Genomic DNA, 144179 nt, shown 5'->3' with positions numbered 1-144179 from the left:
GCTGCCAACACAAGTTTTGAGTATATTGTGGTATAAACAGATTTCCTCTTTACACATTCTAATCAGTGCAGAAAGACTGTTTTTATTGAAACCGTATCTGAGCCCAAGCTTTTCCACACATGTAGGCACACACATACAGAGTTTAAGTTGTATTTATGGTTAGTAAATGTTCTAATTATGGGACTGTGTGTGTTCAGAGAAGAAAATTAAATCAGTGAACATGGGAGGCCAGGGTGCCCTTCCGCTCTGGTTTGGGTTCTTTACGGTTTTTAGGCTTTGAGAAATCAATGCTGTGAAATGGTGGGTGACCATCCAGGCAGACATTTGTCTCCTGGCTGATTTACAGTGTTATCTACAGATTTCTTTCCTCCTTGATGACGTAAAGTTTGATTCCTTATTGTCTGCTCTATCCTAACACAACACAGAGCAATTTCCAATAAGCAACTCATTTTCCATATTAGAATACATGAAATGTTAAAATGAAAAGAGATATAATTGACAATGTCCTGGGCCTCATTTTCCATATTAGAATGCGTGAAATGCTAAAATAAAAAGAGATTTAATTGACATTGTGCTCAGCAGCCCAGTCTCATGCTGCCGTCACAATGATGACAATGAGTAGGTTGCTATTCACTAAGAAGCACCTAGGCTACTTTGGAACTCACCTAAGGAGAGGCGAGTGTCCCATCTTTCCTTGCACCACTAAAGAATGCAGTTCTGGCTATAGCAGACCAAGGGGTGCTAAAGGGTTTTGAAAGTAGCTGCTGCTGTTGCTGTATAGTTAGCTCAAGTAGGATTATTGTTTGCAAAATGGGCAAAATATGTACTCCAAGGATATATAGAAAATAATCTATCCAGGTCTACCCAACCACAGTAATTTTGCTACTGCAGGCAAAATGCCTTCCTGGTGTAGGTGTGAGTTGACAGATTACTGAGGGAAATTTTTCTCTCACCCACACTCCCAGATTATTCAGTTTACTTTTTAATGCACCATTCAACCCTCCTCCATGCGGATAGTGTGGTGTAGACCTGGCACCCTAAACTGAAAATCTCTTTGCTGACAACTGGAAAAGTAAAGGCATCTGTGGTAATCAGATGGGGTGCCTCAGGTTGGTTCCAGATGTCGGGTTGATTAATGTTGGAGTAAGGGCTGCCAGCAGCCAGGCCACGTGAGTACACAGATTCCCAGGAAACAACTCTGGTGGTTGTGGCATCAGAGACATACGCACAGATACTGAACAGATGTCAGTCCTTCTGTATCAGCTTTGTAGAATGTCCAGAAAATTGTGGACTCCTCCGGGATACAAACCCAAACACATAAAAATTTTCAGCCATTTTTTGTGTTTGTTCCATTAAATTAACATCAGTATTTCTGTGTTAAGAAGCCCAACCAAGGAAGGCTCCAGTGGGAAAAAGCACAATGCAGAGTTAGGATGATCAAACAGCATATTTATATAATACTTTTGATTTTCCAAAGCACCATCATATTTACTCCTTTTCTCACTTTTAGCTTACATCTCTGTGAAGAAGGCTAAAGGTATGATCGTGTAAGTGATCTCGTGTTTTGAAATATTCTGTGGGTATAGGTACCATTGTCATTCTTGATCTCCATGGGCCACCATGAGATAGATTAATGGTCTATCAAAGGTCATGCAGTTTAGTCAACACAAGAACTACGAATGCATCAGCCACAACCCCCGCTCATTCTTAGACCAGTGTTTCTCAAAGTGTAGTCCCTGCACCAGCAGCATCAGCATTACTCCAGACCTACTGGATCAGAACCTCTGGGAGTAGGGCCCAGCACTCTGTTCTAAGAATCCCATTAGGTGATTCTAATGCATATGCAAGTTTGGAGACCACTGTCCTGGGCCAATAGTTCCCAGTTCCGGTTTTCAAGACCTCAGGGCCCAGTGGACATAATGATGAAGCCCCATAAGATGTTTTCAAAATTTCATGAAACTTAGTGGAAATCACACTCTTAATGTTTCATTTCAAATTATGTATTTCATTATATATAGCTGATAAATGAAAGTTGGGAAAAGAAATTGATTATTAATTAATGCTGTTTGGTATTCTCTCATTCACATGATTATTCATTCAGTCATTTATTGGTTATCATATGTTCTGTGCTAGATAGTGGGAGATTCAAAGACAAAAAGGTCCCATTCTTGAAATAATATAGGCTCGTAAACAGATCATTGCAATACAATATAATAAGTACTGAAAGGCAAATTTAAACAATGCTGTGATAGAATAAAGTCTTCTGAAAAACTTGGGTGAAATAATCTTCAGACTAGGCCACATTGCTACAAGGCTTTGTGCTTGAACTTGGGTGGCTGGGGTGGGAAGAGGTGGGACTGCAAGACAGCCCTCAGGTGGAACCCTGCTCCTCCCTCTTTATTCCCCAACCACCCGGCTGAGAGCCAGCAGAAACATGAGCCCACTTCCAGGTTCTGGGTTTGTCTCCCTCCTGGAACCTCCTGCCTTCCTCCTGGGCAACGACATTTCTGCTGATGAAAAGCACTGATAGAGCATTTGAAACAGGCTCACAGGCATTCTGCATTAGCGAGGAGAACTCGGAAACAAGACCTTCGACATATTTTTATAGATCTGCCTCTTTTATTATAATGGGCAATTATTTAAAAGGCACTTCTCTGATTAACCAGATACTTGAAACCAAATGAAAGGTCAGTTTGATTCAAAGTCTATTTGGAGAACATTTCAGTTCTATTCTAGTACAATTACTTCCAAAAATACATAGGTTTAATTTCAGTGTAACTATTTTATAGGTCTTTGTCTCTCTCTCTCTTTTTTTTTTTAAATCCATGATTATGTGGTGTGTGTTTCAGGAAAAAAAAAAAACTCTCTGGGATAATTTTGCTTTAAGATTACATTGAGATTTGTCAGGTTTGTGGTTCTAGACACCCAAGACTAAGCAGACAATGGGCCTACCTCTGTGTTTCCTCTGAAGCTTACTTTCCGCCTGTCTGTAATTCCACTTCAAAATGTCTGTGCACCAAGTACACCCAGCATAACTGAAACAAGAGGAGAGGGAAGGGGCAGGGCAGAGATGTTAATACAAGGAAACTTCGTATGCAACAACTGAAACTTATATCAAGAACATTAGCAATTGCTTTTTTTCTGTGGGGGGTGCTTCTGGTTCTAAATGAGGTGTTAGTGTTTGCGGGGTGATAACCTTGTCCCACTGAATTATGATGAGAAAACAACCCAGTTGCCTACAGAGCCAAAAACAAACCTCAGAACTGCTTAACTCATCCGTCAAACAAATTGTATTTTAGGAAATGCAGGACAGAGAAAAATGCACAAAAGAGAAGGAGATTTATTTATTTGTACAAAGGTAGAATGACAGGCGTTTGAGTGGATCCAAATAGCATTTAGGGAGAAAAAAATGTGATTCATTGCCAGCTATTAAATCTTGTTTATCCTTCTTTAAACTAAGCAGAAACACATTTTGGAAAAATGCTAGTTAAGAGTTTAAGCATTGAAAGCCTCCTGTTGGTGCTGCCTTTGCCTCTCCGCCTACCAAGGGGAGATGAGGGGTGGAGCAAGTGAACGTTGTTCCAGGAGTTCAGGGCAAAGGATGGATTTCCAGTCCTGCTCCCGATGTCGCCCTCAGACTCTGGGAGAGTCTCTTCAGCTTCCTCAAAGAGGGATGCTCATTTCATGGCAGCAACAAGAAGGTCTATTTTTACAAGGTGATGTCAGATGAAAGTCCACAAAGAATACAAAACGTTACTCCAAAGACACCATCATTGACAAAGTGACGGGTCCTTCAAAAAGTACAATTTTCCTGTTAGCTGTCATTATCAAAGTATCTCCCAGAAACACAGCTGACCTGATTGATACTGACTCCAGACATAGCTGCGTGACTGAAATGTTTCAGAACACTCGACAAGGATCTGAAAAATTTGCTAGAACCCCAGTACCCACTGGAAGAAGCTCTTCCAGGATACGGTATGCCGTGGTGGCCTTTTCAGGCTGGCCCTGTGCTCTTCTTGCTACGGGGCCCAGGAGGGAGTAGCCCTTTAGAACTGTTTCCACTGCCCCCCAGCATCCCTGACTTAAGTGTATTAGTATAAATATTTGGGCCATCAATTCCTTTAGAATTAGAGGAGACTGTACATACCACAGACCGTAAAGATTCACTTGATTTAATTAATTACCAAAGTATACACATTTCTGAAAGAAGCCACCAACATCTTTTTGCTTTCCAAGCAAATAATTCCACCACGAGGATTATCTAGGGTTTGTGGTCTCAGTGGTGTCTAAAGAGGGGAATCTCTGCTGAGTTTAAGGAAAAGGCCAAGTGGACTCGTTAGATCCAGAGAAGTGCTCTTCTCTCTCCCACTCCCGCTGTGGTGGTCTAGGCAGATCCACGCCATGGTTTGCTGACTTTCAAGCATCAGAGCAGTCAGAGAAGCAAAGTGCTGTTTGTCTATGCTGGCTTCCGTCTTCTTTTTTCCTATAACCTTCAACTTTTTTCTTTGCGCAACACATCACATCCCCTCACATATTTCTATTAATATTATAAATTCCTTGAGGACAAGAAATGTGTCTTATTCATATTTGTATCCCCTTCTCTTAGCACAGCACCCACCACATAAGGTCAGGCATTGAAAACAGTGGTTAAAATGGGTCCACCTGTGAGCAGACATAGTGTCTTCTTACCTGCTAGCACTGGGAGCCACGTAGGCTAGGTCTGTGCAGGTTCAAAGTGCAGGTTAAGACACATTTCCCCTCAGATAGCTACCTTAATACCTAGTGTTAGGAAGACTGTCTTTTTTTCATTTAAAGTAACTTTAGAAACAACATTTCAACCTTAGCCACCACAACAATAAAACAGCCTTCTTCATCATCCTATGGGTGTCATCACCTGCACTTTTAGGATGAGAATCCACTTGGTTTATTACAATAGCACCTATGGGATTTATTTGATGAGAGGAATTTAAAATAGCCTGAAAAATCAGAAGGAGACAAGCTTAGATTAGAAGAAAGGTGTGCCTTGTCTTCTGGCCATTTGCCAGAGTAGGAGTTCACAGAGGGAATGAAGAGGAAGGCACAGAGCATCATGTTAGTTTGGAAATGTCATGGCCTGCATTCTTCTAGAAGGTGCAGGTAGCATCACACTAAATTCTTCTCGTCTCAAGGAAAATTTCGGCAAGAGATGAGCCAAGGCACAGTGTTAGCAGGGGGTCCAAACTAATAGTTCTCTGAATTCTCACCATGAAACACAAGGGTAAAGGAAAGAAATACTTTAAAAAGTAAATAAATAGTTCTCAGGTGCTAAAGACTGAATGTTTGTTTCCCTGCCAAATTCATCTATCAAAACCTAACTCCCAATGTGATGGCATTAGGAGATGGGGGCCTTTGGGAGATGATTAGATCATTAGGCTGGATCCCTCATGAATGGGATTAGTGCCTTATAAAAGAGGCCCAGAGAGCTGCCTTACCCCTTCCACCATGTAAGGACATGGTGAGAAAATGGCAGTCTGCAACCCGAGAGGGCTTTCATCAGAATCCGTCTGTGCTGACGCCCTAACCTTGGATTTTTGGCCTCTAGAACTATGAGAAATAAATTTCTGTTATTTATAAGTCACCCAGCCTATGGCAGCCCAGAATGACTAAGACATCAGGGTAATACTTTAAAAAAATCTTAGCTCTTTGTGTCTATTCACTTGACTACCTGACTCATGTTTTGGTGCTTCTGGGAAGAACAGCTGTGGATGGAATGTGGATGGACCGCAGGCTCATGGGAGGAAGCTGCTGACAGTAGGAGGCAGTGGGAGTTCCCTGCAAGGGTCCTCTGAGTCTGGCCTGACTTCCTTTGCCACATCACTTCTACGTCTTCTTTCCAGGGATATTGTGGTCCCAGCCACATTCCTGCAGGCACCAAGGGCTTGCATCAAACCATCACGTGGTACCCTTTGTGCCTAGAGCTTCAGATCCAGAAGCATGGCAGCAAATACAGCACTGTGGTCATTTTCCCTCATACTCCTGCACTGAGGACAGGATTTCATGAAGTAATGAAGTCTGTGATCCAGCAATTCCACTCCTAGGATAAACCCAAGAGAAATGAAGGCATATCTTCACATAAAAAGTTGTACACAAATGTTCACAGCAGCACTATTCATAATAGCCAAAAAATGGAAACAATTCATATGTTCATCAACTGATGAATGATCAACAAATGTGTTTTCCGTATACTGGAATATTATTCAGCCATGAAAAGTAGTTTTTTTCTTGCTACGACATGGATGAACCTTGAATACATTATGTTCAGTGAAATAAGCCAGACTCAAAAGGCCACATATTGTATAATTCTATTCAGACGAAATATTCAGAATAGGCAAATCCATAGAGACAGAAAGTTGGTTTGTGGTTGCAAGAGGCTGGGGGAAGGAAGACTGGGAAGTGACTGCGAGTGGTATGGGGTTTCTTTTTGGAGTGATGGAAACGTCCTGGGATTAGATAGTGGTGATGGTTACTCAACATTGTGAATATACTAAAACTCACCAAATTGTACACTTTAAAGTGGTTAATTTTATTACAATTAAAAAAGCAATTAAAAAAAAGTAATTAAGTCAAGTCACCAGGAAGCAACAGCACGCTTTCCTTCTTTCATCCCTCTGAGCCAACTGAGAACCTTGTTCAAACACTTGCACACCCCAGACCTGCATTTTGAGATGATCCATTGACTCTTCCACATTTTTTTCTACCTTCTAACCATATCTCTGCACTTCAGTGACCATCCTTTGAGACCCAAGTGGCTAGTCAGTTCTGAATTTTCCTCCTTGTCTGCACTTGCATTTGGGCTTTGTTGATCTAGATAGAGATCTGAAATCAGCAGTCTGTCTCGGGGAACACTGCGCCAGTGAGCTGCTCCCTGTGGAAGCCGGATTTCTCAAATGTTGGAAAACAGCAGGGAGGCTGGTTTAAGAGACTGGTTGATAAACAAGGCTTGGCAAAATGCCAACTCGGGCGGTTTGTTCTTTTTTTGCTGCTGTCATTTCTGCTCATGAGACAAAGCCTTGGGGTAAAGAGATGCCTTTATCATGGGGGTTTTGGGGACCCCTTGGTTTGCTCTTCTCCTGTCTGTCCCTCCCAGCAGGCACTACACAAGCACCTAGCTCAGGCCCCTACTGTAGAATCCACACGTCTATTTAGCAAGTGCGAGGGTTTCTCAGGGTACAAACCTCATCAAAGTGGCAGCTCAGACACTTGCTGTGCCCACTCACTGAGGTCCCCAGGCTGCAAGCCTCATGCCCGCTTCACCCTCCCCCCCACCCACCCACCTCTCACACATGACTTCATGCTCTGCTCTCTGGGTGGGCGATGTTCTTTACCCCTGTCACAGGTGCCTCAGTCTCGGCATTCCTGATCCTCACTTACCTTGTACCCACTTCAGATAAGCTCATCTAGGAGCATTTTTATTCCCACAGATGACTCTGAAGGACAGATTAAAGGACAGAAGCTTTTTATCATACTAGTTTTGAGAAGGAAAAGGAAATCACAACCCACCAAAGGTTTTCAAGCAGGCTTGCTGAGATGCAATGCTCCTAAGGCAGTTTAAGTCAATTAATAAAATAAAGACTCTGGATTTATTTTTTAAGTGATGAATAAAACCCAGAATAGTCAAGTGCATTGAAAAATATCCAAGCGATTCAGGACACTGACCGTTGTGTAGTCCATAGCAGTGCCGATAGAGCAAGCCTAATCATATATCTGCAGATTTAATGAGTATATGTAGCCCTGGCAATTAGGAACTTACTGAGCTGTCTCCTGCAGGCTGAAGAAAAGATGTTTATGGAGTCAGAAGTGTGTTTTCCTCAATTGTGTTGGTGAGGGCTGTGATGTAAGCAACAGACAGAGATTTGGATGACCCAAGTAAAGGGTAGTATATTGGCAGCTCTCTGATATTCACAGGTTGACAGGGGAACTGAAGAACCAAGAATGGGGATAGGCAGAAATCAAGACTTCTCCAGAGTGTGGAAGCCTGTAATATGGGAATGATGCCAGAGCTGGAACAGTCTGGATAAGGCAAAGCTGCCATCCTTAGGTCACTCAAGATTCAAAGTCTTGAGAGAAGGCGTCCAATTGAGTTCTTACCACAGGTATGCCAGTGTCTGTCCTAACGTGATTAGAGAGGAAAAGATCTAGTCCCTTAGCTTCTGTGATGGGAAGTGGGCGACGTTCCACCAAAACTACATGGGAGGGGAAGAGGTAATTCCCGCAAAAGAAATCAGAGTGCTACTTAGGAAAAGGGAAGAGATGCTAGGTGGACAAAAACCAAGCATTTTGTATATTTTATTCGAAGTACAGAAAGTCACTTAAAACAGACTAAATGGAATGACAGCTTCTCTCTGAATGGTGTGTCTAGTTATCTATAGTGAAACGATTAGGTGAATGAACCTTAGTTTTTTGGATATTCTGACAAAGGTTTTATTTGGGTATGAGCTAAAGAAATATCTGAAACTGTGACTAGCTCTCCTACTCAGCTTGGTTGTGCAGACTTGACTGTTACAGTTGAGACAAAGGGAGCTAGAACATGTAGCATTTATATGGTGATTCTGAGTCAAATTAGGTAAGGTAAACCAAATACCTACTTTGTGGGGGTCTTCAGCCATTTTTTTCTGTCAAAAGATTGATTAGGTGATTAACACTTCAGGTACTGAGAGGGGTGGGGTTGAGAGACTCACAACACACATAGAAACTCTATGTCACTCATTACCATCCACAGATAATATGTTTCCCATTCACATATGCTACATGAGAGCAGCACAGACCCCAATGAGCAGGAGCCCATCAACCTGCACAAGCAGTCAGCCCAGCCAATGATGAGGGTACTGCCAGGTTGTCCTGGGTACAGTGTGCTAAGTAACATAAGTAAGTGGGCTGTTGCTTTGTTGTGGCCTCTCTTTCCATTTGCATTTTATTCTTGCAAATAGTGTTGAACCCTGATGGCTGAAAAAGGTCTACAGTGACAATGCTGGACCTGTTCCAAAGAAACAAAGGCAAAAGCATGCTGGAGCTCAATTGTAAGTTTTACAGCAGCTCATGCTTCCTTAAGGATATGGTTGAGCAAACACAGGGTAAAGTTAGCAGGCAATTAGGGATTGGTGGAAGTCTTTTGACATTGTGGAAGCGATCGCAAATATCACAGCAGCCTCGGAAGATTCAGCAGCAATTAGATGGACGGGAGCTGGAGGAACTGCACCCAGAGGCGTGTAGTGACTTCAGGGAATTGGAAAGAAAGAAAGTGCAATCGCCAAGGCATAATCTGCTCAGTCTCTAAAGGGAGGGCCAAGGCAGTGCTCCCTCTCCCAGAGACACCTCTTCTTCACTCCAAGGAGGATGCCTATAATCAAGACACAGCCTGCCTCAAGGAGCTGCTTTTTCCCCACTGGTTTCTCAGAGAATTGACTCAGCTTCTCACTTTTGCAGAGCAAGTCAGCAAGGTTTTAGGAGAGGGGAAGTCTGTCGCTGTAAATTTCAGCATGGTTTTGTGGTTGCTGTAGGTATTCCACTAGGATCCTTGGATAAACTAGAGATAACATTCTCCATGCCTCTTTGCATACAGTCTTAATAATAAAGTGTTTGGACAATTTTTTATTGATAATTGAGAATTATGAATAATAATAATTGTATTTGCTGGAGAGATTTTGGAGGAAGTTGAAATAATTGCCATGATAGTTTTAAAGGAATTATTGCGAAAGAATTAAAATTGCTTTAAAAAAAATAAAGTCAAATAAAGACCATGATGTAATGCTAAAATTAATGATATGCTTGAACAACTTAGAAATCAGTTTGCGAGAAGTATTATTAGTAATGAAAAAACTAAAATGAAAAATTTGGGGTAGAATAGAATCCAACTATGCAGGTTTCCCTAATTTTGGTGGGCTTAGAATAGAATCCAACTATGCAAGTTTCCCTAATTTTGGTGGGCTTCTTAATATAAGAATCATGCATTTTAATACAAGTTCATAAAATACTTAAAATCTGTGTCAATATAAACATGATTAAAATGGCAGTGACCAAACTATTTGTCTCATGTATAATTTAGCTTCTTTAAAAATGGAGAAATGTCTAAGTAGCATTTCACAGTACTAGACAATTTGGTCTTTAACTATAGATCTCTAGACACAGCCTAGGATGGATTCTTTGTAAAATCAAACATTAAAATTGAGTCAGTATTATGTCTATGACCTAATATATTCCTCTGGGGTATATCCATGGGGAAATATTTTATTTATCTGTTAATACAAGATTCTTACCATTCCTCAAACTTTATAACAGAAGGACATAAAAATCACAGCATTTTAGCATGGTGGAAAGGATCATTGACTGAGATAGGAACACGAGCTTGGAGCCTATTGCAATAATTTGAGCAAGAAATGGTGCCAGAGGAGATAGTGAGGAGTAGTTGGATTGTGAATAATTTTTGAAAGAGGGCTCAGTAGGGTTTGTTGGTAGATTGCCTGTAAGTGTGGGAGAGAGGAGTCAAAGATGATTCCAAGGTTTTTACTCTGAGCAAATAGAAGAATGAAGTTGCCATTTACTGTCATAAGGAAGAGACCGAGAGTTTGGTTTTGGACTAGTAAGTTTGGGATGCCTTTGAGACTTCCAAGGGAAGATGCCAAGGAGTGAGTTGGAATAAGAGTCTGTGTCTAGGTGAGAGGTCTGGCTGGAGATAGAAATCTATAAGTCATTAGTGCACGCATGGTATTTAAAGACTCGAAGGCGAGGAAGATGAAAAGAGGATGGAGGACAGAGAACACTGGACATGCTGAGATTCAGAGGTCAGGCAGAGGCACAGTGGCCAGACAGGGAGGGGAAAACAAGGGGGAGTGGCAACCCAGAGGGTAAGAGAAGACTGTTCAAGAAGAAAGGAGTAATCACGTCTGTCGATTGCTTCTGAAAAGTTGAGACAGATAAGAATGGAGAAACAGGGCAACCGACTGTCCCGGTTTGCCCAGGATGTTCCTGGTTTTTAGAAGTGAAAGTTCTATTTTCTAAGAAATCCTCAGTCTCAAGCAAACTGGAATGGTTTGTCACCCTACTGGTAAGAAATAGAATAGAATAGACTCCAACTATGGGCTTATTGGTCATTAATGATTTAGGTCAGAAAAATTTGCGTGTAATCGTGAGGATAAACGTCTTGAGTGAAGTGGGTTGTTTATGAGAGACAACGGGAAATTTTTGTTACATAATACACATTACAATATTGTTACATCGTTATGCTCACATAATATTAGTTATGTAAGAAAATTCCTTATTTTTTACAGATGCATCCTGAAGTGTTCAAAAGTGAAATTATCTTGCACCTACTTTAAAATACTTTAGCAAGGGAAAAAAAAGAAATGATGGAAACAAGCATTGCATTCATAATTATTAAATCTAGGAGATTATGGTGTTCATTATAATATTCTCTTTTTTTGTGTTTGACTGAACTTTTTATAATAAAAAGTTTTTAAAAATTTAAAGAAAGTGAATGGGAGAAGAAGAATTAGAGGCAGCAGGAATACACAAGTCTTTTGAGGAGTTTGCTATGAAGGAGAGTAAATAAATCAGCAATACCTGGATTGGCCTCTGTTTTATTGTTGTTGTTGTTTGTTCTAAGATTGGAGAAGTTACAGTATGTTTGGATGCTGCTGTAGGACCACAGTCGAGGCAGGCAGGTCATAGATGACCAGGACATAGGCTGATGTTTGAAGGAGAAGGAGAGACGATGCTCTAGAAAGGAAGATGGCAGGGGGCAGGGGGAGGGGTAAGGAGCACACCAACCATGGCTCCAGGACCCCTGGGCAGTGTGTAGGGAATCGGTGTCCTCAGAGGCCATCAGGCTCCCATCTGAATTCAGAGAAGCGTCAGAGGACATTGGGGATTCTGTTAGTGATTGGCTGTGCATTCTAGAGGGCTTCCAGGGGAGGATATGGGGCTGGGAAGTGTGGGAAGTTGGTCAGACTGGGAAATATATTGAGCTCTGTGGGGATGAGTTTTAGTGAGGGGGTGCGTTGGGATCTTATTCTGCTTGTAGTGATGGGTAAATTCCGAGGGAGTGAACGTGGATGTGGGCACTTGATGATTAGTGGATGTGGCTGTTTCTCGGGCAGATGTGGGGGTGAGATTGAGGGTCATGGGGAAAGGGGAGGCCTATGAAGGGCCAGTCATCAGGAGAAATAGGGCACTTTGCCGGTGCTTCCCCACCCCACTGAGTCCTAGCTCCCCCTGTGGCTCGACCTGTGGAGTTTGGGACCCAGTGCAGTTCTTATCAGGAAGAGGAGGAAACTCAAAGAACCAAGGGAAAGGCAAGAGACACTTCTAGGGAAAATTAGAGGCCTGCAGCTTCCAGACCTGATCAGGTCAGGGCAGGAATGGTCTAACAACCAGCAAGGGGCCTGAGGGAGCCAGTAAGTTTATCAGTGAGCCACAGTTTACTCTCCTTTGCTCATTCTGCTGACTTTCCAGGGGCAGAAAATTTGTCGTGTGAAATAGAATTTTCTCCTTTGTGAGTTTAACAGATTGCTGATTAGTATTTATAAAGACATGGGGCTTCTTCTTTTTTTTTTTTTATCAGCAATCAGAGTGAAAAATAGACTACTTCGTGGCTTTCCAGTTATTTCTCAAAAACTTGTGAGCATATATCACTAGGACCTCAAACATAATCTTTCTGGGCCTATAAAGAGACCTATGTACTTAGGCCTTCTGTGGTGTGCCCTGGGGTGTCTGCTCAGGAGGACGCAGGAGGCCTAGCTCCACACCTGCTTCTGTGTGAAGCTCTTCCTGACTTGCTCATCCCACGGACTCCTTGTCATGTGAAATTCTGCGGTGGCCCTCATATCACCCAGTGTCATTCTTCGGCACTGCCTGAAAGCAACCTTTCATTGTTTTGCCTGAGCATCCCTTCTCTACACAAGGTGATATCTCATAGTTCCTCAAGGGACCTATTACTTTGAGTCTCACATATCGCCTGGAACAAAGTAGATGTTTAATAAATATTTGTTGCATCAAGTCCAAATGAATGAACAAATTTATTTACTTATTGAGCACTTCACAGGTTGCAAACATTGTTCTGGGCACTGAGGAAATGGTTGTAAATCAAAGAAATAAAAATCTCTGCCTCATGGGTCTCATATTCTAGAGGAGGGAAAGCGATACACATGATTACATGAGGCCACAGTTCCTGGGTCGGTGGCAAAAACTGAATCCAAAGTAAAGTGCATCTTATTGATTGATTACTGAGAGCCTATCATGTGCCAGTTATTTTATTTATTTTTATTTTTTTAATTTAACTTTTTTTTTAATTTTACTTTTCGATTATAGTTGACATCTGATATTAATTAGTTTCAGGTGTACATAATGATCAGACATTTATAAACCTTGCAAAGTGATCACCCTCAATAAGTCTAGTAACCATCTGGCACCATACATAGTTATTACATTAGTATTGACTATATTCCCTGTGCTGTACTTTACATTCTCATGACTATTTTTATAACTGGGAATTTGTACTTCTTAATCCTTTTCACCTTTTTTCACCCACCCGCCAAACCTCCTCCCATCTGGTGACTATCAGTTTATTCTCTGTATTATGACTTTATTTCTGTTTTATTTGTTTGTTTATTTTGTTTTTTAGATTCCACATATAAGTGAAATCATATAGTATTTGCCTTTCTCTGACATTTCACTTTGCATAAAAACCTCTAGATACATCCATGCTATCGCAAATGGTAAGATTTCATTCTTTTTACGGCTGAGTAATATTCCATTGCATATATATACCACATCTTTATCCGTTCATCTATCAATGGATGCTTAGGTTGCTTCCATATCTTGGTTATTGTAAATAACATTTCAGTAAACATATGGGTGCATATATCTTTTCAAATTTGTGTTTTAGAGTTCTTCAGATAAATACCCAGAAGTGGGATTGCTGGGTCATATGGTAGTTATAGTTTTAATTTTTTGTAGAACCTCCATACTGTTTTCCATAGTGCCTGCACCAATTTGTAATTCCACTAACAGCGTACAAAGGTTCCCTTTTCTCCACATCCTCACCAACACTTGTTTGTTGATTTATTAATGATACTGGTTTTGATTTGCATTTCCTTGATGATTAGTGATGTTGAATATCTTTTTCATGTGTCTGTTGGTTGCCAGTTTGTTAAAACGTACTAATTTCACCCACTGATGTGCAGTAAGGAGTATTGATCCCCATCTTAGGGTTATACACACTGAGGCTCAAATGGTAAGTGACTTTCTGAAGACTGTGTGTTAAATTGGCAGAGGTGTCTCTGACTTCGGAGCCCATATTCCCAACCTCTATGCTGCATTGCCTCTAAGCTTCTATTGAGTACATAGTAGGCTGATTAATGTTGGGAGAAAAGGGCCACTGATAAATTTGGAATCTTCGTTCTCTCCCTCTAACTTGGCCACAGACCAACAAGATGGCAGACACCTCACTTAAAACCAGCTTTTTTACCTGCAGCCACTCGATAGCCTTAGACTCTCTAGTTCTTGGGCTAATTTCCATTTGGCTATAGAAGCAAATCTAAAGGCAATCCTGACTCCAAACCTTCAAACTCTCATAAAATGCCAGTTCCCACCATTAGGGTAAGGAAAAGATTGAAGGTCAAAAATATGCCCACATCACCTGAAAATCAGCAGCGGCATCCTTGTAATTCTGGCTCCAAATCATGTTCTAATTATTATTTTTAAGGTATATTTCTGGATGACTATTAGCACAGAATAATTATTTTCATGAGGTAGAAGTTGGAAAGAGAGGCCTTGCAGAGAGAAGAGAGCCTGCCTTATGTTCTAAGAAGCAGAAAAGGAAATTGTCCAGCCGTGGAGGGCTGTGGATGTTGGCTCTCTGGATCCGTGAGTGGTAATTACTGCCGTACCGATACTGGGTTACGCTCTGCCTTATACTACGGTGCCTCAGTGACAGGTAGATGAGGTGGGTCCACAAGAACTGCTCCCTCCCAGGATGTGCCCCAGAAGTACCCCTATGACAAGGCCTGCAGAGCCTGCTGCTCTCCTAGGAGCCAACCTCTGAACCCCACCTTTCTTTCATCCTGAATAATATATTTCCCATTGTGCCTGGGGAAGGCTGCAGCCTTGTGACTTAGAATGAGGCATTCCAGCATTGGGTGTGCCAACATACTGTCGGGGTGCCCCAGGACCTCAAGTTTGGATATGGGCAGTGAGCACTGACACATCTTCTGTCTTCAACTAGCTCTGAGGACTGGTCACCACATGCAGAGGACTGTAGGAAAAAGCAGCATTTTAAAATATTGAGTTTCCCGCTGGAAATTAAAACAAGAAATAAAGCAGCAGGAGTTTGCTGCCTTCGGCTGCCTGAGAGCAGCTGCGGACCAGCGTCTCCAGCCCCCTGTGAGTGGAAAGCAGAACCTGCCCCGGGTAGGCGCTGCTTCCATCCAAACCAAACTTCCCCTCAATGACTTCATTGAAAGCTGGTTTACATCATGAAGAGAAACTCCATTTATTTATTTGTAATAACTTTGGGATTTTATGGACCCACAAGAGGATGTAATTTAAGAAAACATTAGCAAGTTATTCCAAATACCATGGTTTTGAAACTTACTATGCCAAATAATTATCAGTGGGAATATTTCAACATTAAGAATGAAAAGCTACAGCAAAACCCCTTTTGAGCAGGTCTTTGGATGTGAAGGTGTTCTGAAATAGATATTCTTGGTCATGACATCCTGGGGTCTTAGGAAAAGACAACTGGATTTCCAGGAGCCTGTTACAACCAATATATAACCTATGAGAAGTGAGTGCCTCTAGTGCCTCCCTCAGGGGACTTGAGCCCTATAAATAACTTAGCAAATACATGGGCTGATCCTTTCTCTGTTGCTTCACTTTGCACCCAGTATTGGAGGGAATTACATGATGTTTTTACTAGGGTTTTGAAGGCACAATAATTGAGAGGTTACCAGGAAAGAGGGTGAGCTAAGCATGGCCCCAAGCTGCAGAACTATATTTTTGAAGTTCCCTTTCTATTAGCAATCATATGTTAGTGATGTTTTTATTTCCTTAAATAGCCAACATCATCAATCTTTAGAAATTTTTTTGAATCACGTTCAACCTTCTTTCGTGAAAGTATGCAGGACCCAATGGTGGGAGATGCAAATTCCCCACCCATCAAGTCCTCATCTTTTATCTCCAGGAGATACAAGTTGAAAAGGGTGGTTGTATACACATGATCACCTGCCCATCTCACTATAATTGATTGCACATGCATTATATTTATAAATTTAAATATCTCTCTCCTACCTTCACCCCATTCAGCTGACCTTTCTGAGGGCACAGTTAAATCTTGTTTACGTTTATAGCCTTAGACCTACACTGCTGCTCAATTGTTGAATAGATTTATGGAGTATGTACTGTGCTGAACATTCTGTTAAGCACTGAGGGCCAAGTGGAGGAGCAGAATCTACAAAAGTGGTCACTCTCAAGGTCACTGTTAAGCAGCTCAAACCTTATGGAAAGAGAATTACCATTTCAGGGAATATTTAATGCCTTAGGGTAATAACTAACATTTAAATAGCAATTTATAAGTTAAAAGCTACTTTTATAGCCATATCTTATCTGACTCATACAAAAAACACTTGGAGGGAATGTCATCTTCCCTACATTTCAAATGAGGAAGCAGCATCGAAAAGGTGAAAGGTGAATTTTTACGAGGTCATAGAATAAATAAGGGATGAAGATGGGTCCTTCATCCCCAAGTTTGGTTCATTGCCCCATCATACCTTCCTCTCCTCACACTTTTCCCTAAATCAGGACATTGACACATATATACCTATGTTTTTTTCTTTAATAACAACTTTATTGAGATTTAGTTCACAGATCATAAAGTTCACACTTTGAAAGGTATAAGTCAGTGGTTTTTAGTATATTCGCAATGTCGAGTGATCTTCATCTCTATATAATTCCAGAACATTTTCATCACCTGCAAAAGAAACCCCATGCCCATTAGCAGTCACGCTCCATTCCCACTCCCTGCAACCTCTTGCAACCACTAATCTACTTTCTGTCTCTGTGGATTTGCCAATTTTTAATGTTTCATATAAGTGGAATCATACAATATGTGGCCTTTTGTGTCTGGCTTGTTTCGCTTAGCATAATGTCCCCAAGGTTCATCCATATAGTAGCATGTATCAGTACTTCATTCCTTTTTGTGGTGGAACAATATTCTGTGTATGAATATCCTACATTAACTCATCAGTTGATGGATGTTTGGGTGGTTTCTACTCTTTGGCTATTATGAATAATGCTGCTGTGAACATTTGTGTACAAGTTTTTGTGTGCAGATATGTTTTCAATTATCTTGGGTATATAGCTAGGAGTGGGAATTGTTGAGTCATATGGTAACTCTATGTTTAACATCTTGAGGAACTTCTATACTGTTTTCCAGAGTGAGGGCACCATTTTTCATTTCCACCAGCAATGTATGAGGGTTGCAATTTCTCTATAGCCTTACCAACACTTGCTATTTTCTGTTTCTTTATTATAGCCATCCTGGTAGATGTAAAGTGGTATCTTGTTGTGTTTTTGATTTGCATTTCTCTGATGACTAACAATGTGAACATCTTTCCATGTGTCTGTCAGTCATTTGTACACCTCGTTTGAAGAAATGTCTATTCAAATCCTATGCCTGTGTTTTAATTGGGTTATTTGTTATTTTCTTATTGTGTTATTTGACGACCATGGACGCTGTATAGAAGGAGGTAGAATTAGAGCAAGTTAAAACACTGGACTAAACTTAGTCTAGGACTCTCTAGGGTTCTGAGTTCAAATTCTGGTCCAACTATTTAGTCAACTAAATAAGTCACACATCCTTGCTGGCTTAGCTTCCTTTTCTAAAGAACAAGATTACTTACTCTGTTTTTCAAAAGAAACTATAACTGATAATACCAAATGCTGTAGAGTATGTAGAGTACCTGGAACTCATATCCATTGCTAGTGGGAATGCAAAATGGCACAGCCACTTTGGAAAATAGTTTGGCAGTTTTTAATAAAATTCAGCATATACTTACCATATGGTTCAGCAATCTCAGGGCCAGATACCCAAGTGAAATGAAAATTATGTCCATGTCGAAATCTCTATGTGAATTTTTATAGTGGCTTTATTTATGATCACTAAAACCTGGGGTGGTGGGGTGGGGAAAAGTCTTTCAGCTTATGAAAAGACAAACATACAAATAATACAAATAATTCCATAAATAGAATTATATTCAAAAATAAAAAGATACACATTACTGATATTCCCAATAGCATGGATGAATCTCAATGCATTATTCTAAGCAAAAAGAGCCAGCCTCAAAAAGTCTATGTAGTGAACAATTTTATTTATATGATATTCTGGAAAAGGCAGTGGTTGCCAGGGCTGGGGTAGAAAAAGATCGACTACTGTTATGGTCTGAATGTTTGTGCTCCCCCAAAATTTGTATGTTGAAATCTAACTAGCAAGGCCATGACATTAGGAGGTGGGACCTTTGGGAGGCAATTATATCATGAAGGTGGAGCCCTCATGAATGGGATTAGTGCACTTATAAAAAGGGCAAAGAAAGCTCCGTTACCCCCTTTCACTATGTGAGAACATAGGAAATAGACAGCTGTCTATGAGCCAGGAAAACCTACAAAATACCAAATCTGCCAGCGCCATGATCTGGGACGTCCCAGGCTTCAGAACTGTGAAAAGTCAATGTTTATTGTTTATAAGCTACCTAGTCTCTGGTATTTTGTTATAGCAGCCCAAATGGACTAAAACAACTACAAAGCGGTATGGAAAATCTGAGGGGGGATGATGTAACTTTAATATCTTGATTGTAGTTGTTACCTGATGTGTTTGTCAAAATATGAAAAACTGTAAAATAAAAAGGGTAAAGTTTATTATATGTAATTTATAACCCTAAATAAAAAAAAGAAATAAAGCTAGATGGGTATACATAAAAGGAAAAAAAGAAGTTCTGCTCTCTGCAAACAGGAAATCTTGGACCTTGAAGTCCGGCCACCTCTTGGGTACTTCGCTCCCCGCAGGAGACTGCAGGGTCTGACCCCCAGCTTTCCCTCCATTTAAACTCATGACCTGGAGACCCCCAGATATCTGGGTTGAAAGGGGTCTTAGAACAGGTCCAGTTCAATCCACAGCTTTGTGCTGCAGTTACACTCTCCCAAAAACATTTTATGAGTAACAATCCCGTCCTACAGAGTGTGCTGAGGGCAAGAATCCAGGGGAGGTTGCAGCAGTTGTAAGCTGCCGAGTGATACTTTAGCTTTATTTTAAACTTCCATAGAACGTTTTCACCACATTGTGATTCTGATTATTATCCATAGCTGGGGCTACTTTAAGCTGTTATTACTCCCCTGGTGGCCAGCTTTGGTTAGCCTATAGACAGAGAGCACAGTGCAAAGAAGATAGGCCAGAGGTGCCATTAAAAGTAGCTGCATGAAGATGTGTACGATTAAGCATAGAAACTAATGAGTCTTCATCTTTTTTTTTTCCCCCTGCAATATCTTAAAGAGCACTTTTTGGTATGATGTTAATGTTTGTTTGGCTACCACTTTGAAATTTATATGAAAAGACACCCAGTTAAAGAGAGGTCAGAAACAAAGAAGTGGCACTAACCAGCAGAAGACAATGGACATGTATTAAACATGCCAGAGGGAGAATATTTTCACTCTGTTCTGATTATATACAATGTGCACAAGACACACTTTTTCTAAGCATGGGTTTTAGCATGGGCTGCCTTCCAGTATGAAGTTCTGGGAAGATGCTCAGACAGCCTGGCTTTCTTTCGCTGTAGAGGTAAGTGGAATGATCTTAACACTCAGGCTTTACCCACATTTTACCATCTTGAACTTCCCTCCAGAGCCAGATTAGAATTTCTGGCTGGAGCTAGGTTAGGAAAAAAAATCTATGAGAGCCTGGGGCGGGATGGAGACGTTGTAAATAGGATCCTGAGCCTTCTAAAGCTGCTTCCCCTCCTTGCTTGGTTTATTCTGTCCTGAAAGCAGGCCACCAGGGAAGGAGACCTGGTGTCTTGATGTGAGGTACTTGGGGAGCATGCTCATACCCCTCTAGCTCAGGGAAGCTGCATTTTGAACAGGGTGTTTGGTGGCATTCTGCAGTTCTTGAATTCCCTCTGCTCTATTTGGTAAGTGAGTCTGAGATTGAGGTCTGTAGTGAAAAGTGAAACAGAAGCAAACAGCAACAAACATTTTCAGATGACTAGCTGGGGCTTGGGTGGGAGAACCATTGGCAGTATGTGTAAATTTGGGGGTGGGGGCTGCACAAGAAGAGTGTCAGAAGGGAGACAAGGACCCGAGTAAGTCACCTTTTAAAATAGAGTACGATTGTGCTGCCTGCTAACATGTAATGGGGAAACAACTCCACAATGCTGAGAAATTTGCTCTGAACTCTGGCCAGGAGAAACTCTCACTCTAATACTGGCTGGAGTGGGGGCTGCGGGGGAGGGAGTAGTGATGGTTGTAGAGATTTTATAAAAGCAATGTGAAATTTTTTGAAGGCCCCTAGATGACACATCCTCTGTTTCTGACAGTTCTCCAGGTAACTAATAGGTCTCCCTGTCTTTCTTTGGTTCATCCTACACAGCTAAGTGGGTGATACTAAAACAGACTAGCAGTGGAGAATAGTAGACTGCAATTAGCTACTGCTGAGGGCTGCCAGGCTGTGCAGGTGGCAGCCCTAGCTCCTTGAAGACCACTTAGCTCTAAAGCCAGAGAGGGGACCTCTATGCAGCTCTCTAAAATCATTCTACACTTGATCTGTCACCCCTTACACTCATGGCTCCTTTCCCAGTATGGCCCACTCTTTCCCCCACCTCTCAAGTGGGGCTTCTAGTACCTTTATCTTCTTAGTTCGATCTCAGTCCAGCTCATAGGTTGCTAAAGTCGCACCAGCAATATACTTGTTGCATGTTACAGTTTAGTCTTTTTTATATTTTTGTGCAACCATCACTACCATACATCACCACCATCCACCTCCAGAACTCTTTTTAACTTGCAAAACCGAAACTCTATAGTCATTAAACAACTCCTCTTTCCCTGTCTCTATGAATTTAACTGCTCTAAGCACCTCATGTAAATGGAATCATGCAGTATTTATCCTTTTCGCGACTGGCTTATTTCACTTAGCATAATGTCCTCAAGGTTAGTTCCTGTTGTATCCTGTGTCAGAATTTCCTTCCTTTTTAAGGCCAAATAATATTCCATTGCATTTATATACCATGTTTTATTTATCCATTCATTCATTGATGGGCATTTGGGTTGCCTTTATGTCTTGGTGTACAAATATCTCTTTGAGATCCTGCTTTCAATTCTTTTGGATATGTCCCCAAAAGTGGGATTGATGGATCATATTTTTAATTTTTTGAGGAAAATTCATAGGGTTTTCACCATTTTATATTTCCAAAAGCAGTGCACAGTGTTCTAATTTCTCCAAACCCTCAAAATACTTGTTATTTTCTGCTGTTTTGGCCATCCTAAAGGGTGTGAAGTGGCATCTCATTGTAGTTTTGATTTGTATTTCCATAGTGATTATGGACGTTGAGCTTCTTTCCATGTGCTTATTGGCTATCTGTATATCTTCTTTGGAGAAATGTCTATTAAAGTCTTTTGCTCGTTTTTGAATCAGGTTGTTCGTTTTTTGTTGTTGAGTTTTGGAGTTTTCTATATATTCTGGATATTAATCCTTTATCACATATGTGATTTACAAATATTTTCTCTCTCTTATAATTTTTGATGATAACTCATTTAACCCCTGCCAGACCAATAATACTATTGATAACTATCATTGAGCCTTTACTGTGTGCCTGGTCCTGCTAAGTGCTTTATATACATTATCTCATTTCATCCTTCAAACAAGTCTATGTGATTATCTCCAATTTATAGACAAGAAACCAATGGTAAATAAACGATGGGATTTGAACTTGAGTCTGCTGGCCGCTAAACCCTACACACAAGTTTTACATTAGATGCCTTCAAAGAGACGTGTGTGGCCTACGGGCCTGATGTAGCAGCAGGCATATTCTATGGCAACTCAAAAAGCCCAGGTTCTAGTCCAACTCTGTCACTGACGGAGGAACTGTCGTAGGTCGAATGCTATCCACCCCGCAAAAGGTATGTCCATGTCGTAACCCTTGAAACCTGTGAATATTACCTTATAGGGTAGAAGACTATGTAGCAAAAGATGTGATCAGTGATTCTAAGAGGAGGAGTTGATCCTGGTTTATCTAGGTGGAACCTAGATGTCATTGCAAATGTCCTTATAAGAAAGAAGCAAAGGGAGATAACATAAATGGAAGAGGAGAACACGGAGCCTCACAGAGAAGGCAGTGTGAAGACAGAGTGGAGAGAGACGCAGCTACAAGCCGAAGAATGCCAGCAGCCACTGAAAACTGGAAGGGCCCTTCCTTAGTGCCTCCGGAAAGAACACAGTCCTGCTAGCACCTTGCTGTTTGGACTTCTGGCCTCTGGAACTGTGAGCGATAAATGTCTGTTGTTGAAGCCACCCAGTTTGTGGTAATTTGTTGCAGCAGCCACAGGAAACTAATACTGGGATCTCAGACACATGAGTTTACTCCTCCATGAAATAAGGGTGTGGAGTGAGACCACCGTTTAATTGGTTGCTGTACTAGAATCGCCGCCACTAGAGTCACCAAAACTTAAAAACATTTCGATTTTGAGCATCACCCTAAAGTAACTGAAGCAGAGCCACTTGGATGTGGGCTCAGAAAGCAGAAATTGTGAAAGTGGTCCAGGTGATTCAAATGGGGCCCAGGGTGCAGGTCCCCGGGTTTCCATGGCTGTTCCCTTAAGGTTCTGACAGTCTGTGATCCTCACAGAACTCAGCATTCCCTGTCATCACCTTCCTCCAGAGTCTCAAGAAATGGTTTGAACTTCTGAGCAGGAGAGAACCAGGACTCTGCAGAACAGAAGTGGATGTCGAAGGAATCTTTCCAGGACCGCAGAGGGGGATAGAGAGTTTAAGGAGAAAAGAGAGAGGCAGCAGGGCAGTGGATGGACATGAAAATGCCTGGGAGGTCTGGGGAGCCTTCAGTAACACTGGATCGGACAACAGACAACGAGGAGGCTGTGGGTCCAGGGGGAGGCACCTGTGAAAATAGCAAATACTTGAGCCAGAGACGGTACACATCCTGCCCTGGCTCCTTCAGGTTCCCCACAGAGGCAGGGATCACAGGGCGAGGGTGATGTGTCTCCCACGATGTCAGTGTCCCAAGGGCCCATCAGGAATTTGACAGAGGAACTGGCTCAGGGGCTGCAGTGACAACTGAGAAAAGCATGTGAGAGATATAGAGGGAGCGACAGTCAGGTCACCATTCCCCAAAGTATGGCTTTAACCTCTGCATCCTCCTGCCCACTATCTCTGGGGGATCCCGACAAACCAAAAAACTGCTCTGAAAGGGATGGGTGAGGGGTGCTGGTGGGGGAGGGCCTCGGCCAGGCGCCATCATCTCCCCTCCGCCACACAGCTGACAGACACTTGAGAACTTTCCTTCCCAAGCCTGTATCCTGCTGGTTCAGGGCAAAGTGTGCAGCTTTCCCACCAGGATCAGTGAGGAAATGGCCTGGTTTGGACTCAAACAGACTGATTTGTTTTCCCAAGAAGGCCTCAGCTCCGTTCAGGGAGCCCCAGCAATGCCCATTTTTCCAGGGTGCCTATCCCTCCCTGCTTCCCTCTCTAGGCTCTGAGAACACATCACCTAGTGTCTGTAAGGCTTCTGCTTCTTGTTTGACATCCCTTATTTACAAAGCAAACAAAATGTTCCTTTTAACACACATCATGCAAAGTTTATTAATGCAGAAAACAACCCCAGGGGGCCGGCCCGGGGGACCCCTGAAACCTGCCAGCACAAACTCTTCAAACGCTCAGTGCGTCAGATCCTCCAGGACAATATTTCACACAATGGAGTAAAAATAATATTTTTCTTTGGGCCTTTCCAGCCGCTTTTGTGGCAAGCAGACAGAAATTATTTTCTTACTCTGCTCCCAGAGCAGAAATCTGGACGAAGCTGCGTTTATTTGTTTAACACAATGATTTCATCCTAAATGTCTCGACAGCAAATAGTTGGTGGTTTAATAAAGGGCCTTTGAAAGGAGGCTGGAGCTGGGGAGATGTGAGGCATGTGGCTCTCGGGGGCCCGGTGGCCACGAGCTGCTGTGACTGGAGCAAAGGAAAACGGGGTGCCCCCTGCAGTCTGTCGGGGAGCTCTGGGGTGGTGGCATGTTATGGCTCCCTGATCAGAACAATCCGTGCTGCTTTCATCCTGAAGAAGGGAGGAGACTGACCCTTTGGTCACAAATGCCAGACCTTCCCCAAGATCAGCTCTGCCAAATACAGATAGACACAAACCCAAAAGCAGATACTCAAACTTGCTTGGAAAAAAGAGGCCTTTGTATTCATTTCTGCCTTCCCCTGATTAAAAATTATGTCCTATGTCAACCAAATGTTGGTTGCTGTTCTGATGCCACCCTAGATTAGGGAGAGGGAGGGGGAACAGGGCCGGCTCAGGCAGAACCCTTTACCGCAGACAGCCAGGTCATCAACCTGCAATTACAAGTGTCAACAAAAACTCAAAAGGCTCATTTGGCCTCACTTCTTTTCCTGAGGACTAACGGGTTGGAGGGAGTGAAATGGAACAAATACACATAGGGGAAAAGAGCCGGGAGAGGTGGTGAATGGTATAAAAACTGCCCTGGTGGTCCCAGGTCCTCAGAGTCCCGCTCCCTCATTTTACAGAGGAGGGGGAGGCCCAGAAAGGAACAGTAACATGTCTGAGGGCACACAGCTCTTAGAACTGTGACTGGTACCCAGGCGTCCAACTTCCAGGATAAAAGGGAAAAGAGCTCGATCCAGCCTTACACTTGACAAAATCAAAAAGCTGAATTACAGGTCTCATTTTTGCCAGCTGGGACTTGGATGGAATATCTGATTATATTTCTGGTGATTTGGTTCTTGGAACAACTGATTTGGATCTAGTTCCCAGAAGGGATGTAAGAACCAGTGAAGAAGAAAGTATCTATTTTCACTCACACAGATATATTGCCAATTATAAAAGCCATACATAGTCATCAAAGATTATATAAAACATATACAAGTATAAACAAGACAACAAAGATTGCTTATAGTTATTCTAATTACTTATAATAATGTATTACTCTTAACTTATTGGTCTCTCTCAGTGTTTTTTCCTTGCTTCTTATTTCTTTCCTTGCTTCTTATGCTTGCTTGCTTATTTATTTATTTAAAAGCTAAGATCCTAATTGCTTTTTTTAAAAAAATGGTTTAATTTGTTCTTAAGCATCTCCCCACATCATTAACAGTCTCCGTGAAGCGTGACCTTTGAAGAGCCGACTCTGTGGTATACCATCATTTATATGGCTGTCATAGTTCCTTCCTTCCTCTAATACCCCAGGCTGGGCAAAGGACAGAATATCTTCGAGTAGGTCTTAAAGAGCAGCCACTGAAAGACTGTCGGGCTGTTTGGGAAGTGGCCTTCAGATTCTTGCAGCACTTGAAATCTCTTTCCTCCACCTCAGAGTGGCTTCAGATTGCTTTCAAATCCAGCTGCCTACCCCGCCCCCAGCTCTCTTTCATCCTTCCCGTTTCTTCTTTGTGCTACTTCCTTCCTAGTCCTAAAATAGGCAGATATTAATTCCTTACATCTGCGTGGTATTATACAACCTCAAAGAATTTTTATAGAAAAGGCCTCATTCAATCATAATAAAAACCCTACAACATGGACAAGGCACAATAACAATTTTACATTCAACAAATGTTGTCTAAGTGCCAACTATCTGCATTTTGGTCGTCACTGAAGGAGGATCACAAATAAGTTAGTCCTTATCTCAAAGCATTTTTAGTCTAGTGGGGGCATTTTTAAGGAATTCAGTAGGTGATGGATGCTGTTATTATTGGCTGAACTGACTTACCTCCTGTCACATGGCTAGTTAATGGCTCAGGGAAGTAACCTAGCACCTCCTCCACTTTCACTACTCTGTATCCAATACCACATCACAGTTAGTCAAGAATCGACTCAGAATTGGGGGGATTGTTGAAGGCAGGTAGATGATGGGAAGCCTTTGGAACTCCCTCCACCCCTTCTTCTCAAGCCCTAGTGGAAGGTCCTAACATTTGAGATGCCAAATCCCCTGAGAGGAGTCCATGGAGTGAAGCTTTCTGTGTATTGGAGGTAGAGATGATATAACATAACTTTTTAATGAACGAGTGGTTATTTGAGATTAAACTCCTTCTACGTATCCCAAAAGATGAAAGGAGAAAAATGAAATAATAGCTATTAAACATCTCCCATACACTAATCTCGGTACTAGATACTTTACATATCTTATTTCATTTAAATAAGATTACAGAAGAAGTTTTATTCATTGCTGTATTACTTAAGACCTAGTGCAGTGCATGCCATATAATGAGCATTGAATGAACGCTAAATAAATGCCCATTTTATAGATAAGAAAATGGAGGTTCTGAGAAGGCAACCAGTTCACATAGCTAGTAAGTAATGGAATCGGGATTCAAACCCAGTCTTCCTGGCTTTAGTGCTTCAGCCTACATCCTTTGGTAAACTGTGTACATGCTTTAGGCCATGGAGGGACCATTCAGTCATCGTGCGTGTGGTGGCTTAGAAAGTCTGATTCTCTATGCACAGAGTACCATTTGGTTCATTTTTATCTCTTCCTATAGTTCCTAGCACTTTGCTATGAAAACAGCACATGCTATTGTTTGCTGATTGACTGTTCCCTTCCTCTAAGCCTTACTAGGTGCTTCTTCCTTATATCATTGCATGCACTGGGATCTGACTCCTTGAGAGTGGAGAGTATGTTACGTATTGCAGTGTTTTTACATACTGGCCTCTCTCTAGAGAAGCTAAAGCAAAAAATAATGTTACCTCTAGGTGTGGACCTGCTCTTTGAAACTTGGAATGTCAACGTTCTCATTTAGTTTGCCTGCTTAATCCTGGACACTATTAGATCTTAAAGGAAGTGCTCTTGCTGGGAGGACTATTTGCTTAGCGTGCATATCTTTAAATTCATTATATATGCCATTGTAGAGATGTCTTTGGGAATTTAGAACCGAGATGCTTATGTTTCATGCATTTCCAAGATGTAACATTACATAGATGTGGGGAAAAAAGAGCCTTATGGAATAAAATCAGAGTCAAGTACTCTGAGGCTGAACAGCATTGAATTATTTTCTTTCTGAATGGTGAGATCTTCACTGGTACTATACATACTGACATAAGAAAACAAATAAAGGGTTATAGTCACTCTCTGGGAATTTCTAGTTGACACTAACAGGCTCTGTCAGGACTGTTTGGGAAAGAAAATTGATGTGTGTCAAGGAAAGTGACTTTCCACTCTGGGTTGCATTTTCATTGTCCTTACCCCTACCCCATTCCAAGACTCCCACACATTGCTCAAGTCCGTAGTGTGCTGGACTGAAACAATACCAGAAAATATTTCAAGGTCAGCAAAGTATAGACTGCTCCAGAGCGATTTTGTTGTCTTCATCACCCAAGTCTGAGTCTCACCCAAGCAATCCCTAAGTGTTTCTTTTAAGGTAGAGAGGAGGTCTTTCCAAAAGAGATGGTGTGATTTTGCAGCTTACAAGAAGTAATAGGATCCTTTCTGAAATATTTTTTTTGGGGATCCCAGAATGTGACCTGACTCTCCTGATCATCACTTTCCCTTTATGGAACTTAGACTTTATTCTGGGGTCTCATTAAGTTATCTAGTCATTTCTAACCTCTTCTTTCCTAACCTGAACCCAATGTAAGCAGTTCTACGTAGACATAACCTAGGGAACTTTTTTCCCACTTTTCGAGACTTGCTGTGTGTATCCCTGACATGTACACGTTAAAGTGATGTAATTGACTGGAGATTCTAAGCAGACTACTCAGATGTAGCACTTGGCCTAAAATAACTTACCTTCTGACTCAAAGCAACCAGGCAATCAGATCCTCCTAAAAACCTCCAAGTGCTACTAAATGTAATAAGACCTCTTTCACTTATCAAATCATTTAAAATATGGTGACAACCTGGCACTTTTAATATTCTTTTTATGACATGTCATAGCTATCACAGGTCAAAAGGGTCCCCCAAAGAAAACAATAACATTGAGTGAAAACTTATATAAAGTCTTTCTTTATTAGAAAAGTTAGTTTTGGCCCCTAAACATTAGCTTTTATGGGTTCCTATAAAATCATGACTATTTCTTAGCAGTAGGATTTTCCAAGCCTTGCAATGAAATTCTTAGTCATACTAGTTACTTTAAAATGAAGAATGAGTGACTTCAACCTCAGGGAAGGTGGAATAGACATATTATTCCCTATTCCTGCCACTAAATACAACTAAAAACCCAGGATGTTACATATGAAACAAGTATCAGAAGACTGAAAGTTGGAGAAAATAAAGCAGATCAGCCAGGGACATGAGAGCCCAGGGAATGACATGAAGGTCAGTTTCTTGTTCCTCATATAGCCTAGAGTTGGAGCTGAAGAAACTAACATCCAAGAAATGCCAATGGGTGCAGTCATAAAAAAGCCCCAACAGAAGCCTGCTCTTTCTAACCAAAGGGCCAGGAAAAATGCATCCTAGCAAAACAGAAAACTTAGATAATAATCACTCTACTCCAGCCAAACACCACAGAAAAAAACGATGGCCTTACCCCACCCAGGCCAGCAAATGCCTGGATTCCCACCCTCACAAGAATTTAATGAAGCACCCCACCACCCCACCACGATGGAGTCCAAGAACGCCAAACAGGGAGCCAGGACTATTATCCCCACCAGCTGGTAGTGAGCACCCACCTCCACCCCTGTGGTGTCTGGTAGAGACCACCTGGACATTTACCCTCACCCAGCACTAATCAGAAACCTCTCCTCTTCCCTCCTGGGGTGGTATTAAAGAGGCCTACCCAGTAAAGAGTCAAGATTTTCACAGTTGCTGGTGGTAAGGAGGCCACCCTCACCTCAGCGTCAGTCGAGACCGCATGGGAACCCAGAACTACCACTCCCACACAGCAGCAAAGAGGACTCCACCCACCTCGGTGTCAACAGAGGCCAAGTGGGGAACCTGAACTTTTACCTGTATCTGTAAGCAACAAGGTGATGTGCCCTCCACTTTCTTTACCTGCTGGAGTGGTGCTAAAACAGCAGGGAGCTAGAACAGAAGGTTTACCTAAGACTCAGTCTCATAATATAACATGAAAACATCCAGGTTTCCATTAAAAATTATTTGTCATACAAGAGCCAGGAATATCTCAAACTCAGTGAAGAAAGACAAGCAGTAAATGCTAACACTGAGATAACAGAGATGTTAGAATTATCTGACAACATTTTTAAAGCAGCTATGATAAAAATGCGTCAGTGGTAGGTGTTCTAAATTAATTTGCCAAAATCTTATAGCTAATGACACATCAAGTTTCAAATTCAGGTCTACACTATTTTTCAACAGGACGGGGATGCCCAAGTTTCCTTAAATTCATGGTTCACAGATCATTGCATTTTAACATACAAGTCTTGCATGTGTTTGTTAAATTTACGTCTAAGTACTTTTTAATATCCAAAAACTCTTGTTGCTATTCTCTGCTTCCTTTTTCATGGCAACCTGTTCTTGTTTTGTGGTTATATAACTTCTCAAGTTTCTCAAAGCTTATGAGTATGCAATTTCAAAAATTCTTTTATTTCTTTTCTGTACTATATCTCTTTCCTCTGTTGTAGATTATTCTATTTTTTTTTCTTTCAGTCCTCTTTTGTGCTGTTGATTTTTCCAAAATGTCTATTGATTCTTGATGGTCCATTCATATTTAAGGGTGAAGGGCTAGGTTGATTGTATGGGAGGATGGTATGAATATTTTCTGCTGTTGAACAGGCTTGCTGAGAGCCCTTGGTGACAGTTTTTTTCTTTGAAATCTTAACTAGTTTATTATAGTCCATAGAATTGAAAAGTGGGATTTGCCTTTCTCCATGATTTTGGCAATTCATATACTATCCATGATTTTTCAAAGATTATTGACAACCCTACCTGCAAATTGCAAACTGAAGAGAGAAGATCAAGAATAAAGAAAAAATATTTTTAAAAAATAACAAGCAAAAGGATATGCTTAGGAAGAAGCAATGAGAGTAGAACCTTGTTTTAAATAAACAAGTTATTTCTGTTGATTTTATGGAACACAGTACCTCAAAGGTATGGCATGCTTTTTATCAGTATTTACTGAATTGAATTGCTTTTTCCTAATTCTTCCTTTGAATTAAATAAGAAATGGTTAAGAATATTCACAAGGACTTTAGAATGTTTTTGAGTAGAAGATTATTTGGACCTCTTTAGTGCGAATGTCATCTGGGAGAGTGATCACTCCATGCCAGACATTGTTCTAAGAACTTTACATATTTATTTTATTAAATTATGATAACCATCCTATGAGGTAGTATAGCAGACACTGTTGGTGCCCATCCATATCACCTCTCACTTTATTCTACATTGCAGACTGTTACTCCAAGCACCTGAATTTTTTTTTTTCCTGACTAAAGGAGCACACTCAGTCTACATGCAGGACACTGGGGGTGTTGAGAGTTAAGATCCTCAGAAACAGCCCTCAACCAATGACAGATAGGGACTTGATGGATAAATACCCCAGCTTCCTTGGCCACCACTTGGGAGTATCTGAGGTGTGTTCTACATACTCTGTTGGAGTTCTTCAGTGCAAAAAGCTCTGTTTGCCCACAGAGGTAACCTTGTGTTAGCTTCCTTCCATCCCTGTTTCATTTCTCTATTCCCCTACCTGTGTGTCCTAGGAGCACCTTCCAAATAAACTCTTTGTTCTCAAATCCTTGCCTCAGAGCTTCTAGAGGCACCCAAACTAGGAACATTAGGTAATATTACTATCTCCATTTTGCAAATGAAGAAACAAGGCACTGAGAGGTTGGTTACTTGACCATGGTTAGTAAGTGGCAGAGCCAGGATCCTGAGTCCAAGCTTTTATCCACCACATTGTAATGCTATAATGCCTCTGAGTGCTGACTATGTGTCAGACACCATACTAAGTGCTTCATACAACTTATTTTACAGGGGATAAAATGAGTCAGATAGATTATGTGACATGTTCAAGGGCGCGAGGTAATAAGTGGCAGATGAGGATTTAAACACTAGTCTATGATTTTAACCATCCTGCTATGCTGCCCCCGTGTGAGCCTGCATGCTTAGCTGCTTTTTTAATTAGATGGCTCTCTGGTAGAGGTAAGCAGAGTCCAGGGCTCTCAGTGGTAGGTCCAAGGGGACACAAATTATAATCCCCAAATGGGCTGCATTCCTTGTCCTGAGTCATTTATGCGTGTGTGTGTGTGTGTGTGTGCGCGTTTCACAAGTCTTCGAGTTAGCCTGGATCAGTCTCCAGGCTGTTTCTTTCCTCTAATAATGCTTTCTAGTGCTTATTTTCCTCTATCTAAGATCATTTCTGGATGGATGCTAGTCTTATCCCTGATGGATAGAAGGAAAGAGGCCAGGGGTAAAGGAGGTGTGGCAGCCAGTGATGATTGAGCTCAGGGCTTTGCATAAGTTATATCGTTTAATTCTCTTAGAAATTCCTTAATGTAATTGCTCTTTTCCTTATTTTAAGAACCAGCAAATGGGGTTAAGAGAAGCTAACTAATTTACCCAAGGAATTCATCCAAGGTTAACTAATTCAAAACCCAGTCGCTTGGACTCTAAAGCAGTCCTCTCTCCACTGAGCCACATAAAGGTCTGGCAAGGCAAGGATAGGTAGCTGTCAACAACTTCCAGGGCACACCTTGTCTAGCAGCTGTTGAGAGGTGTCAGGCACTCAGAATGTGATGCTTCTAAAATAAAATCCCTGCTAAAATCACAGTTGGCTGGGATCAGTGCCCATTGTAGGGGAAGATCTGTCATTCTCCAGGTGTTAGGCTCTGCGCTGCCCATTATAAGATGGTGAGAGAATGAAGAAAAGATCTGGTTCCTACTTGGGAGAAGCCTAATGCCTGGTTTGGAAAAAGGGACCACATGCAGATGAGGAGGCTACATTTACACATGACACTTATATATGAGCTACTTCTTGTGAGGGGACTGGGAAATGTCTAGGTTGGATAGTATGAATTCCAAACCCCCTTCTGTCCACTCTTGACTAATCTATCATACCCAGTTTGGGATCCTACAGCTTGAACAAGATGGGAAAAATTGGAAAGGAGCCAGAATAAACCTACAATGTCAATTGCTCCGTGACTCTCAAATTATAAGAGATTTCATATTTATTTTTTTAAATCAAAATAAATCTGGTACACATATGCACTTTCCTAGAAAAACTGGGAGAATCCATTGAGAATCTCAAGACCGGTTGTTGTGGTTCTGCATCCCCCTTACGTGAGAGCTCCTGGGCTTGCAGGGCGGCTGGGTCTGTCCTCATCTATCAGTCACCGCCATCCGTTTGAAGGAGTGTAGCTCCCCCAGCATCCCCTTCCCTCTATGCCAGGCTTGGCCTCATTAACTGTCACGGAGGGTCCCAGAGTTAGAGGGGTCAGTGTCCATCTCCACAGATACTGGGCTTCCTAATTGTGCTACCTCAGGGACCCTGTGTATGAGTGGGCTCAGGCCTCTGCCACTCCTGGAATGCTATTTGCACAGACCCCTTCCAAATTTTGGGAGACCAAGAAGAAGGGTGCTCTTCTCTTAACCTGAAGCCCACAGCCCCTCTTCCCTTCTTGCTGTTAGGCCATCAGCCAGATTTCCTGGGCCTTCATTTTTGAGACCAAAGGCCTAACTATGGATGATCTCCCAGGGCAATTCTTTGTACTACCTTACACAAAATAAAACAAGCGAAACAAAGCAAAACAAAACACAAAGCAAGTAATTGTTCATCATTTCCCTCCATTATACACACACACACACACACACACACATATACGAAAGGTAAGCAAACTCAAAATGAATTTCTGATATTTAAGCCACCTATCTGTGGCATTTTGCATTACAGCCCTCACAAACTAATAATACGCCTTCCCAGAGATAAAGTGCTGTCGCTGTTTCTAACGTGTCATTCCCAGTCTCTGAGCCTCACTCAGGTAGGGAGGCATCCCTTGGCTTCAGGAGTTGAGAATTTGGGGCGCACAGCATAAACCATACTTCTGTTTTCAGTCACTCACCTCCCGTGGCACTACCCATTGGAAATGTTAAAAAAAAACATCAAAACAGCAGACCCAGGGTCAGAAATTCCCAGAAGGCTCTAAAGTAAAGGATTTAGTGCTGCCCACCTCAGGAGGCCAAATAATGCTTATGGAGATTGAATCAAAGGTTTACACTGGTGAGGATGTGGAATTATCTGGAGATGCACTCTTCCCCATCCCCATTTTTTAAAAATCATTCAAACACTATATAAGCCTAGTGCCTAGGGCTTTTCAAGAACCTCCAAAATGTTTCAGAATGAAAAATTACATTGATTTCAAAATAAGAAAATAAGGTGACCATGTAAAAATTAAAAATCATTTCAAAAGCAAAGTTATAAAATACCTTCGAAATGTCTTCAACCGCATTTATATTTAAATTAGGATGCTGGAGCATTTTAATATAGTTGTTATCACGAGAGTGGCACCTGTAAAAGTTAGTCTGCCCTAGGACCTACAAACAACTTAGTTGGTGCTGTTCACTCCCCACCCCCGGAGCAGGTCCATATGGGTTTAGGAGATGACGGTAGCCTGAGGGCAGGGTCTGTGATGTAGGATGGAGGTGGGGGAGAAGCTGATAATCCCATCAAAAGGCAGACATGCCTTAGGAAGGTGGTCAAGAGTCCAGCTTAAACCTGGGCTCAAATCTGAATTCTCTCCTTGTGTGACCCCGGGAAACTTGCTAAACCTCTCTGAACCTCTGCTTTATCACTGGCACAAAGAGGATAAGAATGCCAATCTCATTAGACTTTTGTGAGAACTAAATGGGAGGAAGAATGTCAGGTGCTTAGCTCGGTGCCTGGGGAATAGTAAGTGCTTTATAAATGCTAGCAATTGTAATGGTGGCCTTCGGCAGATTCTTACGGGGGAGGGAAAAATAGGGGCCTTGGTCATTAGGGCTTTTGCTCAAACTTGTGTCACAAAGAAAATATTCAGTAAGGAATATTGACCGGATGCATTTTTATTCTCACAGTTGAGAGAAAACAGCAGTGCCGAGAGGTTTTGTGACTCTCAGGATCGTAGGTCCCTAGGATGGCCAGGATGACAAGGAGGTGAGTCAGGGGCAGGAGTGGAGAGCCTAGGCAGCGAGGGCGAGTGGGGCTCCAGGAGAACACCTTGAACAGGAGCCCTTGTGCAAGGCAGGTCCCTAGGAGCCTATGGGTGCAGGTGGAGCAGAAAATGCAGGCTGGCATCCTAGGAATGTAGGCTGTTTTGGAAAGTTAGTAAAAGTTTGCTGATGACAGGGTACCGATTCTATCTTCTCAGCCAGGAACAGACACAGGACAAAATCCCTGAGAGCTGCAGTCCTCTCACATATGGCAGTGACAAAGGCAAAACAAAGCCTGGGGCAAAATAAACACAAGCTGTTAATTCATAAATTTTCAGGCATGGAACCCTTCTGCAGGTCACTTTTGTTTCATAGGGTTGAAAGGTATTAGAAAAGACGGTAATATCATGGAGCAAAAAGAGGAAACTGGTCTTCGGGTACATGTGGCAATCTTTGATTGGCATCCAAGGGGGCAAGTGAGCAGTTTGGGGAAAATTCAAAAGAAGATTTTTTTTGATATTAGCGGGGAGGATTTTTTGAGGCTGGCCATTTACTGGAACAAAGGTGACGGTGTGCTTTTTTGTAGTCAAACTGTTATCGTGGTCCTCATGGGGGAATAGGGGCTGCTATCAAGGCAGTTTCTCATCAGAGATTCAGACCAGAAGGCCCCTGGCCAAGGAGCCAGAAGACCTGGATTCTAGGCCCAGATGGTCACTAATTGAATGGGTCATCTCCCTGCACCAATTTATTATCTGTATATTGAAGGGGCGAGATCACACAGAATGTCAAATTGCTGACCCTTGGGCCAAATCCAACCCATGGTTGTGTTTTCTTTGGCCTACAAATTACTACAAGGACTTTTTATCGTGCATGCCGTTAGGAAGGGTGTGCATTCACCAGCCCGCAGCCTCTCCACTCTATGCTGTGTAGTATCTGCCAAGTTCCCGCCTCTGGGTGGGCGGCCGTGTCCCTGCAGGTGTCTGGGTCTGCAGTCCTGGACCTAGATGACTTCTAGTGCCTTCCTGGTGCTGATCTTAGTTATTATTCAATTCTCAATGACACCTTTTTATTTACACTGCCTCCCATGGTCACCTCACACTGCCTTCCACAAATATTTGACACTCCAGCTTCTTGAGTCAATTATTCCTCTTAGAAAACTGGAGAGAGAAATGATATCATCAACCACCTGAAAGAAAATGAACAGAACGAGAAGCTATAAATACCGAGACCCACAATGGAGGCTAAAACCAGGGTCCCCACTTGACCTTACCCAGCTAAAAGTAGTCTGACACCTCCTTGGTTGGAAGGGACCAATCAGGCCAAGCCTGGTTAGAGCCACAGGGTCACGTAGCAGGGCCAGAAGCAGCTTCTGCCTGCCCCTAGGACCAGCAGGCCAGGAAGCAGCAGGCCAGGAAGCAATACCCTCCACTCCTCTCCACCAAGTAGCCAGGATCAGAGTCAACACCCTAGAGGGATAAATTCTCTTCTAATGCACTGTGCCCAGGAATCAGATGCTTGTCCCTAATTTCAGGCCTTGACACTGTTGTGTCATTGGATTCTTCTACCCCATCCTCAAACTACAGACCCGATAAATCAAGTTGAACTGACTTCAAAGCAAACACTGAGCAGAGCCATCTGTGATTCATTCTTCAGCAGGCCCTTTTCTAGTTATGTAACCAGAGAGATCCAGACAGAAAGACACAGATTGGAGGAACTTTTTTTTTCAAACCTCAAACCATTACAGTATTGAGATAATTATGGCTTTCATAGCGTTGATTACTTTAAGCTGTCAGTAATTTGAGTCTTTTTCAGTGACCAACTTTTTGTAATTACATTCTGTCTTCCCACTTCCATCTCTAAGTTAAAGGAAACAGAATTCTGAGTTCACAGGGCCTCTTTCAGAGCACCTCACCCAGGGTACTTTGCCTTCGCTCGCTGAATGCTACAGTGGACACTTCCTTCCTGGTGTCCTCCTGGGCTCACGACACTTGCTTTACAAGCCACACTCTTATTAGAGAACGTCCGTTCGTCCCCTCTACCTGAAAGAAGTGAAGAGGTATGAAGCTTAGGTGGCCAGCGCTTTTGATGTGAATCATTCACAAATTACGCAAAATATTGTGGTTCGTGGTTAAAGGGCAATGCAAATACTAGGTACTTTACGAACATGTATTTTTCACACATTTGCAATTTTTAAACATTTGTTTTCTGATTATGAAACTAATATGTATCAATGTGAAAACTGAGGTGTATAAAGAAGAAAGTGATTATCCCAAATCCTTTTGGGAGAATCATTCAAACAATAAGTGATGCTTATTTCTCTCCAGTCTTTGATTCATGTGCATTTATATTTCCAGAGTTGAAACTATATTGCATTTGTAAATTTGTATTTTGTATTTCTATTTAACCATTTGCCCACATAATAAAAAACTTTGTAACCGTAGTTTTTAATAATGACATAATTTTAAATAAAATAGCTGTACCATAATTTTTAAAAAATCCTCTATTATAGGACAAAAGTTGTATCCAATGTTTTGCTACTATAAATGCTGCACTGAACATCTTTAGCTATAAATTTCTATCTGCATTTCTGATTGCTTTCATAAGATCTATTCCTAGAAGTAATCAACTATGCATCGAAGAGTAAAAAAATTTAATGTTCTTAATATATTTCAGAAACATTTCAGAACCACCACTAATATGAATATTTTTAAAATCTGTTTTTTTAGTGATCTAAACAATACAAATTTATTATCTTACAGTTTTTTTTAAACCTTACTATTTTGTTAAGTAAAAACGTAGAATCTCATATTGGTATTTACTCATCTTTAGTTATCATTTAAAAGTTATGTTTTCAAAACTATATTAGCAATTTGCATTTTATCCTTTCTTAAAATAGACATTGTACAAGCCCTTGGACTGAGGTTAACGATGATTATGAGATTTCTGGTGCAAAGATACTCCAACCTCAATGCCCACCGTCCTCTGGCAAGAGCAGCAAGGTCTGAGAAGGTTAGCCGACCTCGGACATCCAGAATAGGAATAAGTTAGGGGTGGTCCCCAATCCTGGTTATATTATTAATTACCTACTGCTGTGTAACCAACTGCCCTTAAAATTTAATGGCTTAAGATAATGAACAGTTGTTATCTCACAGTTTCTGTAAATCAGAAATTTAAGAGCAGTTTAGCTGGTGCTTCTGTCTTGGGTTCTCTCATGAGGTTGCAGTCAAGGTACGTCTAGAAGAGCCACGTCTGAGGAGGCTTACTCACATGGCCATTGGCGGAAGGCCTGAGTTTCTCACCACGTGGGTTTCTTCACAGGGTATCCTCACAACATGGCTGACGGAAAATGGAGTCCTCTGTACCTCGTATACCCTAACCAGAAAGTGACATACCATCACTTCTGCCATGTTTATTGGTCATACAGGCTCACACAGTTACAGTGTGTAAGGGAACAACGTAAGGGTGTGAAGACCAGGAGGTAAGGATCGTTGAAGGCCATCTTGAAAGCTGGCTACCACACTGGGTATGAGTTTTCACCAGTTCCTTTTTTGAGGAGAGGAGAGAATTAGGAGCAATAGCAGAAAACTTCTCTATGATAGTTCACAATGTTCTTAAGTGAACCCTACATAGTTTTGTTCACATCATGAGGCTGGCTAATATCGGCCTGTTTGTTTTGTCTCCCTAAAATCTGTAATTAAAAGATCCTTTCCTTATAGTTATAGAGATCTGAACTGGGTGGCCCCTGCAGTTCAGAGCCTCCTGTCTGGTTGAAGGTAGTAGTAGCAGCAGCAGTAAATCAAGCAGCTGCTGCCATATAAAAGTTGCCTGAGCTCAGCAAGTCCATGTGCTGGTGCTCCAAGCCGTGTGGTTTGCCTGGTGGCAGAGGTGGAGGGCGTACAGGGAGAAGGAGGCGGCTGGACAACTCATGGCTCCCACAGCGGGGATGGGGATCACGAAGAGATTTTTTAAATGGGTGAGTGAAACCCAAGGACCTCATTCCTAAAAGAAGGGTGTGGAGCTAGAAGGGACAGGAAATAAGATATTGTGGATAAGGAATATGACCTTACCAAGACTTTTGAGTCTAAAGATATATGTGTCAGTGGGTATAATCATTAATGTATATGAATATGACCCAAAAATGTTGCTGACATCAGTGCTAATTTTAGATACTGGAAACTTAACCAAATTAGCTCTTCTCTTTTCTCTCCACATACTTTCCTTTGGTAGTTTCATTAATCATGTACCTTAATCTACTCACTTCTTTTACATGGGGGGCTCCTGGATCTGTATGTCCAAACTCGCTATTTTTCTACCATTTTCCCAACTTTCTGATTGATGCCTCAGTCTCGCTGACTTATCAGCATTTCAAACTTAGTACTTACAAGACAGAACTTACTCTCCTCTAAATCCTGCTCCTTCTCTTGCTCCCTATTCTGATAAAGACACCACCAGACATCCATCTTTGGGGCCTGATGTAGGGAAAGCAAATGTATCACATAGATAAGGAGTTTTCCATGGTTTGTAATTTGAAAAATTCATGGGTGAGTATAAGTGGGCAACTGGCAACAAGCAAGCTGAATAAATAAACTTATTCGACAAATATGTATTGAGCACCTAGGCATGGGGATAAATAAATCAGACAAGGTTCTTTCCCCTCATGGAGTTTCATTCTACAAGTACCAGGCCTGAGTCTGGCCTCTCTTACAGGAGCATCAAGTAAAACCAGGGGTATGAATTCGCATGCTTTGTCTTGCTGTGAGCTAAACAGTGTGCTGCTGTCAGCTCTGGGTTTTAAGGTATTAGACAGGGAGTAACATCACAGAGAATGGCAAGAAGTAACAAGGAGATGACAAAGCATGTGTGGTAGATTGAATAATGGCCTCCAAAATATGTTCTCATCCTAATCCCCAGAACTTGTGACTGTGTTACCTTACATGGCAAAAGGAACTTTGCGGATGTGATTAAGGATCCTGAGGTGATGATATTATCCTATGTTATCTGGGTGGGCCTGATGTAATCACAAAGGTCCCTATAAAAAGGAGGCCATGTCAAAGGCCGAAGAAGAAAGGATGATAGAAGCAGAGCCTGGAGTGATGCACTCTGAAGATGGAGGAAGGGGCCATGAGCCAGAGAAGGCAGGAACTGGGAAAGACAAGGGAATAGATTCTCCGCTGGAGCCTTCCGAAGGAATGCAGGCTTGCTGACAGCTTAATTTTAGCCCCATGAGATTCATTTTGGACTTCTGATTACTAATACTGAAGATAATTAATATGTGTTGTTTAAATCACTGTGTTCGTGGAAATTTGTTTCAGCAACCATAGGAAACTAATGCAGCAAGCAAGTAGGTTGGCTTGCCACAACTCCATATGTACCGAAAGTAGACAGTGAGACTCAAGTCAGATTACTACTCACAGCACAGCAAACAGCAGGAACATCCACATGGAGCTGACCCCATGGAGCAGATTTCCTATTCTTAAGTCCCACAGGGAGATGTGATGGGCTCAGATGGTAGCTATTTACACAGAGGATTGTGCCACAGCTAAGGAATCCAGGGCCAGGAGCTCAGCACCTCTTACATCAAAAAGTAAACAAGCAACCTTCCTCCACCAAGGAGAGAGTAGACAATAGAATAGTCATGCTATGGTCACCTTGACCTATTTAATTGTCTACATGATTGGCTATAGCTACGGAAATGGTTCAGGATCAGAGGACGGTTAGCCTTGCAGTTTGGCACTCTCAGCAAGGACATGCAGGGATATACAGGGCCCATCCTGGACTGCCTCTTCCCAGCACAGAGCCCCCTCCTTCTCTCACAAGCTGCTCTCCCAACTTCAGTCCAGCCCCTGCAGGGCTGAGAAATTGCCTTCATTCACCTAGGAGGTGTTCATTTACAGTCTCCAGCAAATGCCTCTTTGTCCTCCAGGCAGTTCATTTCAGCTGCCAGGGCTCTAAAAGTTCTTGCCCAAGGTTGAGAATTGGGCAGAGGTGTTTCCACAGGGGACTGCACAAATGTCCACACAGTCTCCAGCAGGCCAAGCAAGGTCAGCGGGCAGTTATAAATGTCACCCTGACAAGGCCAGCAACCTAGCTTCAATCAGACCTCTGTGTAGGGCAGCTGGTTGATGCTGGGTGCCCATGAGAGACCTGGAGGATGGATTAACTGGCTGGCAGTCTCTGGAGAGGTTCTGTGACTCGGCCTCTTCTCATAATCAATCAGGCGTGTGGGAGGGAGATCGCATTAAGAAATAGCTTCTTCGATATTTTCCTTAGTACAGGGTTTGCATTTACTCAGAAGAAGAAGCTACTGGGAGACCTGGGACAGTGAATAACTGATGCTGACTCCAGGTTTCCGGGAGTTTAGACTCTTGACAATTAAGGATTTAGGTGTGTATACGTAAGTGTGTGTGCGTATCCATAGAAACACATGAAACAAGAAAATCTAGAAGACATTTATCCTTTTCCTCTAAAACATTATGCTTGAATGTTCCCATTCCAGGACAGCAGTTTTTCTGCAGTATATGAGAACAGGCTTGCTTTCTCCTGAGGAATATTTTTTCTTGTGGTTGGCAGTATGATTTAGGCATAACTTGGGGGTACGAGGAGGATTCCAGACACCCTCACTAGACATTAAAGAGCTGCAGTTACACTGTACTGCATGTCAGTGATCTCCAAACGAAACAGGAGGACAAAATATATTCTAGTCTAAACTCAAAGATAAAACTATCTTTTGATTTCAATGAAATTATACAAAATATATGTAATAAAACTCTATTAGCTAATATATTGGTATAATAAAATTTTATAATTTAGCACAGAGTACCTCCAAGGAAGGTTTACAATCAAATGCTTCTCCCAGTAACTAAAATGTGTGTTCCCAAAGGTTCAAGAGGTAGGTGACAAACATTCACCGTCAACACTGAGTACTGAACTGGGGAGGTTGGCTACAAGAGTAGGGGACCCCTTGCTGTATGCCCCATGCCCAGAAAGTGCTAGGCACACAGGGAAGGCTCAGAAAATCTTTGTTGAATGGATTAACGAGTGAAAGAGATCCTTTTCTTAGAAGGCTGGCCTGGACCCTATTCTATTACATGAACCTAAGAAAAAAGCAAACTGAAAAAAAATTTTTTTTGTTGTTTAAAATCATTAAAAAAAAAAAATCTCTATGCACTTAGAAGAACATAGAAAAAACTCCTGAGAGATTATACCTTGCACTGTTTATGATGAGGACTGAATCTGACTTTCAGTAAGAATACCACCAGATTTTGCATAATACATGCATTTCTGTGTTCAAATTGGTGAGGCAAGTTTGTATCATTTTTTTTTGTTGTTGTTGTTAAAAATAAGAATTTTTTTAGACATTGCTTAAAATGTTCAAAGCTCTTTAATAGATTTAATGAGGAAAAAATGTTAACTTTTTTATTGAAAGAGAAACCAATGTTAGGAAGGTTCATCACCTCTTGAAGATCATGATAATTTCCTAACCTTCATCAAGTGATCTCTAACCACCAAGCCAATAATAAGTTAAAAAAAAATAATGCTGTAAAAAAGCTAGTAGGATGTTAAGAACTATATTAGGTTCAATATTTACTTATTCAACAGATATTTGTTGAGTGATATGCTTTTTAAAAGGCTTATAAATACAACAGGAGCTGTGGCGCAAAGGGTAATATAGTAGAAAGCAGTCAGGGTTCTACATGATTTTTTTTTTTAAAGTTACCTACAGTTCCTGTCAGAATTGGAACCTCAGACCGTGGCATTTCCTTCATCAAGTTTGGTTATTACAGCTTATTTTTCACCTGAATGCTTTATTTCTATTCCTTATCATGTGTAGAATGCGCATTTAATACGATGTGGTTATATGATGTTTTTCCTGTAAATTTATCATAATTGCAATTGTAGATCTATCACAATCTATACACTCAAAGAAAATAAACCTTCTAATGAGGACGCAAGCTAAGCACCTTAGGGAATTGCTCTTTTGGATTGTATTGTAAGGCCATTAAAATATTTGTTTAGTGATTTATTCATTCTGTAGACAGATGTAGAATTGGTCTATTTTTCATATTACAGTGGAGTTTTCTTTTTAAATACTCCTTGGCTTTGTGGTGAAATGTGCACTATGATACTTCCTCATAGTGACACATGCAAATCGTTATTCATCAAATGGTATTTTCGAGCATACTTCTCATTAGTCTTTCAAGTATATAAACATAGGGAAGCCCTATACTTTTTCAAAATATAAAGAATCAAAGATGTGGTATAATTCTTGACCTGCGTGGACTTGGATTTTAAGGGCAGGGTCACCATGTTTCAAATAAAGTTCTTTCTTGTTCTTTTTCCTTCTCCCTCCCCTACACCAAATACATAACTGTACTTGGTCTGATGCTAAATCAAGGTAAATGAGACGTGACCTATTAAAAAGGAAATGAATAATTCGAAAGGGGGGAAATTGCATTCCTGGTTAGAAGCATGGACGTCATGGTTTGAATGTGTAGGTTTATTCTACCACTTCACTGGGTGATTTTGCTTTTTGGGTGGCATGTCTTCCATCATCCAAATTACCTCATGAAGTCAGCACAGTAACTCGAACCATGTTTTGCTGCTATCTATGCATTTTTTAAGGTCCTTTTAAATAGGTTTTTTAAATTAATAGATGTATGTATAACAGAGCCATCTTTGAGGGGGTCCCTGGGAATCATTCTTATTAAATTTCCTAAAACTTGATCAAAATCAGGGATTAAATGATCTGTGTGAGCAGACACACAGGTCAATGTTTCATGGACAAAGCTATTAATAGGATCCCTCATGTCTTCTAACTACCAGCGGGGCCAGCCTTGTCCCTCCCGTGGACCGAAGGAAGTGGGGCTGGGAGGTCATTCTTAGGAAGCTGCCCCAGGCAGTTCCTATAAGTCCTTGGGGCCAGCCTGAGTGGCACAGGACTCATCCAAGGAGGCCAGGTCTCTGTAAGTAGAGCAAAGGCAGGGGACAGAGACACTTTGGCTGCAGGACCAAAAGAACATTGTCTATGGGACTCTCAATAAATGTCAGTGACCAACATGGCTTTGACTAGATGACTCGCATAGAAACCAAAGAGACTAATAGCCCACTGTGGGCTATTAGTTCTTTAGGCTCAGTGTCCCTTGTCACTGCTTTGAAAATTGCTGCATTGTGCACAGCGTTTTGCTTTCTTCTTTTCTCTTTTCACTTATAAAAAAAGAGTCTTGATACATTATAATCATCCATATCGTTTCCCTATGGAATGCATAGTTCCTGTTATTTCTAGCCAATCAAGATCAATGTTGAGAGTAATAATAAATAAATCTTCTTTACTATGATTGAAGCAATCATTAGAAAACAGACTATGATTATGGAATTTGATTATGTATTTTTTTTAAAAGCAAGGGGAGTGTGGTAGGGAGAAAAGCCCTCTCCTGCTTGCAGGAGGCACACAGAGCAGGGGCTGGTGAGTGCTGCTATTCAATGAGTGGTCCTTTCAGTAAGGGCATCCTTACCGTTCTTAGTTCTATGTTACTTAAAGAATTAACATATAAAATCAAGAAAAGAGAGATGTTTGCAGGTGTCTTACAAAACCTGAAGTTGAAAAGCAGGTAGTGAGTTGCCTATGATAGGCAAAAGCAAGGTGCAGATGAACTTCTGAGTTTGCTTTCTCAACTTCAGACCATAGTAGTATTAAGTTTGTGAAAGCTTTTCCAATTTTCTTTGTAAAAAGACTCAATTGTACTAAAATGTTGTGAAACTGTGATATATTATCCTTGATGTATACATGTACCTAAATTTTTTTGGAAATTGAGAAAGAACCTATTAAGAGCCTAGCATTTATAGAATTACGAAACAGTGTCCAGTTACTGCCAGAGATCATGTCTAAAATAGTGTCTGCAATTGGAAGTATGATGTAAACATTTAATGTTAATGATTTTCATCATTACCATCATGATTAAAATAGTTCATCTGTACTTTGCGCTCATGTAGAGATATTTGCCTTAGAAATACGCCTGTTAATTACTAAGTTCTGAAATATAGGCCTGAGCTAAATTCGGTTTTGCTCTCTCTTTCTCCCTTTCTCCCTTTCTCTCTCATTCGTTCTCCTCCCTCCCTCTCTCTCTCTCATGATTAAAAACAACATAACAGCTTTGGGGGCTATTTATGAAAGCCCCAAATGGGAAATAATTCAGACGTTCAGCAACAGATGAATGGATGAGCAAATGATATATCCATATAATGGAATACTACTCGGCAATAGAAAAGAATGGACTGCTGATACACACAGCAACGTGAATGAATCTCAAAAACATTCTACTGAGAAAAAAAACACACACACAAAAGAGTGTATGAAATTCTAGAAAAAGAAAAACTAATCTGTAATGACAGAGGGCAGATCAGTGATTGCCTGGGGCTGGGGTGGGAAATTGACAGCAGAGGAGCACAAGTGAACTTATTGGGTGATGAAAATATTTTCTGTCATGACCATGGTGGTGACTATGTGCGTGCATACATTCACCAAAACTCATCAAACCGTACACTTAAAATGGGTATATTTTATTGTATGCAAATGTCTCTCAGTGAAGTTTAAAACAAAAGGTGAAAATAATATCAACAACAAAAACTTGTCCCTGGAATATTTATCTGGATCATTGAAAGTGTCTGTGATCTGACAGGATAGACACCAAACTATTAGCATGGTTCCTCCTAGGAGTACTATTTGGGGAAAAGGGATGAGAGGAATATATTTTGTTTTATTTGCTTCATGCCCTTCCTATAAGTAGCTATTAGCTTTGTACTAACAAGAAGAAAGAAAAAAGAGATAAAATCTGGATAAGATAGTAGTACATTGAGAGAAGCCACCCCTTGTTCTTAATGTGCTCTCTCTTCTAGTATGGGTGTAGCTATATGTGTGGTTATGGTGTGGTTAAATTAACATCAGACTGCAAGCTTGCAAGGGGGAAAGCTTCTATAAAACCCCCTTCTGTGGAGGCTGAGGTCTCATAATCTAGGTTGGAAGGCTATTTATGGGGCACAGCTTCCTCAAGCAGAAAATAATAGGGGTACAGCCACATAGCCACAGGAACGGCTGGGGAAAGTTATGCCAGTCCCACAGGGACAAGGATCTTAGGATAAAGGCCTTGGGACATCCTAAAGAGCTTCACTGATTTAACAGAGATTCTGTGTTCCCTGCTTCTACTCCTCAGGGGTTTTAGTATTTCTTTAAAAAAAAAAATGCTGTCCCATCTCAGTTGGGCCAAAAGGAACCAAAAACTTTTTTTGTTGTTTCATTTTGTTTTTTTCATTGAGTTTCAGAGAAAAAGAGATCTAGGTGTGATGGATGGCCCATCCCCCAGCAGTTCTCTTCTTCCAGGATTTTCTATGAAAACCTTGACGGGGAAGGGATGCTTGGTTATAATAACATATACCAAATAGAAAACAATAATTTAAAGATTAGCCTGCACTGCAACGTGCCTTTCCACATGACAAGAAGCAAGTTTGGTTGGCCTCCATTTGCCAGAGTGATTTAGAGAAGCCTTTGAACAGCGACGCTTGTGGTCCAGCAAAGGCCTGTGACTAACTGACCTGTCTGTGCATCGTCCACTTCGGAAACAGAAACTTCCCTGGTGGCATGGGAAAGAAAACACCAACCTAATCCTGAAAGGGTAACTTTAAACCAAAGCCCAACCAAGACAGAGAGTGGGAAAGAGACTGCCAGCTGAGCCAGGCCAGAAATAAAAGTCCCATTGTCCTAGCTGAGGCTGGCTCACAGGCACACGCTCTCGCCTCGCTTGGCTTGCTCTGCACACTGACAGTTCTAGTACTCGGGAGAGTACATTCCAGAGGTGGGCAGTCCTCAATGGAGACTCAGCAGCTGGAGGAAAGATCACACTAAGGCATGGGAGTGTTGGGTATGGGGGGTGTATGACATGGAAAATCATTAAACACTAATGGAGCTAACCTGAAACCAGCCAGAAAACAGGAATGATGTATCTGGGAAGGGAGTGAGGAGTAGGCTAAGAACAGGGGGGTGAGAAAGGAGAGCTGCCCCAGCTCAGCTAGAACTAAGGATGGAGAGCCTGCCTCCGGAGTCACCCAGGTCCTAGAAGCCACTAAGAAGGGTCTTCACTAGCCAGAGTGCTGGCAGCAGGTCACCCTCAAGGGCAGGGGTTATGGCAGGTTGCGGGAAAGTGGGGGGTGGTGTTGCTTAATAAAGATACATTGGAAGGATAAAAAGCCACAAGATTTCAAAGTAAAACAGTAGCTAGACCATTAACAGAATGGCAAAGTGGGAAGAGGCTTGGATGGAAGTCGGGAGCCATGGATTACAGTTTGTGACCCTGGTAAGTCACCTGCCAGCTTTGGGTTTACTGCTTCTGCCATCTCTTCTCTATCTGGCATTGTAGATTCTCTAGCATGTGCCTTCTGGGTCCAAAGATGGAGGATTCCTTGCCTGCCTTCTCCTTCTCTCTTCTCTTCCCATTCTTGAGACTGTGCTCTAGAGATCTCCAGGGTCCCCGCCCCCAAATTGGGAAATCACCCTATTCTGTGACTGAAACCCATTCACACCAGAAGTCTCAATCCCTCAAACTGGACAAAGAGGGAGGAGTGCAGCTTGGAGAGATTAAGGGTTCTGAATGTTGGGAAGAGAAGATGCTGCCATCATGGACAAGGGCCCAAGAAGAGGAGTCTGGGCACGTTGAAGACAGGCTTAGAAGACTTTACACCTTCATACCCTGGGCCCTCCTTCCTCATCTTCAACTGGAAGAATTAAGATAGAACTTATTCCTAGACCTTAAGAATGCTTTTAAAAGCATGTCCATCATTACAAATGGGCTACATATTTTCAGAGGACTTGTCAATCTAGGTGTCATTTTCTATGTGTTAGCAAGAATTGCCTCGACTAGCATTCAAACCTGAGTTTTGGCTTCATCTTTGCCTTTAACTGATTCTTGGGAGAATCATGGCACCTTTCTGGTACTCAGTTTCCTCATCTGTAAAGAAAGGGGATGTCAATGTCTCCAAGCTGAGCCCTGAAGAAATCCAGAAGAATTAAAAACACTTATTCAAGGCGACTGATAAATGTATGCGTGGCCCCTTCTATCTGCAGTCAAAGATAGTTGAGCAAAGGAGTGCCTCTATGAGGAACTCAGAATCCAAGCCGAGGGTGACAGAGAGAAAGGGCAGATGCCCTAAACCTGACTGCTCATCTCTTCCCATGCCACCCCACCCTGCAACCTCTAATTATTATTTTTTTAAGCGAAGGCCTGGGTGGCATGCTCTTTGACAGTCCTTGCTGACATTCACTGATGCTGAGCATGAGCCATCTTTGGTGCACCCTGCTCTGCCATCCTCTTCTATTTTTCCATCCTTGTCAGCCTGTAGAGGCAGGATTGGTGGAAACCTCAGCTCATGACAGAGAGAAAGAGATGGTGCCATTGGCATAGCTGCCTACAAGTCCAGCAGTCCTTTCCCAGCAGTGCAGACAGGCAAAGCAGAGGACAGGTCTGGCTTCATGGATGTGTGATCTTGGAAGAGCCCCACACTTGGTTTAGTGCTTGCTGTCACTATCTCAAAATCTTTAACAATTTTTAAACAAGAGGTCCTGCATTTCCATTTTCACTGGGCCCCGCAAATTATGTAACCAATCACGGCAGGGAACCTTGCCAATGGACAGCTTCCTGGATCAGGAGCTAGTGGGAACAGGGGACTCTTGCCACAGGTGCCAGTTCTACAGTCTGAGGAGCAAGAGATCCACGGGGTGAGTGGATGTGGGTAAATATTCAGGTGTGCAAGCACATAACCGTGAAAATATGCTGGTAATTCTTAGGAAGCTTTTTTTTTTTTTTTAACAAAAAGCACAAACAAATTATAAATCCAAGGTGGGTGGATACACACGTGTGTGCGTGCATGTGTGTGTATATATATATATATATATATGCATACACATATACACAAACGCACTAGACCTTGAACTATTTAAAATCCATAGTGAGTCAAAGGTCAAATTGCATATGCTTTTAGCTGAGCAAATTTTCTAAATTGACAGATTTGATAATTCTAGTAAGACATTTAGTCTTTGAAAACTTTACAGAGGTGTCTTTTAAACAGAATATACTGAAGGAATCAGGGTACGAACCTAGGTCAGGACTGTCACGTGGGCAGGAGTTTATGTCTCGTTTATGTTCAGATCAGAGGGAGTTACGTGTTCATTACTACTATTGTCTCTCAAAGGAGAAATGTGCCACATGCACTACTTGGATACTCACAGACACCTCAGAATAAGAACTTAGTTGTATTCATCGTTATGTCTTTCACAGTATGCCAACATAGAATCTATTAAATAAATGTTTAACGAATGCTCATCTCCAAGTGAATGGAATACTTTCTTACAAACCATTATATATTTAATTAAGGTGGATGAATGTATATTTAGCTATGTAAAAATATCATAGATCAGTAGAACTTTGGTCAACAAAAGACCCTTGACTATTATCAAGTCCAGTCCTCTCATTTTATAGATTAGAAAGCTGAGGCTAAATAAGTTATCTGAGGTCACACAGCTAATCTGAACCAGAACCTAGCTCTTCTGACATCTAACCCGAGTGAATTTTTCCACTAACTTTCCCTGCCTCAAGAATCAGGAAGCATAAATAAAGAGCCTTAGGTGTTTACTCATACTTATATATAGTCTTCCTAACTCTTAATTATGGAGGAGAACTCAACTGTTTTAATTACTACCTGCAAAAGGACTTCACAATTCACTACAGTTGTTTTTTGGCAAGCCCCTGTGAAAGACAATTTGAGATCTAAGGCAAAGTGAGAAAGAAAGTTCTAATAAAAGCTTTTTATTTGTAGATTGGAAGTAAGTGGTCTGTGCCCAGGCTGTTGGCTTTCTCTTGACTTAAGAGTTGTCACTTTAATGCTTCAGCAAGCAGAAAATTGGAAAAAGCATCAATCACTCAGTCCTGCCAAGTGACACCCCCTCAAACCTAGGAGAAATGTAATATTTTCTATGTTCAAAACAACTCAAAAACCACCTCAGCTTCATTTGCACCACAGGTTTTGAGGAAGCTATGACACAGTTATTTTGTGTCACCAGAGCGTCTACCTCTTTGTGTGATCACTCTGGTCAATCAGATGGACCCCTAAGCCCCAAACAGCAAACAACTAGGCAGGACTGACATCAGATGGCTGCTTTTGGGGAGGGTGGAGCAGTGACCAGAAAGCATTAAGGCTTAGCCAGGAAATTAGTGAGGTGCAAATTGCATGGTGGTGGCTGCAGGGCAAGAGGAAAATTGTAGGCCATTGCCTGGAGAGAGAGAGAAATAGCAGGGTGGTATTTTGGGGCCTGGCGACAGTGGGCCACCAGGCATCCTCATCATTGCCTTATACACACACACACACACACACACACACACACACACACACACACTTTTTCTGGAAGTACAATATACAAACAGAAAAGTGCGCAAATCATGAAGCTCCTGAACTTTTATAATCCTAACCGATAATGTGCACCCAGATCAAGAAAGAGAACACACCTTCCTGTCTGCTTCCGGTCACTCCTGCCCCTAGGAGAACTGCTATTCTGATCCTTCTTTTAAATGGAAGCCAAGTGGCAACTGATGAGACAGTGTGGTGGAGTTTGTTCAGATTCTTCCCACAAATCTGGAGCTGCAAGCCCAGTCTGGCAGCCTGCAAGCCCAGTCTGGACCTCGCTAGCCCAGCAGCACCTTTGGCCCCTGAAAGGGTCTGAGTTGGAAAGGAGGGCAGGGCTTCCAGGAGAGGAGGACTGAAGACAGGAAGGCATAGCAAAGGAGAAGACAAGATCACAGACCTGCCCCAGGCGCTTCCCGCCTGGCTGCAGAGCTAGTTTCTGCCTTGCCTGAGGCTGGCGAAGGTGAGATACCAGTCTCCTCTCAACGTCAGGTTCTCGGTCACACTTGACAGATTTGGGTTGTTCACAGAGGGCCTCTTCTGTTTCTTTTTGGGTGTTTTCGTGGATTTTCTTTCATTGTAGGCTCTCCGAGTAGCCTTATAGTAGTCAGCCATTCTAGGGGAGGAGCATCAGCTGTTTTGCTCCATCGGCTTCCTGTTGGGCAACAAGGTCAGGCCTGGCAGCTTCCACACCGGTCCTTGTGGCCTGGAGTCATGACTGGTTGTGCTTTGTTTGCCACCTGGCTCCAGTGGACTGTTCTACCCCGAGTTAGACACTGTTGCCAAGGAGAATCAAGCATGTTTTAAATAGATTTTATGGTCTGGTTCCGAGTTTTGGCTTGAATTTCCTCCGGCATATAGTACTCTCAGTGCTTGAGTATGTGCATTTGTACCTGTGAGGGAGAGCCCATTTCAATTTGGGCATCAAAAGTAACAGCCAGATTCTTTTTATATTTTAAACGGAGTGGTAGAGAGATGCTTACACTGTCAGGGGGGATCTGTCCCAATCATAATTGCAGCCTTGGCTTGGGTAAAGAAATTTCCTTGTCTCCCTTGATTTACCTTCACATACTTCTCAACTCACTGCAGTTCAGCTGGCCTGGCCTCACCATGTTTCCCTTCTCACTAAAGGCACCACCCAAGATTTCTCAGATATTAAGTGCAATAAAGACTTTTCGGTCCTAATCTTAAATTAGCCTAGTGGTGGCACTGGCACTCTTGACCTGTCTACCACGACCTTCTATTCTCCCTCTACTGCCAGATCATGCCCTCAGGTTTTTCTCCTGCATGTCAAGTTCCTCCAGTTCAGTTTCTTCCATGGTCTCTTCCACTTCTCAAGTTGATGTTGTGCCTTCCTAAGGTTCTGTCCTCAGCTCTCTCAGATACTACACCCTTTTCCTGGGCAACCACATGCACCCACATGGCTTCAACCTTAGATCTAGATCTCCGACCAGACTTGTTGCTGTAAAACTCCAGGCTGACTATTGGCTTCTGCATAGATGCTCTATAAGCATCTGTAGCAACTGCTTTCAATTCTGGCAGCATATTAGAATCATGGCCACTTTTTAAAAAATACCCATGTATTGACTTTACCACCTGATCTATTGATTTAACTTATCTGAATGGGACCTGGAAATGATTATTTTTAAATCTCCCCAGATAATTCTAATAAGCAGTCAGAAATTAGGAAACTGAGGTACAAGGCATGTATATGTAGAGAGCTGAAGTGCTTTGGACAGGAATCTCTCTGCATCCCCCCAGTAGGCCCTCCTCCAGGAAAGTAAATCACAGCTCTGGCCCTCAGACTTTTTAAACCTCTTTGTAGACATTCACTGATGAATCCGTAGACCCACTGGGAATCAGAAGTGATCTTTGGGCTGGAGGCAAAAAGAACTGAGGCTGAGAGAAAAGATGGATTTAGAAGACTAGTTCTCTATCCCTCTACCCGCTTCCCAAACACAAAAACCGCCTTAACCCTGCCTGAATTCTGGGGCTCGTTTGGGGTGTTTTTAAGACCTCAAGCTCAGTTTCCTATACTGTCAAGTGCTTCTGACTTCTCCCAATGCCCTGAGGTTCTCCAAATGTAGAATGACCAATAAGATAAGAGTGGAGGTTGACCGATGTGTTTCTAGGAGTAGTACTAGAAACCACTAGAAGATTCAGAATAACCCTGCACCTCACTCAGTTTCCCTAACTATCAAAAGAAGGGTAGCAACTCTGACTTTTAGAGAAGGTGTGAAAAGTAAGAAATGAAGATGCTAAAATATTGTTATTTGTATTCTAATTTAATCCGTAATTAAGTTTATTTACATGAGAGCCTTAAATAACCATAAAGTGTGTGCATAGGAAGCAACTTTAGAGACTCCTGTCCAATCACTTTATTTTACAGGAGAGGAAACTGAAGCCCAGTAGTTAAGAGACTTGCCCAAGGTAGTAACATTGCCAGCCAGGTGTCAGGTTTCCTAGTTCAGTGCTCATTTCATTCCAGACTTCCACAGGGTCCATACCATACTCATATGGCTTGACCCTCACACATCATCTTTCTAAACCCGGTACTCTCTCTGGGGCCCAGGGTTATTTGGTGACCTACCTTTTCCAAAGAAAACCAAAGCTATTCTTGTCCCCTTCTCCGCATTCAGTTTCTCTCACTACTCAAGACTCTGAATGTAGGTGGTCCGAAGTTCTCTGCTTGAGGATTTGAAATGTCTGTGACCTTCCTACCTCTGCCTGCTGTACAACCTTCGGGTATCTTTTCAGTGGGGTAAAATTTGGGGGGTGTAGGGAGAGGTATTAACGTTAAAAGGGAATCAAACAAGTTGGATATTTGTTCTCCGGTACCAGAGAAATTTGTGTTCGACTCTGGACTGACCTTTGACCGAATATAGATCTTTAAGCTTCAGCATTCTTACCTACGAAATGGGCATCATAATGGTATCTACCTTGCGCAGTTGTTGTGAGAATTAAATGAGACAGTTTCTCTAAAGCATGGTTCTCAAATATGATTGCACATTGGAATTACCTGGGAAGCTTAAACACACACCTGCCTTGCTGCTTATGCTGCATGCACACACACACACACACACACACACACACACACAGATGGCTGGGTCCTACCCCTTGGAAATTGTGAATTAATTGCTCCAGGCATCTGGATTTTAAAAAGTCCCCCAAGTGATTCCAACTGTGTTGCCAAGATGGAAAACATGGCTGTTAAAACAAGGGCTCAGCATAGCACCAGGCAAATGATCAGCACTCAAATAATTACCTTCTCATAGGAGTACAATACTGATGATTAGTCAGAACTCCCTTCTCTACTAGAACCTCACAGCCCTCTTGAGGACCTTCTTCCTTTTGAATTTTTTCTGGCAAGGAACTTCCTCTCCCTCCCCATCCCCAGTTCTGCCCGGAAATCCCATCCTGAGTTTTTCTCAAACACTGGGCTGGTGACTTCCTGCTCTGAGAGGTCAGTGGGGAAGTGAAAGGTGTCCTGACATCAGATGATTGTCCGCAGATCCATTCCAGGCACCTCCTGGCTGTGTCTACCAAGAAAGATTGTTTAACCTCTCCGCGCTTTCCTCCTAAAAAATGGGAGGGAACTGTCATGTATTACACCCCCCAGAGGGGCTGGGCATTGTGCTAACCGGTTAGGACCGCGTACCTTCTCTAAGTAGGATGATCACTTCTGCTTTGAGAATTATTAGCTGCGAAGAGGAAAAGAGACAAAGGCCGCGCGCAAAGAGCCTCGAGACAGGCCAGCCCGCAGGCTATACGGATAAATGGGAGGAGTAGTGCATATCTGCAGGTCACTGCAGATACCACCTTACAGAGATCGGGGGAGCTCCGGAAGGCGGAGGCGACTCTTTCGGCTTGTTTTACCAACAGGTGGAAAATACAATCTCTAAACCGCCCCCTCCTGGCCAATTTCTGGAACGTTTCTCCACCTCAGCCCACCTTTCAGCTGCTCTCTGACTTGAGTTCGAATTCGCAGCGCAGGGATGTGGACACCAGTGAGCAGTACCCCGGTGCCGACCAGCATGGGACGTCCTGGGGTGCGCGCGGCGCGTCCACGAAAGGCGCACTTCCAGGCCAGACGGAACGCGATTCGGATCCCGGAGGGAAGGGCGGGCAGAGCCCCTCAAATTAAGTGAGCTCTGGACCAGCCTCCCGGCCAGACCCCTGCCCTCCTCTCTCAGTCTAGTGGGATCCCCAAGCTCTCGCGCATCTTGTGCTCTGAGGGCCGCGCCGGGATCCCAGGCAGACGGCCCCTTCTTAAGGTTTCTTGAATGAATCTCCGAGAAAACAAACTGCTGCCCTGGCGGTGGAGGATTGGGTGGCAGAGGAAACAGCTCAACGTTCGGTGGGCCACACCACCCTTGGCCCTCGCTCCTGGTGGAGCGCACAGTCCACGCTTACAGCTCCTTGCCTGGTCGGCGCTGTGGGCCTCCAAGGCAATTCGCCACCCTCGGAGCATCGTTGGTGGCTCGTGGGTGGGGCGACACACCACAGTCTCTGCTCTCTAGGACTTGGTTTCCAATCTCGGCTCCTCGGCGGCTTCTCTGGAACGTCAGATAAGCCTGTTTCTCCCAGGCCGTCACTCTTTTAGGTGGTATAGTGTCCAGGCCAAGATTTCAAAGTCTGGGTTTAGATCCCTGCGGTGCCATGTATGGCCACGTGACCTGGGACAGATTATGTGACCTCTGCGTGCCTCGATTCCTCATCTGTAAAATGGGAATAATATTCCTACCCACATGGGGTTGTTGTGAGATGTAAATGAATGGAAAACATCACAGTGCTGGGCACATAATAAACACCGTATAAAGTGATATTAATAAAGTAGGGTTTAAACAATCACGCTGCATTGTTGCTGTATTAAATGAGATAACGTAGGTAAATTGTCTGTATTACGTAAACAGCAGATAAATAATATTTATTTGTAATATTATTACTCCCTAGAAATCGGATTTCTTCCCCCCTCCCCCCCCTTTTTTTTTAAATCTTGGCCTCCTCGTGTGTTCATCAAGGCAAAGAACTGTGCGAATTGGCGCGCTGCAGGCTCAATATAAAATGGTCTCTGAATTCGTGCCCGGTTGTAATTTCCTTGGGGGTTTTGACAGGGGCTCTTTAATGTTGTCAGGCTAGCGCCACGATTTTGTTTGCAGGAGGGCAGTGAGTAAATTATATCCTGGGTTTAGCAAAGCAAGAAATAAACACATTCACAGTAGGACTCTTCGAACGAACTATTTTATTTCCCTTTTGCTTTTGTTCTTGGTCGTTGATGGTCCGCTGCAGACTAATGCGATACTGATGTATCTTAATATTAATGGTTCGGAGCTGAAGAAAGCCATCTGCCTTGCGCCTCACGCCTCACGCCGTCAGGGCCGCCCCGGCAGGGTTGGGAGCCACCATGAGACCCAAGCGAGGACACGGAAAGATACCTACGTCACTTTCTCTCTCTTTAGCCCAGTACCTCACGTCTGAGTTCCGGGGGAAACTGACGGATTGCGAATGAATTTAAACGTCGCTGCTTTGCGATCATAATTTGAGCAAAAAGCAAGAGTACCCGCCTGCGCCGGGGTCCCCTTGTCTGACGCAACTGGGAGCTCTTAACCCCTTCCTTATATGTGAAACTTGTCAGGGCCGAGCAGTGGCATTCCAAACCGCCCTCACCCAGGGCACCTGCTGTGAAGTATTAAATGTGAGCGGAGGCTGTCGTTGGCCGGCATTTTGGTGACGGCAGTCTCCTAAAAACCAGCGTTGGTGGTTGATGAGACCCAAATCAAGGACTGCACTCTTCCCTCCTTTCCCGGGGCACTGCTGGTCTGGCAAAGCACGGGCGGTAAAGTAGGTGCCACTGAAAAAAGATAATCACCACCCTGTGCAGTTCAGTCGGGTATTTCTGTCTCTAGGGTGCTTCCAAGTGCATTCGGGACTCCTTGCCTAGATCCAGAAGCCCTCCACCTCCGAGCTCCACTGCAGCCCTCCACCTCCGAGCTCCCCCGTATCAGGATTCGAGGAGGAGAAGGACCACGTCCAGGCCTGGTTCCTTGCGCCCCATGCTGTGTAGAAGCTCTGGGGGCGCAGGGAAGCCGAGGAGAGGCGCGCATGGATAGACTCTGGACGTAGCCGAGTTTCTACCTTTTAAAGAAAGGGCCGTGCGCCTGCCATCAGCCTCACTGGAAAGACAAACGCAAAAGCAAACTTAAGCAGCAAGTTAACTTTCAGGAAAGGGGGACCCAGGTGAGAAAGCGGATGTGAGGCCGAGTGTGCGCCCCGGGAAGCAGGAGCGCAGGGGAGAGTGTCCGCAGGCGCTCTGGGTTGCTGCGCCACAGACGCGTTGTTGTTTATAAACTTGTTGTGAGCATCAGGGCGGTGACCACGCGGTTCTTGTTGGATGCCTTTCCTCCTAGAAGGGAAGGGCAAACAAACCAATCTTTGGCAACGTTCAACTTCCCGGTGGCATTCAGCTGCATGACGGTTTTCAATGTAAATGCACTTAGAAAACACCAAAACAACGACCGATTATTTGTTTTGGTGTAGGAAGGTTAGCACACGCACCGGAGCCGTCCTTCTCGTTTTTCTTTGATTGTGTCTCAGATTTACATGTTTTTACTCGGCTACACCGCCCTGGCCTCCCGCCCGCGCTCCCAGGAACCCCAAGTCCAGTCCTCACTGCAGCTCAGAGGAAGGCGAAGGCAGGATTTATCAACCCCCTCCTCAGGACCTCGGATTTCATCTCTTTCTTTTTCCCCTGCATGTTCAGTTTGTTTTCTCAAGACCTAAGCAATTTTTAATGTACTCTATACTTCCCGCTTAATCCTCATCGTTTATTGTATAATTATAGTTTCAAAGTGATTATGTAATTAAAATCATGTTTCGTTGCAGCAGGACTTCAAAAGGGCGGCAGACCCCCGCTCTGGCATTATTTTCTGGTGATGTAATAATTTCCCTGTGATATTTAAAATAAACACATTAGTTCAAGAATTCTAAACATATCTCAAAGTATATAGTAGGCTTGATTGGCACGAGGCTGGGTTGTAAAGAAATGGTAAAACCTATCACTAGTTTAATATATTTCTATGCTCCCATGCAGGGTAAATTATAGGATAATGGGGCGCAGGCGATGGTAAGCTCTGTTTATATAATCCATTTCTTCACACGAGTTCCCATTGCTTTCCCTTCCCTTTGCTGTATGTGGTGGTTCTCTGATCCCCTGACCTCAGCCATGTGTTTTCACTTTTTCTTCTGATCTCAATTCCATGACCAGCGGGGAATAAAATACAAATTGAATAGTAACCATTCACAGGCCGCTCTTTTCAAACTGTTGTTAAAACCTCTTTGTCTTGTCTAGCGGTTGATAGATAAATGTGTTGTATTTCTCCTGACTTTTTTTTTTCCTTCTTCCTCTCTCCCCTCCCTTGGTCAAGGAAAAAATAACCCTTCTCAACCCAATTATGCTCTTTAAAAATTAAAACCCACACCTCCTTTCAAACCCTCTCCTGCGCGTCCCGCTCTCCCCCGTCGGCCTATTGGTCCTGCGGCCGTAGGAGACGCGGAGGATTCACCACGTGGAATAAAGAAGCGGCGGGAGCCGAGCGCGGCTGGGGGAAGGCGCAGTGCCCCCGTGTGAGGTCCGCGCTATTGTCCAGTGGCCCGAGGTTCATTTAGCATCGAACCTGTATCCCCTCTGATCTCCTAGCGGAGCGCCCTGAGTAGGCTCCCAGGGGTGGGGGCCGCCCCTCCGAGAATCAGAATGGGGCAGAGGATGACGGAGCCCGGGAGAAGGAAGTTACAGAGAGGTCTGAAAAATAAACCTCCTCTTTTGCCCGCCTTTTTCTTTTCATGGTCAGACCTGTTTGGGGCGCGAGGGAGACAAGAGGCCGAGCTGTTTTACAGCTTTTCTCCCAAATGATAAACACAATGCCTCTGATTTCTGGGCCTTGCCTTTCCCACATCTCTCTCCCTTCTACCTCCTCGGTTTCTTTTCGGGAACGTAAAGGCAAAAGAAAATAATTGTAGAAACTTCTATCCCGTGGCCTGCCCTACTTTTCATCAGAGCTTCTTCGGGGTCAACGGCCCGGCAGCGTCTTTGTTACTACACAGCCAGCGCCCGGGAGCGGGGCGGAGGGTGGGTGAGAGCGGACCCCCCTATTTCTGCATCTCCAAACTGCAAAGTGCTCCCTGCTCGGGCTCTTTTAAAGCGAGCTAACGCTGCCCTTCCCGGGAGGGAAGAGCGCCCCCGCAGGGCTGCTCGCCGCGCTCTCCCCTCGGCGCGCACGCCCCCTGGGCGCACGGCTGCAGCCAGGCTTGCCTGCCGAGCGTGGCTGGCTGGCGGGGGAGCCTAGCGGCGGAGCGGGAAGGTCGCAGCCGCCCGCGCCCGTGCGGGTGCCGCCAGGCTGCTCGCGGCGCCCGGGTAGGGTTTCCCGGGCGGCGCAGACCCGCCCGAAATCCTCGAGGCCGCTTGACAGCGCTCTTCGCCGCAGGCCGGCGTACCTGTAAGCTGAGCCCCGCTCACATGCTTCACATTAAACCTCCGTGCCCGGTGTCTTTTCTCTTTTTTTTTTTTCTCTCCGAAAGGGTTCTTATAAACTTCCCTTGGTTTATTTAGCCTGGTTTTCATTGCTCCAGTTTTGCATGGGTTGCCTTTGTTTAGTTTATTAACCCACGGGGTTACTCTAACTAAACATTTGGGCTGAATACTTCGGGGTTGAATTTCAACGTTTTCTAACGAAATTACCGAGTTTTTTGAAGCTGCACAGAGAACGCTGTGTTGAGTTTACGCTGTTGTCACTTTTAATAGACACCTAAAAGGCGGAGACCAGGACACTGGCTTTAAAAACCACTGAGGAGAAGCATCTCGCGAACCGTCGGGGTTGGGGCTTCAATAGTGTGAACAGCGTGCGCGGACCGTCGGGGCGCGCTTCGCGCTACAGCAAAGGACTTACCGGGGTCCCGGGGCCTTCTCTGCCCGCGGGCCGGGCTACCGAGCAGCGCGCCGGAGCTGGCCGCATCGCTTCTAATTCCGGCCAGGCTCAGAGACCCGGCAGAACCACCTGCGCGCACGGAACTGAGGGGCTAGAGAGGAGGCGAGGCCCTGAGACTGGGCCGCGCGTCCCCCGCAGGGCCTCTCGTGTGCTTTCCCCAGCTTCTCACCCAGCCGTTGAGTTTACATGGTGCCAGCAGCGGGAGAGCTCTGCGGCCCCCCTGCTAGGAAGGTCAAGGAGAAAGGGGTTATGGTGGAATCTGCCAGAAGAATTGGAGATGAGTGGGCGATCGTCCGAGGTGGGCGAAGAGCAGGCTGGCAGTTCCATCCCTGGCCTTGGTGAGCTCCCAACCCACCTGGAGAGACTGTGGGGGCTCCGTCCCAAGCCCAAGGAAGACTTGGGGGAGCCCGAGGATTTGGACACACTGGGAGGTGCGACCTCTCCTCTGTAAGGCCACGTCTCGGGCACGAAGCCAGTGCCATCCCACCTCGGATGTGGCCTAAGCGAGCAGGAATGATGAAAAGGGAGACACTGACACTGCTTCTCTGGTTGGTGGGAACTGGAGCAATGATAAAGACCTCTCTCCACAGCTTCCTTTCCCACCAGCCACCTTCCCCACTTCTCACACCGTCTGTCATCCTCCGCCAGATTTTGGCACAGTGATGCCCAGTTAAGAGGTGGCCTAGCTAAAATGTTCTTGACCCATAGGCTTTTTAGATGAAACTGAAAACTCTGTTATGTCTCTTCGGTAGAGATAATGAAGTGGAATCCCAAATACAGAAAAACCTTCAAGTAGCTGGGGAATGGGGGAGAAATGAAGGATGGAAGGGAATGAAACACTAGAATTCCTAAATTCATTTTTACCAGGCTGGTGAAACATAGGTGAAAAAGCAAGATTCCTTTACTACAGCAAGCAGGCACCCGCGCCCTGGATGGATCCCAACATTTTCTAATTTAATTATGATAGGTAGTACGACACATGAGTTCCAAATTCAAAAGATACGAATGGGTATAACAGGAAAAGTCATCTTTCTCAGCCTCCCAGTTCACCTCCCTGGAGACAACCACTGTTAGATTCTTGTGAATTGTTTCGAAGAATTGCAAGCTTTCACAAAAGGCCCATGCACTGCTTTCGTTTTTCTGCTTCCACACTCTGACACTTCCTGTGCACTTGCCAACTACTCAAAGTCTGTAAGAGTGCCGCCCCCGCCTTAGAGGTTGTTGCTTGTCACATCCCTTATCCCTAGTCCTGCCTAACCCATCCGCCTTGAATTCTACGAGGCTGTCAAACTCAGAATTTACTTGTTTTCTTTCCTTTACACACACACAAAAAAGCCTGGTCATCTCACCTCATCCTTTTCTACAAGTCTTTGCTTTTCCTCTGTTGTAGAATGACTTTTGCCTTTGCTTTCCATTTCCTTTGCCACTGCTACAGGTTGGCCCCTTATTCTTCCTCATTTGCATCATTGGGACAGCCTGCCAGGCAGCTTCCTAGTTGTCCGTTCCCTTCCCTCTAACCCACTCTGCACCCTGCACTCACCACTTCAATCATCTAAGGCCAACTTTGATGTCCGTTATCTGATCAAAAGCCTTCATGGCTTTCCATCACCACTAAATCACAAAGCTGCAGATTGCTGCTAGAGTAAGAACCTATCAGATCTACTGAAGATGGTCACTTCTCAGCCTGGCTGACTGAGACTTCCTTGGGATGACCTCAGCTCCCCTCCCTGCCCTCCTGCCAGCCCTCTCTAGTGAGCATTTGTCTCACCTTCTTCTCTAGCATCCTGATCCCTCAAGCTCTCCTGTCCCCAGACCTCTCCTCAAATCTTCTAATACCTGGCAGACCCTTGTCCCCTCTCCACTGTTCAAAATCCTTCAAGGCCTTTCTCAAAACCTACTCATCTCCAGCCTTTTGAAATATTTCGTTCCCCCAACTCTCACACTAATTTGTTTTGATATTGCTTATAAAGATGTGTTTAATAGTCATTTGGGTGTTTGTCTCATTTCCCCTTCTAGATTATAGACTGTTCATTCCTAGCACATACAAAGCAAGCAATATTTTTTAAAGTTAATAATACCCCCTCACTATTTCTCTTTTTTCCCCAGTGCCCCGAAAAAAGAAAAACTCTAATAAAATTAAAATATTTTTCTTTTTCTTATACGAGCTGTTTGTTACCTTATTATATGAGCTGTTTGTTACCTTATCTTATTAAAGTAAATCTCACTGGAGTTTGACTAATGTACAGGATTAACCCTTCTAGGATACATATGCATGTATTAAAGAGAACTAGTTATCCCAGAGAATCTTCACATTAGTCAAGGGGGTGGGGTGGGCCCTATTGGGCAATTGTTTGTAGGAGAACAGTGAATGACAACTTAGGGCTCCATTTCTGAAAGGTTTTAGAAGCCTGGTAAAGGTGTTCTCACTTAAGAATGTATAAATATTAGAACTGAAGTTCTGGGTTGAGATGACCAGCCAGGTTACATTTTACAGATGCTCCTCCTCATGCTCTCTGCTCTTTAGGGGCAGGGAAGCCAATTCTTGGGAGCAGAAGGGAGACCTTTTCCAAGTCCCCTGCATCTTTTGGGTCCCTTGACCCCAGACTCCCATTAGCACAGCTTCACACCTCTTGTCTGGTCTGAGCCAGTGAGGGGCCAGAGAGTGGGGGAAGAAGTTTGAACCCCTCTTCTCCCCTCCCCATAGGCTCCATGAGGAACCCTGAAATAAAACGCAATAGCAGTTTTGTGATGGCTATGCCCATGCATCCCTAAGCCTCAACACCTTCCTCTATCAGCCAGATTGCTGTCTTTAAATCCCTCTACAGCTGTCACTGCTCTGACTAGTTTTAATACCTGACAATCCTGCTTTGTATAGAGATTCTATGAAGTATGCCTTTCCTTCACCCTGCCCCCACCACTGTAAGAGAGTGGCAAAGGGTAATTTATCATCCAACAAGAATTTGCTCCCTACCCCTTATTATGCAAACCAAGCAGGTGCTAGGGGGCTACCTGGTGAACAAGATAGACAAAGACCCTGCTCTCTGGGGCTTACCTTTCTATTAGAGGGAGGGCAGCAAATGTATTTTGGGCTTAACCCCATGCTACCCAGTCTCAGCTGATGGAGACAACACTGAGCTGGGAGTCAGCTTTAGGCTCTAAGAGGGCTCTAAGAGGACTCTGTACTCCTTATGTCCCTAGAATGATTTGCTCATCCTCATGGATCAGTTTCTCACCTCCAGACGTGGGAGATTTTGTGAGATTGACCAAATCAATGGGCATTCAAATTCCCTAAGCGTGAAGTATTTGTATGATTGAGTCTGGAAGTTTAATTGTGATTATAAAAGGAAATCTGATCGGTTCTGTGTAATAGCAAAAACAGACACACACACTCTTCTCTCCTGTTCCCCACTCCCAAGGGAAAAAAAAACACACTCTGGAAAGAATCTGAAGTTAAAATAAAAAGCAGCTGGCAATAGGCCCATTGTGTGTGATGATAATTAGACAAATGCTTTCCAGTATGGGAAGATCTTGTGAAGACAATGGTTGGGAGGGGAAACGAAAGCTTAGGAAAGGGAATTGAGTAAAGCAGTGATTTCTGCCTTCCTGCAAAAGGTTTAAGTGGCACATGATGCCACACAATCTCCAATTTGGTACCTTTTATTATTTTTCATGCATCTTGGGAAACATGTCTTCAGCTAAGAAAGTAAAGAAAAACTTGAGGCTTTGATTTACAAAAATTAAAGCCATGACTAGACTTTGGATCAAGGTTGTGTCCCGGGCCTGGAAAGCCTCATCCTTCATTGTCTCAAACCTTTCCTGCCCTGAGGAAAAAGAGTTAAGATTCTTAAGCTAAAGCAGCTCTTCTGCCATCTGGGGCTCTGACTTGGTTGACCCTTTCCGAAATTATTGTAATCCGGAATCTGGAATGGATAGAGATCTGGTCAGGGTGATGGTGGTTGCCTGCTTCTGGGTGGTTTGGGATCTTCTGAACAGGCCTGGGGGCTGCGGTGAAGGGAAAAGCAGTTATTGTCAGTAACCTGGCCAGCTCTGTACATGATCTGGGTCGCTCTTTCCCCATCCCCCAACCAAATTTTACTCATTAGTAATTATATTAGACATTTACACCTTAGTGTGAATATTAAGGCCAGGTGTTGATTTACCCAGGGTTATTTACATTTTAAACTTGGATTTTGATTGTAGAAGAAAGTAATTTATCCCCATTTTAAGAATTTTGAGTATATGAACATGTGGAGGAGGTTCTTAGTGGAAAAGAGCATTGAGGGAGAAATAGGAAACTCTCTAGAAAGCTAGATAGCGCTGGGCTACGGAAAAACTGGTGGAACCCCCTTGACCTGAGCAAAAGAGGTAGCACTGTGGAAAGCACATGGATTAGAGGCAGAAGGAAGATAAATGGTAGGGAGATTACCTTCTTTTAATAAACAGACCCATCTGCTCTCTGCTTCAAAGGGAAGAAGAACAGATCACGTAAAATTTCTACAGCATTTACCCTGAACTCTCAGACTCTGACCTCTCCCCTTCATCCACCCTCAGATTTTACCACAGGTGTGTACTGTCCACTGACATGAAGGACAGTGGCTGTGCTGTTCAGAACCAGCCTTGGAAATACTTACTACTAACAGAGCAGTTACAAAGTGCGTTAGACGCACATAGAGTACATTATATCCCTAGTTGATGGACTTTGATATTTACTGGTTCTCATCTATGGAAAATAAAACGCAGGCTTTTATTTTCTTTTTAATCAAGGAGGCTTAAAAAAAAATAAAAATGTTTTTGAGTATAAAATGATACACATGCTATGTAAAACTGCAAACCAATACAGACAAGTACAAATAAGAAAGTAAAAATAATCTCAAAATGTGACCCAATGGTAAGCATTGTTAAAATTTATGAAGACTATTTCTTTGAGTAACTTTCTATGCATATAGGTTTGATATTTACAACTTAAAGTAAATGGAATACACCTCTATGTCAGGGCCTGCACATCCTTCGACGCTCCATGTCAGTAAATGTAGGTCTGCGTCATTTTCTCCTTTGGTGTATAACATACACACAGAAAAGTGCACAAATCATACGTGTACAGTGCCACGTATTTTCAAAGCGAACACACCTATGTAAGAAACAACATTTCCAGCATCTCATAAGACTTTCTTGCCCTTTCCCAGTCACCACCTCTTTCTAAGAGAACTTCTACCAGCCTGGGATTAGCCTGGTCTGCTTTCCAACTTCATATAAATGGATTCGTACAGTGAGATTCTTTTATTTCCTCTTTCACACAGCGTTCTCTTTGTGAGATTTCGTTTGTATAGTAGTATATATTGTTTACCCACCCTAAGGGATATGTGGCATTCTGTCATATGACTGTAACCACATTTTACTTATCCAGTCTACTGTAGATGGACATTTGGGTAGTTTCCAGTTTGAGATTATTATGAATAGAGCTGCTGTGGACATCCTTTTGCATATTTTTTTGGTAGATACATATACACATTCCTGTTGGGTATATACATGACAGTGGAATTGCTGGGTGGTAAGGTAAGTACATGTTCAGCATTAGTAGATATTGACAGATGTATTGTCATTTCTAATGGCCAGGCCACATGGGGTTTCATTGTATTGGTGCCCCACATTTACTTCTTTATTTAACTAGACACCTATTGATGGACATTTACTTTGTTTCCAAAGCTTTCTATCAGAAACAATAAAGGGACTGAATCAGAGAGAGATTAAGAGATAAACTGCTCTCTCCCTGCTTAAATGAGGGCTTGGGCCTACCCAAGTTTGTGTAGCTTAGATGACTTTCACCTGTTGTGTTATTATTCCTGCAAGGAAGAATTACCAGCCTCAGTGCAGTATTTTTCCTGATCAGGAAGAAGAAAACCAAGTCAGGAGTCCACATCCAGAATTAGAAACATCAGCTCAGTCTCCAGTTCTTCATCCGTGAAGACATAATGTGCCTCTCTCACTCAAGACGCTGACAGTGGCCCTCCCGGCATGAATCTTCAACGTTACCTGTGCCAAATCTTGGTGAGGTGATCAATGAATTACAAAACTCCAATTACTATCAATTATATACGAGAATCATTAATTTTTACATTTTAATATATTTACAATAGTTAATCCATTCACATGGCTCAAGAATCAAAACGATATGGAAAAGTATGCATCGAGATGTCTCCCTCCCATCCTGTGCCCAGCTACCCTGTTCTCCATTTCGCCTGCCTCAGTGTGTAACTACTTTCATTGGCATATCCTTTATCCCTCCAGTGTTCATGGGAGCCTAAGTATATTCTTTATTCCATCCTTTTTATGCAAAAGGTAGCATACGATGTGCGCTGCTCTGCACCTGCCCTTTTGTTCTCACTCTACATCCTGGAAGTGCTTCTGCATCAGTATACAAGTTGCAAGAAGGATTTGATGGTTCTGTGAGGGAAGCTATCAGGCAGCTGCCACATGATGGAGAACTTAAAGATATTTGAGCACAGTCTTTACTTTTTACTTTCCCTCCATTAATGTTCTTCCAGTTTTACATGTGTACACAATCTAACTGGAAGCAGCAGAGCTACCCCAACCTGCCTCCAAGAAAGGAAAATGGATCACTTTAGCTGTTTCTTCTCAGCTTGACCTAGAAAAACATTTTGGGGGAGCATTTTCTTACACTTGGCTTGAGCTCATAAAAAGAAAGTTTGTGCCTGCTTTTGGCTTCATCCGTCATACTCCAGACTCATATCTTCAAACCACCCCCTTCCCTGAGCTGAAGGCCTGCATTTTCCAACGTGATCTGAACATCACTGCCTGAGGTTCTCGCCTGAGTTTTCTACCTGAGCGCTTTCTCTGCACCCGACACTGATGCAGGCTCTGTGAATACAGTGTGATTGAGTAGAAAGAGGGAGTTTCCACTCTCCTGGAACTCACACTGTGGTAGAGGAGACAGAGAGAGTAAACAAATAAAGAAGAAAATTTCAGGTAGTGCCGAGTCCTGTGATGAAAACAATGTGTGATGCAGGGACGGGAGACTAGATGGCTACTTAAGGTGGGGTGTTCAGGAGGGCCATTCTGGAGAGATGACATGGAAACCAAGCCAACTATGGGGAGATCTGGGAGAATAATATTTCAGAAAAAATATTCTTCCATTTGAGTAGATGGGGTGAGGGTGATGTGGTTTAGAAACAAACTAAAGGTGGTTAGTACGGCTGGAGCATAATGAGCATGTAGGACAGTGAGGTTCATCATTTTTCCTTTCAGCTTAACTTGGCCCTCACATTTCTCTGATGCTCTCAGAGATATGATGATATGAGTCTCCTGGAAGCCCCCTTTGGCTTCTCCCTTTCTCCTAGCCTTTCATCCAGCTAATCCCAAAGTCTCTACCATCCGCCCTTTTCTATTTCCACTGTCACCACCAGATACCAGCCTTTACTGCCTCATACTCCTATAAGGTTTCACTGAATCGTAAAAAGAAATAAACCATCAAAGTTATTGGAGGCAATGACAATTTGACAGTGACTAGGCCCAAAATTCTTAGTTTTGTTTTCATTACATTTACATGGTTAATTCAAACTATGATTTTGGGACTTTGTGTACTGTTTGGTGGCTGATTGTTTGCACAGAGGGAGGACTGCAGGAAACCCCCAGCCCTCTCACGTCTAAAAGGACAAAGTTGGGGACCTGTGCTTGTACCATGTTTCTCTTCTAAATAAATAGTCCTCAACAAGTATTCTGTAGTAAGTGAAGATAAGTAGAGTATTTTTTAACTTTATTTTTTTCCATAGTATTAGCAATTCTTTAAACTTGCTGGACATTCAGTAGAGGTTTATTGATTAGATTTCATTTGTTCATTCAGCAAATATTTTATTGAGCACCGACCATGAGCCAGGCACCGTTCTAAGGGATACATCAGTAAATAAAACAGACTAAAATCCCTGCTCTCAGGAGCTTCCTTTATAATGGAGCTTACATTTGTTAGAAATATTGAGAGTACTTCCTGTTCACTTCCATAAGGGGATGATCCTAGGAAAGTTTTTTTTTTTTTTTTAACTTCAATTTTCTTATATGTGTCAAAAGTTTGATTAAAACTTTTGGAGACCACTGATCTGATTCCAGAATCAGCCCTTATCAGCCATGTGTCCCTGTTATTCTCTCTGAGCATTGGTCTTATCGTCTGAAAAATAGACATGATAATGCCTCACTAGAGGTATTGTGAGTATTAGATAGCATAAATAAAATACTGTGTCTAGTATACAGTACGTGCTTCATAAATGGCCACCATTATTATTATTATGTGCTTTATGGACATAATAAAAATGTTTAAGGTATGGTTTCTGCCCCACTGGGTTTCAATATCTACTCAGAAGGCCAGACTAAAATGCAAGAAATAATCATCAAGCAGTACGCGAGAGGATATATATAATTAAGTGGTTCAGTAAATTGTAGGGTGTTAGCAATAAATGCCATAGGAATTCAAAGGAGGAAAAGATGGATTTGAGCTGGTGGAGGGTAGGACTGGTGCTGGGCTTTGCAGGAGAGATATAAGAGAGGATTCAGAGGGCCCCTCAGGACCCCGGGGACAGGGACAAGGTGGGTGTGAGTGAGAAGTTGACTAGATGGAAAGGTAGCGTCCAGTGTCTAGTCATAACTGGCGTGGGAAGCTGGGCAATGGAATTTAGACTTGGTATGTAAAGAAAGAATAGGCACCAGCCTTAAAAATCCCACTCAGGTCAATCCAGGTCAAGGGAAGAGAGAGAACTTTCTCCATTCTGGGTGGAGAGTGTTGGAGGCTCTTAATTAGGGCTGGTGCAAGGAGATGTAAAACTCTGACAACTCCCTACCACACTAGTCAGGGATTACACTGGCTGGCTTGTGAAAAGCACTTCAAAAATAAGCAGCTGGTTTTTAATGTTAATTTCAGGGTATAATATAACCTACAAGTATTAGCCCACAAGGATGGTATGTTTTATTTGCTTTGGCAACTTGGGGCAGGATGTTATAAGAGTATTTGGCAGGGGCATCAAGAGAATGAACGTGAGCCTTTTGTGCATCTTTCTCACCTCTCTGCCACCTTTCTCACAAAGCTGGTGGTGGCGGCTGGGCTCAGGATGTTGAAACTGCTTCCGCACTTCAGGGCCAACTTCCCAGTTTAGCCAGAGGATTCTGCGATCTCTGCTTTGTGCTCCCTGCTTTGTGTACGAATGACCACCACAAATGGCATTCAGAAGACATACCATCAGGCTTGCCCAGTATAGTCAAAAGGATCCTTTTTACTTTGCTTCATTTAAATCTAGTGGACTTGAAGCATTTCACGAATACTTCTTCAAAGCCTGGGTAAGGGGAAGGTCACAAAATGAGAGTAGACAATCCCAGAGGATTGGTTTTATCCGAAAGGCTGGCAACCCAAGTGGAAAAGCATCAATATGTAATTATCCAATTAAGGTATCAGGGTTGGGAAATTGTGTTTCTACTTTTCGAATTAAAAAATGAAAGCAGAAAGCAATCAGATAATCTGGATTTGTAATCAAATAATCAGAAAATCTGGGCAAGGGAAAGGCCAGGCAGAGAAGCAGATCCCTGAAATCCTCCAACACATCACTCTAGGTGGCTGCACTCAGAGCTGTCACAGGCAGGATGATGACATTGACCTAGTTAAGCGGTGGTAAAATTCATATAACATTAAATTTACCATCTTAGCCATTTTTAGGTGTACAGTTCAGCACATTAGGTACATTCACATGGTTGTGCATACAATCTCCAAAATTCTTTTAATCTTGCAAAACTGAAACTCTGTACTCATTAAACACTAACTCCCCTTTCCCCTCCCTCCAGCCCCTGGCAACCACCATTCTACTTTCTAAATTTAACTACTCTCAGTCTCTCACATAAGTGGAATCATACAGTATTTATCTTTTTGTGACTGGCATACTTCACTGAACATAATGTCCTCAAGATTCATCCATATTGTAGCCTGTGTCAGAATAGCCTCCCTTTTTAAGGCTGAATAATATTCCATTTTGTATATATACCACATTTTGTTTATCTTTTTATCCATCAATGGACAACAAATGTTCATTTATTTTTAAGGCAACTTTTTAATTTAATGTTTTGTATAGGTTAGGTATTCACATGGTTCAAAATTCAAATCATATAAAAAACTAAATGGTGAGACTCTCCCTTCTGCTCTTGTCCCCAAGTATAATCCACTTCTTCCAGATCCTTCCAGAGTTGTTTATATGTATGTACAAATGGTAGCATACTATACATGCTGATTTGCAATTTGTTTTTTTGACTTAAGAACATTTCTTGGAGATATTTACATACATAAAAAGTATACACACATGCGCATACACACACGCGTGCGCGTGCACACACACACACACACACACACAGACACAAACACCTATACATCTGCACAGTATTCTACTGCATAATTGATTTAAGTCCTCTACTGATGGGCATTTAGGTTGTTTAAAATCTTTTGTTAACAATTTTGCATTAAATCAGCAACATTACATTTGTCATTTTGGACAAGTGAGAATATCTGAAGGGTAAATTCTTAGAAGTGGAATTGCTTCATCAAATGGTCTTTTGTCAACGTGTGAAATTGTGATAGACATCACCAAATTTCCTTTCACAGGAGTTGCAACCATTTCTTTTCATAACTAGCCATGTGTAAGGGCTTGTTTCTTCACACCTTTGCTTATATGTTGAATTATTCATTTTTGTTATTTTTTAAATCTAAGTAGCTCAAACTTTAGAAATATTAAGAACTGTGCTATAAATCCAGTGAAAGTACATTCTTATTTGTTCTCTTTCTCTCTTCTTCTCCTTTAGTCATTTTCAGGCTCAATATCTATGGATAGGCCGTTTCAAGTTGCAGTGACAAGGAACATAGATGGCATAGCGTTGGAAATGGGATAGAGAGCATTTTATTTGGGCCATCGAGGGGACAGGTTGGTAGTGAATGAATGCTCTTGTCCAATGGCTATTTTGTGACTTCCATGAAATGACTCAGCAGTCTACATATAGGAGGATCTCCTAAGTAGGTGTCCACATCACAAAACCCTCCCTTTAATCAGCCATACTTGGTCACTTCCTTAATCGAAGTAGGAAATGAAACTCTCAGCCTGCAGCCCTTCTTCTAGGCCAGGAGGCAGCTCTCCCATCACCGTAGGGCCCTCTGGGAAAGTCTACACAGTGACAGCCGCCCACTTGCTGGGATAAAGACCAACACCTTCACTGCCTAATCATTGACAAACTGGCTTCTTTTAAAAGCTATTTCAAAGAGAGATATTTTGAGTTCCCTGATTTACTTTGACAGCAAATGATCTAAGTGCCATTCAGTATTATCATAAACACAGACAGCAGATTGAGAGAGTAGAACTGGAACCCTGACAATCCCTCCCAGCCGTGAACATAGTAGGGGCTTAGTAGGTATTCCTCATACATCTCACTACATCCTCATATCCACCCTACCAGATATTAGTCTGCTTGTTTTGTCATCAAAACTCAAGAGGGGCAAAGCAACTTAATCCAGATGACAGAGCCAACTGGTAGGAGGGGTTTGATTTTAAAGTTGGTGCTAAACTACAACTCCACACGCCTTACTGTTGCAGTCTTTGCTTATGCTGTGTCTCTTCTGACCCCACCCAGATTGGAGCAGGCCCATCAGGAGGCCTGTGATCATCTCAGCAAAGATGCTGGTCAGCCCAGGCCAACCCCAAGCCATCTGCTTCAATCTTGGGCAAATCCTGGGAGCTTTTGGAGCAGCTGGAGGAAGAGGAAAACAAAAGGAATGTCCCACCCAGTGTTCACAGAGACTGTTGGGAGTCCAAACTAAACTTTAAGCACTTCCTTCTGTCTTGACTGCCATTCCCCTAGCACCCTCCACCTCAGTTCCCTGGCCCTGGATCCCCCCAGTCACCTCTGATGAGTACGGGACCTTTCTCCGTCCTGGTCCTGGGCTGTGCCCTCCCCTCTGCGCTCCCATAGTGACCACCCCCAACACGCTGGCTTATAAAACTGTTTCCTTGCCTGTCAACAGATTTGGGAGTTTCTTGAGAGCGATATTTGATATTGTTTGACACTCACCTTTGTAGCCCCAGGTCCTCACTCACTACAGGCCTGTCCTAAAGTTTATTGACCTGAGCTGAAACCACTCACCTGCTCCAAGAGTACTTGGATAAGCACGGAATCAAAGATGAAGCCAGAAGACCAGTGGGCTGGTCAACAGCAGAGTGAGGGGAGCCACGACTTTTACTCTTTCGAGGCAGGGGAGACCCACATTCATGGGAGATCAATTTCATTTACAAGAGAAGGGTCAGAGTAGACCATCCCTCAAGGTCCTAACTCAGACTCCACCTCTCCCAAGAAGCCCACTCTGCCTACTTCAATCCTACTTCGATCCCTCGTTTTTCTCCAGCTTTAAAGTATTCTCCCTGTACAACCTCATACGTGGCCACATTCTTCTGGGATATGACTCTTGACAGGTCTTATCTCTCCGCGTGACAATATCTAACCCTCATATAGCATAGCCCATGTCCAACACTGTTCTAAGCCTGGGTATATATTCGATCATTTAATTCTCACAGTGACCCTATATAGAAGGTACTATTTTTATACCTTTTCTACAGAAGAGGAAATTGAGGCACAGAAAGGTTAAGTAAGTTGCCTAAAGTCACACAGTAAGTGGTACCCAGATTCTAACCCAGGCAATTGGGTTTCACAGTCTTAAACATCCTAAGTGGAATGGAAGAGCTCCTCAAAGACCACATTGTCGCCCACTTCCCACTAATCCGTGGACCCCAGCACAGTGGTAAGAATTTCAGTAACATCCTCTAAAGAACAGTGAGCAACAGTATTGCTGCCTCAGACCTGCCATATACCTGGCTATGTTATAGTTTAGGTTAGGGGCCACCTGGGCTTCAAAAAAATGTCAGCTCTTATGTTCCCTTATGGGTTTCATTGCCAAGGCAACTTTGGGGTATAGACCACTACTTCTCCTCACTCACACTCTTCGCCTTTCTGCAGCTCTGGGCAGATTCTTCTCCCTGTAGTGAGGAAAGACAAGCAGTAGGCTCTTTTTCCCAGGAGTTTTAGTATGCCTGCTTGTTCTCCAGTAATGACACGGTCAAAGCTGTGCCAACTGGAGTTTTGCTAACCTGAGAGCCCTTGAATCAGGCCTTTCCCATATCACCTTCAGTCTAGAAAGTGGACACCAGAAACTAAGGGTGACAGTGCAGATGGGTTTTAGGGGTTGGGGTGTCCTAGAGTTGCTGGAGAATGGGAGTTTGCATTCCCACTGCCTTTGGTGGGGGCGGGGGAAGCAGATCTTTAGCTTCACGAAACAAATGGGAATTTACACCGTAAAGTACTGCCCTTTCATTCACCTGTAGTTCTTAAGAGGGAGAGGAAGAAAGAGAAAAAAAGATGGACCTCCTGGAGCTATATGAATTAAGTCTCGGGTAACAGGAATATCTGCCCCACTTTGTTCCCCAGGGTGTAGCACAGCTGAGCCTTTCCTCTCACGGCCAGGCCTTTGGGGTTTGATTTGCATTAAGCACAGAGTTAGTGCTTTGACTCTCATCTGGAAGTGAGTTGTGACATTCTACTGCCATGAAGGCAAAACCCAGCCCCGAACTCCATATGGGGACAAGGCTCTCAATTAGCCATGTACTGCTGGGGCTGACCAGTCACTCCTGCACACCCCACCCCCTGCGAAATCGAATCAGAGTGATTTATGCCAGGTTAGAAGGAAAGAGGCTGCTTTTAGTTATTTCACAACATGTGCCTCCTGCAGGGTGGCCAGCTGGTGAAACACCCGTGTGGGCTGCTCAGGTTCTCCTATTGATTTGCAAAGGCTCCCACTGATGCAAATGTCATAGCTGGTCTGGTATTCAAAGTTTAAATTCCTTGATTCGGGTCAACTGTTTTGTGCAAACCAAACCTGATGACAGTCTGCACAGAATGCGTAAGTATGAACTCTGATTCTAAAATGACATGACAGATCTTCAAACAAAGAAATCAGAACTTGCATATTTGCAGTGGTCACCTGTGAGGTCGACACTGATATTTTTCTTGCTCAGAATAATTTTGGAATCTCTGGAACTCCAGAACTTAAAGTACCTTCTTTTGCATGCCTGAAGAGTAGTGAAGATTTGGTTTTTTGAAGGTGGATTTAATTTTGGAGAACTGTCAAAAATAACTCAGAGTCAAGTCTGGGGTGTTAGGCCAATAATCAAGTTGGGTGATAGCATTTGGGACTGGAACCAAAAAGCATAATTACCAAGTAAGGCATCTAATGTTCTTCCTGGACCAGCCCTGAAGGCCTCAGAAAATAAGAACAGAGCTGTTTCAGGCAGTTGGAGCTTCCCAAAGTATTGATAACAACTTTGAAGGACCAGCAATTACTTGGCTAAATAGCTTGTCAACACGTGTGTGTGTGTGTGTGTGTGTGTGTGTGTGTGTGTGTGTGTAATCGGCCTTATTACTTAAGATATATTTATGTAAAAACTCCTCTTAAGTAACCATGTGACTTTGTTGGCATAAAAGCTTATTAACTAGCACTGTTTTTCTTGTATTTATCATAGGCCATTAATTTATTTCAATAGACCTACCATTGCTCCTGAGTTTTCCTTGGCAGCAGTCCAATTCCTGAATGTACTGCAGAGCAAGGAGCAAGTAGTTTATCATAACAACGAGGCTGAGATTATTGCTGAGAAAAGCAGAGGGAGGTCGCATCTGCACTGCCCCTCCAGGCCAGCTGAGTCGCAGACTAGGGGCTGGGAGTTGGCTTTGGGCTTCTTTTCTCTCCAGTGCAGTCTTTCAGGCTAGGTCGTCCTGTGACGTTTGGTTCGTTTCATTGTGATTTTTCTGAGCCCGAAACCTGTGCTTGGTGTTGTGCTTGGCACCTGAGGAGGTTTGAGGAGAAGGAGAACACGTTGCCACCTTCGAGTGAAAGAGAAGACAAGTCCAGTGCCACGAAGGGAGTGCAAATAAATCGGCCTAGGGTTTCTGGAAGGGAAACTTCAACAGCAGATACAGAAAAGGAGTCCCTGAAGGAGGCGACATCTAGGACGCAGCCCACAGAAGGTGGTGTTGGCCCGGTGGCTGGAGCCCGGGTCTGTACAGAATCGGCGGCAATTCGCCTTTCCCAGCCAAGCCCCGCCCCGACAGCTAGACCGGTTCCCTGTATGGAATTACAGCATTAGGTGAGAAGTTAATCACAAACATGAATCGGCCTTGTTTTTTCCTTCTCAGCCAGGTTCTCGAGCTCTGCAGGGGAGTGGGCAGGGCCCCTTGCTGCATGTACAGGAAATCATACTGGGGAGAAACATGAAGCCGGCCATTTCTCACCGGGGCCAAGCTGTTACCTGCGTTTTGAGATTACAGGGGAATTTACTGTTACATAGGAAGAGAATCCCCTCTGCGTGGCAGGCAGGAAGAACTCTTTCATGGGCCAATGGGCTTGTTGGGTTCCACCCAGCCTGTGACCACTGGGCAGTTTTTCATTTCAGGGAACCCCACCCCCACCCCAGCTCTGCCGTTCCTCCTGGACAGAGCTGCACCTAGGTCAGAAACCCTTTTTTGCGAAGGTTTCTGTTTTCACTCCTTTATCCCAGCCCTAGATGATCAGCTTCTATAGAAAACCCACTTCTCATCCAAACCAGCGGCACTGGGTTAGAACCTGTGGTTCTGCCAAAAACTCTTCCTTCCCCAGCCTTCCTCTGGAATGTTCGGCACTCTCAGCTGCCCTTATGCCCCCTCACATTCTTACTACAACAGCTCTAGATCATCCCACTTACCACCTCATATTTGCAGAATGGCTGTCATTTGCATAGACTGGTGATGGTGCTGGTCTCCCCTGCTCTGGAACCCCATTGCCTTCTGCTTTCAGATTTGATAACTGTGTCCCCTCTGTCTCGATACTGACCTGACGGCGCAGCCAGTCTGAACGCTATGCTTGGCTCAGAGTCATGCCATTACGAAATATTTTCTTCCCTTCTGAATTCTGTATGCAAAATCCTCAGTTGCCAACAGTTTCTTACAAAGAAAAGACCTCGGCGTCATCAGAAAAAAGTAACCCTCACCAGAATCTTAATAAATCTCAGTAGGTAGCCAGGATTGCAAAATATTTCATTTCTTTGTTTCTTTTATTTTTTTTTAAAAAAAGTATTAAAGTTACTGCACGCAAATAATTAGAAATCTCTAGTCACTTTGACTTCATAGGTCATTGCACAAGCCTACAGATGTTCAAGAAATTTCATTTAGCTCTGAATGTCACATCTATGTATGTAGCCAAAGGAGTCTGATTCTTTTTATCTTCTGCCCCAGGAAAGTTTCATCTGGGAAACAGGCTGTAGGGAGGGCTAGACCCAACAGACTTTCTTACTATTAAAACTTAAAGCAAGTTAAACCAGCTGCTGGAGCCAAAACACAAGTGGACTTTGGCAGTTTGCTCCAGAAGGGAGACCTCGCAAAAGGGTGGATTAGTCCAGAGGGCAACGACCAGGAGAGCACACAGGAAAGACGTGAAAAACATTCAAGGAGCTGTCTCCCTTCCTCACGAATAGAGCTGCTGCAGGAAAGGGTCAAGATAATGCGTATGACCAGACGCGGATGTGTGTCCTTTCACCCCGGGGAACCATACATCAGAGGTTATGCACACACCATACCCTTAAAGTCAAAATCACTTGTTATCAACAAAGCCCATGCTCACATCTGGGCAAAGGCAGAAAGATCACACACAGGCACGCATGCACGCGCTTACCTGAGACATGGATAAACAAGCCTGCTTTCCAAAGCTGTCACCCCGATCTGTAACAGACTGCAGGGGGCTTCTCTCGGGCCTCTACTGGTGTCTTTCAAAGCTAATTGTTTTCTCAGACCTCTGTTTTGATTTTCAATACAACCGAACACATTAGTAGACTGGCTCATGTGGGCTGTTGGGTGGTCGCCCTTTGGGGGAGGTGCCCAGGCGACCTGGTGCAGTAGGAAGAATAGGGGCTTGTGGGGGCGGGAGAGTTGAGAGATGAACACTAACACTTTTTAAAATCTCTGTGCCCCAAGTATAAGGCCAACGTCAGGAACCAAATTCATAAAAAGTCCCATGGAAGCTGGCAGCCTCGTGCTGTGGTTACTTCAGCCTTGGGTGCTGTGGAACGCCGGGTGAATGGGGAGATTCGACAGATATGAGAGTTTCTAGTTTTCAGATAAGACTTGAAAACAGGCCCCTGGGAAATTGAGGTCATACTAGATTCTTCAAAAACCCTGTGGCTTGGCCAACTTCTAACCCAAATTCTTACTCCTAAAAACCCCTAGAAGAGTCACCTGAATGAAGCCCTCCTCACGTACCCCAGTTTTACACAGTCCAGCAGCTGACGAAGTCCAGCCCTGCCTGCTGCAGCTCTCTTTCCAGGTAAGTAAAGGAGGCTTTGGGGAAATGTATCAGACTTCTCTCACACCGATTCTAGTGAAAAACCAGCCCTTTAATACCAAAAGATGGATTAAAAAATGCTCACGGGCATACATACTCAGAAAATGGCAATAACTTCTATGAATTTTTTAGCCAGTTTTCCAAATACTTCCCACTCATGCACCAAGAATGAGTTCTAGTTCTTTAGACTTAAAAGACATTTAAGTGGCCCTCCTTTAAAGTGAACTAGATACACAACCCTTCCTCCCACCCCACTCAGATGAAGAATTGATGGCGTATGGACCTGTTGGCTCGTGTTTGAGGCTGGAGTAATGGGTATGCTGTACGCAGCACCTGCTGGCAGCTTCTATTCCCATCCTTCCTGCTCATCCAGGAACTGCTCAGCAGCAAGAGAGGAGCAACATTCCACACATGAGGCATCAGAGGCCTTTCCTGAGAAGCTGGCGTGCTTAATCATCAAGGAAGTGGTCTGGTGCCAGTAACTGAAGGCAGATCTCAGACTGAAAAAACGTTGTAGCACGTTCAGTAAATAAGCAATTGGCTAATGGGCCTACTAGCCCCAGAAGGCCCAACTCTTTTTCAAATGCACAAGATGCAGCCTGATCAGCATGGAGCTTTGACCTCATCCAAAATTTATAACACAATCAATGCATTCAGTAAGTTTCCCCAATTGGAAGAGGCTTTTAGTGTGTTTAAATGCTGATGAGAAAGAACTAGCATAGAGAAAGAGGAGTTGAAGGTACAGGAGAGAAAGAGGATGATCAGTGGAGAGAGACTGATGAAGAGGCAAGAACCTGGAATACAGAGAACAAGCACAGGATTGGTCACAAATGGGGCGGAAGGCAGCTTCTTTCACTTCCTTGGGAGGGGGGACAGAAAGCACAGACCCAGCTGCAGCTGGTTTTGTAGTTTTGGTGGTAGCAGTAAAGAAGTTTGAGCCTGTTCGCCATCACATCCAATTCTGAGCACAGGCAAGAGTTGTCTCATTTCACCTGAGTATTTTTGCAAGTGTAGTTTTATGGAATTGGAGCTGGACACAGGAGAAAGGGAATTGTCAGAGGTGAGGGTTCTGCAAGCGGCAAGGACAGAAGTGCTTGACGTGTATATGGCGGTTTTTGTTTTATAATTTTTTCCTAAACTTTTTGCTTTGGAGTGCTTAGAGTTAATCAGGAAAGCTGGCCAACATCCTGGGGACGTTACCCCTAGGGTGCCCAGAGAAGATAGGCCCAGCGGAGTCGACCGGCCAAGCGCCCCACCCAGGAAAGTCTCTGGGGTTCGTGAAGGAGCAATCAGACTGGGCCGGGGTGCAATGCCTGGTGCTCAGTCAGGAAAGATGGCAGGGGAGCTGCTGCGTAACACAAAGCGTGGAAAATCTCTCCTACGTGAGTATGCAAATGATGCCCTTTCCCTATGGATTTAAAAACGGGATAGTACCCAGTTTGCTTCAAATGAGAGCTCCTTGTACTTAGGGTTTGTTTTTACAATGCTCCTCACATCCTTGGCACAGAGCAGTCATACGATAAAAACTCACTGAGTGAATAAGTGACTGTGAAAAGAATGAGAAAGTACCTGTAGAGTAAAAATGAAAAAATAATTTGGAAATGACTGAAAACCCATTGAAGCAATTTCTACTTCCTCACCATCTTTAGGGATTCAAGTGTTAATTTTACCTTTGAATTAAGAATTTTAAACCTGACCACCCACCCACTGTTAATATCTTGTTTATATAGCCTTTCCAGAATTTTTTTTTTCTAGGCATATATTCTTCCTTCCTCCCACTTAACAGAAATAGAATCAAACAGCACATCTTATTCTGTGAGTTGTTTTTTTTTTTTTTTCTTAGCACTTTCTAGACATCTTTTTCTGGTGTCGATTGATACCATTTTACTATAACTCTAGGCATTGATAGTAGATGCCACGGGTAGACATAAGATTGCCGTGCAAGGGAGTGTGGGATGCTAAGAGAAGGAGCAAGCCTGGGGGACATATGCACTTAAGGGGCAGGTGGAAGAAGAGGGACCCATGAGAGACTAGAAAGATGAGGGGAAAGCATGGGGAAGTCATATCACAGAAGGAAGGAAGGAGAAAATTTCAAGGAGGAAGAAGTAGCCAATGGCCTAAACGCTGCTGAGAGATTCAGGAAGTTGAGGGCTGAGAGGTAGAATTTGGTTCAGCAAGAGGGAAATTTCTCACTTTATACTTTCTCACTGCCCTAGTTTCCTCATGTTATGAAATGAGAAAAGTCGGCCAGCAGGACAGACCATTCCTTGGCCTAAAGTGATGGTATAAAGTTTGTTGTTTGAAAGGGTATTAGTTAGAATTGCATTTAGCTACCTTTAACGGAAACCCAAATACAAGGTCTTAACCAAATGGTTTTTTTGTGTTCAGCTGAAGAAAATAGTTTTGAGGTGGGCACTCAAAGGCTGTTATTACAACTATTCAAGGCAGTTGTCAAGGACCCACACTGCTTTTAGCTACTTATTCCACCATTCTTCCTGTGAGGATTTTATCCTTATGGTTGTAAGGTTGCTGCTCTGCCTCCAGCCAATATATTCACATTCTAACCAAGAAGACAGAAAAAGGGGCGTGCAAAACTTACATATTATCTGAGCCCATTTTCATTAGAAGGCCCACGATATAGACTTTGCTTTCATGTCATTGGCCAGAGCTGGGTGGCATGGCTACGTCCATGTACAGAAGAGTCTGAGGCTGGGAGTATTTTCCTGTGAGCACATTGCCAGCCATTTCTTCTGAAAAGGAACAGACACTAGGGGAAGCAACCAGCAACATCTTCTGTAGGGTGATTATATGAGAAAGGTTAGGCCTGAACATAACAGCTTGCAGCCTTCTTAGATTTATTACTTTTCTTTGCGAGAGGCAAAAATATTAAAGCAATCCATTTGATTCTAATTCTAACAGGAAGTAAAGAATAAATCACAGTCCTGGGCTCATTTTCCTCATAAAGTGAAGCATTTAGAAGGATTGGTGTCAGCTAAACCTCTGTGTTCCAGCTCTTTTGGTTTTACTGACAGGGCCTTCATACTTTTCTAAAATTAAATTCTACCTTGCAAAAATAGTTGGAAATATTCAAGCATAGCCGATTGCTAGGAGACCTGAGGGGCTTTATTAGGCGAGCTGTTTGGGGCCTGCATAACTGAATTTCTCTTTCCTGATGACAGATGTACCGGAAACCTGAATTTCTCTTTCCTGATGACAGATGTACCTTGGAAATCTCCAAGGTTGTGTGGAGGTGGGCAGAGTTTCACCTCTGAGCAGAGGGAGATAACCCCATCACCAGGCTACAGCAAGCCCTGCACGAAGAGCTGCTGCCAGTTCTCTGAGGTAAAAAGGGAAGCCAAACTGCTGTGGTAGAGAAAAGGTTTCATGACCTTTCTTCATTAAGCAGGAACCCTGGTAGAGCGGTTCCATTTTCTCCGAGCATCCTCTGCCCTCACCCTGTTCAGCCTTCCTCTCCAGGGTGCTGGTCTCAAAACGGGGTGCTGCTAGGAGAAAGGACCTGTGAAACGCGGCCTGCAATATCTGAGGCGATCTGTAAATGCCTGGATACATTCGCTTTTTCTCCAAGCCCTCACCATTTCTCTGCCCTATTTCCCTGCCCCCCACATTGCTAGAATAAAATCTTTGTTAGCTAAATTGAGCACATGCCAGATACAGCTCATCTAAGTGAGCAAGTGCTTTCTGAGACTAGGCCTGATGAAAGAAAAGCTAAGCAGAGCTGGGCGAGCGTGCCAAACCCCGGCTGCTAAAAGGAAAACCATATTATTTTAAGAGGACTGTGTGTGCCAGCCCGTGGTCAGACACCAGAAAGAGGCCGAGTCACTTAGCGGGATCTTCATTCCTGCTCAGCTCTCCCTGCCCAGCACCCTCCAGCTGAAGATGAGGGACATTCCACTCTGTAATTCATTTAAGCAGGGTAAACAGAGCTCCCACTCTGGAAGATTCGGCCCTGAGCAAAAGGCACTTGGAATCTACATGAGGGGCTCAGATATCCATGTGAAACCTGGAAGAAAAACCCGGAGTCAGGCGACGTGAGATGCAGCCAGTTCTGACACCGAAAAGCCACAGGACCTAAGTAAGTGACTTCACTCTCTCATCTTTGTCTCTCATCTGTAAAGTGACTGCTGTGCTTTGTAGAGCCCTGAGGGCTGCAAAAGTTTTGCGAGTTTCCACAGACATTTGATTTAAATTGCATTAAAAATATTTTTCCAACTCTATAAAAAAAGGACTATCAAATATTACACATGCCAAATTTTAACACATTGAAGACTGCCAGTGTGTTCATTATAAAGCCATATAAACATCTCCTTGTGAGTAAACCTTGGATAAAGCTGTCCTGCCATCTAATGAAAGAGTACCCCCAGCTTACGAGAAAAGTTAACTTTAAAAAAATACTAAAAACTTACTATTACCATGTGTAACTACTTATCTGAATGAAGATTTTTCTCTCCCTCAATATTGTGCAACCAACTATTTCAGAAATAAAATGGACGCGGAGGCAGGCATGACTGCTCTTATCTAACTTCAATTTGGGGAATCGAAATAGACTTACTATACCTACAATTTAACTTCATTTTAACTTCAAAATGCATTTTTCGTACTGGTAAAATATTGCTTAGTTTCATTGTCTGAGTAGGTATTCCAATATGGTTCTTTTACTACACAGTTTGAAAATCATTAGAGCAAAGACTGCTGAAGAGCATCAGCTATTGCTTCCTGAGTTTCGATGACTGAGTGCCCTGCTGTGGGTCAGGCAGTCACCAAGACGCGATTCCACAGGGAACGGGCAACAGTGAGCCGAGGAGGTTTTACGGAGAGGGGTCAGTTAATGAAACCTTGCAGCCATCGAGTGCTCAGTAAATATTTGTCCACTGGCAGAGCCAAGCCTTGGAAGGAGGTGTGAGTCAGTTCTAGATTGCTGAAGACTCAGAAACCCACAAAGGAACAAGGGCAAAGACTAGGATGTGGCATCTCCACATAGGGAGCACATCAGACTGGTTGCTGCAAAGTGGTTATGGGGCAGGGGGCCCAGTGAGAGAAAAGAACAGAAACTTTGAGACTTTCAAGAGAAATCTCCCAGCTGGTAAAGCTTGGTCCTTAATCCTTACTGATGATTTTAGAAAATGGTCTGTTTAGGACCACTGGCTGAGATAGATGCTGCCTGTTTGGCCAGGAGAGCCTTGTCACCTGCTGCCAAGGAGTTTGATTGCCTTCCTCTGGGAACTGGAAAGAGCACAGATAATCTCCGTCACTGCCCTTCATTCACAGCTGTCAGCTGAGACAGTGGTTCTCACACTGTGTAGGAATCACCTGGAGAGCTTATTAACACAGACTCCTGGCCCCACTCTCAGAGATCCTGATTCAGCAGGTTTAGCCTGAGAATTTTCATTTCTCACAAGCTCTCAAGTGAGACTAATGCTGCCAGTTCCCAAACAATACTGAGTAGCACTGACTTAAATATTGATGGGATATTTACTACATTCTCAGCACCATGCAGGGGGCTGCAGAAGTTAAGAGAAACTCTGATAGAATAAGGAGAACAGGATGCTTTCCTTTATGATCAGTGGGTGGTGGAGGCTAAAGAGAAACCTCCGATTAGGACCCTTATGATGGAGGCTGGAAATCCCAGGACACAGAGAAATTGGGCAGGTTCCGCCTCTGACCTATATTCCACACAATTATCCACCCTAGAGACAAAATGAGGATGAAAAGCAAGATGAGGTCAAGAGCAAGCCCTTGTGAAATGAGCATGAAAAATGAAGGAGAAACAAAAAGTACTCATAAAGCATTCCCAGCGTTGGGGCTAACAGGTCGTGATTATCTGAGCGGTACAATGAGGTACTTTCTTGAAAGTTCTCTTGGGTGGAAGAGTGTTCACGTGATGCCAAGAACAAATCTTAACCAACAGTTGCAGACAGAGCCAGAATAATTTGTCTCTTCACTGCCCAATTTCTCTTCATTTTCTTTACATTTCTTATTATTCCCACAGTGAATACCTTTCTTTGGCCAGAGATGCCATGATGTCCCCCCATCATTGGTTTAAAAACTTAATAGGATCTCATAAACAGCTGCTGTCCTTTGATATAAGGATTGAGGAAGAAAGGACCCAGGACTAACCTTTTGCCAACATGGCGGTAAGTGTATCTCTGTTATTTTCAAATTTGCTGTCAAAATGCTATACTAAAACTTTCGAAAGAGACAAACAGATGTCCTACAGTGTAGAGTGTTGTGTGTTGTGGCTTCAGCTGGGGAAATCATATGACTCACTTATATAAACTCATTAAAATATTTTCTTTCTTTCATAATGTATTCGTAAGCATTAATTAAAGCATCAAAGGTTATGTTTTTGGACCTATAAATATTCATAACCAGCCAAAGCAAAAGGAAAAACTATTGAGCCTTTGGAACTTTAAAAATGCATTTTCAAAATGACCATATTGGAATTGAACATTTTTCTGTAGCAAAGTTAGATTCCAAAAGGAAAACAAGAGCTAAGACATAAACCAAATTGCTTTAAAGAATTATCCTGTGGCAAGTTATTTATTTTACTTGGAAGAACCAACCTAGGATGAATTTGTGCTGAGTGATCCACATTTACATGTGGTGGAGATAGTCTTCAACTTAAAAAAATATATATTACAAAAGCTATTTTAAAGTCAATATTAAGAACTAAGAATATATTTTCTCCTAGAAAAAAAAAATTGTTATTCATCTCGAAAAGAGTGCCAGAATGGGTTCACACCAGGCTGCACAGCCCACGATTAAGTTGAATAGTGGGGCAAAGGGTGTTTGCCTGGGTGGTGAAGCCTGGATCTCATGAACAGGGACTATGGGGGAAGGGTAGCTAGACAGGAGGACACCCCTATCTCCCCTTTCCTGGCTGCTTGAGTGTTAGAAATGAGCTGTTTTATATTTTCAAATAAATTTTTTATTGAACATCCTATGTGCCAGACACCATGTTGGGCCAAGGGAAATAATGGACAAGACTGAAAGATCCCGGCCCTCAGGGAGTGAATATTTCAGTGGGAAGGATAGATGATTTAATAAAAGATTACAAGTGGGAGCTTCCAAAACCATAGGAGCACCTGACTCAGACTTGAAGTATCAAGAAAGACTTCCCAGAAGAAGTGACATCTAACCTGAGACCTAGAGGATGAATAACAGCCAGGTGAAGGCGTCAGAGGGTCAAGGAAAAGAGGTGCACTCTCCAAGCAGAGGAATCTTCAGGGACAAAGTTCCCAGGACAAGAGACATCAGGCTAGTGGGGAAGGGGAGAATGTGATGGGTTCCATTTTGGAAATGTTGATTAACGTGTCTGTGAGATGTAGGTTGTCCTATAAACGGTGGGATTGGGGCGTGTAGCTCAGGAGATGGTCTAGGCTGAGAGTACAGACATGGGAGTCATCAGCATGTGGATAGTGAGAGGGGACTGAGTTACCCATGGAGAGTAGGACCAAAGAAGCCAAAGAAAAAAGTCAAGGCAACAGAAAGAGGTCACCAGGGGCAAGGGCTTTGGGGAGGTCATATAAGTCAAGAACCGAAGTTTCCATTGCTTTCATCACAATATCACTGGTTATTTGGGCAAGAGCAGTTTCATAGTGGGGAGGTAAACAGAAGACAAAGGAAGGGTTGAGGGAGTGGAAGGTGAGAGCGAGAAAATCAAGGAGTACTGGCAACTCCTCCCAGAAGCAAAGCTGGACTGGGATGTGGGTTTAGGGAGAGTATTTTTTGTTTGTTTAAATGACAAAACAGATTAAAGGAGCCAGTGAGAGAGGCTGAAGATGCTGGAGACAAAGGGAAGGAGCTAAAGTGAGGTTACTGGGAAGGCAGAGATCCAGCAGGCAGAGGACTTAGCCCCAGGGGGAAAGACAGTGGAGGACAAACGCAGTGCCCAGTGCCAGAGGTTGGATTACTGGTGGAGCTGATGAAGTTGATGGAGGAAAGCAAAGTCGGAGGGTAGAGGGAGGATCAGAGGTTTGAGGTGGAGGCCCTAGAGTCAGAGTGCCCACCTGCTGCCTTAATCTTCAAGCCATGTCTTTACAACCCTGCCTGCCACTTAGCATCCTTTATAGATCATCAAAAGTCCCATTTCTCAAAAGTTCTATTTCTCAATCTAGCTAACAAGGTGTTAGAAGGGAAGCAATCTGATCAAATGGGTTTATGCTCAGGTCTGAAGGACTGATGGCTCATAACCTATTTGAGGCATTTACATTTCTATGGAAAGGATCCTGTTCACCTAAAATCTCTAATTCAAGTATTTTCAAGTAGAGAAACAAATAGAGTGAATAGCATTTACATTTCTATGGAAAGGATCTTGTTCACCTAAAATCTCTAATTCAAGTATTTTCAAGTAGAGAAACAAATAGAGTGAATAGCTTTAGGCAGTGGGCCAGCATAACTATCTGGGGTCTGCCTCTGAGGGTGTCTTTTATCCAGAAAGCAATCCAGAGGATAAATGCCAAGAAAATAGAAAGGTGTACAGAGGAGACATTGTGCAGCCAGGTTAATGTAGATAGAACCAGACGCTTGGAGCAAATTTCCGGGTGCTCTCCCATCTCTAGCTTCTCCAGGCACTGGAATGGCCCAGAATCTGGAGATCTTGGCTCTTGAAACAACCTATTCAGTTAAAGCTGACAGCTAAGGTGAGCCTGGCCTGCACACAGCACCCTAGTTTCCACTGTGTTAAGCTCACATTTTGTAGCACATAAGGTATAAACCAACTGTCATTGACAATTGGAATTGACTTTGCAGACAGTGTTCACTAATGGTAATGGTAATAATTTGCAATAGGTCAGCACTAAAAACATTTTGTCATCTGTTGCTGCAGCCTGGGGCAATGAAACTGTTAAAATACGTTTAGGCTGGAAAAATCTTTATACTTATCCATGAGCAGTACACGAAACGTACGGGAGCATTTGTGTATGCTCCCGCCCCTCTTGGCTGGGGTTATACTAGCACACATGGAAACTCCACCTTTAACAACCCTATCAGCTCACGTGCTCAGACTTGGAGTTAAAGATCATTGCATTTTGAATCAGAAACAATTTTTTTTATATATATTAATTTTTTATGTTAAAGAAAAACGTGCTCATCATTTGGAAAACGCAAAAAAAAGCCCAAAGAAAATGATAGTCACCTGTGATCTCCATTTCCAGGGATAAACACTGGAGTCTATTCTGATCCATTTTGTTTTAGTCTTTGACCTCTGTCTGTCTCTGACTCCCTCTCTCTACGTCTTCCCCTCACTAGGGATCATATCGCTATGTAATTGTGTATCCTGTCATTTTTCTCTTAACTAAATCAGGAAATGTCAAAGCCATACCAGAACATTTTTATTTCCACATTTTCTCCTTTATTTGTTTGTATCTTTCCCTCCTCTTTTGCCAATATTTCTTTATTTTGGAGTATTTCCATTTTTATCAAAGTTCAATTCAGGATGTAAAACAGTTCATGCTTTTTGAGTTTTATTTCCTCCCTACACTTGTTAAAATAGACCAGTAAAAAGAAAAGTTTTCCAGATTATGATAGATCCACCTCCAACTATATAACTGGTTCAATTTAGAGTCTTGGGATAACGATCTGCCACCACATGTGGGTTATAACTTGAGGTTTGCATAAAAATGTGTCTTGGATTAACTGACTATGCCACAGTGCTGGGTAGCTAGCTGGCTTGTTTCTAGGAAGTTAAATGCCTGCCTTTTGCTCGGCGCAGTTGGTAGAGCTTTCTGATGAAGGCAAAGGAAACAATGAGGTATGTGACTTCAGGTGTGGTCGCCTCTCCGTAGAGGTATGCTCTGTGTTCAGGAAGATTTTCTACAAGGGAGGCACACTGCCTTAGAAAGCAATTATCTTATTTAAGCCTACACTTGTCTGGGGAGCTGAGGTCAGCCACAAAGCCATTGGAAGAAAGGGAGCTGTCTGCCATAGAAAGCAGTTTCTTTAGAGGAGGGGTCAGTTCAAACAACTTTGCTTTTGAATTGAGTGACCTCCTGAGACCAGAGCCTGTAGATTAAACACAGAACAACCTCAGGACTTGGCTGCTCCTTCCTTTCAAATCACTCCCATTTCAAAACAAAAACAAAAACAAATACTTTAAATTTCACTTTCTAAAGCCAATGCCTGTCCCCCAAACTGTCACTACTTCTGCTTGGATTATTTTCATTTGGGTTGCGTTTTTCTGACCGAAGTCCAAGCCCTTGTCTTTGTGTATTTGTAAAGTGCCATGTCTACTTACTAGCCTTTAGAAATTACAGACAAAAACAGGAATGCAAAAGAAACTAGCAGCTAAAACCTTGCAGCTTTTCTGAACCAATGCCCTGCCTGAGAACCAGAATGGAATATTTTTATAAGGCAATATTGAAGCATTCTAATCCCAAGAAACTAAATTAAGTCTACATTAGCTGAATATAAAACAGTGCCCCGAGTTGGCACGGCGTCTGCCACTCACATGGCTTGTCGTGATGCCACGTTAATGAGCTGTTGCTTTGCGGTCAGTATAAAAGGGGGCAGATCCTTCTCAGTGGGCCTCATGACAATTTCATGACAACGATGCTTGAGTTTAGACTTCAAGCCGCCCTCTGTCCTTTTCTGTGCCAACTTCCTGGAGATCCAGAAGTTTCTTAGGCACGACGGTTTTTATCTTATGACACGTATCTGGCTGTGCTCAACTTGGAGAATTTAGGAGCCACAGGAAAGAAAGCCCATCACTGGAGAGACACAGAAATGTGAATCTTTGGATTCAGCTGAAAGGAGCTATGAGGCCAGGTCAGCACAAGTGGAAGCAAAATGGAGGCAAAATGGACAAAGCAGGAATTCTTTTGCTTTTCTTGCTTTCTCTTCGTCTTTTCTTTTTCCTTCCTTCCTTCCTTCTTCCTTCTTTCCTTATTTCCTCTCTCCCTCCCTTTTTCTCCCCTCTTTGTTGGAGTTGTGTATAAAAGATGAGGTCTACAAAAATCTTCCTTTCTCAGAAATTTATTTCCTAGTTTTATAGAAATGTGCATATCAGATGTTCTCTGTCAGTTAATAATATACTTGTAGACTCAAACATAAAGTGCTGTATAAAATTGGCCAATTACGTTGAAGTAGCATATCTGCCTTTATTGTATTTGTCATTAGCCTCAATAGAAGGGCTTTTAAAATTGACTTTTTAGAAAGCATTTGAATGCATTTTTTTGGTATTTTATGTGTTCAATAAAGTATTCAATTAGTAAAAAAAAAAAAATCTTTCCTCCTCCTCCTTTCCTTCTCTCTTTCCCTCTCTTCTTTTCTTCCTTTCAAATGAATTCTGTAGTAAATTGTCTCTTCCTCACTTTAACTATAGACATGACTTCAGAAAGACAGAAATAACTCAAAAATAACATTTGAGATCTTAATATCATCAACTCACTTGCTCAACCACATTTAAAAAGTAATTCATATAAAGTGTGGGTTGGACAACAGAATAGACCTTGAAAGAGTTGGTACCTAAATGTCTTCTCTTCTGGAACCCAGTGATGGCCTTGGAATCCATGGGAGAGCAGAGCAGCCTAACAAAACTCCTTTTAGCTGAACTGCACTAAGGTGAGCTGGCAGTTTATGTCACCAGGGTGCTAGACCAGGCCAGTTAAGGTGCAGTGAGGCCAGGAAACTTTTAGTTGGAAGCATGAATTTAATGACCCAGGCAGCAGCAAAGGTCATTGCAATGGAACTCACACCAAATCATGCCACATGGAAAACTGCTGTCTGTCTCTTTAAAGCAGCCTGGAAAATCATAGGCAGAGCCCAGTCAGAATATAAACTTTTAAATTTTATTTTTCATTTTAGGGATCAATAACTGAAATATTTAACAACATGTAAACCTCCAAAAATAAGTTTTGGAAATGCACAGTTAAGCTTTCATCACAGATTTTGTTCTAAGTGTACATTGTTGAGGAAAAGCAGTTAGAATACATGTTTTAGAACAATTGTGACTATTATAAGAGGATTTTTTACGAGAAATGTTGTTCAATGTAGTCTCATTTCTAAAAATAGACAAATAACAAATGATTCACAGATGTTGATTTATGAGAAAAATAGTGAACTATATAAACTGAAATGTATTTGAAGGGAGAGTAGAGGCCCTCACTAAAAAGCATTTCATAAAAAGTACCTCCTCCTCCCTGGCTTCCCAGGAAATTCCAAGTCCTGGCTTGGATCCACAGCACATAGGCTGCTGCATAACAGGACGGCAACGGATGGCCTAGGCGTCCGTGTACTGCTCTCTGACAGGAATGAGCCCAGGTAAGGGTGGATTCTCTGAGGTGCCAATTCTCAAGGGTCAGAATCACTCGGAAGGCTGGTTAAATGCAGATCCCCAGGCCCTGCCCCTAGAGACCTAGACTCATTATATCTAGAATGGAGCCCAGAAATTTGAGGATTTTGAAAAACATGTCTCTGAGGGATCCTATTGAAGTCATTTCTCCACTGTCAGAATCCTGCCCGCAGTTGCCAGTTGGGGTTGATCCGGTCCATCCAGTGGTTTTTATTAATACCTGAGGGAGCCTTTAATACCCACATTTTGATAAGCCACAAAAGAAATAATTAGAAATGACCAAGCCCACATATAGATTGCGATCATAAACTGTTTACTGTACAATTAACTTCAGCATAATTATATAGGTCAGACTGCCATTAATAGAGAATGTGGTTCTGGAAATATATCTAATCCCTGCTAAATTGTATTATCGTCAAAAGATTCACTGCACCTCCTGACTCAGCCCCACTCTAGCGGTTATCCCCGGGAGATTGAAATTCCTGCCCCATGGCAGGCGGGCTTGGCCATGTGACCTGTTTTGGCCAGTGAAATGTAGTCAGTCAGGAAGTGGTGGTGCCACCACCACCACCAAGATAGAGGGTTCTGCCCTCTCTGTTCCCTCTGTATGTGAGCAATGTGCAGAGTGGCACTGCTCCTTTAGTCTGGTCCCATGTGGGGAAGACAGGCGATAGAGCTGCAGCACAGACTGCAGCAGACAGGTTCCAGAAGTGAGAAATAATCCTTGGCTGCTGTATGTCCTTAGACGGCCAAGTTGCTTGACACTGCAGCAGAACTTAGCAAAAACAGCCACTAATATGGCTCCTCATTGCTATCGGTGAAATTCTAAGCCAGGCATGGCTAAGGGAAATGTCTTGATCCTAATTGTCTGGAATTTTCTTTTGTCATCTGAATTTTTTGTTTTCCACACCAATATGTGCTTCCTTTTAATGGTGTATTTAATAGTAACTGCCAAAAATTATGAGTTGTCTTGTAAGTGCTCAAAGTTCAGTTGAAATACCACGACTTCATCAACTGTATCTCTATAAATTAATTCTTAATTGCACAGAACTTAGAAAGTTCCCTCCACTTCTGATATACTTTGCAGAGAAGTTGGCCGCCAATTACTGATTAGCGGGTCCACAGTTTGTATGTATGGTATTGCAGCTTCTTGTCTAACTTCCTGCTGCAAATATGCTGTGCTGTGATCTTGGTGTCTCCATGGAGCTATGGCACCGAGAAATGATGTTTATTTGCTTCTACTTTGTGGTGAGAGAAAAAAAGTTTTCCACTTGAGACCATGCTTTTAGAGTGCCAATATGGGCTCTGTAATATTTCCTGTATAACATTATCAACTGTCTCTGTGGAAACTGGGATTTTATTATTTAACCATTTCATGCTCCCAACGATGTTAAACCAGCATCATGTCACTGGTCACTGCCAGAACATACCTCTGCGTTCAAACAGGTGAGAAAGGGGTGAGCTATGGCTAGCTCGCTGAGAATTTCCCAGAGGTCACAACCCATCTTAGCTTCAGGGCTGCTGGTAATGAGTGACCCACTTTTCTGTTAATTACACCTAGACTTTTGCCATGTCAGCTTCCAAGTTTTCTATATTGCATTGGGCTAACACCTTGGAACTAGCTGAAGCATAGATGAAGGAATTTATTCAAAGATAGTGGTTTGCAGCTTGGTCTTGAAAGGCCTGAGAGCAGGAACTAGACAATCAATGGGAGCTAGCCCAAGCTCTTGCACGTCAGATCTCTCTCCAAGTCTCCTTGGTCTCCACCATCCCCTGCTCTTCAGTCTCCATGATGAGGTGAGGCTGCCCACAGCTTCAGAGTACACAAGTTATAGTTCCAGCCTCAGGCACAGGAAGAATTCATTAGTTTGCATCCCAGGATCATCAATTCAACAAATATTTATTGAACACTTCCTATATTCCAGGCACTGTTGTGGGTGCTTGGGATACATGAGAGAATAAAAAAGATCCCTGTGGGGTGGGAGATGGGAGTCAGAATTATGTCCTATAAATATAGTTGCCAGGAGCCCAACCCTATAGATCTCATCAGGACCCTCGGTAAGAAGGGTCATTGTCAATGGGGAAGATACACCAGAAGGTGACACTCACAACGAAAAAATGCCAAATGGAAAAATTGTACCTTTTTAGTTCACCCACCTAGGCATGATCTCATACAGCATTTTTCATTCAATTTTCATCAGTGCATTACAAGCCTAATTTTTTCATTCCTCCTTAGTTCTCTTTACTCAGAGCCAGGTCGGTGACTCACGCTATTAACTTCATTTCACAGAAGAACAAAAACCAAACCAAACCAAACAAAAAGCAAACAACAAACTAACAATAATAACAACAACAGCAAAAACGAACAATAAAAGGAGGTAGATGAAGTCAGTGTTACTCGGGTACCATTCCTAAGAATTCTTTTGAAACTGATGATTCCCAAACTATGGTCAACTGACCATGAGAGTTCACTTCTGGATTGAATTAATAGTTTTCTCACAGCGTTTCTCAAAGCCGTCTTATCCAAAGCTACACTATTCTTGTCACACATTCTATTCCGCTCTGTTTGGGAAGAGAAGTTGAAATACACAATGTTGCTCAACTAAGTGCTTGGCTACCTTTCGAAACCTTTTGCTCCTTCCAGGCATGTAGTAGGGCCCCAGTCAGAGATTTATAAGGCTATGGTGTGAATGGCTATTTTGTAAGTGAAAATATGCATTTTATTTTGACCTTGATATAGTGAGAACAAGCTGACACAGAACCCGAATGAAGCTGCTCCAGCCCTGCTAGGGAGACGGAACAGCCAAGAGGCAACTAAAACCAGGAGTGATAACAGAAAGTAATTCTTTACTGGACTCTGCCACTGAAGTTGCTAAGAAAATCCTGGAGGCTCATTTCACTGGAACGTGCTGTGACTTCATCACATAAAAGGCTTTCCATTTAGGGGGGGCGGCGGGGGGACAGTTACAAGTGGTAAATGTTATTTCAATAGAGAAAGGATTGCTGGCCCTATGTTCCCATAAACAAACATTAACCCAGCAACGCCCAGAATGCATTTGAGCCTCAGAAGGTACTGCACAAAGCAGAAGATAAATGATTTCTAGGGAAGAGGGGAGAATTCAGGCAAAGAAGATGGCGAGAATTAACTAAGATTGTTTGAGGCGCTGCAAGTTATTTCTGGCTCGTGTTGTGAGACAGGGAGGGAGTGTGAGGAATGAGGCTGGCAGAGGTGCACAGTGTCGGTTTAAGAAACTTGACTTTATTCTATAGTTACGGGAGCCATTGGACGGCCTGATTTGGGTTTGGGCTGTTGCTGGAAGACTGTTTCTCCCCCACCTCTTGATCCCGTAAGTCAAATGTCTGGGGAATCATTTTATACTTTTCCTGTCCTGCACCCAGGTCATATCAATCCTACCTCCTAAGGAACTCCTGGATCTTGGCCCACGGCATCACTTCTGGCCCTGGTTCAGGCCCTCATCATCTCTCATTAGACCAAGGCCTCCTCTCATCACTAGTCTCCCTGACCGCCACTCTCTGCCCCCACTCTATCTTCCATGCTGCCACCAGAATCCTCTTCCTATAACTGATCTCATCTAATCTTATCACTCTCTTGCTTAGAATTGATTGATAGCTCTTCTTTACTTTCCAGAAAGAATCCAAAATTTCAGCATGGCCCACAATGCCTATCACTAGATCTCAGCGCTGGCTGCTCTCTGAGGCCTACCTCACACTAATCTCTTGTCCCTCCTACCACTTAGCCTGATCTCCAACCAACAGGATTACTTATTTCAAATGTACTAAATTCTTTTATGCTTCTGGGTGTCTCTGCCTTCTTCTCTCCCCCTTTCAAAACTTTTGTGAGGTGGCCATGAAATGCACCTCTCAGACCTCCCACTGCAGGATATGTAACTGACCGGGGCCCCAGTGGGTATGCTCTGAAATCCACTGCAGTGTGTGCACTACAGCCACGCTTCCCACAGGATGCTTGCAGCTACTGAAAGAGCCTGGTAGAAAATTAATGCAGGCCCTTTCTAGGAGACACAGAACTTTCTGACAGCCAACTTCGGCTTGAAGACTGTGATGGCCTTGCTGAACTTTCCTTAGACTGAACCCAGCCTGCCCTCCCGCTCTACTTTACCCCAGGTCAGACTTGTGCAGTGGTCTGATGGCTTCTCTCAGCCTCCTTCAGCTCCTTCCCCATCCCCATCCACAGACATTTTCTCTAATCAAGGTGTTTTGTTCCATCTTGGTGTCTGCTTCTCAGAGGATTCAGACTAGCATACCCAGCTTAAGTGTCCCAAAGCCTCATTTTTGAGGAAACTAGAGAAAGAAGAGCAATCTAAACCAAAAGAAATAAAAGTAATAATAAAAATTAGAGAAGATAGACATTAAATCTGAAACAGAAAAACATATAGAAAATTAACAAAACCAAAGACTGGTTCTTTGGAGGGGAAAATAATATAGCCAGCCTAGCCAAGAAAAAAAAGAGAGAAGACAAAAATTACTAATATTAAGAATAAAAGACTCATGATCACAGCTGATCCCATGAACATTTAAAGAATAACCAAGGAATAATACAAACAACTCCATGCCCACAAATTTAATGACTTAGATACAATGGACCAATTCCTTGAAAGGTACAAATTAAGAAAACTTACAGAAGGAGAAACAGGTAATCCAAGTAAGCTTGTATCTATTAAAGAAATTAAATAAATAATGAAGTTCCAAAAAAAGAAAGCATCAGGCTCGGATGTCTCACTGGTGAAGTCTACCAAACATTTAAGGAAGAAACGATACTGATTCTCCACAATCTCTTCCAGAAGATCAAAGCAGAGAGAATGCTTCCTAACTCGTTCTGAGGCCACCATTATCCATAATACCCAAACCAGACAAAGACATTACAGGAAAGGAAAACAACAGACTAATCTCTCTCAAGAACGTAGATGCGAAAAATCCTTAACAAAATATTAGCAAATCAAGTCCAACAATGTACAGAAAGAATTATATACCATGATAAAGTGGGAGTTATTCCAAATATGCAAGACTGATTCAACATTCAAAAATTAACGTAATTCATCACATCAACAAGCTAAAGAAAAAATATCACATGATCATGTGAATAGATACGGGAAAACATTTGACAAAATTCAACACCCATTAATAATAAATCTCTAAGCAAACTAGGAATAGAGGGAAATTTCATATACTTGATTTTTTAAAAAAGTATACAAAAAACCTACATCATACATAAAGGTAAGAAAGTTGAAGCTTTGCCACTATGATCAGGAACAAGGCAAGGATGTCCCCTCTTGCCACTCTTTTTCAACACCATGTTGGAAGTCCCAGCTAATGTGAAAAGACAAGAAAAAGAAATAAAAGGTATATAGATTGGGAAGGAAGAAATAAAACTTTGTTTTGAAGATGACATGATCATCTATAGACAAGCCCAAAGAATCTATAAATTTCCTGAAACTAATAAGTGAGTCTAGCAGTGTTGTAGGACACAAGGTTAATATATAAAAGCCTCGTCTTTGACTCTTCCTTGATCTCTCTTGGGTAGCATCAGTACCCTCCTAGGACCCTCCAGTGCACTTGTACAGACCTCTGTTCCAAGATTTTCCACTCCGAGGTCATGCCCTGCTGACTTAGCAGTCACCCTACTCACACACACTCACACTCACATCTGCCAGGCCTTTGAGTGCAGGAGCAAGAGTGGCTCAGACCTCTCTCTGTCCAGACACTCAGCACCTTCCCTGATGCATACAAACCCCAAATTGTTTGCTCAGTGTCGTGTGTTCATGAACAGAAAGAAAAGCCTCCTGGTGAAAATCTCATTTCCAACAAAACCTCTTTTGGCTAAAAGAAAGGAGAAATGCATGTGATAGTCTCACTTGGGTCACTTCCTTTTGAGAAACATTATTTTATGCCAATACTCAGAAATGTCCAAAATCTGTGCTAGGACCACCTGTGCTAGGACAATACTTTTCCATTTGATATGTCTGATTATCTTAGAGACAGCAGGCAAAACATAAGAATTCTGCCACCACATTTATATATGACAAATAGATGACAATATCACATCTGGATTCTAACATTATCTCAGTCCTTATGTCAACAAAATGATTTTTGACGTGATTTCATGCTGTGTGGTAAATCGTTGCCAAGCGCTATATCAGATGAACCATCAAATGGCCTGAAGAAGAGCACCATGCCATTGCAGATGACAGAAACAATGAGCATGTGATGACGTGGAAGAAGCCTCACAAGGGGAGCTGGAAAGGTACAGCAGCGAAGTCTGTGGTCCAATGAGAATTAAAGTGTAAGGACATTACTCAACAACTTTGAGCACTGACCCCTATCTTGCCAGGGCCTCTGAGTAGGCAACCCTGTCGTACTCTCTTGTAGGGTTAACTTTGAAATTCAAGGCCACACTGGTGGAGAAGAGAATGCCTTCCAAGAATCATTCTTGTGAGAGTCAGCTACTTCAGATCAGCTTCACTATGTCCTCTCCATGGTAATTCAGGTCAAAAGTAGAATAGGTTTGTCTCTTTTCCTCCTTCCTAACTCAATCTCACTTTTGTCCTTTTTACCTAGAATCACTTTTTTCAATACCTCCATGCCAGCAGTCCCCAAACATTTTGGCACTGGGGACCAGTGCTCCTGTGAGAATCTAATGCCTGATGATCTGAGGTGGAGCTGAGGCGGTGATGCTAGCGCTGGGGAGCGGCAGCAAATACAGATGAAGCTTCGCTTGCTGGCCCACTGCTCACCTCCTGCTGTGCAGCTCTGTTCCTAACAGGTACCTGTCCAGGGACTGGGGACTCCTGCTCTATGCTATGTTTATTAAGCATAGAAGAAAATGAGTTTATTGCCCCATATCATCTCTGCGTAAGGTGAACTCAGTGTGCTAGACAGTGTAAGGAAGGTAGGGGTCTCTTATTCTCTCTGGTTACCACATTGCCTGGCACGTAGCAAGTGTTTCGGAAATTTTATCCACTTTTGCCTTATCTGCATCAAACTTAAAAATCGAGACTCAGTTTTCATTTGTCATCTAAACTGCATCTGAGAAATTCCCCACACTAGCAGTTTATGAACACCCAGAGAACAGAAATTAATTTTATTAACACTTTTCAAAACACAAAGATAGTAAAGCTACTGAGAAAAATATGAGTATTCTCCCCACCCAAATATAAACTTTAAACTATCCCTCTTGTCACACATGGATGGTTATTCAGTTTCCATTAGTTAGGCTGTCTATAGCACACTGCTTGCCCTGTTGGCCTACATCCTTAGAATTGAGTTAACACTTTATTTGTAGGTTTAGACACAAGTCTGCTTCTAGACCTTGGGAGAAGATTTGGCCTAATTTAAAAACTGGTTGTAACGAAATGAGTGTTTAGACAGCTTGTTCTCTCTTAAAACCCCAATTCACCACTTTAAAATGTAAAAAGGACCTCACATTAAGAAGTCATGGAGGCTCCTAGAGCCCCATTTAAACATTCCATTAGCATCAATTAGGATGTGCTGGTAATGAGTCTATACAAGACTGATTTATTTAGAGAGGGGCATATGTTTGAGAGCTGCCTTGGCGAGAAACTTCTCAACAGAGAGAGGTACATGCTCCATGCCCACTGGGCTCACATTAAAGGGAAAAAATACGCAATAGGGGTTTACCTCAGTGGGGTGAGGCTTGATATTTTCCAGATGGTAACACCACAAGTGAGTTCAATAGAAATATCTTTAGAAAAAGATGCTCGAATATTAAATAAGCAATGAATATACATCAAGCCCTGATCTGCTGCATCTGCCTACATCTGGGCTGGGCGTGTCTCGCGTCCCTAGCTGCAGATGGGGTGGTCTCCTCTGTCAGTGGGAGGCCCCACTAGATTTCCCATTAGGAAGATTATTCTGGCAGGGTAAATTCTAGAACTGGAACATTTGTCCACAAATAGACTCGGGACCTTTTTTTTTTTTTCTTTTTTGGTGAGGGGGGCATGAGGAGAAGAAAGCAGCAAAGGGGAGATTTTTCTTGGTTGCAGGAGTCAAATGATATGCATTGCGTGTGAGAGATAAGGCGTTTTCCTCTGAATCTTGGGAAAGTTCAGTAAGTGCAACCGTTAGAAGGCATAAAATGAAATTGGTCAACATGATGATCATGAAATAGCTAAGAAATGAGCTGTCTGAGACTCCAGAGAGTCACTAATAAGACAGGAGACTATCGAACGGGCACATCGAGTGAATTCTTCGGGGACACAGGGACAGACAAAATGGCTGCCTTACAGTAGGGACTTTATAAGTTTTTATCTAAAGAAATCAAGATGATGACGCTCAGAGTCTCACTGCATTATCTGCTTTGCCACTCTGTGTACTGCCAAAATATTAGTTTTCGAAGTTAGGCACTATCAGTGGACAGTTTTAGAGATATGTACTTGTGCAGTGCTGTCAGCTACTCCAGCCCAGTCCCCCTCAAAAGCAATGCCTGTGAAATCTCAAGGCTCATCCACGTGATAACAAAGCCAAAAATCTTCCACATAGTCTTTATATCATCATTGATGGGTTAATGTTTAAAGACCTGTTGAAATGTCTTTAAAACCCTGACCTCTAGCAGTATTTCCCAAATATCCTTTGAGATGAGAATTACCTGGGGTGGTTCTTAAACCACGAATTGTTGGGCTTCGATCTTAATCTACTGAATAGAATTTTCTGGAAGACAGTCATGGTGATCTAGATATTTAACAAATGTTCCAGGTGATACTTATCATCAGAATTCTCAGTCCTGAGGGGCTTTTGAAAAATGCCTATGCCCACGTTCAGTGCTTCAGTGGTCCAGTGATTCAGGTGTTGTGGGATTGGGCCCAGACAGCAGTGTCTTTCCCTCAGTAGATTCCAATAAATAGTCAGTGTTTACTCTGGGACACAGCGTGTGTAACGGTTCTACTTGCAGGCTATCAAGTCAAGCTGCCTGGGTTCAACTCTGGACTCTGCAATAGTTTGCTACCTGCGCAACTCCAGGCAATTCACTTAACTTCTCTCAGCTTCAGCCCCCTCAACTATAAAAAAGGAACCACAATATAACCTAATTCCCATGATTATTTTGAAAATTAAAGAGCTAATTGTATAAAATACCTGGCATATTGCAAGGACTTAGTAGATTTTAGTTCATTATTAATTTCACACATGCCTTCATGTTAAGAACTGAAGACACAAAGGTGAATATGATGCAATCCCTGTGCCCTCAGGAAGTGTGCCATCCTGTGGAGGAGAGAGGCATATGCAAGCTAATGGGTAATCCCATGGGATGGGCCATAGCAGCAGTATGAACAATGCACATTAAGCTCAGAAGGGATGGTGAGTGTCTAGATGGAGAAGGTGGTATCAGGAATAGGCAAGAGAGGTGACATTTGAGCTGTGGTTTGAGGAATGCATAATATCTGGCTCGACTGAGAAGATGGCTGGTGAGCAGATCCCGTTTGGGAGAACGAAGCGTGAACAGAGGGAGTGCATGGTGTCTCAGGAAATGGTGTTTCAGAATGGCTGCTTAGTGTTCGGGAGATGAGCCTAAAGGCAGATTGGGAACAAATTCGGAAGACCCATGAGGGCTATATGTGAGGGTTTTGGTCTTTTGGCAATGGGAATCAATTAACAAAAGAATTTTTAAGTCGGTAAGTGATATGACTATCTCTGTTTTAGAGCAATAATCCTGACAGGAGCATGCAAGACAGGGATGCATAATGGAGATGCAGGAGGCAGGTTGAAGACTGGAGTGGAAATTTTATTCATTCATTCAGCAAATATCTTTTGAGCATATACTGATGCCAAACACTAGATGTTGAACCACGGCAGTGAACAGAACAGAGTCACTGCCCCTACAGTTAGAAGGTGTTACAGTTGTCCAAGCACATGACCAGGAGGCCTAACAGGATCAGCGGCTGTGGGACAGGAGAGGAGGGGGTGGAATGGGAAAGAGATTATGGGGGTCCAATCAATAGACTTGAGCATAAATAATCCAGATAAGACTACTACATCAGAAGAAGAAGGAAATTACATAGGATAGCATGGCACCAAGAAGGTACATATGGGAGAGACCATAAATCAGCGGTGCCCTGTCTGAGGCTCCCACTGATAAGGAAAGTATATGGACTACTTTCAATTTTTAAAAAAGCTGAATGTAAATTATGCATTAGTCATTCACGTTAAGAATGCAGATGCTAACTATGCTGGCTATCTGTTGCTGTGTAACAAACTACTCCCAAATTTAGACAGCTGTTGACTCAACCAACAGTTTTATTTTATCTCACATCATGTGGAATTTAAGCAGGTCTTGGGGTGGGGGTGGGCAGAACTTCTTCTCCATGTGGCATTAACTCAGGTCCTAGGGCAGTATTCAGCTGGCAGTCAGGCTGCTCTGGAGGCTCCAAGATGGCTTCATTCACATGCCTGGCACCTTGTTGGGGACAGCTAGAAGCTGAGCTCAGCTGGGCCCCTCTCCTCCATGTAGTTTCAGAGCCTCTCCATATCATCTCTCTAGAAGGGTAAGTAAACTTCTTACATGGAAGCTCACAGTTCCAAAAGACCTCAAAGCAGAAACTGCCAGCTCTCTTCAAGATTTAGCCCAAAACTTGCATCGCATCACTCGGGCTGCATTCCATTAATCGAAATGGTCACAGGCCAGCCCAGATTCAAAGGGACGGGAAATAGGAAGATTATCAAAGAATTTACTGTCATTTTTACATCAATTAAGAACTTGTTCCTTTGCCTTTAAAAGCTGGTATACTACCCTAAGTTATATTCTAAGTTATATACCCTAAGTTTTATAGGCAGAAGGAATAATTAGCAATAACATCTGCTTAATTAGAATAGACAAAGATTTATCAAAACATGAGGCCCTTGAAAACCATAATACAAATATAATGAAAGGGTAATTATTATCACCCTATGATAAAAAGGTTGACAGGTACATAATCTAAAATCCAAACTCCCCACCATGGCCTTTGAGATCTGGTCCCTACCTACCTCATCTTAGGTTTCACGCTCTCTCATTGTGCTCCACCCACTCTACCTTCTCATAGTTTCTTGATCTCTCCCAGTTCAGTCCCACAACAGGGCCTTTGTGCATGCCTTTTCTCAAGTTTTAAAATTTTTTTATGGTTGGCTCTTTCTCCATCCTTTGAGAGGCCTTTATTGACAAGCCCATCTAGGCAGCCTCCTCATCCAGCCCTACCATCACCAGTCACTCTCTAAGCCTGCCCAGCTTATGCTCTTCATAGTGTTCACCACAAGTGCCCAACTCACCCCCAGGATATGATTCCATGCAGGTAAGAGATTTACTATTTAGCTCCTCACTGTATTCCTAGCACTTTGCCTAGCACGTAGCCATAGCAAGTAGCTAATAAGCATTTAAGTGGATGAATGAACCTTTGTTTCAGGTAGGCATCCCTAGAAAGTTCTGCCATCACCTATCAGCAGCAAAGGAGGGAACCGCCTTGTTGGAATGATGCCGTTCATGACTTGGCAGAGGCTATGTTAAGGGTGCTGAGAACCCTGATCTTGTGAGAACATACTCAATGGCCCCCCAGAAGTTAAAGTGAATAAGACTAATGAGAAATGCTATCAGAAAATGTCAAACTGGAAGTTGGGCATTTATAAGCTATACACATGATAAAGCTCTTTACTCATTTCCTAAATCCTGCTTATCACCTGGACTTACTCTGTGCTACTCCATGGACCTTTGAAATCTGGGCGAGTTGGCATGATGCTGAAGGGGTGGGAGCTATTTTGTAGCTTGAACTCGACATTTAGTGTATGGAGTTATCTTTGTCTAGAATCGGTTGGATTGTGAGAGAAACCTACCTAGAGAACTAAATAAAATGAGTAATAAACAATCTCATAGGCATTCAGAACTGGAAAACCAGCATTATCTAGCCATAGGGGTCTGGACCAGGAAATAAAGAACTAGGGCTTCTCCCTCCCCGTCTTGCCCTGAGTGTCTGTGCCTTGGCTCTGTTCTCCCACCGCTCTCCACTGCTTCCTGTGGTTGACCACTTCATGACTTCAGCTGGCATATGGACTGACTCCGGCTTTGACTCCATATGACTTTTGGTCCATTTCCATCCATCAGCAGACTGACTCAGTCTCTCTGTCTCCAAACGTTAATGCTCTTGGGAGGAAGATTGGCTCAGCCGGTCTATAAATTGACCCGCATTGGGTGAGATGTCTGTCCCTGGTTTAATCACCTCAGGCCAGATCTCTGAGTAAAAGAGGCAGCTGGGGCTGGGACTGGGGAGCTGGAAGGGGGAGGGAAGTAGACCAAATAAAGCCAAGTTCGCTTGAATGTAATTCTTGCACCACCCGACCTCTAGTTGTACTGTTAAAACCAGTCTCAGTGATGTCAGAAGAAAGTAAAAATAGCATTAACATCATTTAAGAACAATTCCTAAATATTGCCCAGATTGAATAAGTCCAATGAGGTCTTAGTTGAAAACGATAACTGAAATTTGCTAAAAGAATATATTATTTGTGATTCAAACAGGTCCCTCTAACCTTTTAAAGCTTCTTTAAGATTATTCGCCCTAAGATATCTTTGAACTCCCTGACTGACTTAAATAGAAACAGGTCAAGTAACATTTCGTTTCCCTTAAATATTATGTGAACTCTAAGTGATTTTTATATCTGAATATTTTAATGAAATATATTGCATTTTTATATGTATTTGTTCAGGATGCATATAGATTATACAGTTTTGTAGAGATAACCAAAATCCCAATGATTAATTTTAGTACCGAGTTTTTATAAGTCTGTTTCTTAACAATCACCTTCAAAACAAATGAAGTACCGCATCAAGTTAAATCAGAAAGACACTCCAGAGAGAACTGAGTGGAGACACAGAGCAAAAGCGGGGGTCATAATTTCTGTCTCCTTAATAATACATTCACAGGAGAAAATAAAGAACATTATTAAGAAAGAAGACTTTGTTCTGGGAAACTAAACAGTAAAATGTGAGTGTGCTTTGCCTGACTTGGAATAAAACCTCGAGATACAGGGAGGCGCCTGTCCCAGCACTCATGCACTTCTGTGAACAGGAACCCTGCAAGAGTGTCCTGAATAGCAAATGGCAGCACACTGTCATCTGTGATCAACTCCTGGAGACTTCCTGTCAATCACCATACCGCCCCATCTTGAGACAGATCTGATGAGTAAAGCACTACTCAGAGAAGGAGGAAATAAATGAAACAGAAGAACATGGCCAGTGGATACATGCTTTGGAGTTAGTTACACAGGAGGTTTAGTCCCAGTTTTGCTGCTTGCTGGTGGTATTTTTAGAAAAGTCACTTAATCTCTCAGTTTTATTATCTGTAAATGAGGATGACAACACCCACCTTGTAAATTTGTGAGAATTCAATTTATATATATTATCTTGTACATAAGAGGCGCTCAATAAATGGTAGTTATTACTACTATGAAAATGAAAACACAAAGGTTGGTCCATCAGGTCCCAGCCATGTTTCTATTAAAACCCTTTGTATAATAACTTCTGTCAAGTTCCTAGGTGGTTGTATGCCTGTGCCAAGCTTCTTTAATCCCAATCCATGTCTTTTAAGCACAGCACCTGCCTCCCAGCCTTCTTCACTTCCACCCAGTGAGCCCCTCGATCCAAATGCCTTTCTACCTGCTCGCCCATCGTCTCCTGCAACTCAGCCCAAGACACACATCCAATGGTGTATTCTGGTAGCCCAGCTCTCCAAAAAGAACCCAGATTTGTAGAGTATGCCAAAATCTGCGATGTGAATACTCCCACCCTGGCTGATTTCAAGCTATCAAAGACTTAACAGCTGTCTGACAAAATTCCTAAATACTCTCCTTAAGTGCGGGCTGTCCATAAAGACTTCCTTCCAAAGAGTACAGTGTGGCAGAGGGGAGGGGGAAGAGTAAGGGGGGAAATCTGACAAACTATCTCAGCAAGGTGATCAAGGTCAACATCAACAGTGAAAAACCATGTTCACCGCATGTACCCTTGACATGATGTGATGAAAATTGCACTTCAACTCTGTGGTCTTCTTCCAGAAAACATAAAACCCCAGTCTAATCATGAGAAAAATATCATATAAATCTTAATTGAGAAATATTCTACAAAATACCAACACTCTTCAAAATTATCAAGGTCATCAAAATCAAGTAAAGTCTGAAAAAACTGTCATAACCAAGAGAAGCCTAAGGAGAAATGACAACTAAATGTAACATGGTATCCTGGATAGGAACCTGGAATAGAAAAAGGACATTAGGTAAGAACCAGGGAAATCTGAATAAAGTATGGACTTTAGTTAATAATAATGTATCAATATTGGTTCATTAATTGTAACAAATATACCTCACTAATATGAGATGTCGGTAACCGGGAAACTGGATTGCAGAGAGTATAGAACTCTGTACTATCTTTGCCATTTTTCTGTAAATCTAAAACTGTTCTCAAATAAAATGTTTATTTTTAAAATTTTTAGCAGTTGGAACTTACAGGCCAGTACTCCACCATATCCTCTGAGTTCAACTAAGCTTTCCATCCCACTAGAGTGTGAGACCCTGGAGAGCTGAGCACAAGCTTTAGGCAGCTGTGTTGACCCAGCGTTCCTTACAGCTGAAGGCAGACAGTAAGCGCCATAAGTGTTGACTCCCTACTCTAAACTGACAGACACCTGGGAATAATTCACCTAGAACATTCAATAAAGCTTCCCCTCTTCCCATCTGGTTTCTGGTCAAGTATCTGGCACTGTAGCATAGGAGCTATTAACATGGCTTCTAACTGGAATGCCTGGTGAAAGTCCAGCTCTACTGCTTCCTAGCTGTGTGGTCTTGAGCAAGTTATGTAATTTCTCTGGACCTTGGTCTCTTTGTCTATAAAATTGGAGTGATATTTTCTTCATAGGTTTTTAGGAAGACTAAATGAGTGAATTCACGTAAAGTGCTTAGAATAGTGTCTGGTCCATGGTACAGCCTCTGGGAGAATTGGTTCTTATTATTCCATGCTGCCATCCACATCCTTACTTGAGCTGAAAAGGTTTTGCCCAAGCGAATCACCTACTTTGAGCTCTTGGTTCAGCTTCAGCTTGCCTTAACTCCAGCTAACTCCTTTGTTCCTAAGCCTGCTATCCTGACTCCTCCTCTGTTAAATCAATATATAGGCTCTGGGCATTCTCTCTTAGACATCTTTGAACTCACAAACTGCCAATTTCCCTTTTATTTTAGTTTGAAATCACTGTGAGGCATGAATTGGTGAGAACTGTCACACAAACATGTCTCCGTTTACTCAGGAACTCAAATATTTAGATTCTAAAGGAAGTGTAACTTTTTCTTTGCTGTCTCTCTTTTTAGCCACCTTTGGAAGTGTGGGAGGGTGAAAAACCTCACAGTAGAATGGCATCCCAAAGAAATAGCTTTAGGAGCTGAGATGAGCAAGAAATTCAATATATTTAGGGCTCCCTTGTGAAAACACAAAAACAAAAATAAAAATGCCTCCTGCTGCTTTAACATCTCTTTTCCAGGGATGCCCCCCACCATTTTCTTTAAAAACAAATGGAAAAAGCGAAGTGTTGATGACAGTCGCTGGGGGGTTAAAGTATATCCCTGTATAGAAGAGGCATGCTCTTTCACAAAAGACGAACTCTCTCTTGACTGACAAGTCCTTAAAAATGAAAAACCAAAAGTAAACACTAGTGTGTGTGTGTGGTGGTGTGTGTGTGTGTGTGCATAGTCGGTCACACTCACGGGTAGGTAGGAGGGGTCTCAATAAGAGTCTGGATTTGATTTGCAGAATTGTAAATTGTCTTGAATGTTTTAAGAAAACTTTGAGAATTTAGTGGTTATTTGAGAATTAGAAGTTTTATTTGAGGGACATTTAAGGATAAGGAGTTGGTTATTTGGGAAACATTTTGGGCAGACTCTGTCCTTAGCTACTTTCGTGAGTCTTCTTTGTTTTCAGGAAGTCTGAAGTTCTTTAAAAGAGAGATTTTCTCCTTAGATTCGGGAATGATGAAGAGTATGATCTTAACTGTAAAGAAAAGAAAAAGACAAGAAAAATGTCAGACTGCTTGAAGTTCCTGCACTAAATGGCCATATCTTCTCAAAAAATCTAAGATTCTACATGTTGTATAAGTATTTTAAAACAGCATACTAACTTTTGGACTATGTGGGACAAAGTCTTTACATTTTTTTTTACTAATTTAATAAATGTGATTGGTATCTCATTTTAGTTTTATCTTCTTTGATTACTAAGGAGGCTATACATCTTTCTATATGTGTATTTCCTTTCCTGTGAATTGTTTGTTCGTATTGTTTTCACATAAATATTTTGGAGTTTTGGTGTTTTTTCCTTAGCAATTCGTGAATCCTCTTTTTTTATTATGGACTATTTCAGAAAATATTAGAAAAGGTAGAGCTCCTTTATAAACTTCCTGAGTCACACTTCCCACTCCCTCTTCCAGAAAGGTAACCACTTATAGTTACTATATACTTTGCACATTTTAATATTTTTAGTCTTTGATCGTGCCACAGTACATACACAGACACACACAGAGTATTGATTTGTACGTGTTTAAATATAACAAATAGCATTCTGAGACTTATTCTTTTAAAACAATATTGCTGAGATTTATCCATTTGACAAACTATAAGATCCGGTTAATTTAATTGTTAAATTGAATTCCACTGTATGAATATACCATAAGTTTTTTTTTTTCACTGTGAGAGAGCTCTTTTTATAATTATATTTCCCTATTTCTGGTAGGTGTATGGAGGAGGACTACAAATGTATTTCCCATGTCTTCTTATTTTAATTATTTTGTTTATACAGAGTGTAAACTTTTTTATAGAGTTAAATTCATCAATTGTTTTCTCTGTCATTTCTTCTGTTGCTTCCAAGCATACAATGTGTTCACCACTCCAAAAAGCTAAGAAGCATTCTTTCATACTTACTTTTTCTGTGATTTTTCTTTCCTTTAAGTTTAATTCTTTAGTTATACTTAAAACTCAGGGGGGTGGGATATGGTGGGAACACATACATAATTCTCCCCAGTATAGTAATCAGTTGTCCCAACAGGGTTTATTAAATTCTACTTTTCTTTGGTTTTAACTTCTTTATCACATATTCTATTTAATTGATATCTATGTTCAATGTTACTTTGGTATTAGGATCCTATTTTCCTGTTATTTTAAAATGTTTTCAGAGCTGACAACCCCATTCCTCCTATTTCTCAAAATATTCTTTGCTCTTCCTACCCATTTATATTTCTTATCAATTCTATTAAAATTTCATAGAGTTTCAAGCAAAATTGTTATGTACTTTTTACTGGAATTAGGTTAAAACTACACATTAATTTTGGGAGAATTGACATTTTCCTATGTTTATTCATTACTTCAAGGCAGTTTCCAGTTAATTTCTTTGTCTTTTTATACAGTCATTGACCAAAAAAAAAAAAAGATATTTTTGACTGATCATTTGAAATATTTATTCATCTCATTTTTATTTATCTTGTATTACCCAAAATTTCCAAAATGATATTCAATACCATTGAGGCCAGCTTTGTTCTAGGTTTTCAAGTGAACATGTCAAACATATCTTTGCATAACTTTGGATACTGGTATCTTTCTTTTCTGTTGTCTTTTAATGTTTTTATGTGAACCTCTTAAAATTATCCTATTCTCTTTTAGTGACTCATTAATATACATTTACATCCCTATAATATGTCTATAATTTTGAATTTTTGAATAAGTACCATATTTTATATATTCTTTATATTCAATATATAATGTTTAATTCTGTTTCCCAAATTTTTGCATTTTCAAAATGTATATAGTTTTTGTTTATACTTATTGGATTTGGTATTAAAATTGTGTTTGCTTCATCAAATAATCTGGGTAGCTTTGCATGAATGTGGAGGGGCATCAGTCAGTATGACAGTGTGGCTTTCTTCTTCTGGAATGACTTATCTTCCTGGTGAGTTTGGGGTAGAGCAGGCCCCTCTCCTCTAAGGAGCTAGCCTGCCCACAGAAAACCTGCTTTCTGATCTACACTCTCAGCCACACATTTTACAGATCAGCCTCCATGTAGGGAGCATGCGGTAAATTCAGTGCTGCCTGTGGCAGAGAGTGTGGATCATTCTAATTCTAGGGTTTAGTTCTGAAAGATCTATGATTGTCACACATATAAATCACATCCTCCAATAAAGCATTTGTTAGCGATAAAGCTGTTATTTTGATTTTAATCGGTGTAATTTCCTTGCCTATCTCTTCATTCTCAGTGATTCCAATGTACACTTAGATGACCCTTCAAATAGATGACCTCATGGTTCCTTGAGCTCCTCTCTCCCAATGATCTTGTCTTCTACCTACTCACTCCCGTAACTGGAACCCTCCATAATCTCAATTTCATGCATCCCCTATTTAACCATCACCTTCTTGTATCTTTACAGATCATTCTTTCTAGTACTCTGAATTCAATGAACCCTTTGACCTGCCAAGACCTGCATTCCACTGATCCCATCACCTTTTTCATTGTTTCTCATGCCTTGAAATTCTTCTCTCTTCCCATTCTACCCATCCAAAATTCCTCAGTGCCATTGCCCCTTTCTTCTTAGTCCTACTCGCTTGGCAAAACCATAATCCTAGTTAAAGCCAACTTTCTACCTACTCTGAGCCTGCAGAAGAAAAACACACAACCAATCTGACTGGCTCGTTTTAAATTCAGGATCGTGAACCTCAAATGAGCCCTTAGTGCTCCCTGGCAGACATACTATATTTCCTAATCCATTTATCTCCTACTCTCATACTTGCTATTTCATACCTTTTCTTTTGTTCACATATTTCCAATACCTCTTCCCATGTCCTCACTCAGTGAAAACCTTGCTTTCCACCTCAGTGAGAAAACAAGAAATCAGAAGAGAACTTGCCCAGATTCCTACTATTACCTTTGCCCTCTGTCCAGCCTATGCGCCTACGTATTCTGTCTTCTTACCTGTTACTATAAATGAACTATCTATGCTCCTATTTGAAGTTAATCTCTCCACTTCTAAACTGGGTATTATTTCCTCCTACGTACCTAGGGCTAGTAAAGGACATCTCTCATCTCTCCAGCAATTGCTCTCTCTCCCACTATTGGATCATTTCCATTAGCACATAAACATCTGGTTATTTCTTTCATCTTAAAAGAAACTTTCTCTTGACCCCACTTTCCCCACCAGCTCCACCAAGTCTCTCTGCTCATTTTTATGGCAGAATTCCTTGAAAGTGTTGTCTATATTCACTCCTGTTTCCCCTCATTCTCTTTGGAACAGAGATTTCTACTAGGTTTTCACCTGCAACACTCCACTGAAAATCCCCTCTTCGAGTCCTCCAAATTGTTAAATTCGATGTACTTGGATTTAAAGACAGCCGATCACTCCCTTCTCCTTAATACCCTTTCTTCATAAGGATTTCAGGATATTTCACTCTCCCTATTTCCTCCTATGTCACTGCTCATGCCTAGTTTCCTCGCTGGTTCTTCCTCTTTTCCCAGATTTCTCGATGTTGGAGTGCCACCCGCCAGCCCTCAGCCCTTCAATCCTCTTCTCTATCTATGCTCATTCTTTCATTGTTCTAACTTAGTCACATGGCTTTACATGCCATCAATATGCAACAACGGCCAAATTTCCATTTTCAGAAGATACCTCCCCCCTGTGCCATAAACATATATCTAACTGCCTAGTAGACATATCCGCTTGGATATCCAATAGAAATTTCAAACTTAATATGTCTAAAACTGAAATTCTGACCTCCTCCTACTGACCCATCCCACCTTAGTCTTCCTCATCTCAGTTGTTAGATGTCATCTTTTTAGTAACTCAACCTTAAACCTTATAGTCTAAAACTCTTTTTTCTCTTATTTTCCACAGCTAATCTATCAGGAAATTCTGTTGGCTGTTTTTCAAAAATATGTCTAAAATCTGACCACTTATCACCACTTCTACTACCACTTATTCCGATCTTGCATCTCTCACTCAGACATCCGGGAGGTGCCTGATGTGGCCCTTACTAGGGCAGAAGCCAACACTCAGTGCTCTATGCACAGCCCCGAGGGAAAGGGAGGGTCCCACAGGCTGGCCCCCAACCCAGGGCAGACCCGAAGTCTCCAAGCAGTCTGTTTTGGTTGGCCTCTCCCATGGGTGCGGGGCAGCTCAGAGATACAGCTCTTGTTAAGGCAAAGAGGCATCAGCATGCCCACGAGTCCCTGGGGAAGGGCCTGAATACCCCCCAGCCTCTGATCTGTCTTCTTGCATCATTCTTACCCTTCAGCAGTCCAGAAATCCTTTAAAAAGTAAGTCAGGCCATGTGCTTTCTCTACGGAAACCTCCACAGGCCTATAAGGCAGAAGGCTTACAACACCCACACACCCTCCTCAACACCTTTCATCTCTGACTTCATTTTCAACTCCCCTCCTTCTCCATTACTCCATTCCAGCCACAAAAGTTTACCCACTGTTCCTGGAATAGCCAGGCTCCCACCTTAGAGCTTTTGCTGTCTCTGTTTCCTCCACCTGTGATGCTCTTCTCCAGATATCTGTGTGGATAATGCCCTCATTTCAAGTTTTTACCCAAATGGCATCTTCTCCAACAGGTCTTCTCTATTGAAAATTGCAGGCAACCCCCACTACCACCACCATCCAATGCTACACTCCTCATCATCATACCTTGCTTTATTTTTCTGTGAGCATTATTCAGATGCAATTCACTCATTGAAAGTATACAATTCAATGATGGTTTTGTGTAGTCACAGAATTGTGCTACTATCACCACAATCAGTTTTAGAACATTTTCATCACCCCTAAAAGAAACCCTGTACCCATTACAGTCATTCCCCATTTCCCCCAGCCCCTGGCAACTGCTAATCTACTTTTTGTCTCTATGGATTTGACTATTCTGGACATTTTATATATAAATGGAGTTGTATAATATGCAATCCTTTGTGACTGGCTTATTTCACTTAGCATTAAGTTTTCAAGTTTCATGCATGTTGTAGAATGTATTACTACTTCATTTCTTTTTATGGTGGAAAAATATTCCTTCATATGGATATACCATATTTGGTTTATCCATCAGTTGATGGACATTTGAGTTGTTTCCACTTCTTGTCTATTATGAATAATGCTGTTATGAACACTTGTGTACAGGTTTTTGTGTGAACATGTTCTCATTTTTCTTGGGTATATACCTAGGAGTAGAATTGCTGGGTCATATGGTAACTGCATGTTTAATCTTTTGAGTGATTGCCAGACTGTTTTCCAAAGCAGCTATACCACTTTACGTTTCCACCTACAAAAGTTTCCAAATTCCTCCATATCCCCTCCAACACATTTTATTGTCTTTTTTACATTTGCTTTATTATTACGATAGCCCTTATCACTTTCCAACATACTATATCATTTATTTATTTATTTATTTATTTATTTATTGTTTTTATTGTCTGTCTCTCCATTACAATGTAAATTCCATGAAGGCAAAGCATTTTGCATTTTTTCATCTGTTCTGTTTATCATTGAGAATACTCAGAACATAGGAAGCACTAAAATATTTGTGGACTGGAATGGAATGATTTTAGAATAACATAACAAAACCAGGCAACAGCATGAAAAAGGGAAATATAAGTGAATCTCAGCTATCAGTGCAGAGTCAAAAATTTAAATAATTACCAACGAAATAGATTAAGATTACAAAAACCATGCATAGACAATATAAACTTAAAAAGGCAAAACTAGCTACATATTAGCTAGCTACTAGGGGACACAGAGCCAAAGATACCACAGCAACATAAAACAAAAGTCATAACTTAATTTTGCATCCTACAGGGTCCATAGCTCATTAACTATGAAAGAAGTAGAAAAACAAATCAAGAAACCAGTTTATCCTTCGGAAGCCAGCAGACCAAGTGAGTGCCAACTTGGCACCAAGTTTGTTATAACTTGGGCAGGCTCATGGGCAGACTTCTGCACAGGCACACTGGGTCTTAGCAAAGCTAGAGAAGGAAGGAAAAAGTAAACAGGAAGAGAAGAAGGGGGGTGGGTAGGGAACAAAACAGCCTAGAGGCTTGATGCACCACAGAATTCTAGTCAACACAGGCAGCAGCTGGTATGCCATGGGGTCCAATCCAGTGTGGGGTGTGTATATTGAGTCAGGCAGTCAGCTCTCCCAATAATCAGTGCAATCCCAGCAGGGCCCCTAATAGTGACAAAGGTACAAAGAACACCACCCTGTTCCACCTCTCCCAGGGATTCCTGGCAGAAACCAGGCAGGGTGTCAGGCCAGGCAAATAGGTGCAGGACAGGGTTCCAATCTAGGGAATGGAGGGCAAGTATGCCATGGGGGATGAACGTCTGCACAGTCAAGAAGTCTACCTGTGGGAATTGACCAATATAGTGTGGTTTGCGTGATATATGGCGGAGGAGGAAGAGACGATGATAGGGAACATAGTTTCACATATTTATAACTTTTTTTAATACTTTTTTTTTCTCTCAAGGGGAGATATCTATCAAGTCCCTGTAAAACTTTTTCAGCCTCTATCTAAAATTCAGTTTCCCCATTCCACCCTAGCAGGGCCCAGCAGAGTAACCAATAAGCCATTGTAATTTGTAAATTGGACCCATACGCTGAATAAAGAGACTTTCCACAGCGCAAAATCTACATCCATACAGTCCTCCCAACACTCGCTTTCTTTCTTTGGGCGGCCCCAGAGGACCCCCAGGGCAGGACCGTGAGATTCACGGGACATCTGAACTCTGCCCACAGCACTGTTTAACCCTAAGGCTGCCCCTCTGACTGCGCTGACCTTTGGGGCTGGGGAGAGCAAGAAAAGCCACCCTTCCTTTACTCCTCGTCATCCCACCCCGTCACCTCCGTTTTCTACAAAACACATGTACGTTTGAAAAAAAGTCTTTCATCTGGGATGTGTTTTCTTTACTAGAGCAAGTGTGTGTGAGAGGACAAGGGAGGGAGCGAGGGCGGAGAAGGGGGTACCAACGTGCCCAGCAGCGGGAGCACCTACAAAAACAATCTTCACTTGGTGAGGCACGGAGGGGAAACCTTACTAAGGAAAGTGACTTGCAATTGCGGGAAGGCTGGGCCGCTCTCTGTGGGCAGTCCGGGCCGGCGGTAGGAGGCGGAGGGATGAAGGAAAAAGAGATGGAGAGGGGGGAAGGGCAGGAGGAGGGGGAGGGGGCGGTCCCGAGCAATTCAATGGTGCTTTGATTTAACAACTCCAAGCCCTTTGAAAACATTTTGCCAAGAAAAGCTTGCCATCAACACGTATAATCTCTTATCAGAGCCCTCTGAAAGCCCGGGCCCCGGGGTTAATTCCCCCATCGCAATGAGTTTGAATCAGCTCTAAACCCGCAGTGACATGAAAGCGCCCGAGCCTCGGGCCGCACAGAACCCACTGCGATCCGCCGACCGGGGAGGATTACGGGGCCTGCTCCGCGGCGAGCTCGCCGGCGGGACGGGCAGGCTCAAAAGAAAAAGAATAATTAGGGATAATTGCTTGTGTCCAAACACAAGCATTAAAGCCCCCTGTTCCCCTTTGGGACTGTGTGAGCCAGAATGAAAGAGACACCCCCTGTTTTGACAGCTGGACCAGCGGCCTGGATCCGTGACCGAGGGAGGAAGCGCTCCCGGCTGCTGGGAACCAGGCCGGGCAGGGACGCGGGTGGGCGGGGGCCCCGCGCACGACGCGGGCCAAGTCCACGCGCGGCGCCCCGCTTGCGTGCTTAGCCCTCCCGGAGCTCGGACAAAAGCGGGTTGTCTCCCCGCCCAGCGCCTAAGGCCTTGGAAACCCGCTGCAGCCCAGGGGCCTGAGGCGGGGTTGGGGCAGCCGAGGCCTGCGCCCAGCGCTAGGCGGCGGGTTGGCGGAAAGTGGCTCTAGGACCTGGCACTCGAGCCGCCTGAGGCGTCGGGTGCAGCAGAGCTCCGGTCGTTAACACTCCTCAGATTTGAACACCAAGCCCCATGTGGTCTCTTCAGCCCCAGGAAAGCTCGCAAACGGGAATATCTGATCCCACCTCGCTCGGCGTGGGGCGGCCTGCGCCACATTTGCAGACACCCGAGTCTCAGGGTGGTCCCAGCCACATCCGGCTGTGCCCTTGAAGCTGAGGCCAGCATAGGAGGCCTCCCTCCGTGGCTTGGAAATGACAGAAGAATTAAACGCAACTACGGAAATGTATTTAATGTGCACCCGCAGCATCAGGGCTCGCCAACATGGCCCACAGTTCCGAGAATAGCTTGATGTTGGTGTTTTGAGTCAGGGCTTTCCAAAGAGACTGTACAGGCCTCGGCCAGCAACCTCCGGAGCCCGACATTTCTGGGAGGTTGGCTAGTTTGCTCTGCGTAGTCCAGGAAGCCACAGTGCCATAGTAAGACAAGCCACGCCTGGAGGGATCATTGAAACAATGGGATGGGGTGGGAGCAGAAAGTGCTGGTGCCAGCAGGATGCCAACTCCTAGGGCGAAGGGAGAGGAGGAAGGAAGGTGGAGAAGGGAGAGAACCTGACGGAAATCTGGTCTTCAAGACCACCCGGAACACCTGGACCACCCAGGCCGACGCCTGGAACTGCGAAGCCTTGAGGCCTGCGTAGCGAACCGACTAGAAAGTCTGGGAAGGGGGAGTGGATCTTCCAAAAGGCCGATTTTACAGAGTATCACCAACTGGGGTCCTTAAATGGCGGCTGGGAGCCCGGCGGCTGGTGGAGTGTGCAACTGAGCCACCCCCAGATGCTCTGCATGCGCGCCTGCTTCCAAATACGGATTATATGCTGGGCTAGAGGAAGAGTGGGGAAGCGGCGCGGCCGACACACGCACATGAGTGATTAATTAAAGGGAAACCACATCCGACAAGAAAAGAGTTTTCTGAAGGGACCCGAGTCCGAGATGAGCTCCCGACCCCTACAGCTGTGGCCCAGACAGTTCCGCCAGCTGCTGAGCCCTCCCCACGCAGCAGCGGACACGCTCTGGGGCCTGCCGGCCTAGCAGAGGGGACGCGCGGCTAGCGAAAACCTTGTGTGTGTTTTTTTATAAAGCTCAAGGTTAAAAGTTTCCCAGTTGGCCTGGGACTGGGGGAAGAGGCTGGGACGATTTCTAGATCTCCCGCTGGTTGTCTGCAGCCACCTGGGTCCACCTGGCGTTAGATATAGCACCCACCCCGCAGAAGTCGCCCAAACTTACCAGGGTTCTGAGTCTATACCGCAGAAACCCGAGTTAGTAAACCAGGCAAAGCCAGTTTGGGTTCAACAGGCATGACTGTAACGGAGACAAAGATTTAAGATCGAAAGGTTCAGATCCAGGCAAATGAACACTTGTCCATATTTTTCTGTCCTTCGCCCCACCCGTATGGTTTTGGGAAGAACCAATGAGAGCCATTGTTAATAAATAGAGGAAGAATGTCATTTGCTGAATATCTATTTCCATTTGAATTATAATATCCAGTGTTTATTAAAATACCCCCAGTCTGCTGAGAATTAAATACAAAATAAAGTTTATAACTGTAGCTAGATTTTTAAATTTTTGTAATTATAGGCTTCAGATAATTTTCTTGGCCAGAGAATAGTTGGGAAGATTCTAAAAGAGGAAAGGCATTGTGTTTCTCTGCCATATAAAGATGACCTATCCCACCTCCTGAGTATAAATGGAAATTTGAAAGCCTGGGTTTGCCAAGTACAGAACCGTTTCCTTGCGTAGAAATGGGTGGTGCTGTGTGAATTTGCATCACACTATTCAGGTTAGGCCTCAGGTTTAGAGGCAATCAGTGCTTTATTTATTTGTTCTAGAAGGGGGCGGGGTTCTGATGACAGCAAGAGAGACCTTCCTTCTTTCTCGTGATTCTGAAATCCTGTTGCTTCCTCTACAGCTGCTTAATCTGCCTGCTTTAAAGTGGAGGCTTTGGTTTGGAGTTTTGTTTTGTTTTTGAGATTTAATATTGCATGTATGTTCTCACGCCACACTAGTTTAAACAACATTTGAAGGCCATGAAATTTAATATTCAACTTCAGAACCTTGTCCAAGAGATGAAATTATACCAAGAAAAAAAATGATGCTTAGGAATATAAGACGTTCCATCGAATCTATACTTCCTTGGAATTGCAACGTTTTTGCTTAAGCTGCTGTGTGGGTCTGATCCCTTGGTGGGCTCAAAATAGTCAAGATAATCCGGGAAAGGTGTGAAAATGACGTAGTAAATCTGACTCTGTGCCGCGCAAAAGCCAGTTTGGCGTTCCGGAGTTGCTCGGTAGTTACGCCTACGGGCGGCTCCCCAAACAGACCCCAAACGAAAGAGTGCGTTGCAGGAGGAGGCGGTTCCCGGCCCGCGACGTTGGCGGGACCGGTAGGCTACCGCCGGGAGCGGCGGTCCCGAGTTTAGATAATGGGGGAAGGAGGGCCTTAAAATCAAAAACACAATTTGGAATCCAGAATTGCTAGCGCCCCTTCCAGGGGCTTGGAAAGGGTAGTGCAATTGAAGGACCCGGAAGCTCAAGCTTCTTGAGTTTTACGATAAATTCGCTTTGGGATTTAAAACATCTATTTGCTACCCAAATCCGCACGGAAACCGGCTGGTTCTACGAGGCGTGGGGTCCGCGTGAACGCGGCAGCGGGACGATGAGGACGCTGCGCATAATTTACGAATGCCCCCGAAGAGTTTAGGACTTTTTAGGGACACTCCATCCGACACCCAAAGGTCTGAGTGAACAGTCTCGGCGTGAGCGTCTCCAGCCAGGAGCCCTAGGCTTCGACGGTCTCCCTCGGGTTCTGGCCCTGCCGGCTAATTGAGGGTCCGGGAGGCCGCTCCCCTCAGTCCAGGTCTCCTAGCCCACGTCGGGAAACGCTGCAGTTGCTCTTGTGACCCGTGTGTCCCCGGCAAGAAGGACGGACGCAACATCAAGATCGCACCTCCATCAAGTCAGAGCGAGGGCCTGCTCCCGCCTCCCGCCGTGGAGGCGCCGGGCACAGCGGGCTCACGTCCCCGGTCGAGCGAGCGCGTCTCTGGGTTCGAGCGGCACCGTTGGGCTGCGCGTTGGAGGAGAGGGCAGCAAACAAGATCTTGGTATAGGAAGCCCCATCCCACCACTTCTCGCCGAACCAGGCCGGGTAAACAGGCCATGCAAGCCCTCCCAGGACCTGGACGCCCAGAGATTGCTGGCTGCCCCTGCCCTGGCCAAATGGAGTGAGTTCCAGTTTTAACGCAAGTCTCAGCCTTTACGGTTTGGCGGATGGACTCAGCTTCTACTTTAAAGAAACAAATTAAAGTTCGTGTGGAAAAAGCTAAAAGATGTTATCCACCTTCGAGTCTCTATCTCCAAAGAGCTGCACATCCTCCCCATCCTTCATAGCTGCCTGCACTACCACAGCAATGAAACATTTGTTTTGTGGGATATGTTAGAATAAATGACAATAAAAACTATAGTTTTTTAGAATAGGTTTTTTTCTTACCAGTGTCCCTATGCACATTATGTGCAAGAGTATCTATCTATGCATATATAGCTAGATCCACATGTATTTGCTAGAATATATGCTGTGGACTTAAATTTGCTTTCTAAAACTCTGCAAAAATACAGTCATGTATCCCATCACATATGCCAAGCTTGGGCATGCTGATCTCAAAGGCCAATTAAAATGCTATTTTCTTTTAGTATCTATTAAGAATTTCCAAAACAGGAATAAGCTGCACTTTCAGAATGAAGCCACTCTACAGGTGAAAAGATGACACGCATAAATTGTATTTACAATGAAATGTTTAAAATTCATTTTTTTCTCCAAGATATACTGACTTCAAGGCATAGGGGTTTCTCTTCTTGGAGGGGCCTTTAGGCAGAGTCAGGTCTTGGCTCCCAGAACAGTGTCTGATGCTGAAAAACACTAAATCTGGACAGATTTACACAGAACAGAAGCTTTAATTTCACCCTTCAAATTCCAGCCAAACAGCTTTGGGGATTTTTCTATATTCCAGACCCTCTGAATGTTTTTCCAGATTTTATGGTCGAGCCATAGTCTGTGCAGCTCAACCAAAATCATGACATTATTAGACACAGCAATGAGATGTGTCATGTTTTTTAAAATTGTGTCCACATTGTGGAACAAAGACATTTTATGTTAAAGATGCAACTAATATAACATTGATGAAATAGCACATGCATATGATAAAAATTTGGAAATGGGTCTTACATGTTAAAAAGATAGTTTTTTTGTAGTCCTTTACTTGAAACTGTCTTGACACAGTTGTTTTATATTTTTAAAACAGTATTTTTATGAAGACAAAAAAATAAAGAAAGTATTCAACACCATTTTCCCAGACACTATCTGAATGAAGCTGATTTCTTTCTATTGAGACAGGCTTGGATTTTTCTCAGACTTTGAGATAAATGACCACTAACATTGATAGAAAGATGACTTTGAAAACTGCTTTCCTCTATTGCTAATGAAAAGCATATTGCATTTCCCCCAGGTGAAACCCAGAATTCTTGAACTGAACTGCCAGGTGTATCACCATTAATAAATAGCATGTAAGTGCTATTTTGGAAGATAGGAAGCTCCTCTGGCAGGCCCTGGCTATACAGAGTTATATTCTCAAGACGCTTATAATTTACCACAAATACAATTCAGGACATTGTGAAAAAGATACAAGTCAAGTCAAGAAATTTGTATTATCAGAGTTAGGACAGAGAATAGACTAAAAATAACTTTCTACGATGCTTAACCCATCCATACCTGGTGAGATAATTAAGGACATTCTTTGCCCATATAAATTCGTGTAACCATGACATATACCAGCATGTCTGCAGGGCTCCCTCCAAAGCACCCAAGAAGCCTAAAATAGTCAAGGTACCCCATACATCTCCCTTCCCCCTACAGGCCCTGCTTGTGGAAAATAGTGGAAAGTACAATGTACTGAGTTAAATAAACATTTAACTTGCTCCATGTCTAAGGCAAATCAGATTTAAGGCCAACATATGGGCTCCAGGTCAGGGCTGGAGACATGGCCTCAGGTTGGGCCTGGGGAGTGAATGATGTGTGTGGTCATTGTCAGAGGCTCTGGCCGAGCCAAACAGACTCTGGGTTACCCACCTTCCCAAGGACTATGGAGAGACTGAGCTCCGCTTAATTCCAGAACCCATCACAGCTTAGAGCTCTCTGTGCTGGACCCAACAATGTAGATCTAGATTCAGAATGTAACTACTTATTTGTCCGAGTTCCTTTAGGGTAGACACAATGATTTATTGATTTGGAGTTCTCCATATTTAGCACTATACCTGGTACATGTTAAGCACTTGCTACAGAACTGATAAATCATTTAAATTGTTTAAGTTCCTGGTGAAGAAGATTCCTTTTATGTCTTTGGGTCTTCAGGTGGCTGCAGAGCGTCTAGATGTGCGATGTGCTACAGTAGCCACTGGCCACATGTGGCTATAAGTGCTTAGAATGCAGTTTGTCCAAACTGATATGTACTGAAGTATAAAATACATACTGGATTTTGAAGACTTAGTGTAAAAAAGAATATGAAATATCTCATTAATAATTTTATATTAATAATGTTAAATAATACTTCAGATATATTGGGGTAATTAAAATGCATTTGTGGTAGGCCACCTCTAAGTTGACCCCCAATGACCTCAAACTCCTGGTATTCATATCCATATGCAATTCCCTTCCTTTGAATGTAGGCTGGACTTAATGGCTCAGTTCTAACAGAAAATGGCAGCAATGATGGGCTGTAACTTCCAAGATTAGATTAGTAATAGATAGCAGCTTCTATCTTCAGTACCCCTCTCCCTCACTAGCTTCCTCTCTCTCTCTCTCTCTCCTCAACCACCCCCCCCTCAGCCTCCTCCCCCCGCCCAACCTCTCTATCTCGATCTCAGAGCCCAGCCACCAGTAAAAACCAGACTCTTATGCTGAAGATGCCAAATGGAGAAGAGAGGCCCTGAAGGATGAGATGTCACATGGAGAAGAACTGAGACACCTGAGCCAACAGCCAGCAAGACCTGCCAGGCATGAGAGTGACACTTTTTGGAAGCAAACCCTCCTGCCTCAGTTAATGCTTGACTGCAGACTCAAGAGAAACCCTGAGCCAAAACAATCCAGCTATGCGGTTCATGTATGCTGCCTGTTACAGCAACTGTGAAATAACAAATGTGTGTTTTAAGCTAAGTTTTGGGTTAATTCATTACACAGCAATAAATAACTGATATACTATTGTTAGAATGAATTTCACTTGCTACTTTTTACATTTTAAAATGTGGTTACTAGAAAATTTTAAATTACATCTGTGGTTCACATTATATATCTATTGGATAGCAGTGGTCTCTGTGGCTCAGATGGAACAAAACAGTTCAGGTTTTATTTGGGACTCTGGGGAGTTGGACCCAAATTTTGATATAGAAAACCATGAAATAATTAGGTATACATCTAACAAAATATGTTCTACTCTATAATCCCTTGGCTAAATCAATTTCTAATATTTACATATTAAACAGCTATAGATTGAGAGTCAAGAGTTACTCTATCCCCAGTTTAGCCCCTAGTTAGCTAGAAACTGTACCCAGAGAGAGCACTTTAATGTCCCTTTCCGTGTTAACTCTTTATAATTCAACAACTGCTTATTTCAGCTTGCTACCGTGGAGTAATGGTGACTTTGGTGATAGCTAGTTCAGTGTTTCTTGTGATAATGAACCTAGCATTAGCAGCTCTGCTTGTCCAAAATGGTCTTTTAGCAGAGTGGGGAGTAAGTCAGGGTAAGGAGTGGACAACCTGAGACAAAAGCGCATTCTTCAGCACACCTCTAATTGTTCCCACAATCCTCTGCAAACCTCCACAGCCTTTCCTGGAAATTTTGCATCTGTTCTTCCCAACTCCTGACATCTAAAACACCAGAAAACTTTTTCATTTAGGAGTTTTGTAGCTAAATTTGAAGTTGGGAAGAAATGAAGGACTTAGCTTTCTATTCGTATTTGCAGAACCAGACATTTAAGGTGATAATTTAGAAAAATATTTTAGAAAATCATTCTCTCTACTGAATTTTATTTTTCCAGTACGGTGAGAAGTTCTCATAAGTTTTCAATGGCTACACATACCAGCAACTCCATCTTTTGACCATAAGGCCACTGATTTGAATCTCCTTTGCTCTGGCTATTTACAGATAATCATGGAATAGGACCATGTTACAAAAATGAACATTTGTCTTCTGTGTATTTTTTCTACATTTAGTTAAGAAATTCTCTTCCTTACATCTTAAATGCATTTTATTTTGACGGCATGATTGCAGATGTAATACATGGCACTTCAAAAAGGGGTGGTTTCTATAGTAATATTTTGACTGAAAGTAGGTAGTCTTGTATAAGGTTATGCTTGATAGTTTCAATCACTTAAAAATGACCCTTGATAAATGTTGCTGCAAACTTTCCAGCTTGGAACTTATGGGGTGATTAAGTAAAGGTCAGGCACTGCTACACAGACCATTATTCCGTAAACGTTAATGGATAGTGGCTGCACTGAAATTTTGTATAAAAAGTTAAACATGTTGCTAATATAAATTAGCATTACTTTGGCTGATGGCGTTGTTTCATTACATCTGTTTCTATTAGGTATTTAATTTTCAAATTTTTATAACAATGTTTCAGTAGACTTTTTATTTTCCTTTAGAGATGAGTTTTAGAAAGCTCTTGTTAAAACGTAGAGGTAATCCTATAAGGGAATGAGGAAGTGATGCCACTTATATTGAGACGATTACAAATCAGAGCTTTGTATTAAGTGACAATTTTAATTCTAGATTTTGACTTTCAGTTTTCTAAAACTACATAATATTTTTCCTAAATAAAATCCTTAGTATTTGTCTAGGTACACAAAATAAGAAAATCAACCATGCCAGATGATACCAAAGCTTTTCCAAGTTTTCAAAATAATGGGATTAAAGTCGTGTGTGTGCTGTTCTGTTTCCATAAGCACTAACTCTAGACATTGCTTCACAGATCTAAGCAAGTTGGTTTTCAAAACATACTCAACATATGCTTCTGATAACTTTCTGAAACAAGCAATGAATGGCACAGTATGTTAGAGTATGCTTATGTAAATTAATGTCCAAAAAGTGATGGTTCTGAGTTTCTCATTTTTAGTCTCATTTTAAAACCAATTTTCTTTGCTTTAGCATTTACTATTAAACAATATTCACTCAATCTTGGAGAGCTTCTTTTTTCATCGTTGCAGGCACGACATAATTTTTTTTTTCAAATAAAGAAAGTATCCTGTGAAATTTTACCAGTGAAATTCTATTACTTTCTTCGAGGAATGATGACTTATATTATGAAGATTTAGAACGTGGAATTTTACATCTTCAGTTCTTGGAATTGAATCAAACCACTTTCTGGCCATCGCTTCCTCTTTAATCCTTCTCCTCCTTCCTCCCTCTCGGCCACCTCCTTGACCATCTCAGGTCCTTCCCCAGCCACACATAATCTCATTATGCTTCATTCTCTATAGCTCACTCATGCTCTCTCTCTCTCTCTTTCTCTTTCTGAGGGGGACCCTTTGTTGATCCTGCAATGGGAGCAGACCTATTCTGGTTCCTGAGCCTTACACTAATTCGGCTACCAGAGAATGATTTTATTCTTCCTCCATTCCCCGCTTTCCCTTCCCACATCACACTCAGCAGCAAGAGAGCATGCTCTCTCTTCCTCTCTTCCTTGCTGACACCAAAGAGGACTCCCCAAGGGGCTTGTCAGATAAACCTGAATTCAGCAAAGGAAATTCAGCAAAGTGAAGAAGAGGGAGGACTTATCAGGACTTACATTAACATTATAAACAAAGAAAAGAGTTGACATGCAGCTTTAAGTGTGTGCAGGATACTTCTAGTTGTCTTTGTAAAGTCCTGCCTGCTACAGCCCCCTCCCCCCAATTATACCCCCAAGGCACTCCCATGTAATATGCTGTTATCAGCCATGCAAATATTTTTCTAATCTCATTTCAAACTCTACCTCACAAACAGGTGCCTTTTTGTGCAATCTGGATATACACGTGTGGCTATTATTCTGTTGCTTTGAAAAGGTGATAAAGGGTATAAGGGACTATCAGACCAGACCATCCCTGGGTAATTGGCCATGAGCCTCAGTGTGGATCCAGACCCTCTCTTTGTTTGAAATCCATCATGTGACTCCTGCAGATGACTGACAAGGGCAGACTTGTAATAACATTATTTCAGGAGGATAATAACCAGCCATCATAAATTCCTTGTTAAGTAGTTTATTGCAGGTTGTAGGCTATTGACAATGACTTTATTTTACAGCATGAAGGAAAATAGTTCCTTGTTGCTGCTAATCTCTAAAACCACTTTAAAACTTTTTAGTTCCCTCTGAGAAAACCACTGTTAAGTAGGAAGAGAAAGGAAGAAAAGAGAAAAAGAAATATCTGTTTGAGATACAAAAGAAATGCTCTAGGAGCTCTTTTCATGCAAATAAAAATTTCAACCCCACATTCAGAGCCATCCTTCTATGTCTTACATTCCTGGGTGTTAAACAGAAAATATCTAAAAGCCTTAGGCATGACTGTGTAGAGAAATGAAAATGAGTTAGGAAGCAGCTCATTCTGAGATTTAAATGAGGAACTCTGAGTTTCATTTCATTTCTTGTTCTGTTGGCAGCATATCACTTCATTACTAATTCCTTGCAGTGAAAAAGAGACATTACAACTTTCATCGAAAATCTCATATTTTGTTAGGATTTCTACATCTTGACTTCAAATGATGCTGCAAGAGATCTTTATCACTGTCAGTTCTTGTAGTTTAAGACCACACACCAGTACCTATGCTGTAAATGGCCATCACGAAATAGTAAATAATTTTATGGACGTTTAGTTAGAGGAGAGAGTTTATAAGAGCTTGTACATCTATTTTTCTTTTCTTTTAAAAATGGAAAAAAAAATGGTGGAAAAATATATAAGCCCTAAAATATCTTTTTAGAAAGCAATTCTTATAAAACATGCATAGAGTTAAAACCATGCAAGCAGGTACATATGTGACTAATCATATTTTTGATATATCTCTCTGCCTAATCATTAACTTTAAATGCCATATAAGAATTTGTAATCCACAGTAAATTATTATTTCATAGAAATAATTTAAGAGGGCTGCTGACTAATGTGAAACATTCTAGTTTCCACCAGCAGTTGGCTGCCAAACATTGGGGGAAAAAAAGTCTCAGATATAAGTTGACATAAATTATAGTGCATATAAATCTCTAATGATCAAGTGGTGGTTAGAGATTATTGCATTTAGAAGATAGGGAAAAAACATATTAAACACCATGAAGTCTTTCCAAGTTCCATTTTACATATTAAGAAACAGGATTTTAAAAAATCCCCTCAAAGCTTTTTAACTTCTTTGTTTAATGCTCTAGACTGTATTTTGAAATGTAGGACATTTCAAAATACAGTCTAGAGCATTAAACAAAGTGTAATCGAGTTTATTGAGCATAGAAAATAGAGGGGAAATCATTTAATTATCAGAGAGACTGCATAAGTTCTGTTTTTAAAAATGTAAATTAGAAAATTTAGCTGTTAAACTAAAACTTTTAACTTTTTTCAAATGTTTCTCTCAGGATACTCTTTTTGCAGCAAAAATCAGAATAACTGAAAGTGATAACTGTCTGAATAATAGTTATAAGGGGACCCTTTATAATTAAAAGGGGACCCTTTCAAATTCTTAGGTTTTCTGCAAAGCTGAAAACATTTGAGTGGAAATAATGTTCAGATTATAAAAAGCAGCAGCACATGAGTGAAATCAGGCAGGATTGGCTTGACAGGGGTTCAGAAACCAGAAACAGTGACACGTAGCCACTCAAATGGCAGCATTATTCAGGTAGAAATCCATAATTAGCTGAAATTTTTTGAGTTTAAAGGTTCACTATAAAGTGCTGGGTGGGGTGGGGGCGGGGGAAGGGAATAGTAAGTCTGGTTGAGAAAATTCATTCCCTAATTGTCATCCTTTTCTTCAAGATGTTACTCCAAGAGACAATTACGTCAAAGAAGGTTAGGGGCCTAATTCTGAACACTGCCTTTTAAGCACATTCTAGAGGCCTATTAGCCATCATGTAAACTGTAGACAGCAACATTTCTACCACCCCAATACTTAACATCTGTACGCCAGCTTCTCGGGAGCAGAAATGGAGACATATGCATTTTAACATATTCCAAGAATATACTCACAAGGGAAAATCTACCTTTCACCATATATGGCCATCATGCAACTCTATCCAAGAACTGAATGCAGATATTTATGTAATATTCCCAGTCCCTCTCTCCCCAGGTTGGCAGAGGTTTAAGGAAATATTTGGGGAGGCCCCTGCAAAGTCGATCTTCTAAGATATAAATGGTGCTGATGGAGAAAGCTGGAATGCTTTTTTTGAGCATGAATTGGACTGTTACCATGTGGGGTATGTCAGAGAATTTTTTTATCAATCTTCCTAAAAATATCAATAGATATAAAAATTTGTAGTTATATATACTCAACATTTTATTTGTGCCAAGGGTTATTTGGTAAATTGTGATCTTGACCCATTTTTGGGGGGAATAGCTCAGTGTGCTCTTGGATTCTAGTGATGGAAAAGCAGATTTGTGGGATAAAGGAAGTAGATGATATTTTATAAGTGAATTTAAGTGACTTTGGGAAATTGTCCAACATGGCTAGATTAAAACCTTGCTGATTACTAGGGTGGGGGAAAATATAATTAATAGACAGAATTGAAATAACGGAATTCCAAAGGAGATAAGGTGTTAAAAGTAACATTTAAATTTTTTTTAATAAATATAATTTACATAATTAAACCAGTGTAAAACTAGCATATTTGAGTGTAGCAGCCACTTAAAGAACATATAGCAGGCATGCTAATGAAGTCAAAGAAGAAACTATGATGTTTTATTATAGAATTTTAATGGTACGTGGAGGAGGGAGGTCAGAAGGCCTGGGCACTAACTGAAAAGAAAAGAAAAAGGCCTGGGTGCTAGTTCTGCTCTGCTCTTACTAGCTTTCTGTGAGTATGTCTTTCCAACAGAAAGAAATGGGGATAATATTTGTCCTTCTTACCTCACAGTTATTATGATTCAATAAGGGAACACATATAATATTGCTTTGAAAACTGGTAAATACTACAGAAGCACAAGATATTATTATTAGCATATTCTCGACTATCCTGCAATAGGATGCTATTTTCACGTCAGTGCTGATGTATGGCTCTGACTGGAAAGAGAATAATCAAAAGTATGCCACTGCCTCCACTCAAGCTCTCTGGAAGGAGCATTCTGGGCATTGAAGAAGGGCCTTGCTCGCTCTCTCAGCGTCACTACTGTTCCCAATGGACAGTCTGTGTCTGGAGTATTCACCAGAAGGAAGGGAAGCACACTTATGCTCACAGAGAGGGCCTGACTCTATGAACTCCCCGCCCCTGCATCTTTGGGTGTCCCATGCACGTTAATAATAAAAGCTCTTCTTAACACCTTCAGGATCAGAATATACCTATGGAGGAGAGAGAGGTTTCAGGTCACCAATGCTGCCTGGCCTGTTCTTTCTTAATGTACCAGTAGTGCATTAACTGCTTTCCTACTCAGCTCACCCTTCCTGCAAAATATATTATATTTAAAATGTGTTCAGCAAATTGTTACATAGGAGTGGGGGGAAGACTTTAAAAATGTTAATTAACTGGAGCATAGAGCTTAACATTCTGGACTCTGAGATGGTATTTAAGCCTATTTAGATTTTCTCCAAATACTTTAAGGCTAATGCAACTTCTGAATGTATCTAGTAATCTCTAATTATCTGTGGAAATTGTAGATGTGAGAAGACCAGATTAAATCCACAGATAATCCTAAAATCTCATTTTAGCCAACAGCGTGGCTCTTTTCCCACCAAGCCCAGCACGAGAAGGGCTACTAAGAAGAGCAAGGCTGACTGGAGCGCCACGCTCCCTGTTTTCCTGCCCACCCTCTGGTGAAGATGTTAATAAACGCGCCAAACTGCCAGAAACCAAGCCAACGAAAGGAAAAGTGGAAAATCAGGGGCCTGGGCCACTGCCAAGCTAGAAGAACAGACACTGAGAACTGAAAGGCACTGGAGCCCTAGCATCAAGAAGCAACCCACATGCCCATGCCTTCGGAGCCCTGGGCTACAGTTTTCAGAAGATGCAGCACCATCCTATTTTGCAATGCTGCCACACACAGATCGTTGCTGTCCACCAGTCTGACCAATTGTGTGTGTTCATCCAAGGTGAACAAGGCCATGCCATAATCTGGAACCTCCTCTCCCAGCTCACAGCACCAAGGACCAGGCAGTAGACTGATCTAAGCGCTCTCCCCAGTTGAACACAATCTACTAACAGGAGGAGAAAAGGAAGAGGAAAACAAAGACTATTTTTAGGACTACTTTATAAATCCCACCGACCTTCACTTTACTGTTTACCCCCTCTTGGTGCTTTTTAGTTTTTTAACTTGATGGTTATATTAACGTCAGAACAGAAATGTTTCGCAATCTTTTTAAACTCGGGTCTAGTTTTAATGACTATAAAAATTTTTCATGATCTGTAAGTTTTTTGAAATTTCAAAAGGAATATCATCAGTGAAATAAGTTGATGCGAGCCATTTTAGAAAAAAGTTTTTCAAAAAGTAATATTTTATTAGACAATCTCATGTTTACTCTTGTTTAAAAAAAATAGAAAGATACTATTTGATTTTTGGTAGGCTTATTTCTCCCCCCTCTTCCTTTTCCTGGGCTATTTCTGTTTATATTGGAGCTCTCTGGACTAGAATTTATGGCTAGTTTTGGTTCAACTGCATCGGGAATTAAATTTGGAAGTGGGAGAAAAGGAGAAACGGAGATGATCTGATGAAGGGAAGACAACAGTGTTTACTGCCAGCTTTTTGGGGTGGAATGAAGGAAATGTGTGGAAGTCTGTACTGAGATAGAAAAGCTGGCATGGAAGAGAAATGGAAAAAAGACCGATGTTCAGCCGATTGAAAAAAAAAAAAGCTGGCTCTTGAATTTAAACTTTCTGAATCACAGAGCTCGGGATTAGCATACTTGATTTTTGTTCTAAATTATGTCTTTTAGGCTCACGCCACCTCCAGACCTCGGTATCTGCAAACAGATGCTGGGAGGCTGGGTTCTTAGACCTTGGGAAAGAAGCGACGCAGGGAGCAGCTCGCCACTTTCCTTCCCAGGGCAGCCTTCCTCTTGGAGGCTGCAGTGATTGCCCTTCGGGTCTTGGGGCAGCAGGGCCTCGGCACAACCGTCTCGCTCCCTAGCGTCCCTCGCTCAGGCACAGGCAGAGGCCGGAGGGCTTCGGCCCCCGAGTCTCTGCCTGCGTCCTCAGCGCGGCCGGCTCCTCGGCGGGCCAGTTTCCTCAGTCCTTCTCTTCTGCCCCCCTGCGGCCATCGGGGGCAAAACTGCACGGCTGCTGATGGGTCTTGGCCACCCAGGGCCACCGCCACTGCCACCTCTACGGTGAGCACCTGAGTGGCGTGCGGGTGTGCCACGCTTGAGCGGGATAGGAAAGGCTGCTCTGGGAGGGGGACGGTGGTGATTCCTGCGGGACCAATACCCCACTGGGATCTTCAAGAGGGTTCAGGCAAGCCTGCACCGCCCCATCTACCCGCCCATCTAAGGCTGTTTACCCAGAGCAGTGAGGACAAGCGGTGAAACCCTCTCCCAATGTTGGGGCTGGCCGCCTCATTGACAATAACCCCTGCTCTGCTGAGTGAGGGCGGTGCATCCGCAGTGTGGAGGTAGGACAGGGGGGAAGAGAGTCGCAGCCTGGGGTTTAAGGCAATATGATAACTATGTAGCCACCACCTTTGCAGATCTGAGCTGAGGTGTTTATTTCAAGTTCCCCCTTTCACTGCCTCTACTAGCCTAGAGGGAGTTACAAATGACTTCCACATTCTGGTAGTACATGGGTGCATGGACTTTCCCTTAGCCAACCCAGCCAGCAAGGTTTGGGCTGCCAGAAAATGTGTTTCCCATCCAACACTGCTTGCACAAGGACAAAATATAATGTGTCTAAAAATGGTGAACTTCCTGTCTGGGCTTCCCTCCCCACACGTTTCCCCACTTAGGAATAAGACTGGAGTAACAAAGATTAGTTGGAAACCTATTTTTCCTTTGTACGTCCCAGATTTCTGCTTGTTCGGTGTCCCATGTCAGGTGAAATTATTCATGAGGCTCCGAACAGAGTTGATAACTCTTACTCGTCCCCCCTAGAAATTCCAAGTAGATTTAAATCACTGCCGGGTTGCTGCAGAGGGTCTGTGTTTTATGGGAGTTCTCCAGTGGGCTTTGAAGTATTTGCTTACCAAATCTATTTCTCAGCTTCAGGCTCCTGAATAAATTACCTGCCCCTTCTCTCAGCTGCCACTTTTCCATCAAGTGTGAGCAGTAGAGATGTCCCCAGACAATAGCTTGAAATGAGAGCTCTGGGCCATATACGTCAGGTGCCAGTCCTGGGACACCCATTTGCTACATGCTTGACTGAGAGATTGTGAATGTCTAATGGAACAGGCAGGGAATTGGGGCCCTTGAACCTTATTCTGTGCGGAGGTCTATCCCTTGTTTGCAGAATCACTTAACTAGTGTCACCATTTACTACTATCTTGAGCCTGGTTTCCTTGTCAGGAAAAAGACCATTGGAATTCTACTTTAGAGTGCACATTAAAATCTTCATTTCGAAAACATCTTGGAGCTTCTTTGAGGATTGCCACTTGCCAGAGGTTAGAGTTAATAGATGTCAGGCAGGTCTGTTGTGAAAACTGTAGGCTTCTATTTATTTTGTTGTTTGCATAAGGGCTAGAGAGGGTGAAGGGAAAATGGACAGCTAAGTCCCTTTAGTGATCAAGGAAGCATTTTGCATTATCTGCCAAGCTACTTTAAAAAGCATTGTTGTCCAGCCTTCTGAGTGAGCAGGATGGGGCATGGCTAAGCTGTCCATTTTGATGCCTACTCTTCCTGTCCCCATACCTAACAGCCCACCAAAATCATCATTTTCCTCATTTACACAGTGTTTGGAAGAGGTAATCTCCCTGGGAGATTCAAGAGCAGCCACTTCTGGGGTTGAGATTTGTCACATTTCTATGGTTCACCTCATCAGGGGCCTCAGCTGCACAAGGATTCCTGGATTTCCAGCTGGGCCTTCCCAGGCAAGGACAAAGACCCTTGTATTATTTAGAGTTTTACCAAGACAACATCAACAACAACAAAAAGTAAAACAAACAACAACAACAACAAAACAGAATATACAAAGGCATAGACATCTAGCATGTTTACGAAGCACAGATTTCTTACCCTAAAATAATTAAAGCTTGACAGTCTTGGTTTATCCCGCCTCTGCATGGGCTCATAGCTTCAGATTCCTTATCACCCACATCACTGCTGCTTCACCAGAGGAAGTTAGTTGCTGACACTCTGCTCTCTGGTCTCCTTCAGGGGGCCTCGGCTTGGCTGGACTCCCATTTTTATGCATCCCCTAACCCATGGCCTCGGAACCTGAGAAAAGCATTTCCTAATCCATTGTCAAAGCTTCTCCCAGCCCCCCTTGGGAGTCCCAGGATTTCCCTGAGTGGCATGCAGGGAGGTTCACCTGTCACTCTCTCCTCTCAGGCAGTCAGCCCAGGCTTCCCGCACCGGCCTCACCCTTCCAGAGACCAGCCTACTTTGTATTCACTCCTCCCCTCCCCAACTCTCCCCTAGCCAGCCAGCACCACTGAAAACCACCTGTTTTGTGTTTTGAAAGCTTGGAAGCACCCCCATCCTCCACCCCCGCAGACCTCCCACTGAGTTCACCCAGTTTCCCATCCAAACTCCAGATTTGAGTTCTCCACTCATTTGAAGAGCATAGGAGCTCACTGCATATTCAAGCCTTTTTTTCTAGCTCAGGTTGCCAATGGTCCGCCTCTCCAGGGAGGAGTGGTCTTGTAAAATTCTAAAGCTGATAGCTCTCAGGGGCAGTCCTCAGACTTGTCAGAGGTCAGAGTGCCTGCAAAGTCATGATCATTTCTGCAGGGCATCGTGTCACAAGGTAGGCTGCTCAAATGTACTAGGAAGAATTTTACAAGCAAAACTCATGACCCTGCTAAGGCATGTGCTATGAAATCACAATCGCAAGTAAACAGGTTCACATGCACATAACAGAAAGGAAACTACTGAATTCCCTGATTGGCAGTTTCTGAATGTTCTGTTGATGCTAATTTGCTCAGTAATTTTTTTCAGCTTTTTGCCAGCATTTGCTACCAGGCAAGTAGGAACAGGTGTCAAAGACTGGAGGAAAACTTTTGGAAGATAAAGTTTAAAACTAACAAACTCTCTCTCTATAGCAGGCAAAATAATGGCCTTCCAAAAATGTTCGCTTCCTAATCCGCAGAACCTGTGAATGCATTCATTACCTTATGTAGTAGAAAGAGACTTTGAAGCTGTGATTAAATACAGGATCTTGAGATGGGGAGGTTGTCCTGAGTTATCTGGGTGGGCCTGATGCAAGCACATGGTCCCTTATTAAAAAAAAGAAAAAAGTTTAGTTTCCTGATGAAGGAGGCAAGAGAGTTAGAGTCAGAGAAAGATTTGAAGATGCTGAACCATTGGCTTTGAAGATGGAAGAAGAGGCCAAGAACCGGAGAGAACTAGAAGTTAATGGAAAAGGCCAGGGAGCGGATCTTCCCCTCGAGTATCCAAAAGGAACACAGTTCTGCCAACATCTTGATTTTACACCAGTGAACCCCGTTTCAGACTTCTGACATACAGAACTGTAAGTTTAAAAATTTTCATTCTTTAAGTCACTTAATTTGTATTGCTTCTCAGCCTTTTGGCTAAGATAAGTGTAAGTTGCTCAATTTATGGTAATTTGTTACAAGGGGAACAGGAAATCAGTATTCTCCATTAACTTAATTGTTTATATAACTTGAGAAAAGAATACCTTCTTTCAAATTTGATAGGAACACTGATACAGCACGAAGAATAAACCAGCATCTCCATTCTTCTTCTTTTTTTTTTTATCTGTCATTGTCATTTACTCACAGCTCACACTAAGCCAGGGCCTGTGCTAATCTCTGATATACTAGCAAAGGCCTATCAAAGACCAGGACCCACCCCAACCAATTAAACCACACTCTATATGGTGGGGCCTGGGCATCAAGGTCCAGAGTCTCCCAGGTGACTCTAATGTGCAGTCAGGTCCACTGCAGGATCCCTCAGCAGTCAGATTCTAGCCTTTGAAACATGTCGCTGCCTGCTGCCACTTGAGTCCTTGTCTGGATGTGTCAGCTCTGCTGAACCAGTAGCCTTGAGGTCCTGTCAGAAGAGCATGTAGAACCTCATTCACAGGGCACTGTGTGGCTGAAGAGATGCATTGGGCCTCTCCCTACGCAAGCGCATTTTAGGGTGACCAGCCATCGCAGTTTGCCCAGGAGAGGGAGAGAGGCGTGTTCCCAGATGTGAGATTTTATACGCTAAAATCAGGAAAGTCCCAGGCATTTTGACAGAGAACTGGACGTCTGAGGTCCACAGCGTAAACACTCCTGGTTTGGGTGGGATCAGAGGAGGGCGTGTGTTGTGCCTTAGTGTGTTAGAGTGTGTACAAGTATATGAGAGAACGTATGTGTGCATTTATGAGTGTGTGTGGGCGAGTGTGTTTATGTGAGAGTGTAGGCATTCTGGGGACAGCAGGCCTTGCCAGCCCGGAATGGCCCCACTGCAGTGGCCTCTAAACCATCTGCGTCCTGGCCCTGAATCCTGCCAGAGAGCAGCCCAGAGGCAAATCTACCCTGAGTGGCTCGGTGAGCTCAGGGGTAGAACTTGTACGTTTATTTAGCTCTCTGACATTATAATTAGCTTTTCCTCTTCTGCAGAATGAAAGGGCAGTGTGCTTTCTGTCAGCTGGAGGAGCTGCCTTCCTGCCTGGATAAATCTAGTCTCCCCGATATTGTCACACCTGTTCAAACAAGGACCAAAATAGGTATTTATTTGAAGTTCAAGAGGCCATATGAGCTATGGCCTAAATATAGGCCTGGATATAATTATAAAGATACTTAATTCTTTGTTCTGAAAGATTTTTGCAGCCCACTGTTCCCTCAGAGGCTCAGGCAGTTTCCTTAAACATGTGTGCCTCCCAGAATGAGTAAAGCATGGGTGAGAATGTCTAGTGGAGCACGGAGCACAGGGCGAGAGGCTGGAGAGCATGGAGCCACATTCAGGACAACGACTCCCAGACCTGGATGTTTATCAGAACCACCAAGGAGGAGGCTTGATAAAGATATGCAGCTCTCCAGGTCCCCTCCTAGAGACCATCATTCCTTTGGTCTTGGAACAGAGACCAGAAACCTATATTTTTAAAGCTCCCCAGGTGATTCTTAAGATTACCCCTGACCTAAGGCATGGGAGCGGGAGATACCCCTTCCTGAGACGCATTGCTAGGACTAAGTCAGGAATATTTATAATTTCCATTTCCTGAGCACCCCTTTTATGCAAGCACCCATCATCATGATTCCCATTTTGCAGATGATGAGGCATCGAGTTCTTTCATTCATTTCTCTGCCATATACCAGAGCACCTCAGGGCAGGCACTTTTAAGACCACAGGCTTTTTGACACTCTGGTAAGTGCTATAAACCCTTTCACCATAAAACTGCACCAGTGAAGAAGATTTTGCACAATTTCAGACGCTTCATGGAGCACTCCGGAGCCTGTCCAAGGACCTCCGGTTAAGAATGCCCATTCTGAAGGACATTCCTAAGGGAAGTCCACAACCAGGTTATGGGGCACTTACTGTGGGGTTTCCGCAGTGCCAGAGCACGTTAGGGATGCTGTGGACATAAGAAGTGAGGATGAGACATAGCCCCTGCTTCCAGTTTAGTGGAAAATACACAACTGCACAGGCAGAAAGATAATATGAAGGTCAAGGTAGTTTATGCCAAGTTCAAACAAGGGCTAACACGATGTGCTGCAGCTCAGTGATGTGTCAGGGGCTGTGCGGGCTGAGAGGTTGGGAGGTGAGGCTGAGCCTTGGAGGAGCCTGTCCTAAGCTCAGCAGGAAGGAAGAGAATTCTGGGCAGGGGGAGCGTGGTGATATTTGTGGGGAGAAGACGAGAAAGCCATACCCAGAGCAGAGACAAGAAAAGTCAGGCCAGGCCATTAAAAAAAAAGAAGAAGAAGAAAGAATTCCATATATTAAAGGAAAAAAAAGGAAAGAGGAAAGAAAAGGATAAGAAAAAGAAATATTCAAGAGAGTGACAACATTTGTGGTCATTTTAAAATATGTTTAAATTAGAAGTCAAAATTGGTAGTTACGAATTGGTAGTCACAGGAATATAAAGTGCAGCATAGGGAATATAGTTAATAATAGTGTAATAACTGTGTATAGCGCCAGGTGGTACTAGACTAATCAGGGGGATCATTTCTTAAATTATATAAATGTCTAACCACTGTACTATACATCTGAAACTAATATATTGAATGTCAACTGTAATTGAAAAATAAATGCTAAATTGAACAATTATTTTAATACAAAAACATAATGCTAGGTAATTGTACTGTTCACAAAAAATTACAGAATTTATTTAAAATATATTTATTTAAGTTCCCCATGGCCAATGTGATCCAATAACAGGACCTAAGATAAAGTTGCATGGGGACCTCTGACAGTTTATCCCTGGGACTGTGTGTATAACTTCATTTGCAAATTATGTCAGAAGTCTAAATTTGAGGCTCTTTGTGAAAATGGGGTTCAGGCCAAACGGCCCGCTTGCTTACCCTCCCTACCCTCTACCCAGTGATAGACCCTGTCACAGTGTGGCTGGAGATCTGTGGGGTGGGGGGAAGTGGGGAAAATAGATGTGTTGGTTTGGATCTGACTGGAGAAGGCTCTCCATCCCCACTGAGTTTCCTCCTTTGCCCTGTAGAAGGAGCTGCTGCAATTTTAAGGAAAGTGTGTAGAGTCTCAGCTGGGCAGGGGTCAAATGACTCTGGGTGTGGGAGAAACCAGAGACTGGGAAACTGGCCCAGAAATGATTGCAGAGGGGCAGATGCAAGGAGGAGAGCCTGGGCAAGGGCCAGGGAAGGGCAGATTCCAAGATGGGAGGATTATCCCTAGGGGCCCAGGGGAGAGAAATGAGGCAGAGAGGATCCGTGGTTTTGCCAGAGGGTGACAGCTATGGTGGTTCAGCGCACAGAACCGGAATTCGCAGGGTCTAAAAGATGAAGACAAGTCTAGCACTCATCTGTCCTCTGGTGGGTGGCAGGCAGGCTCACTACGTTGGGCTCACCACGTTGGGCTTCCTCCCAGTAAGAGCACCCTGGTAGTTCCTTAAACACAAATGCTGCAGGCAGGACCCTCTGCTCACCTGACACCGTGTTTTCTGAAAGATGTTCAGATTCTAAGGAGCTCCTGCTTTCTAGCTATGGAAGTCCCTCTGTTTCCTCTGCCCAGGACGTGGCCCCATATGTGAGACATGGTTTCTTTAAATAGACAAGGAACTTCCGCAACTCCAGGGCAGAGTGCTTTGCAGATATATGCAGAATGTTTTAATAACATACATATGAAAATTAATAATAATAAAAAAAAGTCGAGTGACTATGGCATTAGGTGGAGGCAGAAATAGGAGAATGTGCCGGCTGGCGTGAACTTTTGCTCTTTGGAACTAGCAGGAGTTTGCATAGAAATAAGCTTATGTGGAAGTAGGAGGAAGTGTGGGGTCAGACATCTATTTCCAACCGTAGTCCCATTCTCTGTGAGTTTCAGAAATGCACATTGCCACTGTCTGGGATAGTGAAGTGATTTCTTAGGCAAATAAAGTAGTTTCCTGCTTCTGAATGTAATTTCTTTGCATAACAATGAGCTTATTAAACAGACTCAGAAATTATTACAAGATCATTTAAGCCATTTACGATTAAAAACATACTATAAATCTGATTTCAAGGTTAAGACAAAGCTACAAATGACCATTTTTAAAGAACGAGAGCACCATAAAGATACATTTAGATCTGTTCTCATTTAAAAAGACTCCTTGTGATTGGACGAGGACATGTGGCTGAATCTGGGCAATAAAATGTAACTGGAAATGTCTGCGTTACTTCTGGGTTAAGGCAGTGAATCCCTCCTGTGTGGTCCTCCAGATTCCTGCTTCCACTGTTGCAGAAGAGGCCATGGCCTGAGGTTGTAGAGCCATAAAATTGACACAATCTGAATTGCCACTGGAGAGTCACCTGGATATGTAATGAATTTCACATGACTGAAAAAATTAACCTTTATTGTATTAAGCCACTGAGATTCCGGGGTTATTTGTTCTTGCAGCAAAATCTAGCCTACGCTGACTAATATACTTACTTTTCCTTGTCTCTTAATTTTGTTTCCTTTGAACAAGCAATTTACTGACCCCCTTACATTCTTCAAAATAGAGGATAAATGGCGCTTTTAAGAAATCATTTTTTCCATGCCCTCCTTATGAATTTTTTCTTCTGGAACCAAGAGATATGTGGTTATATGATTGCAAATGGCTGTGTATTTACCAGAACGGTCTTCCATCCCTCCTCTTCCTTCTCCCTTTTGAGAAAAATTTGAAATACAGGCCCTGACAAAAATGAATAATACCCCCGCTCTCACCACCCAGGATTTACAGTTATTAAAATTTTGTCATATTTGCTTTAGGTCTTATTTTTATAAAGGAAATAAAACCTTACAGTCACAGTTGAAGCACTTACCCAACTCCCACCATTTTCTTTAGCTGTATTTGCTTCGTACACATGCCCTACCCTCATGTCCTGGTACTAGCAATGTTACCTCATATTAGCAATGTTAACTGCTAATATGAGTGTGGTGTGCTTTCACTGAGTTTTTTTGGTGTTTTTATATCATATATATTCCATGTTTTTAAAAATATACACAAAAAGGATATCTGAACTTGACTTTGACTCAGAATTGTATTTTGAGATTTGCCACAGTGATGTATATATTTGTATTTCTTTCTTTCTTTCTATCTATCTATCTATCTATCTATCTATCTATCTATCTATCTATCTTTCTGTATCTGTACCTATATATTCACTCTTATATGTATATTTACTCTTAATAGTTTGGTATATGAATATAGTACATTTTATTATCCAATTCCCTATGGATGTATGCTATGGCCTGAATGTGTCCTCCAAAATTCATGTTTAAACCCAACTCCAAAGGTTGTGGTATTGGCAGATGGGGCCTTTGGGAGTGATTAGGTCATGAGGACAAAGTCCTCATGAATGGGATCAGTGCCTTTATAAAAGAGGGCTTCGAGGTACAAAGAACAAGGTAATAATCACGTGAAATCCCACCATCCAAAGAAGACCACCATTAATGTTTTGATGACTACCCTTCCAAACATTTCTGATGGAAACGAATGTGTGCAATGTTACATAAATGGAATCAGGCTATGCTCATTTATCACCTGCCTTTTCGCTCAACAGTCTGTTATGAACACCTCAAGGCAGTTTTTCAATTCTACAAAACTCTTCTGATTTCCTTGGGCTCAGAGTTGCTTCAGGATTAGAAGATGAGAGGAAGGGCAGGAAGGAGAGGAAACCAGTAGTGGTGAAGGGCTTGGTATGTGCTTAACTGATTTCCTCATCCCAACCATCCTGGGAGGCAGGTGCCCCTGAGCATTACACAGATGGGGAAATTAAGGTCACAACAGCAGAGATCAATGAAGTCAGAATTCAGTAAGTTCTCCTGCTTACTCCACTTCATTTATTCCACCTACTCGTCTCCTACCCCTTCCTTGATGGGCTCCCCGCTCCCACCCATCCTCTGCAGATGCAAAGAATGAAAGGGTTTTGAAGGGGTCTTTCCATAGCTTCGATGAAGTCAACAGAGGTAAGAATATCAAAACTCTGCTCCACTCCACCTGCTTTCCCTTCTCTCGCCTCAGGAAAGAGAAGACAGCACTGCTCCTGAATCCCCTCTCAGGGAAGTTAATCCGGAATCATAATAGGAAGGTGAGTGAAGAGCAGAGCCTTGAGCAGGTGGCGGCAGCCAGATCCAGAGAGAGATTCTGACTTCTCCCAGACTTGGGGAGTGGGGAGGAGAGTCTGGGAACATGGGGAGGCAGAGATTTGGTGGCTGGTTGATGCCAAGTCTGTGGTCAGTGGAAAGGAAAGCTGTGGAGGCCTCTCTGAGGCCCCCGGAGTGCCCGAAAGACAGATGGTGAAGACTAGGGTTGGCTGTAGCCACGTGTAGCCAAAGGAGCAACAGTAAAGAGAGAAGCCAGCAGCCCCAAGGCCGTGGCCTCTTCCCCCACCCCTGCTGTGGTTTAGCACCACATAAGCCCAGGCTCCCAGGACTGGGGAAAGGAGCACCCTAGTTTGTTTAAATTTTATTTTGGAGAAATAAAGGCATGTGACATTCCTTAAAGTTGTGATTTTTTGGCCTAAAATGCAGGGTTGACTACATGGGTATGTGACCTGTGCTGTCACCCAGAGACTCACACTTAGAAGAGCCCTACACTTAGTTTAATGCTCTGCTGTCGCCACTTTAAAACAATTTTTGAACAAGAAGCCCTACATTTTCATTTTATTCTTACAGGTAAATTATGTAGCCGGTCCTACAAAAATGCATGCCTGCTACATCCCCTGTGGCAGAAGTTTCAAGAGTCTTATATCTTTAGGAGACATCTTGACTGACAGCTGGATCAGTCATGGAGAATACTAACCAGTGGTCAAGACCACCACACCGCTATCTGCATCATGACCACCTCACGTGTGTTCACACTGTGAGCTTTCCACAACATTCGTTCCCAAAGGAATTGTTTACACGCATCTTTTCTTTGAAAATAGAGCTAAATATAAGCTTAAAATGTATCATTATGAAACTAAATATGAAAACCAGGGTGGCGCATAGAAGGGGTAGCTGAGATGAAAGTGAAGCTGCTGGGGGGTGGCATTTTGGGGGGATTTTAATGGAGAGGGCTCGAAAGTGCCAGGGAGCCCTGAACAGTGACACAGTGTGTCTCTAGTGTCCCCAGCAGCTCCCAGGACGAAGCACTTGCCTAGTGCTGACAGTTCGGAGCGTTTCTCCCTGCAGAGTCCCATCTTGTTCACTGGCCTTTCATTTGCACAGATTTTCAGAAATTATACCTCAATCTGGAGTCTTCGTATATTTTTGGAACTGAATAATCTGTTTTTGAAGCCATCAGATCTTGATGTTTATGTCTCTGCTGTTTGTTTCCAGGTTCTTAGAGCTTAAAACGACTCTTTTAGGGAGTGAGGACACTTTATTCAAGGTTCTGAAATTGGTGATATTCCAGCCTGAGGCTTCCAGAGGCATCCACAGGTACCTTAGTGTGTATGGGTGCTGGCTGGAAATGCACTTGGGGAAGGGGTGTGATGGGTGTGACCAGGAGCTAGGACACTGGAGCTCAGCCTTCCCCTGACTTGGACTCCTCTGTGTCCCCACTCACTCATCCTCCCTCACAGCAGTCTTCTCAGAAACCCTGCCTCTGTCTTCTTACAGGTGCTGTTACTCACTCACCAAGTATGTATTCAGGCACCGACCAAAGTGCTGATCGCTGCCTTCAAGCTAGATTTTATTAAGTGTTTTCTGTGCTCCAGGCATTGTTCTGAATGAGTGTACTTAACCCTCAAAACTACCCAATGAAGCAGACACTCTTATAACAGATGAGAAAAATGAGACACTGAGAAGCCAAATAAATTGACAGAAGTTACTGAGGGTTGGAGCCAGAATTCAAAACCCAGCTGAGCCCACCAATATGAACCCATGCATGCTACCAGCAAACTGGTGGAAAGAGGAGGCTAATTACAACAAGATCTTCAGAACAAGCACGTGAGCTGACACTACTGAGAAATTTGGGGTTTGGGGCATGAGTGAGGGCAGGGGACAGCAGCCTCATAGGAGAGATGGTCATGCAAACAGCAGGGAAGCACCGGGGCCCTGAGACTCCCCGGCAGTGACCAGATAAGGACGGGACCTCCTTATATATAATATAATGGTTACAACTGTGTGCGCCACAACTTGCTAGCCAGTAAAATGGAATAATGATAATGCCAACCTCCTAGGCTCTCTATGAGCACTCAATAAATGTTAGCTATGCGCGTACTGCCATGGGCCTTCTCGCCACACGCCAAGGCCTCTCTCTCTTCTCTCTCTCACACACACACACACACACACACACACACACACACACACAATTCAGAATCTTATTTGAATGCTGCTTTCAACCATCCACGTGATATGGACTGACCAGAGCTTCTCAGACTTTAATATACATATGAATGACCTGGGATCGTATTAACATGCAGGTTTGGACGCTAGAGGTCTGGGCTGGAGTGTAAGATTCTGCATTTCTAACAAGCATCAGGTAATGTCAGGATGCTGGTCCGTGAACCACACTTTGAGACATGAAAGAGAAGATGAGTTAATGTCTTTTTAGGACTTCCTAGAACAAAATGCCCTTAAATGTGTTCAGATAATACCTGTCACATGGATTCCCTTCTCTCCTAGGTAGCGCTATGTCATCCTGTTCATCAGTAAATATAAACACCTACTTCTATATGTAAGACTGTGCTGAATTCTGGGAACTCATGGCTCCGTTATGACTGGGCTCCTTCCCTGAAGGAGTTTGTATTCAACATCTAAATGTAAAAAGGTAGGCAGCCTCAAAAAGAACCTATCCTGGGTGCTAAATGAGGACTACAGCGAACGAGAGAACACTGAAGGGTGTTATTTTAAATCCCATAGAGAACTAAAGTCCACATGCTTACTTTGAAACGTTGAGAATTAACACATGCTCCAGATGCAGGATTGCATTGTCTTAACTTTTAATATGAGAGTCATGTCTCTCTATATAAAGCTATGCTCCCATAGGGTAAGTGAGGTTTGCTGTATTGTTTTCGTAGTTGCAAGTGTTCTGCATTCCTTATTAGTGGAGCAACCATGCATTAAGGTATGGAAGTCATCTGGAACAGAAATTCACAGGCTTGCGGTCACACCACACCAGTGTAGCCATTGTTTCGGAACATGTTGGTCTCATTTGGCTACATTTTGTGGGGCTTTCAGCTCCTGCTTTATTCCATTTGAAGTTTATTATTTCCTATGGAAACAGTGATGTCAAATTGATATGGGTGGGGCGCTGGGCCATGAATAAATGTGAACTAATTCATCACACAGGGTGCAAGTTATCATTAAGTTTAGGAGTTGTCAGTTTGTGCAGGTCATCCCTCCCAAGCCCTGTGTTTTGGGTGCGGTGGTCTGGTGGGCTGTGGGGTGGCACACTGGGAGAAAGTGTCCATTTTAAATAGCTTGAGTGCTTTGGAATAGATGTATCAACCCTGCCAAAACAGGACATGGTCTGCCCACAGAAGCAGCGGAGAAGAAGGGAGAAGTGACTTAATGAGGCACACTGAGATAGGTGATCAAATGTTGGAATATATTCTTGAATGGTTTTTGGATTACGAAGCAAGAACTCTTTAAGGAAACAAGCAATTTCTATCAAGTGGGGACTCTGGAATGAGAACTCCTGGAAAACAGGGCTCTCTGGGGGGTCCTTGGAACTGAGCAGACCTGAAATTGGCAAGAACTGTCATGAAAAGACATGAGGCCTTCAGGCCTGCCTCATGGGGAGGGGAGATGTAACAGGATGGCCCGATAATAACAGTTCTTTTTTATCAGGTGCTAGTTGTGTTCCAGGTGTTATATCCTTTGATTCTCCCAATAAACCTATGGCACGAATAGTAGTGTTACTTCCATCTCACAGACGTGCAAACTGAGACTCAGGGAGGGCAAGAACTTGCCAAAAGTTATAACAGAATGAAGGAACAAGATGAGCCCATCTGACTCCCCAGCCTACTTTCTGAAACGCAATTCTAGGTTCCTAAAGAAAAAGATTGAACCAGAACCTTAGAGTTCAAATGTATTCTGTTAAAAGTATTTGATATCTCTAGACCCATGAAACACACATCATGGCCTGGTGACAGAGGGCTCGTCAGATCAGAGCCGGGAGAACTGGAGGGTGACCAGGCTTTCACTGGTGAAGGCAGGAAAATCTTAAATCTGGAGCAGTGGGAGATTACTATCTCCACCATTTATAGAGCTCCCACCAGGGCTCCAGGCCTGTGCTAAGCACCGAGCTAAGCCTCACAGCAACGTTAAGCCACCCGTACTATTCCACCTGACAGATAAAGGAGACAGAGGTGTGACAATTTTCAGAGATATACTCAAAGTCAGTCACTTGGCCTGTAAGGGGCTGAGTCCTTTGGCTACAGAAGTCAGCATTTGACTGCCGTGTTCTACCGCATGCCAGCCAGCAAACTGGTGACTGCAGATGAGCACAAGGGCCACCCGAGAACCAGTACTGCGACCTGGCCTGCATGCTGGTTCACCAGAACAGTGTAGGAGGGCCCTTTGTTGCCCATGACAATGCTGAGGGCAGACTGAAGCCAGAAAAAAACCCAGCCCAAATTTATACTATTTAATTAAAAACAGTATATTCCACTCTTCTCCAGGGCCATAATTACCTCTCTGCACCCAGAACCTTCATTCTGAGCTCTGGCCTCCCAGAGGCGTTTGCCCTGTACCTTTCACCTACGCACCTGTTCCACTAAGCACCGCTGAGTGTTTCCAAACACTGGGTCTTTGGTGGGGGGGTCAGTAGGGCCATTTAACCTTGGGCCCCACCTTGAGGTTGAAGTTTGTTGAGGATGAGGCTACATCCCAAATGCTGGCTTCACCCTTAAACCCTTATTTTCTAAGTCTTTCCACAGGAATTGTAAACTCAGAGAAGACAAAAAGGAAAAAAAATTCCCGACAAAAGCCATACATGAAAAACCAACTTGCTGGTTCTAATGTCATCTGGATCTGAGTCGGGAAGGGGTTCAGACTCCACAGGCAGGGCAGTCTTTACAAGTCATACGATCTGGTAAGCATGGTGGGTATGGAAACGGAGCTTCGTAAACTCTGAAGTGACAGTTGAGTGTGGGTTGCTGTTTTAATACGTAAAATGCATGTCCTAGAAAATATCTAAGAAGTGAAGCTCCAGAACTTGTGGCAAATTAAAAGTGAAACTTGGGGTCATGAGAACCATTCAGGAACCCCACATCATACACTGCCTGCATTTTTCACCCCAGTCACAGCTTGCTGGTTTGAGGTTCAATTTCTAGACTTTCTTTTGAGTTATTTTCTTTCTAGAAGGCATACCCATCTCCCTACTGTCCTAGGCCACCTCTGCTTCTCCACCCTCACCCAGGGCTAAGACATATGTCCGTACCGGTTGTCCCCAGCACAGCTACTGGGGGAGCTGCTCACATCAAAGTCTATGTCTGAGTCAGACCATTGGTTCTTAAAATTGGCAGCACGTTAGAATTTTAGGGGAGACTTTTAGCATGGTCCCTCTTCCAGAGAGTCTGATTTAATTGGTCTGAGGTGCAGTCTGGGCATTAGAATTTTTCAAGCTGCCCAGGTGACTCTAACATTCAGCCTTGTTTGAGAACCACTGAATTAGACTATGCTGTGAATGGCGTCCCCTGGGAATGTGTGGTATGCACCCCGCTAGCCCTTCAAATTGGCCCTGCCCACCCCCATTCATGATCTTTAGTGACCTGAATTTGCTAGTAGAAGAGATCACAGACTAAATACATACTTATCTGCCTTTTGAGTCATATTTTCTCTAGGGTTGGGCTTGAGGTTGAAGAGAGTGTAGGTACTGACCCCTGAGCCTTTGAAGGCTCTTTTATACTTCCCGAATCCTTCTGAGGGATGAGGGAGAGGCAGGGGTCTAATCCTGCTGAAAACTGGGAATTTTTCAAGACTAGTTTTGGAGGTTACCCAACTCTGGTGCTCTGCCCAGGGTGAGCATGCTGTTTTGACTGTCTGGCTGAAAGAGTGATTTAGGTCCTCGGAAGAATCTGGCTCTTTTCCCCTGGTGCTTGGGTCATTCCCTAGTTATAAATCAGCCACCATTAGCAGCTGCATTTTACTCTCTCAGGCCGCAAGGGAACTGTGAGGTTTTTACTGAATTAGCAACTTAATTGCACTAAATATAGCTCCAGTGCCCCAAAGAAGTTATGGCAGCTCCCAAAGGTGTCTGGCTTCCCTCACCCTCCCCTTTCCTCCACTACAAACTCAGGGAGCAAGTTAAACTCTGAACAATTTAAACTTATTAAATCAGAGCTTCTGGAATAAACTTACTTTGTTTTGAATATGTCAATACCATCAAATCCTGCCCTATGAATTTAATGTCGCTGTTTTCATAACAACTAATGTCCTTGAGATGGGAAGATGGGGGAGATTAGAAATCCCACAGAAACCCAGAGAAATGAGACAAATATGTGACACAAGCAAGTCTGTGGTGTTGTGGTTCAGTCAAAAGCTTGCCTATTTTACAACTTAGATGCTCTGTGACTCATTGATGCTCCCCTGCTGATGAGTGGATCTGTCATTCTAAAATTCAGGTCAAGCTTCTTTGGCTGAAAAACCTTGCATCTGGCATGTATATTTATACTTGGCATTTCAAAGTTAATGTTTTTTTAGTTCAGCAGAGGGATTCAAAACAAACATTTTCTGAGAAGTTTCAAATTCTTGAGCAGACATTTGAATCTAAACCTAAGTGAGAGAGAGAGAAAGAGAGCCAAGTATGGAAGAGGCTGCTAGTTGGTTACCCAGCATCTATTCTGTTCTTTCCCCTTTGTAATAAAACAGCAGTAACAAAAACAACTACATTTCCCAGACTCCCTTGCAGCTTAGTCTGGCCACAGGATCAAATTCTGGTCAATGAGGTAGAAGCATACCATGGCACTTCCAAGAAGGCTTTTTTGAAAGTGGTTGAATCAGGGGTGAGATGCCTGCTTTTTTCTTTTCCCATCTGCCTTCTAGAATGTAGGCATAATGGAGCTCCAGCAGCCATCTGGGACCATGAGATGACTTTGAAGAGGAACCCCGGGTGCTGAATGAAGATGACAGAAAGATAGGAATCTGGGCCACTGATAAAAGAGGGGTCAACTCTGTACTATCTACCTCTAAACTTTTTATGTATGAGAGAGAAATAAACTTACTTTGTTAAATTAAAGTTAATAGGGGTTTTTAGTTATATAAAAACAAATCTAATTCTATGATAGATTTTAGTAGGATAAAATTAATAGAAAATTCATCCCTCAAACTATGCCAACACATTTTTGCCCATGTTAGTCTATCTGCTAGAGTGAACAGCATTATTTAAAAAAACAAACATAACTGTTTCTTGTACTTAGCAAGGTTAAGCCACTTTCCTAAAGTCACCAGCTAATTAGAGCCAGTACTCTAATTCCAACTATGCTTTTACTTGAACCTGCTTTCTCTGTCAGTTAATAACTACAGCTCTGTAGTATTTGCAGTTTTTACTCACCAATATTTTCATGTTTAATCCTTAGCAAGCCCAAGAAGCCTGGGAGAGATTTGCTTACCCCAAAGATGTTGCTCTTTCTAGAATCTGCTGGCCTTTGTGAGTAAGACTTCTGTGTATTTCTCTTTCATCTAGTCCCCACTTATGATGTCCCCAAGGAAATGGTAATAGACTCTGTAACAGAAGGGAAGGGAAAGCTCGAGTTTCTACAGTTACCTGTGCTTAGAAGATTTTAGTTACAGGTGGTTCCAGGAACTTC

At 42.8% G+C, this 144179-nt stretch overlaps 3 long non-coding RNA genes across 5 annotated transcripts; 1 reads left to right on the top strand and 2 right to left on the bottom strand.

Annotated features, from left to right (window-relative positions):
- Positions 1 to 23861: 23861 nt before the first annotated feature.
- Positions 23862 to 24688, bottom strand: LOC120598737 (uncharacterized). The gene is made up of 2 exons (XR_005651737.1): positions 24641 to 24688; positions 23862 to 24359 (listed from the first exon to the last, which is right to left on the bottom strand). It is a non-coding gene; the product is annotated as an uncharacterized LOC120598737 (long non-coding RNA).
- A 44459-nt stretch (positions 24689 to 69147) lies between these two features.
- On the bottom strand, positions 69148 to 74728 carry LOC120598606 (uncharacterized). Its single transcript, XR_005651636.1, has 3 exons — positions 74561 to 74728; positions 73373 to 73666; positions 69148 to 71806 (listed from the first exon to the last, which is right to left on the bottom strand). It is a non-coding gene; the product is annotated as an uncharacterized LOC120598606 (long non-coding RNA).
- Positions 74729 to 79420: 4692 nt separating this feature from the next.
- Positions 79421 to 118633, top strand: LOC120598607 (uncharacterized). 3 transcript variants are annotated; one of them, XR_005651637.1, is made up of 4 exons: positions 79421 to 79533; positions 80125 to 80284; positions 82199 to 82343; positions 118409 to 118633. It is a non-coding gene; the product is annotated as an uncharacterized LOC120598607 (long non-coding RNA). The 3 variants fall into 3 exon arrangements; XR_005651639.1 differs by lacking the exon at positions 118409 to 118633 and adding an exon at positions 102102 to 103306; XR_005651638.1 differs by lacking the exon at positions 118409 to 118633 and adding an exon at positions 91239 to 91381.
- The last annotated feature ends 25546 nt before the right edge of the window (positions 118634 to 144179 follow it).

The sequence above is a fragment of the Pteropus medius genome, unplaced genomic scaffold (genome assembly GCF_902729225.1).
Source record: "Pteropus medius unplaced genomic scaffold, Ma_sr-lr_union100, whole genome shotgun sequence".
Lineage (NCBI taxonomy): Eukaryota > Metazoa > Chordata > Mammalia > Chiroptera > Pteropodidae > Pteropus > Pteropus medius.
This window is presented reverse-complemented; position numbering and strand designations above follow the sequence as displayed.